The sequence below is a fragment of the Schistosoma haematobium genome, chromosome 4 (assembly GCF_000699445.3).
Source record: "Schistosoma haematobium chromosome 4, whole genome shotgun sequence".
Taxonomy (NCBI): domain Eukaryota; kingdom Metazoa; phylum Platyhelminthes; class Trematoda; order Strigeidida; family Schistosomatidae; genus Schistosoma; species Schistosoma haematobium.
Genome location: NC_067199.1, coordinates 40669238 through 40813416, shown reverse-complemented (window position 1 = coordinate 40813416; position 144179 = coordinate 40669238). Strand labels below are relative to the sequence as shown.

The 144179-nt window shown below is 36.6% G+C and overlaps 4 protein-coding genes across 6 annotated transcripts; 1 reads left to right on the top strand and 3 right to left on the bottom strand.

Moving 5' to 3' along the window:
- Nucleotides 1–28741: 28741 nt before the first annotated feature.
- Nucleotides 28742–53559, bottom strand: CRN6 (Cell death- nuclease 6). Of its 3 annotated transcripts, XM_051216422.1 has the most exons (6): nucleotides 53155–53559; nucleotides 52961–53122; nucleotides 49374–49574; nucleotides 43143–43246; nucleotides 38254–38403; nucleotides 28742–29360 (listed from the first exon to the last, which is right to left on the bottom strand). In XM_051216422.1, the coding sequence occupies exons 1-6, from the start codon at nucleotides 53351–53353 to the stop codon at nucleotides 29178–29180; spliced, it is 999 nt and encodes a 332-aa protein (XP_051067013.1). In that variant the 5' UTR covers nucleotides 53354–53559; the 3' UTR covers nucleotides 28742–29177. The 3 variants fall into 3 exon arrangements, with proteins under 3 accessions (XP_051067013.1, XP_051067014.1, XP_051067012.1); XM_051216421.1 differs by lacking the exon at nucleotides 28742–29360 and having other exon boundaries at nucleotides 38082–38403; nucleotides 52961–53396; nucleotides 53429–53559; XM_051216420.1 differs by lacking the exons at nucleotides 38254–38403; nucleotides 43143–43246; nucleotides 49374–49574; nucleotides 52961–53122; nucleotides 53155–53559 and adding an exon at nucleotides 30656–35739.
- Nucleotides 53560–61434: 7875 nt separating this feature from the next.
- Nucleotides 61435–106774, bottom strand: MS3_00008080 (uncharacterized protein). The gene is made up of 19 exons (XM_051216419.1): nucleotides 105627–106774; nucleotides 104639–104779; nucleotides 103638–103754; nucleotides 98260–98304; nucleotides 97248–97394; nucleotides 95116–95179; nucleotides 94093–94338; nucleotides 92936–93094; nucleotides 90329–90949; nucleotides 88880–89060; nucleotides 84167–84718; nucleotides 80786–81901; nucleotides 79071–79681; nucleotides 76657–77972; nucleotides 70363–71123; nucleotides 67894–68702; nucleotides 65747–65887; nucleotides 64525–65340; nucleotides 61435–62483 (listed from the first exon to the last, which is right to left on the bottom strand). The coding sequence occupies exons 1-19, from the start codon at nucleotides 105806–105808 to the stop codon at nucleotides 62064–62066; spliced, it is 8445 nt and encodes a 2814-aa protein (XP_051067011.1). The 5' UTR covers nucleotides 105809–106774; the 3' UTR covers nucleotides 61435–62063.
- Nucleotides 106775–107057: 283 nt separating this feature from the next.
- Nucleotides 107058–110361, bottom strand: TMEM86A_2 (Lysoplasmalogenase-like protein tmem86a). The gene is made up of 2 exons (XM_051219394.1): nucleotides 110302–110361; nucleotides 107058–107942 (listed from the first exon to the last, which is right to left on the bottom strand). Exons 1-2 carry the CDS (start codon nucleotides 110335–110337, stop codon nucleotides 107238–107240), a joined length of 741 nt encoding a protein of 246 aa, XP_051067010.1. The 5' UTR covers nucleotides 110338–110361; the 3' UTR covers nucleotides 107058–107237.
- Nucleotides 110362–134892: 24531 nt separating this feature from the next.
- On the top strand, nucleotides 134893–138651 carry TMEM86A_1 (Lysoplasmalogenase-like protein tmem86a). Its single transcript, XM_051216418.1, has 2 exons — nucleotides 134893–135176; nucleotides 137618–138651. The coding sequence occupies exons 1-2, from the start codon at nucleotides 135141–135143 to the stop codon at nucleotides 138320–138322; spliced, it is 741 nt and encodes a 246-aa protein (XP_051067009.1). The 5' UTR covers nucleotides 134893–135140; the 3' UTR covers nucleotides 138323–138651.
- The last annotated feature ends 5528 nt before the right edge of the window (nucleotides 138652–144179 follow it).

The window sequence follows — 144179 nt, the reverse complement described above, 5'->3', positions numbered from 1 at the left end:
ATGGCTAATACAACATGGCACTGGACAAAAGAATGCCAAGATTCTTTCGATGAAATAAAAAGGATTTTATCTTCTAAACTGTTGCTGACTCATTATAATCCAAAGCTTGAAATAATTGTAGCCGCCGATGCTTCAAACTATGGAATTGGAGCCGTTATCAGTCATCGTTTTCCTGATGGTAAAGAAAAACCAATTGCCCATGCATCCCGAACTCTTAACTCAGCCGAGCGAAAATATAGTCAGATTGAGAAGGAAGGATTAGCTTTAGTTTTTGCAGTAAAGAAATTTCATAAAATGATTTATGGTCGTCGATTTACGCTTTTAACAGACCACAAGCCGCTTATATCTATATTTGGACCAAAGTCAGGTATTCCTGCTTATACAGCGAATCGGTTACAACGCTGGGCTATTACGTTGCTTGCTTATGATTTCCAAATCCTATATAAATCAACTGAAAAGTTTGGACAAGCTGATGCCTTATCTCGATTAATTGCGAATCAGAAGCAGGAACGTGAAGATTCTATTATCGCAACGATATCGTTGGAAGATGATATTCACCATATACTGCAAGTTGCCATAAAAGCAACACCATTATCCTCTGAAGATATTAGACGCTATACTCAAGAAGATGATGAATTGAAGCAGATTATTAGTTACCTCGAACATGGTTGGCCTGCCCATATAGACGACAAAAATATTGAACAGTATTCCCACCGTCGGAATTCCCTATCACTTGTGGATGGATGCTTGATGTTTGGGAATCGAGTAATCGTACCCATAAATTTACGCTGTAAGGTGATGTCACAATTGCATGCCGCACACCCAGGGGTAGCAAGGATGAAGGCACTTGCACGTGGATACGTATATTGGCCGAATATTGACGCTCAGATCAAAGAATATGTTGAGAGATGTTCCGCGTGTGCAAAAGCTATCAAAGCCCCTCGCAAGACAGAAATGCAGAGTTGGGGGACACCAACAAATCCATGGTCAAGAGTACACGTAGATTTCGCCGGTCCCATAAACGGAAAACAGTACTTAGTGATGGTTGATGCTTTCTCAAAATGGCCAGAAATCCACTACGTTAAGTCTCTTTCTACAAAAGCTACTATTGAAAAACTGAGACAAGTATTTAGCTGCTTTGGGTGTCCAGATGTATTAGTATCTGATAATGGGCCACAGTTCACCTCCGCTGAATTCTCGAAGTTCTGCGTCGCCAACGCTGTTAGGCATATAAAGGCACCCCCATATCATCCGCAGTCAAACGGTCTAGTTGAGAGGTTCGTAGATACATTTAAAAGAGCACTACTTAAAGCCGAGGGAGAAGGTGAAATAGACGAGATGATTCAAAGATTTCTACAAAGCTACAGAGCAACACCAAACCCAGCAACAAATAATCAAGAAAGCCCAGCAGAAGCAATTTTTGGGAGAAAGATTAGAATACCTATGGAGCAAATGAAACCAAAGCTTAGAGCCAACCTCCGAAAGAACAAACGAATGGAACAGCAATTCAACAAGCGGCACGGTGCATTGCCCAGAAGGTTTAAGGTGGGACAAGCGGTAATAACAAGAGATTTCACGGGAGTAAAGCCAACTTGGAAGTTTGGCATAATAATACGAAAAAAGGGAAAGTTATCTACGAAGTAAAAGTTGGACAAAAGATATGGGTGAGACATGCAAACCAGATACAGCCAACCAGACAAGAAAGAGAGACAGAGAATGCTACAAAGTCGAATATACCAATAAATATATTAACTGAGTCGAATAATGAGATTAAAAATGATCCGAATAATAACAAGACGTGTGAAACACTCCCAAGGAGGTCGCAGCGCATCAGACGAAAACCCAATCGAATAAAAATAAATCCTAAGGATCATTATTATCTCTAATGCTTCGAAAAAAAGGTGTTATATCCGGTGAAGATTAAGTTACAGGTAACTTCCGAGGGCTATTCATGGACTAATATTCTATAAATATTCTTATTGTATAACTATTCAACAATTACATTATGTATATTTATATTCCTTTTATGATAAGCTTTATTTTGACCCATAACTTATTATTGTACGATTTACGGTTCTTAAGTTATGTTCAGTTTATTAACTAATGCCTCCCACATTCACAGCCACTTTTTGGCTTATTTGTGTACAAATGTTATTTCCTATTTTATGGTACGTTGCGGTCTGTCTGGTTGATATATAAACCAAGTATGCCTGAAATAAACGATCTGCTCTGATTCGGAAGCTGGTATTGTGTTCTGGACTCAAGTGGAAGGGCTCGTAGGACATAGGACCAATAAGGACGCTAAACTGCCCACACCGGTTGAACGTCATTGGTTGGCCTAGTGTGAAGATTCGTATAAGTCGTATTCGGATTGGTAGATAAATCGTGCGATAGAAAAACCAGACATCCAAGGTCATAACAATTGGCGACGGGGATTTTGGCAACAAAATAATAATAATAATAATACAACAAGTGGTGACTCAGATTTTGGAAATAAATTAGCGGTTATAATTGCCGGTGATTTTTGGAGCTAATATTATTGGCAGTAAAAAAAATGTCGATTTCCTTAGAACAGTTGCAGTTATTATTACAACAACAGCAGCAGCAGATGTTAGCTTCTCAACAGAAACTCTTGGAAACACTTTTGGGGAAACTATCTATCCAACAAGAGATTCCAGAACATAAAAGTATTGAGTCATACCTTAATCCAGTTTCAGAATTTATATTTGATGCAGACAATGGTCACACTTTTGAAGCATGGTTTGGTAGAATTGAAGATATTTTCTGAGTTGAATTTGCTGCTATAGATGATGCAAAGAAAGTTCGGCTGCTATTACAGAAACTTGGTCCTAATGAGCATCAAAAGTATAAAAACCATATTCTGCCTAAACATCCGCGAGAAGTTAATTTCGATGAAACTGTTAACATCCTAAATAAAATGTTTTGTGAACAGTCGTCTTTATTCCGTATCCGGTATAACTGTCTACAGCTGACTAAAAAGGCTGATGAAGATTATACTACGTACGCCGGAAGAGTAAATTTACAAGCAGGACGATTTAAATTAAATGTATTAACCAGTGATCAATTTAAATGCTTATTATTCATTTCTGGTCTGAACTCTCCTGTTGATGCTGACTTTCGCATGAAGTTGTTATCCCGTATGGAACATGGTGATGAAATGACGTTACAAACTATCACCACTGAATGTCAACGATTAATAAACCTAAAACAAGATACAGCTATGCTGGAAACCAAAAGTGCTGCGCCATCGAATTCGGTTCATGCTGTTAAGACAGGTCAAAAACAAAATAGTACCAGAAGTCGTAAATATCACTCGAAAACTCCTAAACCTGCAACTAAGTGTTGGTATTGTAGTGCATGGCATTTCTCAAGATTTTGCCGGTTTAGAAATCATAGATGCACTATATGCAATAAAGTTGGCCACAAAGAATTAGTCTGCCGAACTAGAGAAAGTTTAAGATCAAAACGAACCAGACGTCCGCACCAGTACGAAAATAAGTATATAAACAGCGTATATTCTACACTGGCTCTAAGCGTAGCGAATAAAAGAAGATATGTGGAATTAATTGTTAATGGTGTTCATATTCGATTGCAATTGGACACAGCGTCAGATATCACACTAATCTCGAAACGAACGTGGTATTTAATTGGGTGTCCGAAAGTATTACCAACAGAGCACACTGCACGGAATGCGTCTGGAGATATATTGAAACTTGTGGGAATGATAAAATGCTCTGTTAAATTCCGAGGTAATTACTTTACAGGAAATTGTTACTTAACGAACAGACATGAGTTAGACCTTATTGGTATAGACTGGATAGATAAACTAAATTTATGGGATGTACCATTAAATGAAATATGCACAATGAAAAGCGCAAGTAATCCTAGAGATCCACCCACAGTTCATGTAACTAAGAAAGTCGTAACGATAGAAGATCTTTTGCAGAAACATAAAAACTTGTTCCAGAGTAAATTGGGATGCTGCACAATTGAGAAGGCAAAATTATACCTACGACAGGATGTAAAACCTGTTTTCCGTCCAAAGCGTCAAGTTCCATATGCAGCTATTGACAAAGTCGACAAGGAATTAGACCGACTAGAGAAACTCGGTGTTATACAACCTGTTAATCATTCGGCATGGGCAGCACCAATTGTAGTAGTTCAGAAAGCGAGCGGAGCTATTCGCCTGTGTGCAGACTTTTCAACAGGATTAAATGACGTTTTACAAAATCATTCATATCCATTACCTTTGCCAGAGGATTTATTTATTAAACTGAACGGTGGACGTTATTTTTCTAAACTTGATTTATCTGAAGCTTACTTACAGGTGGAAGTTGACGAAGATTCAAAGGAGTTATTAACCATTAATACCCACCGTGGACTTTATCGATTTAACCGATTACCGTTTGGTGTTAAGCCAGCTCCAGCAATTTTCCAGCAGATAATGGATACTATGGTGTCTAACATCGAAGGTGTAGCAGTTTATTTGGATGATATTATAGTTGTTGGCTCTTCCGCGCAGGAATTAATGCGTCGGTTAGATGTGGTGCTCACTAAAATATCACAAGCTGGGTTTCAGTTACAAAAAGAAAAGTGTGAATTTCTGCTCGAGTCTGTTAAATACCTGGGATATATATTTGATAAAGATGGTCGTCGACCGGATCCAGACAATATAAATGCTATCAAAAATATGCCCAGACCGACTGAGGTAACAACCCTTCGTTCATTCTTGGGGATGATTGGTTATTATAGTATGTTCGTACCCCAGATGTATAAATTGCGACACCCATTAAATCAACTCTTGATGGCTAATACAACATGGCACTGGACAAAAGAATGCCAAGATTCTTTCGATGAAATAAAAAGGATTTTATCTTCTAAACTGTTGCTGACTCATTATAATCCAAAGCTTGAAATAATTGTAGCCGCCGATGCTTCAAACTATGGAATTGGAGCCGTTATCAGTCATCGTTTTCCTGATGGTAAAGAAAACCAATTGCCCATGCATCCCGAACTCTTAACTCAGCCGAGCGAAAATATAGTCAGATTGAGAAGGAAGGATTAGCTTTAGTTTTTGCAGTAAAGAAATTTCATAAAATGATTTATGGTCGTCGATTTACGCTTTTAACAGACCACAAGCCGCTTATATCTATATTTGGACCAAAGTCAGGTATTCCTGCTTATACAGCGAATCGGTTACAACGCTGGGCTATTACGTTGCTTGCTTATGATTTCCAAATCCTATATAAATCAACTGAAAAGTTTGGACAAGCTGATGCCTTATCTCGATTAATTGCGAATCAGAAGCAGGAACGTGAAGATTCTATTATCGCAACGATATCGTTGGAAGATGATATTCACCATATACTGCAAGTTGCCATAAAAGCAACACCATTATCCTCTGAAGATATTAGACGCTATACTCAAGAAGATGATGAATTGAAGCAGATTATTAGTTACCTCGAACATGGTTGGCCTGCCCATATAGACGACAAAAATATTGAACAGTATTCCCACCGTCGGAATTCCCTATCACTTGTGGATGGATGCTTGATGTTTGGGAATCGAGTAATCGTACCCATAAATTTACGCTGTAAGGTGATGTCACAACTGCATGCCGCACACCCAGGGGTAGCAAGGATGAAGGCACTTGCACGTGGATACGTATATTGGCCGAATATTGACGCTCAGATCAAAGAATATGTTGAGAGATGTTCCGCGTGTGCAAAAGCTATCAAAGCCCCTCGCAAGACAGAAATGCAGAGTTGGGGGACACCAACAAATCCATGGTCAAGAGTACACGTAGATTTCGCCGGTCCCATAAACGGAAAACAGTACTTAGTGATGGTTGATGCTTTCTCAAAATGGCCAGAAATCCACTACGTTAAGTCTCTTTCTACAAAAGCTACTATTGAAAAACTGAGACAAGTATTTAGCTGCTTTGGGTGTCCAGATGTATTAGTATCTGATAATGGACCACAGTTCACCTCCGCTGAATTCTCGAAGTTCTGCGTCGCCAACGCTGTTAGGCATATAAAGGCACCCCCATATCATCCGCAGTCAAACGGTCTAGTTGAGAGGTTCGTAGATACATTTAAAAGAGCACTACTTAAAGCCGAGGGAGAAGGTGAAATAGACGAGATGATTCAAAGATTTCTACAAAGCTACAGAGCAACACCAAACCCAGCAACAAATAATCAAGAAAGCCCAGCAGAAGCAATTTTTGGGAGAAAGATTAGAATACCTATGGAGCAAATGAAACCAAAGCTTAGAGCCAACCTCCGAAAGAACAAACGAATGGAACAGCAATTCAACAAGCGGCACGGTGCATTGCCCAGAAGGTTTAAGGTGGGACAAGCGGTAATAACAAGAGATTTCACGGGAGTAAAGCCAACTTGGAAGTTTGGCATAATAATACGAAAAAAGGGAAAGTTATCTACGAAGTAAAAGTTGGACAAAAGATATGGGTGAGACATGCAAACCAGATACAGCCAACCAGACAAGAAAGAGAGACAGAGAATGCTACAAAGTCGAATATACCAATAAATATATTAACTGAGTCGAATAATGAGATTAAAAATGATCCGAATAATAACAAGACGTGTGAAACACTCCCAAGGAGGTCGCAGCGCATCAGACGAAAACCCAATCGAATAAAAATAAATCCTAAGGATCATTATTATCTCTAATGCTTCGAAAAAAAAGGTGTTATATCCGGTGAAGATTAAGTTACAGGTAACTTCCGAGGGCTATTCATGGACTAATATTCTATAAATATTCTTATTGTATAACTATTCAACAATTACATTATGTATATTTATATTCCTTTTATGATAAGCTTTATTTTGACCCATAACTTATTATTGTACGATTTACGGTTCTTAAGTTATGTTCAGTTTATTAACTAATGCCTCCCACATTCACAGCCACTTTTTGGCTTATTTGTGTACAAATGTTATTTCCTATTTTATGGTACGTTGCGGTCTGTCTGGTTGATATATAAACCAAGTATGCCTGAAATAAACGATCTGCTCTGATTCGGAAGCTGGTATTGTGTTCTGGACTCAAGTGGAAGGGCTCGTAGGACATAGGACCAATAAGGACGCTAAACTGCCCACACCGGTTGAACGTCATTGGTTGGCCTAGTGTGAAGATTCGTATAAGTCGTATTCGGATTGGTAGATAAATCGTGCGATAGAAAAACCAGACATCCAAGGTCATAACAATTGGCGACGGGGATTTTGGCAACAAAATAATAATAATAATAATACAACAAGTGGTGACTCAGATTTTGGAAATAAATTAGCGGTTATAATTGCCGGTGATTTTTGGAGCTAATATTATTGGCAGTAAAAAAAATGTCGATTTCCTTAGAACAGTTGCAGTTATTATTACAACAACAGCAGCAGCAGATGTTAGCTTCTCAACAGAAACTCTTGGAAACACTTTTGGGGAAACTATCTATCCAACAAGAGATTCCAGAACATAAAAGTATTGAGTCATACCTTAATCCAGTTTCAGAATTTATATTTGATGCAGACAATGGTCACACTTTTGAAGCATGGTTTGGTAGAATTGAAGATATTTTCTGAGTTGAATTTGCTGCTATAGATGATGCAAAGAAAGTTCGGCTGCTATTACAGAAACTTGGTCCTAATGAGCATCAAAAGTATAAAAACCATATTCTGCCTAAACATCCGCGAGAAGTTAATTTCGATGAAACTGTTAACATCCTAAATAAAATGTTTTGTGAACAGTCGTCTTTATTCCGTATCCGGTATAACTGTCTACAGCTGACTAAAGAGGCTGATGAAGATTATACTACGTACGCCGGAAGAGTAAATTTACAAGCAGAACGATTTAAATTAAATGTATTAACCAGTGATCAATTTAAATGCTTATTATTCATTTCTGGTCTGAACTCTCCTGTTGATGCTGACTTTCGCATGAAGTTGTTATCCCGTATGGAACATGGTGATGAAATGACGTTACAAACTATCACCACTGAATGTCAACGATTAATAAACCTAAAACAAGATACAGCTATGCTGGAAACCAAAAGTGCTGCGCCATCGAATTCGGTTCATGCTGTTAAGACAGGTCAAAAACAAAATAGTACCAGAAGTCGTAAATATCACTCGAAAACTCCTAAACCTGCAACTAAGTGTTGGTATTGTAGTGCATGGCATTTCTCAAGATTTTGCCGGTTTAGAAATCATAGATGCACTATATGCAATAAAGTTGGCCACAAAGAATTAGTCTGCCGAACTAGAGAAAGTTTAAGATCAAAACGAACCAGACGTCCGCACCAGTACGGAAATAAGTATATAAACAGCGTATATTCTACACTGGCTCTAAGCGTAGCGAATAAAAGAAGATATGTGGAATTAATTGTTAATGGTGTTCATATTCGATTGCAATTGGACACAGCGTCAGATATCACACTAATCTCGAAACGAACGTGGTATTTAATTGGGTGTCCGAAAGTATTACCAACAGAGCACACTGCACGGAATGCGTCTGGAGATATATTGAAACTTGTGGGAATGATAAAATGCTCTGTTAAATTCCGAGGTAATTACTTTACAGGAAATTGTTACTTAACGAACAGACATGAGTTAGACCTTATTGGTATAGACTGGATAGATAAACTAAATTTATGGGATGTACCATTAAATGAAATATGCACAATGAAAAGCGCAAGTAATCCTAGAGATCCACCCACAGTTCATGTAACTAAGAAAGTCGTAACGATAGAAGATCTTTTGCAGAAACATAAAAACTTGTTCCAGAATAAATTGGGATGCTGCACAATTGAGAAGGCAAAATTATACCTACGACAGGATGTAAAACCTGTTTTCCGTCCAAAGCGTCAAGTTCCATATGCAGCTATTGACAAAGTCGACAAGGAATTAGACCGACTAGAGAAACTCGGTGTTATACAACCTGTTAATCATTCGGCATGGGCAGCACCAATTGTAGTAGTTCAGAAAGCGAGCGGAGCTATTCGCCTGTGTGCAGACTTTTCAACAGGATTAAATGACGTTTTACAAAATCATTCATATCCATTACCTTTGCCAGAGGATTTATTTATTAAACTGAACGGTGGACGTTATTTTTCTAAACTTGATTTATCTGAAGCTTACTTACAGGTGGAAGTTGACGAAGATTCAAAGGAGTTATTAACCATTAATACCCACCGTGGACTTTATCGATTTAACCGATTACCGTTTGGTGTTAAGCCAGCTCCAGCAATTTTCCAGCAGATAATGGATACTATGGTGTCTAACATCGAAGGTGTAGCAGTTTATTTGGATGATATTATAGTTGTTGGCTCTTCCGCGCAGGAATTAATGCGTCGGTTAGATGTGGTGCTCACTAAAATATCACAAGCTGGGTTTCAGTTACAAAAAGAAAAGTGTGAATTTCTGCTCGAGTCTGTTAAATACCTGGGATATATATTTGATAAAGATGGTCGTCGACCGGATCCAGACAATATAAATGCTATCAAAAATATGCCCAGACCGACTGAGGTAACAACCCTTCGTTCATTCTTGGGGATGATTGGTTATTATAGTATGTTCGTACCCCAGATGTATAAATTGCGACACCCATTAAATCAACTCTTGATGGCTAATACAACATGGCACTGGACAAAAGAATGCCAAGATTCTTTCGATGAAATAAAAAGGATTTTATCTTCTAAACTGTTGCTGACTCATTATAATCCAAAGCTTGAAATAATTGTAGCCGCCGATGCTTCAAACTATGGAATTGGAGCCGTTATCAGTCATCGTTTTCCTGATGGTAAAGAAAAGCCAATTGCCCATGCATCCCGAACTCTTAACTCAGCCGAGCGAAAATATAGTCAGATTGAGAAGGAAGGATTAGCTTTAGTTTTTGCAGTAAAGAAATTTCATAAAATGATTTATGGTCGTCGATTTACGCTTTTAACAGACCACAAGCCGCTTATATCTATATTTGGATCAAAGTCAGGTATTCCTGCTTATACAGCGAATCGGTTACAACGCTGGGCTATTACGTTGCTTGCTTATGATTTCCAAATCCTATATAAATCAACTGAAAAGTTTGGACAAGCTGATGCCTTATCTCGATTAATTGCGAATCAGAAGCAGGAACGTGAAGATTCTATTATCGCAACGATATCGTTGGAAGATGATATTCACCATATACTGCAAGTTGCCATAAAAGCAACACCATTATCCTCTGAAGATATTAGACGCTATACTCAAGAAGATGATGAATTGAAGCAGATTATTAGTTACCTCGAACATGGTTGGCCTGCCCATATAGACGACAAAAATATTGAACAGTATTCCCACCGTCGGAATTCCCTATCACTTGTGGATGGATGCTTGATGTTTGGGAATCGAGTAATCGTACCCATAAATTTACGCTGTAAGGTGATGTCACAACTGCATGCCGCACACCCAGGGGTAGCAAGGATGAAGGCACTTGCACGTGGATACGTATATTGGCCGAATATTGACGCTCAGATCAAAGAATATGTTGAGAGATGTTCCGCGTGTGCAAAAGCTATCAAAGCCCCTCGCAAGACAGAAATGCAGAGTTGGGGGACACCAACAAATCCATGGTCAAGAGTACACGTAGATTTCGCCGGTCCCATAAACGGAAAACAGTACTTAGTGATGGTTGATGCTTTCTCAAAATGGCCAGAAATCCACTACGTTAAGTCTCTTTCTACAAAAGCTACTATTGAAAAACTGAGACAAGTATTTAGCTGCTTTGGGTGTCCAGATGTATTAGTATCTGATAATGGACCACAGTTCACCTCCGCTGAATTCTCGAAGTTCTGCGTCGCCAACGCTGTTAGGCATATAAAGGCACCCCATATCATCCACAGTCAAACGGTCTAGTCGAGAGGTTCGTAGATACATTTAAAAGAGCACTACTTAAAGCCGAGGGAGAAGGTGAAATAGACGAGATGATTCAAAGATTTCTACAAACTACAGAGCAACACCAAACCCAAGCAACAAATAATCAAGAAAGCCCAGCAGAAGCAATTTTTGGGAGAAAGATTAGAATACCTATGGAGCAAATGAAACCAAAGCTTAGAGCCAACCTCCGAAAGAACAAACGAATGGAACAGCAATTCAACAAGCGGCACGGTGCATTGCCCAGAAGGTTTAAGGTGGGACAAGCGGTAATAACAAGAGATTTCACGGGAGTAAAGCCAACTTGGAAGTTTGGCATAATAATACGAAAAAAAGGGAAAGTTATCTACGAAGTAAAAGTTGGACAAAAGATATGGGTGAGACATGCAAACCAGATACAGCCAACCAGACAAGAAAGAGAGACAGAGAATGCTACAAAGTCGAATATACCAATAAATATATTAACTGAGTCGAATAATGAAATTAAAAATGATCCGAATAATAACAAGACGTGTGAAACACTCCCAAGGAGGTCGCAGCGCATCAGACGAAAACCCAATCGAATAAAAATAAATCCTAAGGATCATTATTATCTCTAATGCTTCAAAAAAAAGGTGTTATATCCGGTGAAGATTAAGTTACAGGTAACTTCCGAGGACTATTCATGGACTAATATTCTATAAATATTCTTATTGTATAACTATTCAACAATTACATTATGTATATTTATATTCCTTTTATGATAAGCTTTATTTTGACCTATAATTTATTATTGTACGATTTACGCTTCTTAAGTTATGTTCAGTTTATTAACTAATGCCTCCCACATTCACAGCCACTTTTTGGCTTATTTGTGTACAAATATTATTTCCTATTTTATGGTACGTTGCGGTCTGTCTGATTGATATATAAACCAAGTATGCCTGAAATAAACGATCTGCTCTGATTCGGAAGCTGGTATCTTGTTCTGGACTCAAGTGGAAGGGCTCGTAGGACATAGGACCAATAAGGACGCTAAACTGCCCACACCGGTTGAACGTCATTGGTTGGCCTAGTGTGAAGATTCGTATAAGTCGTATTCGGATTGGTAGATAAATCGTGCGATAGAAAAACCAGACATCCAAGGTCATAACAATTGGCGACGGGGATTTTGGCAACAAAATAATAATAATAATAATACAACAAGTGCTGACTCAGATTTTGGAAATAAATTAGCTGTTATAATTGCCGGTGATTTTTGGAGCTAATATTATTGGCAGTAAAAAAAATGTCGATTTCCTTAGAACAGTTGCAGTTATTATTACAACAACAGCAGCAGCAGATGTTAGCTTCTCAACAGAAACTCTTGGAAACACTTTTGGGGAAACTATCTATCCAACAAGAGATTCCAGAACATAAAAGTATTGAGTCATACCTTAATCCAGTTTCAGAATTTATATTTGATGCAGACAATGGTCACACTTTTGAAGCATGGTTTGGCAGAATTGAAGATATTTTCCGAGTTGAATTTGCTGCTATAGATGATGCAAAGAAAGTTCGGCTGCTATTACAGAAACTTGGTCCTAATGAGCATCAAAAGTATAAAAACCATATTCTGCCTAAACATCCACGAGAAGTTAATTTCGATGAAACTGTTAACATCCTAAATAAAATGTTTTGTGAACAGTCGTCTTTATTCCGTATCCGGTATAACTGTCTACAGCTGACTAAAAGGCTGATGAAGATTATACTACGTACGCCGGAAGAGTAAATTTACAAGCAGAACGATTTAAATTAAATGTATTAACCAGTGATCAATTTAAATGCTTATTATTTATTTCTGGTCTGAACTCTCCTGTTGATGCTGACTTTCGCATGAAGTTGTTATCCCGTATGGAACATGATGATGAAATGACGTTACAAACTATCACCACTGAATGTCAACGATTAATAAACCTAAAACAAGATACAGCTATGCTGGAAACCAAAAGTGCTGCTCCATCGAATTCTGTTCATGCTGTTAAGACAGGTCAAAGACAAAATAGTACCAAAAGTCATAAATATCACTCGAAAACTCCTAAACCTGCAACTAAATGTTGGTATTGTGGTGCGTGGCATTTCTCAAGATTTTGCCGGTTTAGAAATCATAGATGCACTATATGCAATAAAGTTGGCCACAAAGAATTAGTCTGCCGAACTAGAGAAAGTTTAAGATCAAAACGAACCAGACGTCCGCACCAGTACGAAAATAAGTATATAAACAGCGTATATTCTACACTGGCTCTAAGCGTAGCGGATAAAAGAAGATATGTGGAATTAATTGTTAATGGTGTTCATATTCGATTGCAACTGGACACGGCGTCAGATATCACACTAATCTCGAAACGAACGTGGTATTTAATTGGGTGTCCGAAAGTATTACCAACAGAGCACACTGCACGGAATGCGTCCGGAGATATATTGAAACTTGTGGGAATGATAAAATGCTCTGTTAAATTCCGAGGTAATTACTTTACAGGAAATTGTTACTTAACGAACAGACATGAGTTAGACCTTATTGGTATAGACTGGATAGATAAACTAAATTTATGGGATGTACCATTAAATGAAATATGCACAATGAAAAGCGCAAGTAATCCTAGAGATCCACCCACAGTTCATGTAACTAAGAAAGTCGTAACTATAGAAGATCTTTTGCAGAAACATAAAAACTTGTTCCAGAATAAATTGGGATGCTGCACAATTGAGAAGGCAAAATTATACCTACGACAGGATGTAAAACCTGTTTTCCGTCCAAAGCGTCAAGTTCCATATGCAGCTATTGACAAAGTCGACAAAGAATTAGACCGACTAGAGAAACTCGGTGTTATACAACCTGTTAATTATTCGGCATGGGCAGCACCAATTGTAGTAGTTCAGAAAGCAAGCGGAGCTATTCGCCTTTGTGCAGACTTTTCAACAGGATTAAATGACGTTTTACAAAATCATTCATATCCATTACCTTTGCCAGAGGATTTATTTATTAAACTGAACGGTGGACGTTATTTTTCTAAACTTGATTTGTCTGAAGCTTACTTACAGGTGGAAGTTGACGAAGATTCAAAGGAGTTATTAACCATTAATACCCACCGTGGGCTTTATCGATTTAACCGATTACCGTTTGGTGTTAAGCCAGCTCCAGCAATTTTCCAGCAGATAATGGATACTATGGTGTCTAACATCGAAGGTGTAGCAGTTTATTTGGATGATATTATAGTTGTTGGCTCTTCCGCGCAGGAATTAATGCGTCGGTTAGATGTGGTGCTCACTAAAATATCACAAGCTGGGTTTCAGTTACAAAAAGAAAAGTGTGAATTTCTGCTCGAGTCTGTTAAATACCTGGGATATATATTTGATAAAGATGGTCGTCGACCGGATCCAGACAATATAAATGCTATCAAAAATATGCCCAGACCGACTGAGGTTACAACCCTTCGTTCATTCTTGGGGATGATTGGTTATTATAGTATGTTCGTACCCCAGATGTATAAATTGCGACAACCATTAAATCAACTTTTGATGGCTAATACAACATGGCACTGGACAAAAGAATGCCAAGATTCTTTCGATGAAATAAAAAGGATTTTATCTTCTAAACTGTTGCTGACTCATTATAATCCAAAGCTTGAAATAATTGTAGCCGCCGATGCTTCAAACTATGGAATTGGAGCCGTTATCAGTCATCGTTTTCCTGATGGTAAAGAAAAACCAATTGCCCATGCATCCCGAACTCTTAACTCAGCCGAGCGAAAATATAGTCAGATTGAGAAGGAAGGATTAGCTTTAGTTTTTGCAGTAAAGAAATTTCATAAAATGATTTATGGTCGTCGATTTACGCTTTTAACAGACCACAAGCCGCTTATATCTATATTTGGACCAAAGTCAGGTATTCCTGCTTATACAGCGAATCGGTTACAACGCTGGGCTATTACGTTGCTTGCTTATGATTTCCAAATCCTATATAAATCAACTGAAAAGTTTGGACAAGCTGATGCCTTATCTCGATTAATTGCGAATCAGAAGCAGGAACGTGAAGATTCTATTATCGCAACGATATCGTTGGAAGATGATATTCACCATATACTGCAAGTTGCCATAAAAGCAACACCATTATCCTCTGAAGATATTAGACGCTATACTCAAGAAGATGATGAATTGAAGCAGATTATTAGTTACCTCGAACATGGTTGGCCTGCCCATATAGACGACAAAAATATTGAACAGTATTCCCACCGTCGGAATTCCCTATCACTTGTGGATGGATGCTTGATGTTTGGGAATCGAGTAATCGTACCCATAAATTTACGCTGTAAGGTGATGTCACAACTGCATGCCGCACACCCAGGGGTAGCAAGGATGAAGGCACTTGCACGTGGATACGTATATTGGCCGAATATTGACGCTCAGATCAAAGAATATGTTGAGAGATGTTCCGCGTGTGCAAAAGCTATCAAAGCCCCTCGCAAGACAGAAATGCAGAGTTGGGGGACACCAACAAATCCATGGTCAAGAGTACACGTAGATTTCGCCGGTCCCATAAACGGAAAACAGTACTTAGTGATGGTTGATGCTTTCTCAAAATGGCCGGAAATCCACTACGTTAAGTCTCTTTCTACAAAAGCTACTATTGAAAAACTGAGACAAGTATTTAGCTGTTTTGGGTGTCCAGATGTATTAGTATCCGATAATGGACCACAGTTCACCTCCGCTGAATTCTCGAAGTTCTGCGCCGCCAACGCTGTTAGGCATATAAAGACACCCCCATATCATCCACAGTCAAACGGTCTAGTCGAGAGGTTCGTAGATACATTTAAAAGAGCGCTACTTAAAGCCGAGGGAGAAGGTGAAATAGACGAGATGATTCAAAGATTTCTACAAACATACCGAGCAACACCAAACCCAACAACAAATAATCAAGAAAGCCCGGCAGAAGCAATTTTTGGGAGAAAGATTAGAATACCTATGGAGCAAATGAAACCAAAGCTTAGAGCCAACCTCCGAAAGAACAAACGAATGGAACAGCAATTCAACAAGCGGCACGGTGCATTGCCCAGAAGGTTTAAGGTGGGACAAGCGGTAATAACAAGAGATTTCACGGGAGTAAAGCCAACTTGGAAGTTTGGCATAATAATACGAAAAAAAGGGAAAGTTATCTACGAAGTAAAAGTTGGACAAAAGATATGGGTGAGACATGCAAACCAGATACAGCCAACCAGACAAGAAAGAGAGACAGAGAATGCTACAAAGTCGAAGATACCAATAAATATATTAACTGAGTCGAATAATGAAATTAAAAATGATCCGAATAATAACAAGACGTGTGAAACACTCCCGAGGAGGTCGCAGCGCATCAGACGAAAGCCCAATCGAATAAAAATAAATCCTAAGGATCATTATTATCTCTAATGCTTCAAAAAAAAGGTGTTATATCCGGTGAAGATTAAATTACAGGTAACTTCCGAGGACTATTCATGGACTAATATTCTATAAATATTCTTATTGTATAACTATTCAACAATTACATTATGTATATTTATATTCCTTTTATGATAAGCTTTATTTTGACCTATAATTTATTATTGTACGATTTACGGTTCTTAAGTTATGTTCAGTTTATTAACTAATGCCTCCCACATTCACAGCCACTTTTTGGCTTATTTGTGTACAAATATTATTTCCTATTTTATGGTACGTTGCGGTCTGTCTGATTGATATATAAACCAAGTATGCCTGAAATAAACGATCTGCTCTGATTCGGAAGCTGGTATTGTGTTCTGGACTCAAGTGGAAGGGCTCGTAGGACATAGGACCAATAAGGACGCTAAACTGCCCACACCGGTTGAACGTCATTGGTTGGCCTAGTGTGAAGATTCGTATAAGTCGTATTCGGATTGGTAGATAAATCGTGCGATAGAAAAACCAGACATCCAAGGTCATAACAATTGGCGACGGGGATTTTGGCAACAAAATAATAATAATAATAATACAACAAGTGCTGACTCAGATTTTGGAAATAAATTAGCTGTTATAATTGCCGGTGATTTTTGGAGCTAATATTATTGGCAAAAAAAAAAATGTCGATTTCCTTAGAACAGTTGCAGTTATTATTACAACAACAGCAGCAGCAGATGTTAGCTTCTCAACAGAAACTCTTGGAAACACTTTTGGGGAAACTATCTATCCAACAAGAGATTCCAGAACATAAAAGTATTGAGTCATACCTTAATCCAGTTTCAGAATTTATATTTGATGCAGACAATGGTCACACTTTTGAAGCATGGTTTGGTAGAATTGAAGATATTTTCTGAGTTGAATTTGCTGCTATAGATGATGCAAAGAAAGTCCGGCTTCTATTACAGAAACTTGGTCCTAATGAGCATCAAAAGTATAAAAACCATATTCTGCCTAAACATCCGCGAGAAGTTAATTTCGATGAAACTGTTAACATCCTAAATAAAATGTTTTGTGAACAGTCGTCTTTATTCCGTATCCGGTATAACTGTCTACAGCTGACTAAAAAGGCTGATGAAGATTATACTACGTACGCCGGAAGAGTAAATTTACAAGCAGGACGATTTAAATTAAATGTATTAACCAGTGATCAATTTAAATGCTTATTATTTATTTCTGGTCTGAACTCTCCTGTTGATGCTGACTTTCGCATGAAGTTGTTATCCCGTATGGAACATGGTGATGAAATGACGTTACAAACTATCACCACTGAATGTCAACGATTAATAAACCTAAAACAAGATACAGCTATGCTGGAAACCAAAAGTGCTGCGCCATCGAATTCTGTTCATGCTGTTAAGACAGGTCAAAGACAAAATAGTACCAAAAGTCATAAATATCACTCGAAAACCCTAAACCTGCAACTAAATGTTGGTATTGTGGTGCGTGGCATTTCTCAAGATTTTGCCGGTTTAGAAATCATAGATGCACTATATGCAATAAAGTTGGCCACAAAGAATTAGTCTGCCGAACTAGAGAAAGTTTAAGATCAAAACGAACCAGACGTCCGCACCAGTACGAAAATAAGTATATAAACAGCGTATATTCTACACTGGCTCTAAGCGTAGCGAATAAAAGAAGATATGTGGAATTAATTGTTAATGGTGTTCATATTCGATTGCAATTGGACACAGCGTCAGATATCACACTAATCTCGAAACGAACGTGGTATTTAATTGGGTGTCCGAAAGTATTACCAACAGAGCACACTGCACGGAATGCGTCCGGAGATATATTGAAACTTGTGGGAATGATAAAATGCTCTGTTAAATTCCGAGGTAATTACTTTACAGGAAATTGTTACTTAACGAACAGACATGAGTTAGACCTTATTGGTATAGACTGGATAGATAAACTAAATTTATGGGATGTACCATTAAATGAAATATGCACAATGAAAAGCGCAAGTAATCCTAGAGATCCACCCACAGTTCATGTAACTAAGAAAGTCGTAACGATAGAAGATCTTTTGCAGAAACATAAAAACTTGTTCCAGAATAAATTGGGATGCTGCACAATTGAGAAGGCAAAATTATACCTACGACAGGATGTAAAACCTGTTTTCCGTCCAAAGCGTCAAGTTCCATATGCAGCTATTGACAAAGTCGACAAAGAATTAGACCGACTAGAGAAACTCGGTGTTATACAACCTGTTAATTATTCGGCATGGGCAGCACCAATTGTAGTAGTTCAGAAAGCGAGCGGAGCTATTCGCCTGTGTGCAGACTTTTCAACAGGATTAAATGACGTTTTACAAAATCATTCATATCCATTACCTTTGCCAGAGGATTTATTTATTAAACTGAACGGTGGACGTTATTTTTCTAAACTTGATTTGTCTGAAGCTTACTTACAGGTGGAAGTTGACGAAGATTCAAAGGAGTTATTAACCATTAATACCCACCGTGGACTTTATCGATTTAACCGATTACCGTTTGGTGTTAAGCCAGCTCCAGCAATTTTCCAGCAGATAATGGATACTATGGTGTCTAACATCGAAGGTGTAGCAGTTTATTTGGATGATATTATAGTTGTTGGCTCTTCCACGCAGGAATTAATGCGTCGGTTAGATGTGGTGCTCACTAAAATATCACAAGCTGGGTTTCAGTTACAAAAAGAAAAGTGTGAATTTCTGCTCGAGTCTGTTAAATACCTGGGATATATATTTGATAAAGATGGTCGTCGACCGGATCCAGACAATATAAATGCTATCAAAAATATGCCCAGACCGACTGAGGTTACAACCCTTCGTTCATTCTTGGGGATGATTGGTTATTATAGTATGTTCGTACCCCAGATGTATAAATTGCGACAACCATTAAATCAACTCTTGATGGCTAATACAACATGGCACTGGACAAAAGAATGCCAAGATTCTTTCGATGAAATAAAAAGGATTTTATCTTCTAAACTGTTGCTGACTCATTATAATCCAAAGCTTGAAATAATTGTAGCCGCCGATGCTTCAAACTATGGAATTGGAGCCGTTATCAGTCATCGTTTTCCTGATGGTAAAGAAAAGCCAATTGCCCATGCATCCCGAACTCTTAACTCAGCCGAGCGAAAATATAGTCAGATTGAGAAGGAAGGATTAGCTTTAGTTTTTGCAGTAAAGAAATTTCATAAAATGATTTATGGTCGTCGATTTACGCTTTTAACAGACCACAAGCCGCTTATATCTATATTTGGACCAAAGTCAGGTATTCCTGCTTATACAGCGAATCGGTTACAACGCTGGGCTATTACGTTGCTTGCTTATGATTTCCAAATCCTATATAAATCAACTGAAAAGTTTGGACAAGCTGATGCCTTATCTCGATTAATTGCGAATCAGAAGCAGGAACGTGAAGATTCTATTATCGCAACGATATCGTTGGAAGATGATATTCACCATATACTGCAAGTTGCCATAAAAGCAACACCATTATCCTCTGAAGATATTAGACGCTATACTCAAGAAGATGATGAATTGAAGCAGATTATTAGTTACCTCGAACATGGTTGGCCTGCCCATATAGACGACAAAAATATTGAACAGTATTCCCACCGTCGGAATTCCCTATCACTTGTGGATGGATGCTTGATGTTTGGGAATCGAGTAATCGTACCCATAAATTTACGCTGTAAGGTGATGTCACAATTGCATGCCGCACACCCAGGGGTAGCAAGGATGAAGGCACTTGCACGTGGATACGTATATTGGCCGAATATTGACGCTCAGATCAAAGAATATGTTGAGAGATGTTCCGCGTGTGCAAAAGCTATCAAAGCCCCTCGCAAGACAGAAATGCAGAGTTGGGGGACACCAACAAATCCATGGTCAAGAGTACACGTAGATTTCGCCGGTCCCATAAACGGAAAACAGTACTTAGTGATGGTTGATGCTTTCTCAAAATGGCCAGAAATCCACTACGTTAAGTCTCTTTCTACAAAAGCTACTATTGAAAAACTGAGACAAGTATTTAGCTGTTTTGGGTGTCCAGATGTATTAGTATCTGATAATGGACCACAGTTCACCTCCGCTGAATTCTCGAAGTTCTGCGTCGCCAACGCTGTTAGGCATATAAAGGCACCCCCATATCATCCACAGTCAAACGGTCTAGTTGAGAGGTTCGTAGATACATTTAAAAGAGCACTACTTAAAGCCGAGGGAGAAGGTGAAATAGACGAGATGATTCAAAGATTTCTACAAAGCTACAGAGCAACACCAAACCCAGCAACAAATAATCAAGAAAGCCCAGCAGAAGCAATTTTTGGGAGAAAGATTAGAATACCTATGGAGCAAATGAAACCAAAGCTTAGAGCCAACCTCCGAAAGAACAAACGAATGGAACAGCAATTCAACAAGCGGCACGGTGCATTGCCCAGAAGGTTTAAGGTGGGACAAGCGGTAATAACAAGAGATTTCACGGGAGTAAAGCCAACTTGGAAGTTTGGCATAATAATACGAAAAAAAGGGAAAGTTATCTACGAAGTAAAAGTTGGACAAAAGATATGGGTGAGACATGCAAACCAGATACAGCCAACCAGACAAGAAAGAGAGACAGAGAATGCTACAAAGTCGAATATACCAATAAATATATTAACTGAGTCGAATAATGAGATTAAAAATGATCCGAATAATAACAAGACGTGTGAAACACTCCCAAGGAGGTCGCAGCGCATCAGACGAAAACCCAATCGAATAAAAATAAATCCTAAGGATCATTATTATCTCTAATGCTTCGGAAAAAAAAGGTGTTATATCCGGTGAAGATTAAGTTACAGGTAACTTCCGAGGGCTATTCATGGACTAATATTCTATAAATATTCTTATTGTATAACTATTCAACAATTACATTATGTATATTTATATTCCTTTTATGATAAGCTTTATTTTGACCCATAACTTATTATTGTACGATTTACGGTTCTTAAGTTATGTTCAGTTTATTAACTAATGCCTCCCACATTCACAGCCACTTTTTGGCTTATTTGTGTACAAATGTTATTTCCTATTTTATGGTACGTTGCGGTCTGTCTGGTTGATATATAAACCAAGTATGCCTGAAATAAACGATCTGCTCTGATTCGGAAGCTGGTATTGTGTTCTGGACTCAAGTGGAAGGGCTCGTAGGACATAGGACCAATAAGGACGCTAAACTGCCCACACCGGTTGAACGTCATTGGTTGGCCTAGTGTGAAGATTCGTATAAGTCGTATTCGGATTGGTAGATAAATCGTGCGATAGAAAAACCAGACATCCAAGGTCATAACAATTGGCGACGGGGATTTTGGCAACAAAATAATAATAATAATAATAATACAACAAGTGGTGACTCAGATTTTGGAAATAAATTAGCGGTTATAATTGCCGGTGATTTTGGAGCTAATATTATTGGCAGTAAAAAAATGTCGATTTCCTTAGAACAGTTGCAGTTATTATTACAACAACAGCAGCAGCAGATGTTAGCTTCTCAACAGAAACTCTTGGAAACACTTTTGGGGAAACTATCTATCCAACAAGAGATTCCAGAACATAAAAGTATTGAGTCATACCTTAATCCAGTTTCAGAATTTATATTTGATGCAGACAATGGTCACACTTTTGAAGCATGGTTTGGTAGAATTGAAGATATTTTCTGAGTTGAATTTGCTGCTATAGATGATGCAAAGAAAGTTCGGCTGCTATTACAGAAACTTGGTCCTAATGAGCATCAAAAGTATAAAAACCATATTCTGCCTAAACATCCGCGAGAAGTTAATTTCGATGAAACTGTTAACATCCTAAATAAAATGTTTTGTGAACAGTCGTCTTTATTCCGTATCCGGTATAACTGTCTACAGCTGACTAAAAAGGCTGATGAAGATTATACTACGTACGCCGGAAGAGTAAATTTACAAGCAGGACGATTTAAATTAAATGTATTAACCAGTGATCAATTTAAATGCTTATTATTCATTTCTGGTCTGAACTCTCCTGTTGATGCTGACTTTCGCATGAAGTTGTTATCCCGTATGGAACATGGTGATGAAATGACGTTACAAACTATCACCACTGAATGTCAACGATTAATAAACCTAAAACAAGATACAGCTATGCTGGAAACCAAAAGTGCTGCGCCATCGAATTCGGTTCATGCTGTTAAGACAGGTCAAAAACAAAATAGTACCAGAAGTCGTAAATATCACTCGAAAACTCCTAAACCTGCAACTAAGTGTTGGTATTGTAGTGCATGGCATTTCTCAAGATTTTGCCGGTTTAGAAATCATAGATGCACTATATGCAATAAAGTTGGCCACAAAGAATTAGTCTGCCGAACTAGAGAAAGTTTAAGATCAAAACGAACCAGACGTCCGCACCAGTACGAAAATAAGTATATAAACAGCGTATATTCTACACTGGCTCTAAGCGTAGCGAATAAAAGAAGATATGTGGAATTAATTGTTAATGGTGTTCATATTCGATTGCAATTGGACACAGCGTCAGATATCATACTAATCTCGAAACGAACGTGGTATTTAATTGGGTGTCCGAAAGTATTACCAACAGAGCACACTGCACGGAATGCGTCTGGAGATATATTGAAACTTGTGGGAATGATAAAATGCTCTGTTAAATTCCGAGGTAATTACTTTACAGGAAATTGTTACTTAACGAACAGACATGAGTTAGACCTTATTGGTATAGACTGGATAGATAAACTAAATTTATGGGATGTACCATTAAATGAAATATGCACAATGAAAAGCGCAAGTAATCCTAGAGATCCACCCACAGTTCATGTAACTAAGAAAGTCGTAACGATAGAAGATCTTTTGCAGAAACATAAAAACTTGTTCCAGAGTAAATTGGGATGCTGCACAATTGAGAAGGCAAAATTATACCTACGACAGGATGTAAAACCTGTTTTCCGTCCAAAGCGTCAAGTTCCATATGCAGCTATTGACAAAGTCGACAAGGAATTAGACCGACTAGAGAAACTCGGTGTTATACAACCTGTTAATCATTCGGCATGGGCAGCACCAATTGTAGTAGTTCAGAAAGCGAGCGGAGCTATTCGCCTGTGTGCAGACTTTTCAACAGGATTAAATGACGTTTTACAAAATCATTCATATCCATTACCTTTGCCAGAGGATTTATTTATTAAACTGAACGGTGGACGTTATTTTTCTAAACTTGATTTATCTGAAGCTTACTTACAGGTGGAAGTTGACGAAGATTCAAAGGAGTTATTAACCATTAATACCCACCGTGGACTTTATCGATTTAACCGATTACCGTTTGGTGTTAAGCCAGCTCCAGCAATTTTCCAGCAGATAATGGATACTATGGTGTCTAACATCGAAGGTGTAGCAGTTTATTTGGATGATATTATAGTTGTTGGCTCTTCCGCGCAGGAATTAATGCGTCGGTTAGATGTGGTGCTCACTAAAATATCACAAGCTGGGTTTCAGTTACAAAAAGAAAAGTGTGAATTTCTGCTCGAGTCTGTTAAATACCTGGGATATATATTTGATAAAGATGGTCGTCGACCGGATCCAGACAATATAAATGCTATCAAAAATATGCCCAGACCGACTGAGGTAACAACCCTTCGTTCATTCTTGGGGATGATTGGTTATTATAGTATGTTCGTACCCCAGATGTATAAATTGCGACACCCATTAAATCAACTCTTGATGGCTAATACAACATGGCACTGGACAAAAGAATGCCAAGATTCTTTCGATGAAATAAAAAGGATTTTATCTTCTAAACTGTTGCTGACTCATTATAATCCAAAGCTTGAAATAATTGTAGCCGCCGATGCTTCAAACTATGGAATTGGAGCCGTTATCAGTCATCGTTTTCCTGATGGTAAAGAAAAACCAATTGCCCATGCATCCCGAACTCTTAACTCAGCCGAGCGAAAATATAGTCAGATTGAGAAGGAAGGATTAGCTTTAGTTTTTGCAGTAAAGAAATTTCATAAAATGATTTATGGTCGTCGATTTACGCTTTTAACAGACCACAAGCCGCTTATATCTATATTTGGACCAAAGTCAGGTATTCCTGCTTATACAGCGAATCGGTTACAACGCTGGGCTATTACGTTGCTTGCTTATGATTTCCAAATCCTATATAAATCAACTGAAAAGTTTGGACAAGCTGATGCCTTATCTCGATTAATTGCGAATCAGAAGCAGGAACGTGAAGATTCTATTATCGCAACGATATCGTTGGAAGATGATATTCACCATATACTGCAAGTTGCCATAAAAGCAACACCATTATCCTCTGAAGATATTAGACGCTATACTCAAGAAGATGATGAATTGAAGCAGATTATTAGTTACCTCGAACATGGTTGGCCTGCCCATATAGACGACAAAAATATTGAACAGTATTCCCACCGTCGGAATTCCCTATCACTTGTGGATGGATGCTTGATGTTTGGGAATCGAGTAATCGTACCCATAAATTTACGCTGTAAGGTGATGTCACAATTGCATGCCGCACACCCAGGGGTAGCAAGGATGAAGGCACTTGCACGTGGATACGTATATTGGCCGAATATTGACGCTCAGATCAAAGAATATGTTGAGAGATGTTCCGCGTGTGCAAAAGCTATCAAAGCCCCTCGCAAGACAGAAATGCAGAGTTGGGGGACACCAACAAATCCATGGTCAAGAGTACACGTAGATTTCGCCGGTCCCATAAACGGAAAACAGTACTTAGTGATGGTTGATGCTTTCTCAAAATGGCCAGAAATCCACTACGTTAAGTCTCTTTCTACAAAAGCTACTATTGAAAAACTGAGACAAGTATTTAGCTGCTTTGGGTGTCCAGATGTATTAGTATCTGATAATGGGCCACAGTTCACCTCCGCTGAATTCTCGAAGTTCTGCGTCGCCAACGCTGTTAGGCATATAAAGGCACCCCCATATCATCCGCAGTCAAACGGTCTAGTTGAGAGGTTCGTAGATACATTTAAAAGAGCACTACTTAAAGCCGAGGGAGAAGGTGAAATAGACGAGATGATTCAAAGATTTCTACAAAGCTACAGAGCAACACCAAACCCAGCAACAAATAATCAAGAAAGCCCAGCAGAAGCAATTTTTGGGAGAAAGATTAGAATACCTATGGAGCAAATGAAACCAAAGCTTAGAGCCAACCTCCGAAAGAACAAACGAATGGAACAGCAATTCAACAAGCGGCACGGTGCATTGCCCAGAAGGTTTAAGGTGGGACAAGCGGTAATAACAAGAGATTTCACGGGAGTAAAGCCAACTTGGAAGTTTGGCATAATAATACGAAAAAAAGGGAAAGTTATCTACGAAGTAAAAGTTGGACAAAAGATATGGGTGAGACATGCAAACCAGATACAGCCAACCAGACAAGAAAGAGAGACAGAGAATGCTACAAAGTCGAATATACCAATAAATATATTAACTGAGTCGAATAATGAGATTAAAAATGATCCGAATAATAACAAGACGTGTGAAACACTCCCAAGGAGGTCGCAGCGCATCAGACGAAAACCCAATCGAATAAAAATAAATCCTAAGGATCATTATTATCTCTAATGCTTCGAAAAAAAGGTGTTATATCCGGTGAAGATTAAGTTACAGGTAACTTCCGAGGGCTATTCATGGACTAATATTCTATAAATATTCTTATTGTATAACTATTCAACAATTACATTATGTATATTTATATTCCTTTTATGATAAGCTTTATTTTGACCCATAACTTATTATTGTACGATTTACGGTTCTTAAGTTATGTTCAGTTTATTAACTAATGCCTCCCACATTCACAGCCACTTTTTGGCTTATTTGTGTACAAATGTTATTTCCTATTTTATGGTACGTTGCGGTCTGTCTGGTTGATATATAAACCAAGTATGCCTGAAATAAACGATCTGCTCTGATTCGGAAGCTGGTATTGTGTTCTGGACTCAAGTGGAAGGGCTCGTAGGACATAGGACCAATAAGGACGCTAAACTGCCCACACCGGTTGAACGTCATTGGTTGGCCTAGTGTGAAGATTCGTATAAGTCGTATTCGGATTGGTAGATAAATCGTGCGATAGAAAAACTAGACATCCAAGGTCATAACAGTTACTATTCATCCTTTTGATTTCTTCCAACTAGCGGTGCAATGTGGTCTTTGGTGTTCCCCTTCAGGATTCCAACTAAGCGCTTGCATCGTGTTCCAGTTTGATGATTTCTTCAGTGTATATCCTATCCACCTCCAACGTCTTTTCCTAATTTCTTCTCCAACTGGAAGCTGGTTTGTTCTCTCCCACAGTAGACTAGGTTGTTGCTGATGGTATCCGACCAATAGATGTTGAATATCTTGCGTAGACAATTGTTTGTAAACACTTGTACTTTTTTGATGATAGTTGTATTAGTTTCAGCTTCGTACAGCAGAACTGTGTTAACGTTCGTAGTGAAGATTGTTATTGACAATTGTTTTGAGCTCGATATGTTCTTTAACTGTAGAAATGCGGTTCTTGCTTTTCAATCCTCACCTTTATATCTGCATCAGATCCTCCTTGTTCATCGATAATGCTTCTCAGGTACGTTGAAGTTCCCACCTCCTCCAGAGTTTCTCGATCATGTGTGATTGGGTTGGTGTTCTCTCTGTTGAATTCCACAATCTTGCTTTTTCCCTTGTGTATGTTGTCGTCTACTGATGCAGAGGCTGCAGGTACACTGACTATCTTCGCCTTCATTTGTATGGGATAGAAAAGCTGGATGATCTGCGAAGTCCGAATCGTCTAGTTGTATGCGAGCTATCCATAGTATTCCGTGGAGGTATTCATAATCCATCCAACCATCAGAAGAGAAAAGGGGGAGAGTAAGCAACCTTATCTTACCCCCATACTTGGTAATTTTAATTTTAGATGTTTATTTCCCAGTATTATGCCTTCCAATCTTCTTTGTTTGAGCCCAGTAACGATTATTATTTTATTTAGAGTATAACAAAATAAATTAATAGTTCTGCAAGTCATTGAAACTTTTATATTTTTAATTTGTAAAATTACACTGAGTCATTTTTCATGATTGAAATGTTTTGTTCTATGAGAATATATCCTTCGGTATTCGATGATAATCGATAGTCTACAACAAACGCTTATTCAAATGCTTTCTTGTAGAGTATGTGAAACGAGATGGGTTTAATTGAACTATTTGAACAGTATACTATCCCACTATTCACTGTTACTACGTATGATTAGTTTCATCCTGTATATTACTTTTTTATAAACAAAACGATTACTATGTCGATATCTTATAGTAATATACTGGTATACACATTTCACATGTTGCATTCCGTTATCATTCCATATCAAATGACATTCATCCTCACTATGCACAAAATTAACGAATGAACATGTTTGGACAAGCATTTACTACTGACCTATTTTAAGCCTTATTCATCATTGATAATTAACATTTTCATTATTAAGGAGTTAGCCCACTAATATTGTGTCATTTCATGGATAGATTTCCTAAAGAATTTATTTTTCCAAGTGGTGGAAGAGACAAACTTTTTATAAAACTAGTATTCCGATCATCCATTCTCTATGGGATTCAACCAATCAAATTGCAACTAAACAGGGAGGATATTAGTTAAACTGTGACTAAATTATATTGTATTTTATTAGCTTTATCCAATATTATATTTTTGGTACAATATAGAATTCTCAGCGTAAGGTATTTCAACAAGTTTCCTATTCTTATTTCTTGATCGATCCTGACGAGAAATATTGAGTGATCGCCAGTTATATGTTCGGGAATCGACATCTGAATAATGTTCGTTCTTTTCAATACATATTACCAGCCACCATGATATCGCTGACTGTGCCTTTTCGTAACCTGTACAGTTAATTGTCACAAACTTTTCATAAACGCCCCTGAATAAGCTGTGCGCTCAATAGACATAATGATTTGTTAAAACAAACAAGAAAACAGGTAACTTGTTGAAATGGCACGAACAGGTAGCCCAGATATTCAAGCAGGCTGCCGACTTTTCTAGATCCTCATTACTCGGTCCCGTAGGAATTATGTCAGCACCTCAAGAGCCCTCTCTCATTTCCATCTATAAACTCCTGAAAATTTGTTCGAACTGCTTATTCTAGTCGATAATTAGTCTTTGTTTATTCTCATGGACTACAGCTGATTTTCGTCTTATCCACCATGAACCACTACAATCGGGAGTTGTAATTCTAATATTTAAATAACCTTTCTATCGAATTAATATCGATTCATTGTGACCCATCTTTACATCGTTTTATTTCTGCCTTAAAACACTTGACGACTACAAGCAGTCACATCATTTCAGGGCATTCGTTTTACTTAAAAACAAAACTTCAATATTCAATCAACCGATAACTCTTGGCCGTTTTTTTCTAGGCTGGTAAAATAAGTTTCTGTGATTCATTTAAATTGTCAACAAAGAAATAAGTAAATAAATGATCGTACTATCGAGTAGTTCCGTGCTAGGACGAAACAGCCGTCCAATGCTTCCAGGTTTTCAATGATTGTCTAACATTCATTCATGATATCAATTTTAAATAAATAATCATTTAGAGATAACATTTTGTTCAGTAATCATATAAAAGTATTCGCAATAAAAAAAATAGGACAAAATAAATTTTTTGAAAGAATGAAAATGACATAAAATAAACAAGTTAGAAAAAGAAAAACACTGAACAATGTTAAGCATCATAAGTGAATTAGTTTATGCATAAAAAAACTGCACAATTTCAATCAAAGTCCATAGTCGCTTAAATAAATGGGTAGTAACAAAAGTGTAATCAGTTCTTGAGCATTCTTCTACACGTTGAACTAAATCATAAAATGATTGCCATAGTTTTTGATCTTTTATACACATTGTACCACCACCACGTTCAAATTGATGAGGCTGAAGTAAATAACCATATGATGGAAAGAAAAGCAATACAATTTAGTTTTGAAATTTGTAAACTTTAGACTGATTTAGGAATATTTTAAAGGTACCAGGTAAAATACACTAATCTATGGCAAAGGGACAACTATTAATTCTTAATCTCAATAATTTAGGCTAAGAATGGGTTTGCTCGTCGTAAAGAAAATACAAAAATCAAAAAATATCGGTGTCGAGTTATTAAAAGTGAATAAACTGCACCTTGATAGGCAACGGAATTTGACTGATACAAGTTAGAACAAGAGAAAAATTATGATTCGTGACTGATGTTGCAAAGATTTAAGTTTGCAAAAAAACAGGTCGTTCATTAACTGATAAAACATTTACCCATACTGAAATTTAATAAGCCCAACAGAATAGTTATTACAACGAGATGGAATGACAAACGTTATATGCGTTCAGGTAAAAGTGAACTATCCGGATTTCTCCACATGTGGCTAATAGCTAGTTAGATCGGCTGTAAGTTTGAATTTCGTTATTGATACTTGATCTGTCAAAGTGTGAGTAATATATGTAGACGTTCTTAATGCTCTATCTGAAGATTGTGCTGATAATATCTCCAAAAAAAGACCATGAGTTTCATGATTAAACCACTCAGCTCAGAGAACTCAACTCAAATTGAACTAGTATGTACAAATACTATATACTGATAATTATCGTTTGTTCATTAGCGAATACCTTTGAGATATATCTTCAAGATTATAGTTAAAAGGGTAATTAGTAAAGTTAAATTAAGTTGATTGTATGACAGTTATTTACAAAATCGGGCGGTTGTCACATTATGTGAATCTGCCGAATATATTGTCGATAATCATTTTGAAAGAAAGTTTTCGTATCCGTGTCCAACATCAGTCTAAATTTATACACAACACTTAGTCAACAGCATATCACTAATACAAATTTGAATCAATAAAGCCTAAGTACAAAATGTAATGAGAATATGTTTATTTGATCCATTCAATTATAGCCAGACGATTAAGTGGGTAGAGAATAAGCATAGGAAACACGAAGTTGGAGCACAAGTCAAAACCCATCATAATTGAGGAGATTCTTTGTCTAAATAGAAATAGACGGCGTATAAAATATGAGTCGACAGAAAACTAACTACATCATACATAAAAACAAACAAGCATAAACACACAAAATTATAGTAAAAGTGTTCAAGGTTAGCATATAAATATTTGACAAAGACAATTATCAAAACACGAAGTAACTGGGAAGCTAAAACTAATTTTTGTCCCAGAATAACTCACGTGGGTGTTATGATGAAGGAAAGTACTGGTCATTACCCATAAACCAACTACCCTTGGTGGGGCATAGGCCGCTGACCAGGTATCATCAACTGTCCTAGACTCTCGTCTCCACTTGTTGCCAAGTGCTATTCATCTCCTTGATTTCTGCGTCCAGATCCCAACGTCATGTATAAATTGGCCTGCCCATTTTCCTTTCACCTTGAGGATTTCAAGTAAGGACTTGCCTTATGATGCAGTTTGATTATTTTAGCGACGTGTCCTGTCCACCTCGGGCATCCTTTTCTGATTTCCTCCCCAGTTGAAAGCTGGTTTGTTCACTGTCAGACAAGATTATTGCTGAGAGTGTCTAGCCAATGGATTTGAAATATCTTTAATAGCTATTTATAAACAATTGTACGTTTTCGATGACGACTGTGCTAGTTTTCGAAGTTTTAGCTCCGTACAATAGAACTTGTTTTGAAACTTAGTAAGTTTGGTGTTGTATGACAGTTGTTTTGAGTTACAGATGTTCTTCAATTGTAGGAATCCTACCCTCACCAGTTCCTCTTTTCTTATAAGTGATACTCCGCCTGGAGTCCCTCCGGGGGCTACTGCCGGTCCCAAGCCCGGATAAAGGAGGAGGGTTGGGTATGGGGTTAGCGTCCCCATCCCGTAGAAAAATAAATCGCTAAAAAAACGATAACCAGAAAAAATTATTCAAACCTTTTAAACTCTGCCTTGGGAGTCAGGTCTTCATTTAGAAGAACTATGACGCCTCATGATGAAAGCCGAATTCCTTCGGAAGTTACGAGGCCGATGCCCCTTCTGACAACCAGAGCGACCATTTACTTAGGTACATGCAATGTTCGTACAATGTGGGACACCGGGAGAGCCTTCCAAATTGCTGCAGAAATGAAAAGATACAACCTAGAGGTGCTTGGGATCAGTGAAACACATTGGACACAAGTTGGACAACAACGACTAACTACAGGAGAGCTCCTGTTATACTCCGGCCATGAAGAAGAAAATGCACCACATACACAAGGAGTTGCATTGATGCTGTCCAAACAAGCACAAAATGCGCTTATAGGATGGGAATCTCATGGACCAAGGATCATCAAAGCCTCCTTCAAAACAAAGAAAAAGGGCATTTCAATGAACATCATCCAGTGCTATGCGCCTACCAACGACCACAATGAAAACGCTAAAAATCAATTCTACAATAGGCTGCAGTCAATCATCGAGAAGTGACCAACAAAGGACCTGACTATTCTGATGGGAGATTTCAACGCCAAGGTTGGAACGGACAACACTAGATATGAAGACATCATGGGACGGCACGGACTGGAAGAAAGAAACGAAAATGGTGAGAGATTTGCAAACCTATGTGCCTTTAATAAACTGGTCATAGGCGGCACTATATTCCCACATGAACGCATTCACAAAACCACATGGACTTCACGGGATTACACCACGCATAACCAAATCGACCGTATCTGCATCAACAAAAATTCAGGAGGACGATGGAAGACGTAAGGATCAGGAGAGGAGCTGATATAGCATCAGATCATCACTTGCTGGTCGCCAAGATGAAATTGAAACTCAAGAAGCACTGGACAACGGGGCGGACAATATCACAAAAGTTCAATACGGCCTTTCTTCAGGATACTGACAAACTCAACAAATTCAAGATAGTCCTCAGCAATAGATTCCAGGCTTTTCATGATCTACTCAATGGAGAAGGAACTTCTGTGGAGAGCAACTGGAAGGGGATCAAATAAGCAATCGCTTCAACATGTCATGAGGTCCTGGGTCACAAGAAGCACCATCACAAGGAATGGATCACTATTGATACACTGGATAAGATTCAAGAAAGGAGGAACAAGAAACCGGCAATCGATACCAGCCGAACAAGAGCAGAAAAAGCCAAAGCAGAAGCTGAATACACAGAAGTGAACAAACAAGTGAAGAGGAGCATCACAACCGACAAACGTAAATATGTGGAAGATTTAGCAACGACGGCGGAAAAGGCTGCAAGAGAAGGAAACATGAGACAACTGTATGACACGACAAAGAAACTCTCTGGAAATCGCCGCAAACCAGAACGACCAGTGAAAAGCAAGGAAGGCGAGGTAATCACCAACATTGAAGAGCAACAAAACAGGTGGGTAGAACACTTCAAAGAACTCTTGAATCGACCAGCTCCACTGAACCCACCCAACATCGAAGCAGCACCCACGGACCTCCCAATCAATGTTGGCCCACCAACAATTGAAGAAATCAACATGGCCATCAGACAAATCAAGAGTGGTAAAGCAGCAGGACCAGACAACATCCCAGCAGAGGCACTAAAAGCAGACGTACCGGTAACTGCAAAGATACTCCACATTCTCTTCAATAAGATTTGGGATGAGGAACAAGTACCAAAAGACTGGAAAGAAGGACTTCTGATCAAAATACCGAAGAAAGGCGATCTCAGCAAGTGTGATAACTAAAGGGGCATCACTCTTCTCTCAATACTGGGAAAAGTCTTCAACAGGGTATTGTTAAACAGGATGAAGGACTGCGTAGACGCCCAACTTCGTGACCAACAGGCAGAATTCCGTAAGGATAGATCGTGTACAGACCAAATCGCAACTCTACGGATCATTGTGGAACAATTAATTGAATGGAATTCATCACTCTACATCAACTTCATTGACTACGAAAAGGCATTTGATAGCGTGGACAGAACAACACTATGGAAACTTCTTCGACACTACGGCGTGCCCCAGAAGATAGTCAATATCATACAGAACTCATATGATGGATTACACTGCAAAATTGTGCATGGAGGACAGTTGACAAAGTCGTTCGAAGTGAAGACCGGTGTTAGGCAAGGTTGCTTACTCTCACCCTTTCTCTTTCTCCTAGTGATCGACTGGGTCATGAAGACGTCAACATCTGGGGGGAACCATGGGATACAGTGGACAGCTAGAATGCAGCTAGACGACGTAGACTTCGCAGATGATCTGGCTCTTCTATCGCACACGCAACAACAAATGCAGAAGACGACCAGTGTAGCAACAGCCTTAGCAGCAGCAAGTCTCAACACACACAAAGGGAAAAGCAAGATTCTCCGATACAACACAGCATGCGCCAATCGAATCACACTTGACGGAGAAGCTTTGAATGATGTAAAAACCTTTACATATCTGGACAGCATCATTGATGAACACGATGGATCTGATGCAGATGTGAAGATGCAGATCGGCAAAGCAAGAGCAGCATATCTACAATTGGAGAACATCTGCAACTCAAAACAACTGTCTGTCAGCCAACACCAATGTCACAATTTTCAATACAAATGTCAAGACAGTTCTACTGTTTGGGGCGGAAACTTGAAGAACTACGAAAGCCATCATTCAGAAGATACAAGTGTTTATTAACAGTTGTCTAAGCAAAATACTTCGGATCCGTTGGCCAGAAACTATCAGCAACAACCTACTGTGGGAGAGAACAAACCAGATACCAGTGGAGGAAGGAATGAGGAAGAAGTGTTGAAAGTGGATAGGACACACATTGAGGAAAGCATGCGACTGCGTCGCAAGGCAAGCCCTCATTTGGAATCCTCATGGCCAAAGGAGAAGAGGAAGACCAAAGAACACATTACGTCGAGAAATGGGAACAGACATGAGAAGAATGAACAAAATTGAATAGAACTGGAGAGGAAGGTCCAGGACAGAGTGGGGTTGGAGAATGCTGGTCGGCGGCCTATGCTCCATTGGGAGTAACAGGCGTAAGTAAGTAAGTAAGATACAATCCAGGTATGTAGAAGCTTCCACCTCCTTCAGAGCTTTGCTATAAAATGTGGTTTAGTTGGCACTCGCTGTATTGTATTTCAAGACTTTTCTCTATTCCTTGTGAATGTTGAGACCGACTGCTGTAGAACCTGCTGTTACACCGATAGTATTTGTTTTTATTTGCTGCAGTGTATAGAATAGAAGGACTAAGTATACTGCGAAGTCCAATTAGTCAACTTGCGTTCAAAATGTCCATTACATTGCGTACATCTCCTGAAATCTGAAGATCTTCATAATTCAGTCAATAAGAAGAAGAAAGAGGAAGGGCGAGAGTAAGCAGCCTTGTCCGTGACCAGTCTTCTCTTGAGACGCATCTGTGAACTGTTCTCTATGTATGACTTTAAAGTTCAATCAAACGTATGAGTTCCGTATGGTGGTGACGATCTTTTCAAGCACTCCATAGTGCAGGAGAAGATCCCAAAAGGCCCTCTTATCCACATTTTCGAGTGGTTTCCCGTAGTCAAGGAATAGTGATGAGTTCCATCTAATCAATTGCTCAACAATGATTCACAGTGTTCCGATTTATTTATTTATTTGAACACATAAATAGTGGTACAAAAGGGCACCAAATATATATGCGCCAAACAAAACAATGAGAATGGGGAGAAAAAAAAGAAGGTAAGGAGAGTAAAACCAAAAAAGGAAGAGGAACAATAATGACCAGATTAGTGTAAGGAAGTGTGATAATAATAATAATAGTGGGGGAAACGGAAAGGCACAATCAGAAGAAATCCTTCAGTTAAGGAAGAGACAACCACTTTTTATGAAGAAAGTAAAAGAAGGTTACAGCAGGATCGCCACTGGCTTCTATTCTGAGCCATATCTGATAACGTCTCTAGCCACTGTGTAGCACCATCTCTCGGACCCCAACCAGGGAGTCGTGAAGGACCGACAGAAGCCAGTCCTTTGCAGCTTTCTTTCATACCACGACACCATGTCATGCACTGACCACCTCTCCGCTTCTTCCAACCAGTCCCAGAGTCGGCAAATAATGCACGACGTGTAATTCTCTGGGACGACATCCGTAGAACATGTCCAAGCCACCGAAGTCGGTGTTTCAAGATGGTGACACCAATTGCATTATCGTCTCTGTGCCCGAACCTCTGCATTACTAACATGGTGTTGCCACTGAATGTCAGCAATCCTTCGGAGACAACGATGATCGAACACAGAAAGTCGTCTAACATCCTCAACTCGGAGAGGCCAGGTTTCACAAGCATAGAGCAAAACTGCTCTCACTGACGCGTTGCAGATCCGACCTTTTACAGCTAGACTAACATCACGAAGGTGCCAAAGATGACCCAGATTGGCATAAGCCGCTCTGGCTTTCACTATTCGTGCATTGATCTCATCACTCACACCCCCACCAGCACTTATGCAGCTACCCAGATACACGAACTTCTCGACTACTTCTATCTGCTCAACATCCAGGGTGAGTACAGGATTAAAATCCTGCCAGTCTTGTAGAATTACTTTGCACTTCGAAGGTGCAAAGCACATACCATACCTACGGACACTGATTGTCAACTGATTAAGTGCGGATTGCATGCCTTGGGCATTATCGCACAGTAAGACAATATCGTCCGCATACTCAAGGTTCAGAAGTCTTTCTCCAGGCAACATATCCACACCGCCATTACTTACATCCATCGGAGCTGTCTCCAGAATGTCATCGATGGCAAAGTTGAAGAGGAATGGTGAGATTGGGCGACCCTGTCTAATTGTTAAAGCCCGAAGCCGCCAATCAGAAGCAGTGAATTATCGATCGGACCAAGGACGCGTAAAACACGTGCGAGCAGCCTAGAGTCCTGGTTTCCGCCTAGCCAAGCCAGTTAAATCCAGAACACCAGTCTCAGCCTCTGCAATATGAATCGTTATATTTCAAACATATTGAGTTTATATACCAATCAAAGAGACCACAACGTAGCATAAAATGGAAAATAACATTTGTACAAAATTTGGCTGAATGTGGGAAGCATTCACTAATAGACAGGGCATAATTCAAGAATGGTAAAATGTATAATGATGGGTTAATAGGTCAAAATAAAGTTTATAATAAGAGGAATATGAATATGAATAGTTTAGTTATTTAACAGTTATACGATAAAAATATACGTTTAGTATTGGTCCATAAAAAGATCTCAAAGTTACCATTCATTATGTTTATCGGGACCTAACACTAACCCCACTGCTTGAATGGAACAATGGGGTTAAGGTGGTTGTATGCCCTCACTATACATGAAGTGTTTGTATATAGGGCTTTTAAGATGTTAACAAACTTCTGAGGCACAACCTTCTTCAATAGACAATCCCAGAGAACAGTCTTGTCCAACGAATCGAAGGCAGCCCTAATGTCAAGAAACACTACGATTGTTGGCCTGTAATAAGTATGACGGTGTTCTAACATTTGGCGGAGGGTGAAGATTATGATCAATACATCCTCGACCAGAACGAAAACCAGCATGCTCCTCGCGAGTCAATCTTTCTCGAGTTTTGAACAATCTACGATAGGGACAACTATCGATTCATTCCAGGACGTTGGTACACTCTCTAGTTCCCAGACTTTTGTAAAAAAACGTAGACAATTCCTTAGTCAGAAAGTCACCACCCTCTTTGAAAAGAGCCGGAGGTAATTCATCTGGGCCCGGTGATTTGTAGCGCTTCAACTTCACATTATTCTACCTACCTATTTCGCTGCTCTGAAACCACACTAATCGGTCTTCCTCTTTTGTTCGTAACTGGTCGCTCATTTTTATGACGTTTTGCTCTAGGCTTCTTAGTTTTATCATAACGTTTCCATATATTTCCTTCTCTTCCAGCTTTTCCTGTTGTTGTTGCTTGGTATGTTACTATTGCTTCCGCTCACCGGCTGTTGCATTCTCCTTCACTCGTTTGTCTGCTTCTGCATACTCAGCCTATTCTTTAGCCTTCTCTACTTTCGTCCGGTTGTTGTCGATTGCTGTCTTATTGTTTATACTTTCTTGGATCTTAACAAGGCTATATACAGAAATCCACGCATTACTGTAATGCTTGTTGGGCCCATAACCTCGTGACATTTTGAAGTTATTGCTGTGAGTTGTTTTGAACTAACAAAGTTTGTTAGCATTTCGAATGAATTTCGCATCACGGTTTCGCTATCGTTATTATTCAAATGGAAATAATTTCGAAACATTTAGCTTCTAAAGGAATAAAATTTACCACTGTGATATATATCACAACACTTCGACATGGTTGGTGAGAAAACATTTAATTGTTCGATAGAATTCGATCATCAGTCAATAAGTCAGGTATGCATCACTTAATACATGTGTATAACGGTTCAGGTCGTCATACCCCATAACTAAAAACTAGACAAATATGACATTAACCACCACTCAATGAACAATTAATGCAAACATTACAACCTCACTTGATATAAAATGAGGTTACAAAGTGAAATAAAACTGTTATTTTCTACAAGCCCATTGGGGTCATTCATTTTAATTGTAAGAACATCCTAATTTTTTAAAAATTATATTAACCAATTAGATTCCTCTGTTTCATAAGATATTTTACCAGATTTCATTTAAATCGTATGAATATTCACTTTTATTAAGCAAACCATCTTTTTGCTTAAGAAGGCAGTATAATTACTCTTGTCCACAAATATAAGTTGTTACATAGAGCATGCTGTTAAATTGTTTAAGGCATTCAAATTGTTACCGTTTTTGACCAAGAGGTATTAAATGTATTGACCACATAATCATAAAATATAACCATAAATAATCTATTTATCACCTGACGGTTAATATCACCAAGACAAATCCAATTACCAATATCTTCAGTAGGCTTTTTTGAGGACACAGTAACAGCCCATTTTGCATGATCTTGCGCATTCTGTATTGTGGTTCCAGTAGCCCCAATGAAAATAGATTTAATATTTTTCACCTATATATATATAGAAAAAATAAAACAGAATAGGAGGAAAAATCAAACGAATATATACACGCTGAACAAGGTATAAACTGTTGTTTTTAAAAAAAAATAATTTTTTTCTGATCGGGAGACAAACTCCCATGCGAGTTCTGAGGAGGAAATCAGAAAAGGATGCCCGAGGTGGACAGGACACATGTCGCTAAAATAATCAAACTGCATCATAAGGCAAGTCCTTACTTGAAATCCTCAAGGTGAAAGGAAAAAGGGCAGGCCAGTTTATACATGACGTTGGGATCTGGACGCAAAAATCAAGGAGATGAATAGCATTTGGCAACAAGTGGAAACGAGAGTCTAGGACAGTTGATGATACCTGGTCAGCGGCCTATGCCCCACCAAGGGTAGTTGGTTTATGGGTAATGACCAGTACTTTCCTTCATCATAACACCCACGTGAGTTATTCTGGGACAAAAATTAGTTTTAGCTTCCCAGTTACTTCGTGTTTTGATAATTGTCTTTGTCAAATATTTATATGCTAACCTTAAACACTTTTACTATAATTTGGTGTGTTTATGCTTGTTTGTCTTTATGTATGATGTAGTTAGTTTCCTGTCGACTCATATTTTATACGCCGTCTATTTTTATTTAGACAAAGAATCTCCTCAATTATGATGGGTTTCGACTTGTGCTCCAACTTCGTGTTTCCTATGCTTATTCTCTACCCACTTAATCGTCTGGCTATAATTGAATGGATCAAATAAACATATTCTCATTACATTTTGTACTTAGGCTTTATTGATTCAAATTTGTATTAGTGATATGCTGTTGACTAAGTGTTGTGTATAAATTTAGACTGATGTTAGACACGGGTACGAAAACTTTCAAAATGATTATCGACAATATATTCGGCAGATTCACATAATGTGACAACCGCCCGATTTTGTAAATAACTGTCATACAATCAACTTAATTTAACTTTACCAATTACTCTTTTAACTATAATCTTGAGGATATATCTCAAAGGTATTCACTAATGAACAAACGATAATTATCAGTATATAGTATTTGTACATACTAGTTCAATTTGAGTTGAGTTCTCTGAGCTGAGTGGTTTAATCATGAAACTCATGGTCTTTTTTTGGAGATATTATCAGCACAATCTTCAGATAGAGCATTAAGAACATCTACATATATTACTCACACTTTGACAGGTCAAGTATCAATAACGAAATTCAAACTTACAGCCGATCTAACTAGCTATTAGCCACATGTGGAGAAATCCGAATAGCTCACTTTTACCTTCAGTTAGTGTTAACGATATCCAAGAGGATAGTGAAAGCTTTACAATTAAACTACCAAGCTTAATGAACACATGGTTCCCAAAGTCATCCCTACTGAACTAGAAGAATTTTTCATCTCCTAATCATAATTTCTTTTACAAATGCATCCCTGATTGAAAACATATCTTCGTAACATGGAAATTTAAAATAATTGCACATTACCAGAATGGGTTTTGTGGAGAGTTTTTAGAAATTTCATAGATTGAAATCATGAGTCGATTGAAGCTAGACCACCATGGAAAACCTGGAAGCACTGGACGGCCGTTTCGTCCTAGTATGGGACTCCTCAGCAGTGCGCATCCACGATCCGGCACCACGCGGGGTTCGAAACCAGGACCTACTGGCTTCGAGCGCGAGCACTCAACCATGGTGGTCTAACTTTAATAAACTCGTGATTCCAACCTATGAAATTTCTAAAAACTCTCCACAAAACCCATTCTGATAATAATCAACTGCTCACTAGTGACTGACTTCAAGAAAAACTCCTGGAGTTCTAGTGAGAAGCCGTTACCAGTGGAGTTCAACCAGGTCTGTTGTGAGATATCAGCTCACTGAAGACAGTGGTGTACGGTGGCGCAACTTCGTGGATTGGTTGAAGTTAGACATTAACGCCGTTGGATGCCGGCTCAGTGGTCTAATGGTTAAGTGCTCTCGCGCAAAACCAGTAGGTCCTGGGTCCGAATCCCGCGGGGTGCGGGGTTGTGCACGCGCACTACTGAGGAGTCCCATGCCAGGACGAAACGGTCGTCCAGTGCTTCCAGGTTTTCCATGGTGGTCTAGCTTCAATTGACTCGTGATTTCAACCTATGAAATTGAACATTTTTTTGTTGAAAAAGTAATCAAGTTCAGTCAACCGATAATGATCTGAACATCAACGGAGTCAACCTAACACACGTATACGTCAAATAAACATCATACAAAATAAATAAAAACTGAATAGATGGGATACGACGACGAAATAACTAGTCAATAATTCAATTGAATTAAGTCTCGAACTCGACTGGTATTTAAAAGGTCAAATGTTACGAATTAGGTTATTGTAAAATAAATATTATTTGACACACAGTGAATATTCTTTACACAATGACACTGTTGTGACCTTAAGTCCGTCTAGTTATCACGTGGTTTATTCGCCAATCGAAATACGACTTATTCAATCATAGTATTGTGCCAAACCAATGACGTTCGACCGGTATGAGCAGACTAGCATTCTTATTGATCCTTTGTTTTCCTAGCCCTTCCAGTTGGGTGCGGAAGGCCAATTACCGCTTCCACTATGCAAATCATTTATTTCGAACCTACTTGGTTTATATACCAGCCAAACATACCATATAGTATCATAAAATAGGAAATAACATTTATACGAAATCAAGCCAAAATGTGGGAGACTGTAATCAATAAACTGAACGTAACTTAAAAATAGTAGTCATAATAGTCATAATAATCTATAGGTTAAAATGAAGCTTATAATGAGGGGAATATAGATATATATAATCTAATTACTGAATAGTAATACTGTAAGAATATACAGATAATATTATTCCACTAATAGATTTCAGAAGTTACTCGTAATTTAATCTTCACTAGGATATAACAGATACAATATGTGTTACGCAATAGTAAGAGCAGTTACAACAAACACCTACTTAAGAGCTTATCTTCAGAAAGGAAATGCAGGCAATCAATAGTTTTGTTTAGATATTATTAAATTGAACCTATTTCGATATAAATGAGCTTCGTAAATAAAAATAAACATAAGGGACAACATCTGAGTATGTAAATAATAAAAAAGAATAATCAAGTCATATGAATATTTTATAGCTTTTGAAAGATTGAACTAAAACAAGCTCTAAATGATTCAATAGTTTCAATTTGATGGACTTTGGATACATGTATTATGAAACCAATGTAAACTCGAATGGCACTAACTTAAATGTAAAACCAAATATTATCAGTTATAATTTTTAAAGAAGGTTCAATGTTCAAGTGGTATGATAATTGGTCTCAAGTTTATGGGAAGCCAAATATTATTTACAATATAAAAATAAAAAACATTAACAAAAATTAAACGTTCTGATGACTACAAAATGCTATTTGTTAAGTATATTTTTTTAAGTGAATTAGAATCTTGCCCATTAGAACGTCAAACTAAATGTTTTTTGTCAATCAAACAATAACTAAGTACATTATTCAGATCGCGAACCGATCATAGTTAGAAAAGCATTGAAAACAAAGAAGCACTAGAAAGGTGTTTTGTTTTAGCATAAGACTCCTCAACAGTATCCCTTAGGGATTGAATTGGAGACCTACAGTTTTCACGGTGTGATCAACCCTTAAAACACTGAGCTGACATCCAAAGACTACGCGTTCATTGTGGGATGCGAAGCTCCTGTGTATGACATCTGGTGGGGCTGTGGTTACTCACTGCCGAGGGATCCTATACTAGAATTTCATGGTTTTAAATAATTATTTAACTTTGGTCGGTTCGTTATCTCGACACCACTCAACAATCTACACAAACTCCCATATTGATAGCTGGGTATATGTTGAACTAGGAAAGAAAACACGACTTTTAGAAGATAAAATGAATTCAACAAATTTTATACCTTGCCATTATGAGTAAACTGTTTAAATTTACAAGCAGTTGCAGGACTTGGACAAAAGAGATTGAAATTACCTGTAATTTCGATAAGTGATTGCAACATTATTAAGTTTATTCTAAGTGTCATTTATACATAATTACGTGTGACCTTGTCCCCCTTACAGTATATGACTAGATTTTCAACAATATAACTATGCAATGATTTCAAACTACAACGTTTCGTACCGTATTTTCTAACTTAATGATGTTTAATAAATATTTGCTGAATAACAGAAATAGTTTGAGGACTATTAGTAGGAATTAATTAAAATACTGAGTGTCAACTTCTACTTAGTTTTTGGATGCTGACATCTCAAAAATGTGGATAGTTTTAAACTCAATTCCAGATTCTAAACTTTGATCTAAAATCTCAAGTTACTTTCGACGTCAGATATTCGCGATTTATATCCGTGAACGGACATAGATGATGTCGCTCAAAACCAGCCGCAACTGCTTTTCTTTCATTTAACTCATCCTACACTTTAGATTCTTGAAATTCTTTTGTATCATTTTGAGTTTTTTAGGTTCCATACGTTAAGATTACGACAGTAATTTTTAAAATTTCTTTTAATGTCCTTGAGCGTGACAACTTGGACCGATATTAATACATTTTAGATCATATCCTGCATTGTCTATGACAGGTAATTGAGTGTAACTTTTGACACATTCTTCCAGATTTCGTGTAACTGGAATATCGGAGTTGCACAAATTTAACAATCGTATGATACAGTGAATAAAAAGGAACATGCAAGCAAATAATGAATTTTACTCACAGAATATTGCCGATGACATGCTGATGGTATACTTCCGTCATGTTGCCAAGTCTCAGTATCTAAAGACTTTTTTAATTTTGGCGCGACGAAATCAGCATAAAGATCTGGAATATTAGACAGAATGCAACGGACTTAAATTTAGATGAGCTACATATTTGCATCATGAAAAAGGTCTAAAGTCATTTTCATGAAAAAAATCTACGGAAATGAGGTTGTCGTCTAAACAGTATTACGTCACTATAGTGTTACACACAGACTTGTTGTTATCCAGGAAAAATATATAGAAACAGTTAGCAAAAAACAACCTTGTTGGTGACATTAATTTACATATAGCGATAGTAAAATATTTTTATACTTCTTAAAATACATGACTCTTGAGAGGATATATTACTAAACTGATGGATACTTAAAGCCATTACTTCATTCCAAATTTCGTTTACGTATAGTGAAACTGTAAGTGAGGAATCTTATATTCGAAAGTAAGGTGTTCGATTAATAAAGTGAGCTATTTGGATAAAGTTCACATTTTTCTTAAGAACGGATGAATGATGAAATTATTGAATGAATTTAGCATGACGTTCAAATGTATTCTGATAACTTTAGTCATGGAGTAATTTAGTAAGATGTTCTTTTATGTTATAGTTATTCATATCTGATGAATGATCAATACAAGTTAAATCTGCACATATTATTAGTACCGATATACTATTTTGAAATATAATATTTGGATGTGAAATAAATCTTCATCTTTTCTCTCTCGAGTTGGTTTGTCTTCAATAAACATATTTTACCAAGTAGAAGAATTGATTTGCAGCTAATTTTTGGGGGTGGAACAATAGGGCCCACAGACGGTATTAAGTAACAGTAGTTTATAATCAGAAGCTCATGCAACTTCCTTTATTAATAAAAACACTGAGGTCACAACAATCTAGGTAAACGCAGTAATGTGTCGGCAATGACAGTGACAGATGTTCATGGTACAGCTCACCATTGTGTTTAAACATCCTAGTTGTGCAATAAGGTCTACAACTAAGAGCATGATTTTTTTTCAGATTTTAATCTATGAGTGTAAACGAGATTAATTGATGGAAGTGGTTTTCCCTGTTAGTCGCTGTTAACAGTGATTGAATTTTAGGGTTCAAAATTACACAAATAACTGGTAGCATTAATACCAGTCACCAGATGCTAGTCATTATGTCATATAGCCTAGTAGTAGTATATATATTTTAAAGTATTGCCGTAAGCCAGAAAACACTATAAAGAACTTGACACTTGCTGACTATCTACATATTTTATTAGGATTCCAGAGTACAACCTGGTCTCGACCGTAGCTGCTACCTTGACGCGGTGGTCGGGCTTGCCTATCGTGATGACCCAACCGAGCTATATTGGCTGGGACGTATGTTCCTGTAGGTTCTACCATGCCAGGCAGGTTGATTGGAGAACGGTAAGACTAAAAGCAGCAACTCAAGGTCTGAGGGCGAAGTCGTACTGCTGACTGTAGAGGGGTGTGACAGCAGTAAGGTGTTTCCGTCGGACAACCAGTATCTGCAGCGATGCTCCCTTCTCACAAGGAAGGAAGAAGTTAGAAAAGGTTGACCACAAAAATGTCATACCTCACCTTACCTCACGGATTTCCGTCTCCGGCGCTAAGGCCCTTTGAAGAACGGAGCTAACACGTTAAAAACCTTCCACGAAAAGATCGTGAGCGACCGGCCTCAAGCAATTGTCCCTTGGGCTCTGTGGTCACGCTCCCAGGTCGTTAAGACCAACACTAATCCGATTTCCTTTTCAGGTTCCTCAAGAAATACCCCTCCACAGTGTGCGCAGTCGGGATGTGATATCAGCTCTCATACCCGTAACAGCGCACGAGACCAAGGTGGTCACATTCAAATCCTTCCTACACCTCCTAATACCTCTCTTATCTCCATGACTAACCCTCCTCACGTCTCTTTATCACCTCGCACCGCTAGGGCAAACGATTCGAGTATGCGGAACGCTAATCCTGGTCTCCTGAAACCACTTTCTAAACTACACGTAGGAGCTTTTAACGTACGAACACTGTGTCAAATAGGACAACAGGCTTCCTTAGCTAGGACTCTAGAATCACTCACCATCGATGTATGCTGTCTCAGAAACGCACATACAGGATCCAAGTAGCGTCATTCAATTGATCTCGCCATGTCAAAGTAACAAACCAACTCGACTAACGCTTTGTGTATCTGGAAGCCCTGGTTCTGCTTCCCATGGCCTCGCCGGCGTAGGTATAGCAGAGTCCTAGGGCAGAACTAACTCTCTTAGACCGGATCCCAGTAGACAGTCGTTTGTGCGCTGTTCGACTGAACGGAATAGTAAGGATCCGAAAAGATAGGGACACTCGTCGTTGCCTCTTCGTCGTCTCTGCCTATTCTCCCACTGACTGCAGCTCAGATGATGTAAAAGATGAGTTCTACAGAAAGCTTTCCGACCTTCTCCGAAAAGCTAGGCGCTCTGATGTAGTAATAGTGGCCGGTGACTTTAATGTTCAAGTAAGTAAACTAAGCGATAGGGAAAGACACCTAGGTGGATCTTATAATATCGTGGCTCAAAGAACAGATAATGGCGACCGTCTGTTGCAGCTATGCTCAGATAACCGCCTGTTCCTTGAAAATACTAACTTTAAGCATAAGGAAAACATCTTTTAACACGGCGACCCCCTAATTCGTCCCAACATTGGACCCAAATAGATCACATCGCCATCAGCCACCGATGGAGGGGCTCAATAGAAGACTGTCGCCCATTCTGGAGCACATGCTTAGTTTCAGATCATGCTCTAGTGCGAGCGCGTATTTGCTTGCGTCTTACTGGACGTAGGAAAGATGCTGCAAGGAAACCTCTTAGGGCCCTACTTAATGATAGTCAAGCTAAGAGTATATTTCAGGAACAACTAGGAAAACAGTTAGGCAGCCATGTATGTGATGCCCACCCCGATGCAGCATGGAATGATATCCGAAAAGCTGTGGAAACAGCAGTGATATCTGCTAGTATGGTAAACCACATGGTTAGGGAGAAACACTGGATCTCAGCAGCACCCACCTCACTGATAGATGCTCGAAAACTCATTCCATCTGGCTCTGAACATAACGAAGGGTGGAGTCAGCTGAAGCCCAAGCTGATAAGAAGCCTATGCAATGATCGTGAACAGTGGTGGGTAGCGTAAGCAAGAGAGATGGAAAAGGCGGCGGCAATACGTAACAGCAGACAACTGTTCAGACTCGTTAAGGAAGCCGGTATTAAGAACCTGACTGTTAGCGAAACAATCTCAGAGAAAGATGGACATATTATTCATTCTCAATCCAGGAGATTGGATCGATGGGCAGAATTCTTTAGGGATCAGTTCAACTGGCCTTCAGCCACACTTCGGTTTGTCACGATCTCCAGTCAACCTGAATGGCAAGTTAATGTAGGTCCTCCGACTCTTGACGAAGTTGAAAAAGCTATAGGAAATCTGAGGCGAGGGAGAGCAGCAGGCCCTGACAGTTTTACTCCTGAGATTTTTAAGGATGGTGGTTCAGTATTAGCAGTGAAATTAACTGAGGTCTTAGGTAGGATTTGGGAACTGGACGTAATCCCATCTGACTGATCTCAATCACTGATTGTGCCAGTCTATAAGAAAGCACAAAAGTCCTCTTGTGACAATCACAGAGGAATCAGTTTGACTAATATAGTGTCTAAAATATTAGCTTCAATAGTACTTCGACGCCTAATCAAAGCTCGTGAAGAGCAGATTAGAGAAAACCAGGCTGGTTTTCGACCTGGACGTGGTTGTATAGATCAGATATTCACACTACGTCAGGTTCTAGAACACAGACACACATTCAGGCGCCCCACAATTGTAGTATTTCTCGACCTTAAGGCGGCATTCGACTCTGTTGATCGTGAGGTTCTATGGCAGTGTTTGTCACTGAAAGGAGTACCTAAGAAGTACATTAACCTTATAAAGGCTCTCTACTCGAACACAACTGGTAGAGTGAGAGCTTATGGCGAACTGTCATCAGAATTGATTACCTCAAGTGGTGTTCGTCAGGGCTGTCCACTCCCCCATTCTTGTTCAACTTTGTGGTCGACGTACTTTTAGAGATGACACTTTCCTCATCTAAATTTGCAGGGCTTGAACTTCTACCGGGGGGTTCACTTGTTGACTTAGAATATGCTGATGACATAGTTTTATTTGGTGAAGACGCTGACAAAATGCAGAGTCTTCTGACCACTCTAAGCAACAATGTAAGCATATTCGGCATGCGATTCTCTTCTTCGAAATGCAAAATGTTGCTTCAGGATTGGGTTGCATCGACACCCGAAATAATGATAGGGAGTGAAGTGGTTGAACGTGTCGAGCGCTTCACTTATCTGGGAAGTCTCATCAGCCCTTGTGGTCTGGTGTGTGACGAAATCTCAGCACGGATACAGAAGGCTCGACTAGCTTTTACCAACTTGCGTCATTCATGGCGTAGGCGAGATATCCGCATATCAACCAAAGGACATGTTTACTGCGCAGCAGTTCGTCCCGTCCTACTTTATAGCTGTGAAACATGGCCGGCAAGAGTAGAGGATATCCGCAGGCTACTAGTATCTGACCATGGGTGTCTTCGAAATATTGCTCGTATATCATGAGACCATCGTGTAAGTAATGTAGTTGTTAGGACACGGGTACTAGGTAAGGATGGCAAATCGATTCATGAAGTAGTGAAACCTCATCAGTTGAGACGGCTGGGACATGTGTTACGTATCCCTAACCACCGACTGCCTCGACGTGCGATGTTTTACGGTGTAGGTGTAGGTTGGAAGAAAGCTAGGGGCCACCAGACCAAAGCATGGCACAAATCCATGAAGTCACTGACGAATGGTAGGTGTAGACTACATGGTTGGGGACCGCGAGATGATAGCAACCGATGGTTAGAGACCCTGAATGAAATGGCTCAAAATCTTTTACAATGGCGCAGATGCATCCACTCTTTGTGTTCTCCCAAATTCTAATTTCCTGAATTATTCATGTCCCTTTCTTTTTTCTCTTTCCAAATTTATTTCGCTGGATTATACTCCTTGAATAACATCTTCAAACCCTAATGTTTCCGACTACTGCTTATACTCTTACTATCTCTACCACTACAGTATTTGAATCAACAACTGCATCTCTGTGCTGATGTGGTATGGAAAGTCGAGTTGATGTACGTACGTACGAAGTTCTACGTTGTTACTGACTGACTGATCTCATCATCAACTACTAAATCAGATATTATTAAAGACGAGGTGTATAATACTGTACTGTATCTGATGCGTACTGAATGGATGCCTAATGTCCTCAATTTTCTTTAAATCATTCCAATGACTAAGTTTTCAGAATTTCGAGTGAAAGATTACTACCATGTGGATATCCTAACTGAACTAGAAGATATATCAAGGTAGTAAAAACAAATTTACGTTCAAAAGAACAAATTTAACAAAACCGGATAAAAACGAGTGAATGAAAACACTGATTGACAAACCGTAATCAATCATGTCACGATTCGACATAAGATATTACACAACCGTTCGAGCTGAAATAAAAAAAACGTTCATATTATTGGAATATTTGTCCGCTATTTCTGTTGGGATGAGAGGGTGTTGTGAAATTTCATTAATAAGGTGAAATACTACTTCAAGTTAGCTGGATATGATTAGATTGAGGAATTCCAAAGTAGATCATTGTGTTGAAAACCAGCTAAGGTGTATAACTTCTCTATAAATGTCAGTTATATGTTAGTAAGATGAGCATTTCCATAAACAGAAAGTGGAATATCGAATTTAAAGGTAAATACATTATAGTAAACTTGCGTAACGTTGTGTCCTAGCAATTAACTGAAATCTTATCTAGGAAAACAACAATAAATATTTCATCAAGCAACAGAAATTTCAAAAATAGTGTTTTAATGGGACTAAATGAATTGTAATGGTACTTACTATATCACTCATGTTGAATAATATAATTTGTATAATCAAATCACATATGAACGTATTTTATTTTATTACAAGTTAAACAAAATACTCTGTTGAGATGTTTGGTAGAAGTTCTAGAATAATATCAACTAGTCATATAACGAACTTCAATTTTCGTCAAATAAATTTAAGCATACTTATCACGCACTGATTCCAAATTTTTTTTAAAATTTTCATTGAAAAAATGATTACATTACATAACTATGTATAACTAACCTTTACCGAAATCCGATGATTTTGAGAAATGATTTAGTTGAAAAGAACTTTTAGCTGTTTGCATTTCAATGACTCTACTTAGTGTTACAGTAAGCACTTTTTGATTCTGAAGTAATTTCGCCAAATCTGGGAACTCTGACTTTACACTGGATGAAATATATGCACCTTGAAATAATGGACGAGCTACAGCAAACTGTGTGACTATCAGATGAAACACAAAGAAAATTTCAGCATAACGGATATTTGAGATGAAAAAGTGGTAAACAAAAACTGAGCGTTACAGAAAATTAATTTTTAGCAAGTGAGTAACAAGTTTAGACTTAGTTAATCTAATCCGATTTTGAGAAACTGCGTACAATACCACAAAGCTTGAGGAGATAAATGTGAATGAAAGTCCAGAAAAGTAGCTTCTACTAGACCTATAAATTATATTGTCTCATTTATTTCATTTTAAAAAGTAAATCAAATAAGGGTGAATGTAATGTATTAACCGGTAATGATAGAATGATGTTGCATAATGCTAAAAACCCTTTTAAATGCATAAGAATTATCCAAAAAATTAAAAATGAAATGAACTACACATTATTACCAGATACCAAAAACGTACCTCTACAACTATTGGAGAGAAGTGATACTTTGTGGAAATTTTTAACACTAATAATCTCAACCAAATAGACTTTCTTTTACACGAAAAATAATGAAAAGTAGGGATATCCATACTGCACATAAATGTTAAGGTGTACTAGTTTTTGTTGTTGTACACCACGCTGATAAACCAATATGAATTATCAGAACAGTATTATTTCGTGTATTGATTCTAGCGGGTTTCATTTCAATTCGAAGTTAACAAAGGTCGCCTTAATGCTACTCTCAAGTACCATGTTAACTACATTAACATACGAGTCAGTGAACAAAAGATTTGACCACTCACAAACATGAAAAAATAAACGTGGTAACACTATATGACCCGACAAAACCTTCCGTCAGAAAGTATTTGGTGTAAAGTCATCCTCATATAACAAAAACATTTATCAAGGATGGTAACAGTCCTTGAGTTCCCACAAACTGCGTAAAGTGGAAACAGATCAATAAATTATGACCAATCAAGAAAAGCAACATCCAATTTATTCTTCCAATCGTCTCCAGAGACTTCCAGACTAGTAAAGAGTGATCACTCTTTTCGAAGCCCATGACTGTATGTAAAGGCAACATCAGCCACCAGGTTTTTTATCACTCATATCAGAAACAGCAGCAACGTTTGCACAACACACCACTCAAGTTATTTCCCTGTTTTTACACTGTATATATTGACATTGAGAGACCCAAGGTTTCTATCACTTAGTTTTCCAAAGGAAACGTGTTTTCACAAGTCAAAATGCCCATCGTTTTCATTTCATCCAATTAATTATTGCATGCGTGATATAATGGGCCGAATGCAAGTCAGATAGTATTAACAGCCAACTTGGAAATGTAGTCACTTGTGAGCCCTCTCTCAACATAGAATTACTTCAAAAAGCAATGTCACGAAATAGTTTACTTACTGTAGACGTTAACTAGCACAATGTACTAAAGGCATTAAGCTGTCTAGATGAGGTAATGTCAACAGGATCAACTGAGCTACAGTCCTAGTAACTGAGTCGTGTAAGTTTCGTAACTATTCTGTTACAACAATATTCGGAATGTTACTCAGCTAGTGTATTTTAGTGCTGAACTAAAAAGTCACTTATCCAAAGAACAGAACTAAAAAATTATCCACTACATATTTGACACTGAATGAAATGCACCAACTGACTATTAATGTAGAATGATACACTGTGGTCGAGTAATAACTGCTTACAAGACCGAATAATTGACATAAGGCCTCAATTGAACTGAATTTTAGATAATAAAGTAACTTCTCAGTAGAATGAATCACGATGTGCGTACACTACATGTTGGTTTCAAGTTCCAGATAAGCTGACTTTAGATATGGTAAGTACCTATCAAGGCAGCTGCGTTTTCATACCCAATCGGAGTATAGGCAGCACTAACTATAAAACTGGAAAAACATCCTTGCCTTCAGTCTTGAATCGTAATAATCTGGGAGTTATAGTAAGTTATCCCTTGGATGTCAGGATTCACTGACGTTTGGTCCAATATCCAGGTTTAGAAAATTATGGTCACTAAGATTAACTTTTACGAAGACGCACAATAATATTTCCATCAATGTTGTTACATTTCTGTTAAGATTCACACTAAAAACCTGTGTACAAACTTCAAGATTATGCTAAATAGGTAAATGAAGTTTCTTGAAAGAAATATAAATGATTGTTGCTCACGTAAATCTAACCATACATGACATTTTTTACAACAAAAGACCTGAAAAGTTACGATTGTTTTACACTTTCGTATTGTAGATCAACAGATAACTTTATAATGAAATACAGAATGGTGATAAGTTATGTTAAACCTGGTAGATTATTTTGTTCTTACAAATAAGTCAGAATAACACAGACACATCAGATGAGTTTTAAAACAAATGACGAAAATACAATGTGTTTCAAAGGACTTCCGGAAGAATATTCATCTCTCGAGACCAAATGCCGAAAAAGGTGTTGTTATTGCCATCAAGTGACTCACTCAAAAGAAGACGAAACACAGACACCCGTCCTTACACTATAAAATCACACGTCTGAATTCAAGTACAATCTACGGAAGGTAAGCAATTTACCTAGATTCTCTCCAACGTACAAGATATTTGTAGCAAACCTGTACAGATTAAGCAATTTATTTGCTGTAGTATCTTGATAATAAGTTGTTCCAAGTCTTTGGTAGCATCCAGTTCACTCACTACACAGAAAAACCTATAGTTAGTCCAATAGTTATTCGGAGGTTTATATGAATGATGGTATATGTTCCAACGTAGAGGATTTAATGTGTGGTTAGCCCCTTTTATTATATCCCTATGTAAATTTCTGCTATTTTAAGTAAATGAAAAACCAAACAAATCATGGGACAGATGGACGTTTCTAATCCTATTAGTTAATCTGTTCATCTTAATAAATTTGTCCTTACCAACCCTAATAATCGTTGGGTTTTCTCCGAAACCATTTCCGATTTTATCTGTGCTTAACTGCATTTATCTGTGTACCTATTTAAGGTGTACAAAACAATCACCTAAAAGTTCACTTGGTACCTTAACAGGCTGTAAATACCGAATTACAGAAAATATACTTGATTTTTTGTATCTCATAATTAACTAGTTATCTATAAGAAATGAAGTTATTGAACTAAAAAATACAGTGGGATTATAATTTGTGGACGTCCTTAAGCAATTCAGCTCAGACAACTCCCTACTTACTAAGGTCAAAAGAGGGCTACAAAGTTGAAAGTTAGAATTTATGGTCGGGAGTAAAACTAAGGGTCATTATCACCAAATGACACCAATTATAATGCCAAGATGCTAGTAAACTACATGGATGGATGAATTTCACAACAAAATCTAGGGCAAACTATCACTGATTCTATTGGTCCGTCTAAATTTTATAGTCTCGCCAAAATATATGTTTGAGTATTAAATGAAATCACCAAAATTCTGAATTAATTACTCAGAGATTCGAGGTATTTCTTTTCCAAAGTTACGCACAGGAAATGTTGACCATATGTATATCCGGTCTTTGGGTAAACATATGATAGATTCGTATATGACAACTTTGGTATACTGTGAATAACCCAAAATCCCGTATCCGTGTAATCGAAAGCAAATGCACCTGCACGAAATGCTATTATTTGCCACACATACCTTTCATATGACCCCACCATAAGTTCTCTCGATCATAACCTAATGGCTTGGTCAATTTAGGAATCTCATCGTTATACATCCCGATCACAGAATCAGGCTTATCAATCAAATCGAACATGGATTCGAACGTATTTTTCATCATTCCTTTTTCATTTATCGGGAATTTGGATAGCTGCCAGTTCCTCCGATCAGCGTTCATAAACACAACGTCGTAACCTTTTGGTAATTTGTAACCGACAAACCTTGGAAAATGTTATAAACATGATAATTTTACCAGTCGACTGCATGACCATCATCATCAAGGCATGAGAGAGGTTGTGAAAATTTAAACATATAAGCCAAAAATAAAACAGTAAAGAACATGATAACTAGCAAGCAATTTAAATATCCCCAATGAGGCTGAAATGTCAACGTTATCGTGTTCAGTTGACTGATAAAACACTTCAATATCCAATATGTCTATTAAAAACTATACTAATGAATTGTTTTGAGGTAACTTCTTTAAATAAAAAACTACGTCATATTTTTGACCGCGTTCAGTATGGGTGATTCGTTTGATAGGTATTGCTTCTGGTCATTGAGTGGTCATTGAGGTTAAGAGGTAAGAGTATCCATTTGAATCAGGTAAATATTCTACCAAATCCAGATGGACATAGTCGCAACGAGCATCAGGAGTTGCAACTGAGCCTAAGGGACATTGGTCATGTCTAATAACCTTAGATTTCTGACAGATTACGCAGGAGTGAGCCCACTCCTTCACGTCTCTATCAATACCAGGCCAGCAAAACCGTTCTACTATGAGCTTGATGGTTGCACGAACACCTGGATGAGAACGTCTGTGCAACGTGTTGAGGACGTTGCGTCGATAATGTTTCGGCACGATTGGACGATCCCTATATGTAGATGTGTCGCACAGTAGAGGGTTTCCTTACCTATTCCCAACTGTTTAATGCTCAGCTTAGGGGTTGTTGACGATAACTCGTGCTGAAGATCGATGTCTTCTTTTTGAAGCTGGGCGAGTTTAGAAAGGTCGATTCTTTGGGAACTGCCCAAGGACGTTATACGAAACAAAGAGTCTGCAGAAACACCGTTTGCTCCAGAAATGTGCTGTACATATGAAGTAAGCTGAAAAATAATTTATTCTCAAATAAGTTTGTTACTTGACTTCAAAGTATTCATTAAAAGGTTACCTTTATGAATCACAGAACTCTTCGTCAAAGTCCTATGGTAACAATAACAATAATAATTTATTCTCAAATAACGGTTTGTTACACGAGGCATGCCAGTTTACAAGCAGTCAGTAAGTCAGCTACAACGTATGACCAGGCACATATACGCATCGGTCCAAGTTGCCATACCTCATTAACACAACAAAATGGACACCGGATTCATAAAAGTGGTTAATTCAGAGGTGGTAATATATAAAAGAAAGGTTGCAATAAGGGTATAGTACAGGAAGAAAGAATTAGTTCGTAGAAAGAAAGATATGAAGCGATTTTAATCTCTTAGTTTAAGGGAAGATAGAGAGTGTATACACCGACGCCATTGTGATCGATTCTGAGCCATGTCACGCACAGTCTCCAACAATTGGCTACAATATTCACGCGGACCCCAACCAATTAGTCTGCATCTACCAACATGGATCAGACCACAAGTTGGTGACTTCAAGAATGTTATTTCTATCAGTAGGTCTATGATGAAGTTAAACAAAAATGGAGAAAGTGGACAGCCTTGACGGACACCACTTGAGGTTGCAAAATCAGATGACAGTTCGCCATAAGCTCTGACTCGACTGGCAGTGTTCGAGTAAAGAGCCTTCACAAGGTTTATGTACTTCTGAGGTACGCCTTTCAATGACAGACACTGCCACAGAATCTCGCGATCTACCGAGTCAAATGCTGCTTTTAAGTCAAGAAAGACCACCATTGTCGGACGCCGATAAGTATGCCTATGTTCCAGAACCTGACGAATGGTGAATATGTGGTCGATGCGGCCACGACCAGGTCTGAAGCCAGTTTGATTCTCTCGTGTTTGCAGTTCACGAGTCTTAGTTAGGCGTCTGATAATTACCGAGGCTAGTATTTTAGATACTATATTAGTTAAACTAATCCCTCTATGGTTGTCACAGGATGATTTTAACCCTCTCTTATATATTTGGACGATAAGTGATTGTGACCAGTCAGATGGAATAACGTCTAACTCCCAGATCTTAGCTAAAATATTAGTCAACCTAATCGCTAAAATTGGACCACCATCCTTAAAGACTTCTGGAGCCAATCCATCTGGACCAGCTACCCTTCCTCGTTTCAGATTAACTATAGCCTTTTGAACTTCTGCTAGAGTTGGGGGACCTACTTCAATGTTCCATTCACACTGTCTGGGAATGGAGGGTAGTTGTAGAGTAGCTGAAGGCCAGCTGAACTGTTCTCTGAAATGTTCCGTCCATCGTTCTAAACGTCTGGACTGGAAGCAGATGAGTGTCGTCTTTTTCCGAAATAGTTTGACTTACACTTGACTTATTAATTCCAGTTTCTTTTATTAGTCTGTAGAGCTGTCTTGTGTTCCCTATAGCCGCCGCCTTTTCCATCTCTTTTGCTTTCATTGCCCACCACTGCTCACGGTCGTTCCTTAAACTTTTGGTTAACCTAGATCTGATTTGTTTTTGCTCTTCATCGTGTTCAGAGCCCGATGGGATGTGTTTACGAGAATCCATCAGTGCAATAGACCCTGAAGAAATCCATTGGTTCTTTGTAACCCTGCTACGAGTACTATGTCTGAACGTTTAGCTTTCTGAAGAACTTCAGAGAGCTTTATGTAAAATTCACCTTTCACATCATCTGAGCTGCAGTCTGTGGGAGTGTAGGCAGAAACGGCAAAAAGGCAACGACGTGTGTCCCTATCCTTCCGAGTTCTTACGGAGCCGTTTAGCCGAACAGCACATAAACGACTGTTAACGGGGATCCACTCTAACAGTGCTTGTTCCGCCCTCATGCTTAGTGCTATCCCTACTCCTGCCAGTCCACGAGGGCTGGTCGTCGGGTCACCAAATACACTGAGGGTGTATCTCGCTGGCTCTCCGTTTTGCCAAGGTCAGGTGAATGACCACATTGGGATCCTGTATGCGTGTTTCAGAGACACAGCATACATCAATGGTACGAGATTCTAGGGTTTTAGCCAAGGAAGCCTGCTGACCGATTTGACATAGGGTTCGTACGTTGAAGGCTCCAATGTGTAATTTGGAGCGAGGTTTCAGTAGACCTGAGACAGTGTTTTTTGAGCACTAGAATCGTTGGTTATGGTGACACTTAAGGGAGAAGCCCAAAAGGAAGTTTAGAGGTGAAAGTCAATGTGGGAAGGGTTCTTCTGGAGGTACCTGAAAAGGAAATTGGATTAGAGGTGGTCTTAGTGACCTGAGAGCGTGACCGCAGTGCCCAAGGGACAACTGCTTTAGATCGATCACACACGACCTTTTTATGGGTAATTCTTGTGTCAGCTCCGTACTTTTTGGGATATCCGTGGGATAAGATGAGGTGTGCATTTTTAGGGTCGACCTTTTCTAACCCCACCCCTCCTTGTGGAAAGGCAGCATCGCTGTCATGCTGGTTGTCTGAAGGAAACACCTTACTGATGTCACACCTCTGTACAGTCAGCAGTACGACTTCGCCTTCGGACCTTGGGTTTGTTGCTTTTAGTCTTACCGCTCTTCAACCGACCTGTCTGACATGGTAGGACCTTGAGGAACAGCTGTTCCAGCCGGTATAGCTCGGTTGCTTCATCACGATAGGCATGTCCGACCACCACGTCAAGGTAGCAACAACATGCAAGATCAGATTGTTACGAAAGATACAATTTTCACTGTAGTAAGTTACGCAGCTGTGTTGATATTTTATAAGGTATGAATGTAGATGGTTTTAGTAAGACTCGTATTGTCAATATTACAGTCGGCACGCTTTATGCAGGTTGCGTTGCGACGTGCAACTGATGGTCGAGAATAGATCCATGTGAAGTTGGGGCTCCTAGACACCTCAAACTTTGATCCCTCGGGAATATATGAGACTTTAATGATGGTGCACGACGAAGTCACCTGTTCCATATCTGTTCTCGGTGGCATATATCTTGAAGGCTGAAAAAGGTGTAAGAAAAATTAAGGACGTGAAGCAGAGCGGACAATGTTCATGAAAGAATAGTTAAAGTATGGTTACACAGTCTAATTCTCTTTTATTAATGTACTTATTAGGCAACAGCATTTTAATAAGCTGAAGAAAATAAGTATAAACGAGTTATGATTGGATAAAGAACCGTGTAAATGAAGGTGGTTCAGAAAGGAGTTGAACGTATGGGATTATGTTTAGTTATGAAATATAATACTGAAAACACTATTCTTATAGACAAATAACCGTCTCCCTTTTTTGTCGAAGCTATTTAAGCCCACTTTTTGTAGATTGTATAGGGTCTTGAGCAGATTTCGTTTTTAGCGAATTGTCTAGTTTGCACGCAATAGGATTACTGGGTAGGAAGTGAAATAAATTCAACGTTCTAAACACGATATATTGAGGTATCTTGCATAATAAATCAGCATCAATACCATTATTTCGTGACATTCCACTAGACCATAAGGAACCGTTGTCAAGACTAAAGGGTTAGTACTTGTCTGACGATGAGCCTAATAAAAGGTGAGCGGTTTATGATCGGTAAAAATGGTGAAATCTCGATTGGTATCGTCCAAATTGATGGATTTTGCATTTCCACGAAGTTGGTCGGTTAGCGGTTTCATAAGTGACGCACTTTTCAGTATGAACCGTCTATAAAAACTTACAAGGCCGTTAAATATACGTAATTGTTTAATGGTGGTCGGTTTCGGGTAATCCAGAATGGCCGTCACTTTGCTTTTAAGAGGTTGGATGCCTTGCAAATCAATACTGTGTCCTGAGAAATCTAAGGAGTCGGTTCGGATTTGGCATTTCTGAATGCCTACAATAATGCCATGTTCGAAAACAATATCCAGGTGCTGGAGATGCGATTCTTTGTCCGGACTTGCTATCAGGCATTCATCAACATACGCATGTACGAAGCTGAGACTCCGAAAAACGTCGTCTATGGACCATTGGAATGTTTGGGCAGCATTGCTTAGGCCGAAAGGCATGCGCAGCAATTCGTAAAGTTCGAAGAAAGTTATGATAGCTGTTTTCGGAATATCTTCAGTGGCCATGGGAATTCGGTTATAAGCTTTAACCAAGTCGATTTTCGAAAAGACAGTTGTACCTTTCAAGTCGTGAATGTGGGAGAACTAGTAACGATCGAGAATGGTTTTTGCATTCAATCGCCGATAGTCACCAGTTGGACGCCAATCGTTGCTGTCCTTTTTGGGGACCATGTGCAACAGAGAGGCACATGGGTTGCTTGACGGCCAGATGACACCTAACTCTATCATGTGATCGAATTCGTTTTTGGCCAACCTCAGTTTTTCGGGAACCAGTCGGCGCGCTTTCGAGAGTACAGGAGGTTCTGTAATCGTGATGTGATGTGTAACGTTACTGGTTACACACGACAATTTCGGTCGCAGTCGGTATATCTCAGAATATTTATCGAGTAATGGTCGATAGAATGGATCTATCATGTGCCTAAGTCTGACCTCAAAGTTTTCTCCATAAATATCGCAATATTCGTTATCCTTGAGGTTTGAATTATGACTAGACATAATTTTCTAAGAATTTTTAAGAATCATGTGGCTAGGAACAAATACCACTGTTAAATCCAAACTAAGGTTTGGAGATAAGAATAGCTGTCTAGGTGGGTTAGATACGCGCCCTTGCTCGGTTGAAACCAAAATAAAGTGATTGGGTAAAATGATGGTTCTCAAATTCATTATAAGTTTAAATGTACATTGTTACCTAAACAAATATGACCACCCAGCAATTCAACCAATAATTGTTCAATTAATCAATTCTAAATTACAATAAAAAAGGAGGTTGATTAAATATGCGAGGAAAGTACTAATCACAACAAATAAATGTTATTCTATCCTGCCTGGATAGATGTGGTGTTTGAATGAACTAATGATTCCTTTGTACTTGTTGAGTGCTTGATTTCGAATTCTAAATACAGTACATTCGTTTGTGCTTATCTAGTACTTCTTGATCTTGTTACGTTATTTCTGGATTCTTAGTTCGTGCTATAATTCAAATACTTTTAATTATCACAATAGACTACGTACAGATTCGTTCAAAAGATAATATTTGGTTGCTTTATAACACAGTGTTTCCAACTCTGCAAGAGTGCTTTAATTCACAATAAAAATGCACAGTTCCAGTCAATACAGGCAACAAACAAGGAACAAATGAACATGGCTGCCGCCAAGAATAAGTATCAAGTAAAACAACATAAATGCAGTTCAGGAAGAAACATGGAAACCTAATGAAGGCGTAAAAAATATAGAAACTATAATAAAATATAAATATTACCAACTCAAATGGAATCAAAAAGGCTAATAAAATGTACAAACAAAGTAGAGGACAAACTGCAAGTGTATACATGGAGGGATTTTCACACACAAAACATTTAAAATGAATCTTACAAGCACTATAAGGTATCAGGGTGTTCGTCATCCAAGCAGTTTTGGAGGTAGAGTAGGAAAGCTCTAAGCTCGGCTTCAGTCTCGCTATTGTCATCCACTACGGCTTTAGGGTGATGTAGAAACTGTGATGATTACGTATCAATTTTATGTTTCTACATGGAAAAGCCTTTGGATTCTTTGTCAGTTTAACAATGACAGACAGTTCATTATCTCACGCCTTAAAAGAGGTGTAGTTGTGAAGTTGTAGGGCCCAAGTCGCCGACTGGTTTAGCAACTAAAGGAGAATGGAGAGAACATAAATCTTGATATCGAACTCCCTCCGATTTAATATTATGCCTTGCGGGATGATGCCCTAATTGAACAAACCACAGCTCGGATTCACTAAGATAGAATTCTGGGGTCGGGCTGTGTTAGTCATAGTAGTGTTGAACTCTTATGGTAACAAATTCGACTTATCTTTCAGGCTTTCACTCTGTATAGAATCTGGTGTGTTGTAAATGACAAACGTATCAATATAATATAAATGAGGCAAAATGACTCCGACACGAATACTATGCGATACAGAAATACAAGCATATGTATGTATGAGTTTCCTTTCAACGACAACGTTACTAATCTATCAGGTTTACTTTTACAATAAAACAATAAAGTTAAACATAAATTGGCTTTTGTGTTCGAAACTACGTTCAACACATCTGCATGAACGAACCATTCCATACCGATTAAGTGCGTAATTCTACGAGCTCTCGTGCACAACGTCTACCATATTATGATGTGTCCAGTCCTTCAGAGTAAAATAGAATTGAGTCAGCGAAACGTACCTTTGAAACCATTACTATGAAGTTTGTGTGGTACTACCTCAAAGGCTTCAGATAACTCAGCAAACATTTCATGGATTTACATCACCACCTAGTGATAGTGAAACTGAGTGAAGCTGTAATGGACAATTTAAAAGACGGCATCGCCTCCTATCTTTTATCGAGAATAAAAGACACGAACGTAGTACTATCTTTTGTCGTACACCATTAGTTGGAGACTTACAATCATAAGATAATTGTCATATAAATGTCCGTAAAAACAAACAAGTTAATTAAGTATATAATGAAATGTGTGTTAACGTACTTATTGAAAATTTAAAGGTTCGTGGAACCAATATAAGATTAGCCTACCAACGCAGAATGTTGCAGCATACATACTTCACATGCGCAATTAGAAAGAACATTTGATGAGACTATTAACTTATTGGTCTAGAAATGATCTGTCAACGTAGCATAGTCATGACAGCATTGAAAGACATGAGCCATTAGATCTCTGCTTTCTATCCTTTCTTTTCCTCGTCAAAACGTCTTGTACGAGCTATAAGATTATGCTTCAAAATGTTTTATTCTAGTTCACACTTAATAACAATAATCATTTAATCCTTACGCATCTGCAACGAAAAGAGATCATCATCCAAGTTAAGTAACGCTGACGATTCAGCCAAAAAAATAGTAGAAAAATATCTCGCTGTCGAGATTCATATTCATATGAACCTTCAATAAGAAGAAATGCCTATCCTTAATTGTATGTTTTATTTGCAAATACATATAATTTGTATTTAGTTTTCTATCAACATTGTGCTGTTTTCCTCTGGATTAAAAAACAACGAACAAGTTAATTTGCGCATAAAATAAACATAACGTACAATAATGTATCATTCTTGAACAATATAAAACTTAGTCCTTGTATAAGGTTTTATATATCAAACAGAGACAATAGCTTTATCAACAATGTAAATAATTGAGTTAATTTAAGTAAACCAGGTATTATTATAAAATAAATGACTTAAAGTTAAGTCTATAAATCAAAACTTTGTTACTGAGCAATAACTAACTAAATACAATTAACTGTTATATTTAATGGAAGTTAGTAATTAATTTAGTATGAAAGATAAAAAATAATCAACAAATAGTCTACATTATTTATTCATTGAATCATTTTCATCTATTGTAAAACAAACAAACAAATGTCTACCATGTATAAACTACTTGTTTACACATACTTCATGAAATAACTTATTCTATCAGCAAGTTAAAAACAAAATTAAACAATCACAGACGTCATTGATACAATCAAATCATACAGAAAAAATTACAGTCAGTGAAAGAGAGTAGAGTTACAGAAGAATCAGTGTTGTAAATATTTCGTACAAACTCTTGACATAATATCAGTGTTTTACATTTAAACTAGAGAAATAATAATGAAAATAAATGAGAAAAGTTTACTGCACAATACAAATGTACCTGCTTCACTACTGTTCAACATGTACTGCAACATTTTTGCGATCATTTCACAATTAAACATAATAAGAAGCATCTGAAATAACATATCTATAATTATCTAATTGTTCTGGTGTAAATTTCAACGACTGTTCATGCCATACCTCTTGATGAGTACGTGAATAAGACGACAGAGTTGATGAAATAACTTTTTTAATTGATTGTGAATCATGTAAATGATCAGCAAGTTTTGAAATAATTGGCGGTAAGTAATCAGGAGTATTGTGTGGATTTCCATGAACAAATGAGCATAAAGCTAAAATGGATGCATAACGATCACGTAAAGCAATGGAATATTCATTATGATTATTATTGTTTGAAAAATTAGTTGGTTGAGTATTGGTACTATCATTGCTATGGTTGATATGCATAACTGACTGATTTGGAAGGGGTCGATTGATTTGTCTCATCAGTTGACTAATCCACTTCTTATCATACTTGAGAAAATACAACATAAAAATTAATACAATGTATAAACTTTTATATAATAACCATATTTCTTAATTATGAATATAATCAAACATAAAATGTTTTCTGAATCATTTGATGGAGGCGGAACTGAATGGATCTTGTGCCCGCTATTGTAATTCATCATAAGGAACATTTAGTGGTGCAAAACTAATTCTTTAATACACAATTAGAATGACTAGCGAATACTAATGAGTTCAAAAATAAGTCGATAAAAAGACATAGACAGAACGATAGATAAGTACAAGTTATTAAGTTTTAGAAGCATGATGTGAAAACAGAATTGTAGTTCAAAATTATGATGATGCTATTCCCTACAGTAGCTCGCTTACCAAGTACTAATTTATGTATTTGGTTTTAAGCTATATTTTTTTGTGTGTAACGATTGGTGTCCCTACTCACCTAACAAACCAAAGAATTCGAAACTGACACAATAGATGGGGTTGAGTTTGAAACAGAAGAAAAATGAATAATAATCAACACTATACACCGAAAAACTAGCCCAAGTAGAAGTAGACAATTTTTATTATCAGGCTCCAATTACTGAGCGTTATATTTGGCATATAAAACGTGACAATTAAAGAATAGACTTTCACAAAAATATTTCTTGATTCTCTTTCATGCTTTCCATGACTGTTTCTTGTTTAGAAACACCATTCAATATTAACAAAAAGGACGGATTACCATATGTGTAGTTGTGTAACAAAATAATGAAATGCAAAATTACATAATGAAAAAGTAATTAGTAACAATATTGAACAATACAGCATGTACCACAATGTGGTTCTTGACAAAAAAACACATACACATGATGTTTTCACTTTGAAAAATCATCATCAACATCCTACCATTTGATTATACAGTACAGTTGTAAATAAAACGATTTTTTAGCTGACCACTTCTATAAAACACATCATGAAAACAGTTGATTTCTTTTTCTTGTCAGAAACTAAACTTGTGAACTATGGAAACTAGGCTGCTCGACATTAACTTCGATTGAGCCAGTTCAATAATGGTAATATATAACTTCTATATATCAGATTTTTTTCATGCGTTGACACATGAAAAGTATGTGGACCTCAACACCAAATTTTGCAAATGAGTTATGTTATAACGAAATGAGTATTGGAGAAGTAAGAACTTTTAAGACAATTATTGTCTATATTTTGATTGGGTAATTATTAAATAACTAGATTATTATGTTTCTTTATTCCATTTATTGTAAGCTTACAATTTGTCAATTTACAATTACTATACTTCTTATCACTCGTAATTTAGAGCTGATCAGTTATTTACAGCTTCCCTGGTTTCACTGCCACTGTTGGCCTTTCTGTGTATAACTATGATTTTCCATTTTATGGAATAATGTAGTGCAATATGTCTGTATATAAACCATTAGTGTTTGAGATAGATGCTGGGCGAATGAAATATAATAATAATAGAAGCTTGGCTAGAGATAAAAAAGGGCGTATATATAGTGAGATCCGTAAGAGCAAAGCTTACATCAGCTTAAAGTTAATTGGATTAATCAGAAAGTATCATTGGCTAAGGCTAAGGACGCAAGGCTATAGGCGAAATAGAGTATGCAGGGTAGAGTCCTGATTGGCAAACCTTGAGAATGATATTGATTAGCGTCTCAAGGAATAATATATATGGTCAAAATATATGACTGTCCCACTGTTGTCTTAATTGATGTTACACGTAACAAGGTACTGCTAGAACTTAGGGTAAACCAATCTCTTGAACTTAGTCAATCATCAATGAGCATATAATTCAGCCACTAAATAGTTGAATTTATAGAGATTTCCTACAAATTGAAGATAATCTTTATTGTATACTGACATCATCCAGAGAACCAACAAAAGGCAGAGAGCCGTATAGACCCGTTACGTCATACTTTGTCACAATCATCATTTGGTGTTACAAGTGATTTTGGTTCGATCCAAATTTTACGATAGTATGTTTTGAATAAACTGAAAAGTAAACAAAATAAACCCTGTATTTTCTTACCTTAATCACACCAACTTCAATAAATATAGCCAGGACAAACATAGCAACTTGACTAACTTCAATCAAAGAATCATTAAGACACTTCCATAAAATACTTCTCAACCGTTTATTCACAGAATTATCCAAGGCTGTAGAAGTAGTAGTAGTAGTAACATTCATTGCTGATAAATTGCATTCAGGAGCATGAAATGCTGCTAAATTGAATACTACAAGATTTCTTAACAATAATAATCCTATAGCACGTGTACGCCATGATACATGCTGTAGGAAATATTTTAAAAAATTCTCAATAAATGATAAAATATTACTAATATCAGATTGACCTTGCCCTGATAGAGGTAATGCAGATAAATAGATTAAATAAGAAGAGATTGCACAAATTAAACCATCATTCATATCATCATCTATTTTGGTATAATTTTGCTTTTTTGATAAATAAGAATTATGATAAAATATTTTCATATTTAATGCAGTTGTAAAATAATCATATGAATTACCCATTGAACAAATATCGGCTACAATTGGGGCTAATAAACAACAGATACTTGTACGACTTAAAAATGCATATTGATATTGATTCATTTGAATGAAATTCTCATCATTTATTATTACTATTGATGATGATGATGATGACGATAATGATGGGATAAATGTAGGACAACTGTAATTTAAGAGAAGTCTTAAACATGAAAATAAACAATATAAGCGATTGGATAATACAATAATTTCAGCTAGACGATAATTATTGAGAATTACATTGCTATTATTAATTTTATCATCATGATTGTTGTTGTCTGTTGTAACTTCAATGGTATTCTATAAAAAAAGAAACAAATCTTTCAATAATAATAATAATAAATCTTTAAGAACATTTTGAATCTTATGATTATGTACTAAATATTGTATGAAATTGAGTGGTCAGAGAGAGGTGACCTAGTTGAATGTTTAAGGGAATTGACTATTAATCATTGAGTTTCAGGTTTTTAACTCATTCCAATCTATTTCAGATTAGAGCAATTAGAGGAGTAATCATTATAATATACAGAAAATGTTACTTAAAGCTAAATACACATACATTTATTTCGTACACGAGTATATTCTCTTCAAGTTCAGCATTCAATGATCAATAGTTAACCCAATCAAAATTGAAGTAAAACAAGCAAAACAGCTAGGATATGCCAAAATTAATAATAATAATAATAATAATAATACGTGGACTTACCATATTTTTGTAAATTTCTTGAATAATACTAGAATTAATTTGTTCAGGTGGAGCTACCGATAACATTAAGCTTGATTCTGACAATTTTTTTCTTTTTAATCGTAAAACATTCAATGTGTCACGAACAAGTAATGGTAAGAACTGTAGACAAGGCAAGAAAATAGTATAAGAATGATGGGACTTATCTGACCATGGAAACTTGTTCAGTTTAGAAAATATGTTTAATCTTTATATTTTATATAAATCAAGCGTTCCGTATTTCATATTACTACATAAGAATCAAATCTAATAGTTAGATCATAGCTCCATTGGTACATAAGTAATCAACGAAATCAGGATCTTATGAATGCTCATCCATCGGCTATTTTCCAATTAAGATATTAGTCCATAACCAGGTCATGTGAGAAGTTATCACTTAATGAGTTTGTACCACTCCATTCCAACAATAAATCAGTCTTATTCAAATGTTTTAAAAATTCCAAAACTGTCTTCAATATAAATCATTATTACGTATCCTCTATAACAGCAACAGCATCTCTGAGCTAGTTTGAAATGAGAATAAACCAGCTGGTTTCTATCATAAAGAGGGATTTATCATCATAAAACTATGTCACGAATGTTGATAATTTCAAAAATAACTTCTAAATGTTGCTATTTTATGATTTATATAGTACAATATTGAATTAATATCTTCACATCGACGAAATTTCACTATGATAAAACTCTTATGTGCATTGTTTGAAAAAAGCATTTTCAACAACTGAATTTTAAAAGTTTTAGTATGTTAGATTTTCACTTAATTTCTAAGAACATTGCAAATGTACTCGTACACAATGTTAGATATCTAGGTTAGTTGCGGTTAGCTGAATAGAAGATGACGTTATTGCTGTTTAGTATACGTAGTAATCTTTACTGTTTATTACGTAATATAATACACATTACGACTTGATGAGTTTGTTAGTAATAACAACTTGATCATACTAATGAAGGTCATTTACTCTCATATTCATGATTTATTTATTTGAACACACAAATATTGGTACGAAAAGGAGACCGAATACATATGCACCACAAAAGTCACTTGATTTATGTGTAGGCTGTGATATTGTCCGACTGTCCGAACCGAAGCAGGTGGTCTTCGTAGAGGGCCACAGCAGGAGCCCTCGACCCAAAGATCTGATCCACAAGGTGGTGAAGCAACGTAAGGAGATGCGGTCCCATGGTAACCCATAACCGACAGCAGGTTCATGCGTCATTTGTTTCCTTAGGATACTGGAGCCCATGAGCATCATTGGTTTAGAATTAGGGTTTTCCAACTCCCCTAGGTAAACCATCCATATCAACCAATCCGCTTAAAGCGCAAGACATTCGCTTTTCGTCCTCTAAATTTCTTAAACAGCAGTAATGCCGCGAGAAGGCAGTAAGTAGGACTTCCCTGGCAATGGCTGCATATGCGTGGTCATGTGGGAGCATTTGAGAGGGGGAGCTGACTCTCTCCAGTCTTGGCCGTACAAGGGCATTTGAGGGCCATACTCATGATCAAAACAGCATTCAAGAATAGCAATCATTTAAAGTACGTACGTCAAGGTTATCTATTAGTAGCATATTTATTCAATTTTTCATAGATAAGTTACCGGAGGTAAAACTCAGTTCATCTGACTTTATGGAGATTAACCTCCATACAAACAGCCACTTATTAAATTAAATCATACTGACGCCATTTTCCCATTAAGTGAAGATAAATATAGATGATAAGTAATTATAGACGTTTTCAAACTAGTATTTTGATATGACAGTTCACTAAGATAGGAAAAATGTTATTGTGCTAAAAAAATAATAACACTAGTTTGAAGCAGGAAATAAGTTGATAAAGTCAATAAATTGGTGTTAATATATATACTTAGTTAACTTTACTTGTTACATAATTCATCAGAATTGGCTTTGAATCAAAATCTAAGTAGTATGAAGAAATGTAAACTATTTGCCTAATTCAATTCTATTGTAATATAACAATGACAACTATATTAGTGCTTCGTGTAAGTTTCTATTTCGTTATATCTATCTATTTAAAACTTCTGTCATCATATAGACTTTTTTTTAAAAAAAAGAAAAGAAAGAAAAGAATATAGAACATTGTAAACACTTACCGATTTGAATAAAAACTCACCACCGAGTAATTCTAATGGATCATCAATTTTAAATAAATTTCTTATAAATAATTGATAATTTAAAGCATCTTTTATTGATAATTGATTTGACAGACATATTAATTCAGTTTGTTTTAATTTATATCGAATTAAATTTAAATTATTTTTATTATTATGATAAATTAAATTATTAATAGGTAATACACGATAAACAGCATTACTGGCTGATAAATCTCTTAACCATACAGAGTTATTACATGCTTGTGAATACCATAGAGTAGAATTGTTTATAGTAGAATAACATTGTTGATAAGATAATAATCGTCTATATAATGGTATACCAAGCCAACCTAATGAAAATACAAATTTATAACATAATCTTTCATAGAATACTCGACGATGTACTAATGGTAAATGCTGTATTAATATACATGATGGACAAGTATCTTCAATAGAAGTAATTCCGTGATCTTTATTAATAGTGTGTTGACAAAATGATGATGGATTCATTTGTGAATCGTTATTATTATTATTATTATTATTATTATTATTATTATTATTATTATTATTATTATTATTATTATTATTAGAGTCAATTAATCCTTGTATAGCCCAATCCCATAATGGGTGTAAACAGTGGACATCTGAATTATAATTGATTGTAGCACAATTAATAATATAATCATACATAAAATGAATACGATGAAATGGCCCACCAGCTAATGATTGTTTAACAGTGTTAGATAACAATGTTTTATCACAATGATTACGATTTGAGTTTACATCTTCCGAATGAGTTTTGCAGTCGGCTAAGAAGGAAAGCATAGAGAAAGTGAAACAAAAACAAATGTTAAAAAGTTGAAAAAAACACACACCGAAAGTCCAATATGTCATTAATACACACTACATATTTTCCTTGTATACATACCATCATAAGGACTGAAAGTAATTTTGATTAGGAGTATATTTACATAACTCTTTAGAAAAATTACTGAGTTACTGCCTTATTTAAAAGTCTAAGTCAGGAAAAGTCGCCTACATATTAGGCAACATCCAATAAAAACTATAAGTTGTATGCCCTCTTTAAACTACTTACAGAAACCATTTGAAGACTATAACTCAACAACCGAGTTATATTCACGACTGAATATTAAGACGGGAATAATACAAACTCTTACTAATAAACATCACATCCGTTAAACAACTTAATGATTATTTGAAGTTAGTAGTTCATTTTGAAATTCATTTATTGATTTTGGCAGCAATAGGTACTAAATTTGTGTCTCAGTGAGAATACTGACAATGGAATGAAGGCGCACTAAGTAACAGGTCTTAGACAGGATGACACGGACTTCCCGGATTCCATTACTAACCAAGATCTGAATATAATAAAATCGAATGATACATAAGAACTTAGAAATATAAGAAGGAGAATTATTTAAAAGCATGATACTGCCACAGGAAATTGTTTAAACATCAGGAATTAAAAAACATCTAATCTTGAAAAATTCAACTGACAAATATGCTATCAAAAGCACAACAAATGAGGTATTTCTTTCGAATAAGACATTAAGAACACAACTGCAAAATATACCTACTTTAAAATTATAAAATAGTAGTATGTAGTTGTATCAAGTGGGAGTATCAACAATCAGCAAGGTTAGGCACATACATACTCTAAAAAGCTATCGCTCCATACAAAATAAACCTTTTTTTAATTTACTAGTTAGAATACCGTAGAAATGGGTCAGATAGCTTGTATCATTTTCAAACTCGAAAGCACGTGATTATTTACATAAAATACTGAACTACAATGTATCATAATTAACAAATCCCAAAAGCTACATAAGACATAAGTGATAGAAAGTTGGGTAACAGAATTGATTAACTGTAATTTAAAAAGAATTAAGACAATTACTGTCTTAATTCTTCTTCAATGACACCATGAGTTCCTTTTCTTAACCGTGGCTTGTGAATGGGAAAAGATATAGTAATAATTAATCAGTGGAATGAAAGTTTACAAGTAGAATAAATATAAAAATACCACGAACCAACTGTTGAATAAGTGTGCATCGATGGTATATACACTAATCTATCTCAAAATAATTTTCGAAGTGTTAAAATCCTGTTTTTGATCTAACTCGTAACATGATCCTCCTCTTAGTAAGATACTGGAGAAATTGACAGTATGTGGAAATAATTGGATAAAGCACCACAGTAAGGATGCATCTTTCGAATCCATTCCACATCCAAATATCTTTAAAGTTAAACACATTAAGTTTAATGACTCGGGAAACAATACCCTAAGAAAGAACTGTGATGTTTGTACATAATGATGGTTGCTTTGAACACTGTTGTGCACTCAGTTATAATTTCAATACAATACAGTATTATTCTTTTTACTTTATATCTGGATCTACATCAGTTGTGAAAATTGTGAGACGTAATACATTTAAATAGTATTCTAACCTGTAATATCATCATCATCATCTCTTCCTCCAGCAAATCTTCCGGCATAAATTGGCATTGTCCATTGAACATGTCTTACAGCTGGATGTAATTTTTCATCAACCGACTGAGCCAAATCATTAACTGATACATTTAATGCACAAATTTCTGACCAACACAATATTCTTGGTATGAAACAACCCCAGAAATAGTATTTCCACTGACGTGACCATAATGAACTAATATTAACGATATCACTTAACACAACTTGTATCCAATAGAAACCAATAAACTCGGCTTTCCCATCCAATGGTAATTTAGAATTAGGTAATGTGATAAGTAAGGTTTTCATAAAATATTCTAAATGTTCCAACATATTTTTCGGACCAAAAGCCAATAAACATGATCTAATTAAATAATGTGTTATGAATGTATAGTAACCTTGTTTATCAAAATGAGATCTATGCATATATAGTAATTGTTTGGCTAATGATGTCCAAAATTCACGTGTTTCACTCAAAGGACTGCATAATTTCTTCGCCAATAAACAAGCAGTCTGTTGTCTATTGTCATTTTCATCATCATCAATAATGAAATGAGATAACCATGATGGTTGTTTAGATGAGGCAATGTTGTTTGAATTATCATTTGAAACAGTCATAGTAGTAGTTAAATTAGTTTGATTTAATGGTTTTTCTGCAATTAATTGTCCATTTTTATCGAATGTTGGATAAGGTAGAATAACATGTGGATCGTAGATATATAAATGAGTAGGATAGTAACTGAGCGACGGCAGAAAGGAACGACGAGAATATTCAGTGTAAAAGAGAAGAGAATAAATGAACGTAAAAAACAAGTGACTAGATACAGGTAAAATACGAATGGGTCATGTTAGTGGTTCGAGGTTAGCGCTACAGTGTAATGTAATGGTTTATCAGTTGAAATAATCGTAAATATAATGAAAGCCTCGTGGGTGAAACACCAACATCAAAGAATGCAATTTTATCAAGAAAACATATACTCATAATTCGAAACAAGGTCGAACCGAAGACTTTGAATGTCTCGCAGCTGGGAAGGTGACTTTAGACCAGTACGTCAAAAACTAAAATTTCATGTAACATTACTTCAGTTTGTGATATAACATGATAAATTATACACAATATCAATGATGTACATTTATCACACATTGAATTGAGTTGATGCAATAATATCAAATAATATGAAATAAAACAAAACTATCAATGAATCATTTCAATATTTACATACTTTGACAGTATTAATTTCTTTTTGGAACTATATGGATGAAATCAATCAGTTGAAAATCATGATACCTTAAATTTACCAGATAGTTAACTGTATTTATCCTAACTAGTGTAAGTTAGTAGTATGGTTGCTCATAAGTGAAATTTAGGCATGTGCATAGAGAATTCGATAAGTAATAATAATAAAACATGAAATTCTTTTTTACATTATTCATTGGGATAATTAGAAAAGTACACCTCAGAGAAAATAAGTGAATAAAACAAATAAATACTGTGCTTTAATTGTTTGTTATAATTAATATAGAAATTAAATATGCTATGAATTTTTTTCCTGTTTTTTTTAAAAAAATGATGAGACTATAATTTATGGACGACGGTTGAGCGACACTAAGGTGACCTTGAGAGTGTCCACCTAATAACTAAGACTTAATGAAGGTTATAAATTAGTGTGAGGAATTCGAATTATGATTTACAACTAATGGTTAACGTTAGGAATTAGATTTATGGTTTTCATCACGAACTGACATCAGTTATGATGCCGAAATTTTATTTAGCCAAACGAATGAATGAATTTTGTGCCAAAATCCGAGACTTGTTATCCTACACCTGATTGGTTCCATCCATAAATTATAGTCTCGCCAAAAACATGTTTTTACGTGATAAAAGTAAAGTTTAGGATAACAATAAACTATTATAATGGATTAGAGGATATAGTGAAAACATTGAAATAATAGACATAAATTCTCAACAATGTGTGCATATGAGTAAACAGCTAGTGAATTAAGGAAGCTGGTAAAACCTAGTTAAATTTAGCTATGCATACATATACACTAGTGACAGTCTCCAAGAATTTTTTTCTTAGTTCTAGTGAGAAGCCTTGACCAGTGGAATTCAACCGAGTCTGTTGTAAGATAGTAACTCACAGATGACAATGGTGTGTGTGTCGCCCAATTTCGTGGATTAGTTGAAGTTAGACATTAACACCATTGGATGTCGCCTCAGTGGTCTAAAGGTTAAGCGTTCGCACGCGAGACTGATAGGTCCTGGATCCGAATCTCGCGGGGCGGGATCGTGGATGAACACTGTTGAGAAGTCCCACAACAGAACGAAAAGACCGTCCAGTGCTTCCAGGTTTTCCATGGTGGTCTAGCTTTAATTGACTCATCAATTCAATTGTTAAATTACATACATATATGATGAAGAAAGAATGTACAAGAAGTGATATTTGTTTAATAATACTAGCAATACATTTTATGTATTTAAAGCTGGTCAAATAACTTCAGGTTAGATAGTGATCATTGGTCTAGTGGATAATGTTTAATGTTAACTAAAACTCCTGTTTATATTGATGTTAATATCGTAAATTATTCATACAAAGTTGGAGTTAAATGTTGTGCAAGAACCAAGCAAAAGATGTTACATTCTAACTTGAGGATGTTTCAAAATATGGTATAACGGTTCATTCTGATATTAAACCTAAAATTTCCGGGACTTACATGAAGCACGTAAGCTTTGAACACTGAGATCTATTGACTGACACGTTAAGAATATCTACTATAGATGATGATAATAGGGAATGATCGCATGAGCTCAAGAACTCCCTGATGTTAGAAAATGTGTGTCACTAAAACCTGACATATGTTCATATATGTATTTTTATTATCATACAACCTATCAAATGTACAAAGTTCAATGATAGATATGAATACCGAATATTTATCAACTCACATACTAAGCACAGTTGAACCAAAATGTTTGTTAATAGTTAGATATACTATAATTTCTACCAATAAGACTAATTACAGGTTAAAATGCATATATATATATATGCGAAATTCATAACAAACATACTAGTTTATTAGAAAAAAATGCTGGGTACGGCAACAACAACAGAGTCAGTAGAAATCATTCTGCAGACACTTACCATTTAGGAGACTGAACGACTAAAAGAGCACACGATAAAGAGAAATGTGAAGTGGTATTTTTTGTACAAAATATATAGACATGTTAGAATAGGAGGAAAATCCGTATTCATGTAGATTAGTTAACTTTAGCGAGTGTAAATGATGTTTCATGAAAGTCTAACAGAAGTGGACAAATATTCGGAGAATTATTTAGCCACACAGTTTTCCAGAAAATCTTAAGTGATCTCTGATAAAAGAATTATGACGTTTAACCTCAAATTCATACTTCAACACTATCTATAAGATCAATGTCTAAACCTACTTTATAATGAAGAAGGTTAAGTCATTCAAAGTCTAAAGAACACAGTACAATAACGATATGTCTTTACGATGGCCTAAGGTCTACTACATTTTGCATTTATGTTCATGTAAATGTTTGTTATTTATCTTATTATTATTACTACAAAAAGATCTTTATAATTTTGATTATCACTTAAATAACATGCTAATAATTTCAACTATCCGGTTAGTAACATTTATACTCCCTCTGTTTATTATTTTAACAATTATATACTATACAGATTCAAAAATGAACTAGATGACGATAGTCCTTATGCTAAATTAATTGTATAATGGTTCAATAGGTATATTAAGATTATTAATAATAGTCCCATCGATGGTTAAACATCTTTATGAAATTACATAGACAATATATCAAATGGAAAGGTGTGGAAAGATGATACGACGATAAATGTTCACCATAAACGATTTTGTATATCACATACTAGAAAACATGAACAGACCTATTATGATTTTATGTAAATGATTGAATACAATCTGAAAAGAGCTTCAGCTCAACGAGTCATACTGTAAGATACATTTACATTCTTCCAATAATTGATTTCTCTTGTTGGATGCAGAGGCGTTACAATCGAGCTAATCGAGTAGCGCGACATAACTTTTTAAAATTATCTATCAACGCATGTTATCTGATACATAGTTCTGGTCGAAATATGACTGATAATTTATCCTAGTCTGAAATATAATACATAACGCGGGTTTATACTATAGAGCCCCCAAACGCCCTGGTATGGCCGAGAGCGGGGTGGGTTCGCCCTCCCTCTCGAAATACTCTCACACGGCCGCGCGTATACAGCCTCTGCCAGGGAAGTCCTACTCACTGCCTTCTCGTGGCGGGGGTGTTGTTTATGAAAATGAGAGGACGAAAAGCGAATGTCCGGCGCTTTAACCGGATTCCAAATCTATGGTGCACATGGGTACCAGTATCCTGCGGGAACAAATGGCGTATGAACCAATTCTCGGTCACCGGCTACCATGGGACTGCATCTCCTTACGATGCTCCACTGCCTTGTGGGTTAGACCTTTAGGTCAAAGGCTCGGGGTGTGGCCCCTAAGATAACCACCTGCTTCGGTCTGGGCACCCGGGCAGTATCGCAGCCCACACGCAATTAATGAACTGAAATTGTGTGGCGCATATATATTTGGCGCACTCCTGTACTAATATATATGTGTTCAAATAAAATAAAATAAAATAAATTATACTACAGAAACATTGCAATGTTCGATAAAAGAAAATAGCAATAATGTTCAGCGCGTCGATATTTAAAGCACAAGTTGAATGCTTATTTTCCCTAAAGTAATCACTGAAAAATACCGACAAGTAATTATTATGATTAATTTGAGAAATTATTGATTGGGATCTTGAACCGATTGATATAAGACCACCATTGAAAACCTGGACGGCCGTTTCGTCCCATTGTGGGACTCTTCAGCATAAATCGGTTCAAGATCTCAATCAATAACTTAGTAATCTTCCCAACCCTATACTGACAATTACCGTGTGATCACTAGTGACTACCGTCGTGAGGGAATCCTTGGAGTTCTAGTGAGAAGCGGTGACCAGTGGGGTTAATCTGTGTCGGGTAGAGACAAGTACTACCTCAGTACAATGGAAGATGCTTGAAGTTAGACACTAACACCACTGGATGCCGGCTCAGTGGTCTAGTAGGTTAAGCGATCGCGCGCGAGACTGAAGGCCCTGGGTTCGATTCCTGCTCGAGGGTCGTGGATGCACACTGCTGAGGAGTCCCACGATGAGACGAAACGCCCGTCCAGTGCTCTCAGGTTTTTAATGGTGGTCTAACATTGGTCCATTCATGATCTCAATCAATAACTTAATAATCTTCACAACCCTATACTGATAATTTAAAAAAGGTTAAAATGCAATCGTCTAGTGAAAATGTTGCATGAACAGTCGGATAAAAATTGTATGCCACAATTAAAAAAACACCAAAGTAAATCATTTTAAAAAGTATTTGTTAGTCGTTCTTCATGAAAATCAGATGATTATATGATGCAGCATAAACATATGACTATATACATATATATGGGTAAGCATATAAAAGGCAAAAATAAATAATGAATCACGTGATGTTCAGTTTCTACAGGATGAAACCTTAGTGGCATTTCTTTCGAAAACCCGAATAACAAAACCACTGGGAGAAATATTATTAATTCAATGTAAGTTTCTTCCATCCTTTTCAAATTAAATTATTGTAATACAGATTTATTTCTGGACTTACTTTAATTACGGCGAGATACGTTGAACATAGAGAAGAATGCCAACCTGTGATCTTGGTGAAATCGAATTTAAACTTTGTTGTATGGAACGGAATAGTACAATAAAATGTTAAGCAACCTAAAGCGTGTTGATTTGATCGATAATCATAACATACAACAGTTGGGAATATTTGAAATGATGAAAAAAGTTTCTAGCACATCTAATTCTGACATTTTCCTACTGTAAATCTGGACTTTTCAACACATCTCAATTTAATTAATCTTATTTGGCCTTTCGAATTAGCGGGAAAGAGGAAAACTATATGTGGAGGTTGTATCTAGTATGTAGAAAAATCGAAGATATGAGTATTTTAACATATCAGAAGTGCTAGTTACAAACTGCATACGAAGGAACGATAGTGGTAAACTAAAAATGAAAACCATAGATACGAAGCACTTTATGTTACATATGTCCCCAGTTTTATAGAACTTGGAATAAAATAATTTTAGAAAAAAGGACTTGATAAGATCAATTAAGCATAAGCATGATTTGATCGATATCTACTTACACGAAACCACAATTTATCGACACAACGTGATGATGGGATGCATATGCTTTATCTGATTGTAAAATTTTAGCATTTTCATTAAAGAATAACCATAAGTTATCCGGACGAGGCCCAGCTATCATCGGTGAATTAACATTAGGATGATGATTTGGCAAAATTGACAAATCAGTGGTGTTGGTGATCATTTTTTCTTGACAGATTTGTATGGGATAAATACATTTACGTGATGGGATACGATACAAACCTATTAGACTGAAAATCAACTCCGAAATACACCTACATGCAGTAAATGCAACTTCAGTCTGTTCACCAATCATTAATTTTAAAGCAATTTGAATAAATTTCAAAGATGGAGGACTCAAAATAGGTGGGTGTATAGAACAGTTATCTAATCTCCATACAGGTACAAATGGTGGACTGACAGGATAACGTAATATCTCTAACAATGCTACAGTTAATGACCAACTTGTACTGGAACCATCGTTATGGTTATTAGCATTTTTATCAGTTGTTGTACTTTCTGAATTTGTTGAACCATTCACTAGTGAATCATTTGAGTGTATACGAATAATATAATCAGAAATATTACGATTGAACAATGCTGCAGCTGTACCACGGTTATGAAATAATATATTCATAATGTTATTTGAATTATTCAATGTTTTCATATCGAATGGATATTGAAATGCATTTAAACAACTACTAATTTCAGAATAAACTTTGTTCAACCAACTAGTAGATGGAATTTGACCATTTTCACAATGAAATGAAAGATATATATTACAATCTATAGGCAATTCTTTAAATGAATGAAGAATTTGTTTTATTAAATGTTCTAAATGATCACAATTTGTCTGTAATTGTTTTAATTGATGTTGTTGATGTTGCTGATGATGGTGATAAGGTTTGTTCACTAAATCACCATTATGATTATTGCTTTTTTCAAAATTTTTAAACCAAATAGATTTTTCTTCTTGATAATTAATTAGTTGTTTTATAAGGCTAGTACAAAATTGTACAAATAAAAGTGGATTTAGTCGAAATAATTCATCATATTCTCGATTCCAATGGTGACGTGCATATATCTGTTTCAATGCGATAATTGTAGACATACGTCGATGGTGTATAAGTTTTTGTTTTCCTTCTAATGAACCAATGGAAGATAAAGATAAGACAGAAGACGATGCAAGTGAAGATGTTGAGGAACATAATGATAGAGAAGGCGATGGTGAATCAGGCGAGGACATTAGAAATTTTATATCTGTGGCTATATTATTTAAGCGATTAACCAAGAATTCTACTACTCTTGTACCAATCTACAAAATTAAAAAAAGAGTCGAGTATTAGAAAAAAAATAGTAAAACAAGCAGAAATGTTGAAATCTTAATGTTAATAAAATAATCTTGGATGATGATTGTACTCTAATACTGTGAAATGACTAAATTTGCAAAATGTAAGTCATTATATAATCGTAAGAGATTTAGAGTTCGACCGATAGTGGTACCTAGTTCGAAATTTCAGGTGACAAAACTCCAGCATTTCAGTTTTAATGGGAGATATACCTTAAATAATGTGTTTGAAGCATGATGATTTGACACACGTACAAACATCCCCCATGGTTTACAAAACATATTCATCGTTTTATTAAAGGTAGAGTGTGGTAAACAGCCAGGTTCTACTTTGTTCTCTCTGGAAGTATATAACATCTATCGGTGACTTGTATTTAACCATAGATATCTTCGAAGCATTGTCCGTGTATGGTGAAACAACCGAGCGAGCGTTTTTAAGGTTAGCGAAGGGTATGATGTGAAGATGATAAATGTTCATTGGCCAAGATGGCTTGAATATATACGTGACCGAATACCTCCTATCTAGGCGCACAATACTGGCTGATGGAGAACTAAACTGTAAGGGAGTTAGAAACATTTAAACCAAAACATAGTCTAGGCTGTATTGGCAGATTTGGACTACGTAATTGGTGTGGATGTGATAGTTACGATCAATAGCTGGAGACCATATCTGATATTACTCGTGGTAAGTAGTGGTGATGTAAATGTGTCAAGTATGTACCAGCATCTAAACCGTGAGCCCCAAAATGGTATAGGGATGTGGACTGACGAACATTTTTGTTATGATGTATGTTAAGTTTAAATGGCTATATTGGTAAAACAAACCTCTTCGTGGAATGAATGAATGAATGAATCTCACTAGTATCTTAAAATCATATTAATGACGAAAAAGATGGAGAGGATTCGCAGCTCAGATAGATCCCCAATCAAACCATCTAATATGGAGAACTCAACAATATCCAAAACACAAATAATTCTACAAAAGAATAATATAACGTTACACACAACTTAATATTTAAATATAAGAGCACTGAAATTTATTAAGAAAAACATTTAATTAATTACCGAAGGAACAAATTTAATTAATTGTGCATTGAGGAAAAAATTAGCCAGTTGTCGAATATCTGATCGACGTGGAGATGTTGCCAAAACACTTAAAATATCTGTAAATTTCATAATTTCTAGCGATGGTTGTATTATGGTAGAACAGGCGATAGAACGTGATATTAATTTACCAGTGGAATTTCTCACTGTAAGCATCAAGTGTTTTCGTAAATGATTTAACATTAATATGGAAAAACGATGATGGATACGTGCGATATAAGTGATAATGGTACAACCAGAATACATTTGTAAATTTTCATTAAATTCACTTTGATTTAACAATGAAGATGATGATGCTGTAGAACAAAAAGTTCCTGTTAAAGAATTTATACTAGGTATACATAATTTCTCAGAATCATTTGGACGTGAAAGTTCTTGATCTGGTAAATGCAAACAATTACGAGCGCCTAAATCAATAGATAATAGACCTCGTGGACCACGTATAATTTGTAAAAGATATGGTCTATGCTCTTCCATAGGTAAATTAAATAGAGCTTGGTGAGTGAATTCCATTAGATTGTAGACTTGAACATTATTGAATAATAACCAGATTGATTTAATAGTAGAATTACCTTAGAAAACAACAATGAGTATAAATACACAGTAAAACGTCTTAATAACATCTACAAAGTGATTTTAGATAGTAAAATTTACCGTACATTAAAATGTCATTCTAAGTTTCTAGAAGTATGTTCTAATAGAGCTAAAGTGAAACGAATAATTTTGACATTTTAGAATGAGTTAATTTTATATCAATTCGATTTTAGGTCACTACGGATGAATGAATCTCTGAAATTAGTATCGCGATCATATCTTCTACCGATATATGTGATCAACCAATATGGTCAATGTATTTATGCCCTAAAATAGACTGTGACACAACCCGGTTATTAAGCAACAGTTCGGCATTTGAGAGATGATAAATACATCACAAACATTTCAACGTAGTCACTTAAGATATTTATAGGACCTTATCTTTTCTTACTTTTTTTAAGGTAGTAGGATAACGTCAATGCACTTCATTTTGATGAAAAGACCTTTGCAAGGAAAAGTCTGTAAAGTTTATAATAACGATGAGTTGAAAAATGGGTATGGTAAACCTTATTTATAAACGAGACTTGATGCATTCACTTCAAAAGATAACTCGTCACAAACTTAGATATGACCGCGGGTATTCAAGTAAACATTTGTTATTAATGCAAAATGAATGCTCGTTGGCACTTTTATCGCGAAACACTATCAGAAAACATTTTATTCGATAGGATCAAAAATCAAGTATTTCTCCGAAAAATACACATGCACACGAGCTCATGTCCCATTAACTGACGGAAGACCTGGTCCATAGGCGTTAGACTAAGCCTGAAAATTACTTAGTTTGCCAGTGGTACGCAATTCATAGCTTAAATTACAAAGCCTAGAATGTCATAAACTATGTTAATGAATCTGATTCCTTGAACCTACGTTCACTACCTAGCTGATGATTCAATAATTATTCTCATTCTATCCTCGTTTTCGGCCACAGGTGACGAATTGGAATGATAGTTCTAATATTCGGTAAGACATTATTTTTTTTGTCTTCACGTAGTCGTCACTAAAATGAACTAGCATGAATTATGTTTATACAAATCAGGAGAATTCAGTATAACATAAAAAGTGAAGACAATCGAAATACTTACAGTCATTTAATTTCTCTGAAACACCTATATCACCAAAACTACCAGTCAAATTATCGCAAACATTATCGACAATCTCATCACCACGAGTTCTGTCATGGCACGATATCAAATTATCATCAGTTTCTTTCATCAATTGTGAAATCACATCCAATAGTTTTAAACCGATTTTAAGTGCTGCATCACGTAACTCTTCACCCATATCATTTTTACTACTCATATAAAAATAAGAGATATCCCAATCGGATACAGAAGATGATTGCAAATCGTCGATTGAAATTACGTTGTAAACTTCATGAGGATCAATTAGGTTAGATAGACCATGCCATGGCATAAAATGTTGTCCAATACGTATTTCGTTCACACTAAGGTTTTTTGTACGAGGTGCTAAAGCATCAGATAAACCATTCATTAAGTGATTCATCCAGATTGTTAATGACGTGAACCGGTTCCGTTGTTCAATGTAGTTTATTCCGTTAACAGTATTATGATCATTAGTAGTGGTAGTATGTAATAAAGAGGTTAAATTCTCATGAATTTTCTCTAATTCTTTCATGACGGGATGTAAAAATGATTTAACTAGTTTTCGAGCTAAAGAAGTTGTCATTTTTGTCGGTTTAAACCAAAAACTGTACTGTTTCTGATTCTTATGATTGTAACAATAATTAACAATGGATTTCAAATTGACAAACGGGCTCCACCAAGGAGATGAAATATACGCATCAACTTTATTTAGTTGTTGTTGTTCATCTACACCGACAATATTGTCTAGTAAATTGAAACGACGAAAATCAATACTGTAACTTGTTAAACGATGCAGTAGCATAGCAAGAAAACTTGCTGATGCTTCAGACAAGGCAGGACATGCATTTACAAGTTTGTTATATTCTAGATTCATATTATTCAGAGATGTAAAATGACTCCAATCTGGTTTGACAAGACATCCTGTTGATAAATAACATAATTTACCAAGTAGGATAATTAATGGTTCAATAAACTCTTTATAGATAGTTGGATCAATTAAACTTTCCGGTGGTAATGCACAAATAAACCCTGGTAGAATATATAATAAAGAAAGAAGCCTAGGCTCTGCGCGATAGTGATAAATGTAAGATCCATCTAAAGGGAAAAACCAAGTGAAAAACATCAATTAAATTTACGAGGTTATGAAGTGTATAGAATTATGTATAAAGAGAAATGTAAATTGGTTCGATCCCAATATAAGAAGTGAAGGAATTTTTAAAAAAGAACCCGAAATCAGAAACGTTAGTATACAAAAACGTTAGTGAAAATCAACTGGTTAGAATCATTTCTTTGGTAATCGAGATTAAACTTATATTTCTTTTTTAAGATTAAATTCGATGTTTAAAGATCGCTTGAATCACGAATATCTCAGCTAGGGGAACTGGTAAAAAACGTTGAGCTCTACAGTTCAAGATTCCTAGGAAGAGTGTACTTAAGGCAGCAAGAAAACCGAATGCACACATTTTGGGCATTGTATTGAAGATCTTTATAACCTACGTGTACTTCAAGTAGTACTACAAACTAACGTAACTAGTGGTTAAATATAATGCAACAGCTTAAATCTAGACAATTCATCAAAACTTATACTTGAATCAGTTTGTAGCGTGTTACGTTAGTAACCCAGAGTATGTAATTATATATTTGAATATTGTTTAAAAAGATAGGCAGATTATCACTTGAAGATGGAGATAAAAGTCAATAGTTTATGCAGACGCCAAATACCCTGGTACGGCAGAGAGTTAGTTCTCCTCTCACATATTTCTACTCCAAACTCAGTGAATGCGACTTCGTGTAATTGTGTCGAATAAAGTAATATCTAGTGTTAATCTGGTTCCCTATTCTGGGTCATTAACCCTGAATCTGATATAACGTGACTAATCTCATTATCGTATTAACGCATTATGATAGTGTACCAAAGAAATAGCCATTTATTATATCAGAATAATTGGAAACACATTTAATCGATGTATGCTAATTACTTAACTTACTTTTCACAGTTATAAATTTACACGAATTAACAGCACTTAATAAATATTAAAAATACAATTTGAATGTTGTAGTTTTTAACTCTTAATCAGCTGATGATACACATGTGTCCTAGAATTTGATGTTTTGTTGTCGTTATTATCGTAATTCAAGGAACTATTCTGCATTACACTTAATTTATTAGTTTGCATTCAACAAAAAACAACCGGAGATTAAACAACATGAAATGCTTTAAGTGTATACACAGTAAAACACGGAAGTAGTGTTAGCATAATATAAACAATAAAGGAAAATGAAATACATTATGTATAGTTTGTTTTGTTATGATTAACAAAAAGTGATGATAGTAAGAAATTCAATAATGGTGATCTCAAATTTGAGAAATTTAGTTTTATGAAAAACAAATAAATTGTAAGCGGTTAAAATTTAACTATTAACATAAAGCAATTAACTTGGAATCCAGTACTCATTGATGTCCGGAATGAAACAGATCGACTTCTGTTGAAATTTTTAGTGGGAAGCTCCGAGATGTTTGAAGTCAACAACCAGGTTACGAGTAGATAATTCAAATAGGGACGATGTTAAACAATGGTTGTGCTGAATTGTGAGTTGGCAATGAAGTATTGTATTCCGACTCATTAGCGAAACAGTACAAGACACACTCATTGTGAGACTTAAAAGTCATAAACTGGACCATATATGACGCTGTGTATGAGCCGTATGTAAACATGTACATAAATATATCAACTTTTATGTTACAAATATTATGCAGATACAGTAAGCTGTTTTTATGTAATAATAATTTACCAATATTAAGCAAGTTTTAAAAAATAGAAATAAATAAATTGTCTAATATCAGTGTAACATAGTAGGTAAGTGTGAATTCATCCAGATGGATATGAATATGGGCATGAGTACCAAGACTTCCATACTGGAGAATAAGACTTACAGAATTGACAAAACAGATGTGTTTCTATCAGTTTGAAATATAGCTTGTTAATAATTACTGAAGATCACTTCCTCATGATTGATAACCTCTTGATTCTATAATACTCCCGTTAACACAGCTAATGACTGCTATTAGCCACATATGACTTCAAGCCAGGTATATAAACTTGTATTTCGTCATTAAGTTATATGAAAAATAATCCTATCGAAATCATAACCTTCAACCACCAAAGTGCAAACCAACGCCATGTCAATCGACTGGTTGGGTAAACAAAAAATTTCCAGAAGATTCGATCAATTACTACTGGTCAATAAACTTGTCATGGGCTAGTGAAAAAAAGCTTTTTAGTGTTAAATTTGAATAGGTAATCTACTTAAAAAATACCTAAATGTATATAACTGAATATAGTAAAGTGTTAAACATACCATTTTCAATTTCATTTACAATGGCCATAAATTTAGACCATATTAACTTCAAAGCATAAATTGATGGATTTATGTTGTTATTATTGTCATTATAAGATGAATCAATCGTTAGCCAATATGCTTGATAACCAATTAATCGTGATGTATCTGGTGACCATTGACAAGAAAATATTCTATCTACTAGCAATCTAATTAATCGACAACGTAATTGTGAATTAGATGATGTAGATAAACCCAATGCAACACACAGACCAGTTAATCTACTCATTTGACATGTATCTATATATGAACGTGGATGACCATTAGGAGGTCCAGTTTGTGGTCGATACATTTTATTCGATAAATGTGAAATACTTTGTAAATTTACAGAATTTGTACTATCATCATTTAATATGGATAAATAACTCAAAATACGTTCATATATCATGAAGACAGTATCTTCTACGTCATTTGATTCCGAGATTATCCTTTCAGTGGTTATATGATTTGGATTGATATTGTTGTTATTAGTAAATTGCATAGTTGAGAAATCCCATATAGGCGTTGAAAGGACTAATAAACAAAAAAAAAGACAATAAGAAAAATATCAAAAGCCAATGTAAACTGCGTTTGTTTAACAATTCTATTGATACAGATTTGTGCATACTCATAATTTTGTTTACTTTTTCACACTTATCGATTTAAAACATTTTTGTACTGTCTGTGAAATGTGAACTGATTTGATATTGTTTCTTATTAAATAGTTATAAGTCAGAGACTTTTTTGTTAAGGGTTTAACCCATGATGAAAACATATTATTAAACGGAATGCACCCATTAAGACATTAAAGAAAAAAGGTTAAATCAGCAAAGAGTTCTCTTTTCGGCGAATTCATTTTCAAAGCTGTACAATCGCAAATATATATACTTATTTTTACAGGATGATAAAAATACTGATAATAAACCTGTTATACATTGTGACAGTGAGGTTACACATTAAGGTGAATGAAATCGCACGTTCAAATCCCACTCCATCTACTTCAGAGTTTGAGTAGCTCACTTATGTACTTAGTTTCACTTCACATAATAGGTAATACTGCCCGGTCATTTAAACCGAAGTCCCTGAAATTGGGTGACTTGGTGAGTAAAATTTGATCGGCTTAACCACTGAGTGATCAATCCAAAAAAACAATAATTAAAGCTTATCCATTGAGCTACTTCATCTAAGAAAATGTAACGTCATCAAAAACATCATTTTTTTAGTATCAATAATTTACATAAGAAAGAAAACATGACACACTATTCAATATATGAATGTATGTTACATTACTTAATTAATACTACGGGTAAACAAAAAAACTAATATAGTTAAATAGAAAAACAAACTACACACTTACTAATGATATTTAACTATAATTTAAGTGTTATAACGCTCGGGTTTGACTTCGTCTAGTGTTATAATGGGTGAGTTTACACGTTTACACGTATGGGACGTTAATTTGCCTTAGACGAATATCTACACTAGATTCCTTCCCAGTGTCTATGCTACAGGACTTCAACACAACTCAGGTCAAGAACACATGATTGACCTGACTAGAACGTAACTAAATCTCTACACCAAAACCCGACACAATCCAACAACAATGAACAATCGATAATAATTATAAGCATAGGGGAATATATAACTCATCTGACACCTGTCAGACTATCTACATGTCCGACTAAGCAGACAACCAATTATTATCATTCTCGCTCACACATCACTAAGCATACATGACTTATGTCTACATTAATTTAAAAGCAATCGACATATGTAAAATCATTATACAGTTTTCACAAATGATATTGTTGAAAAGAAATTCTTCTTAGATGAATCGCTTAATAAGAACAAGTTGAGATTATTGTACTTGACCATGAACTTTACTGATGATTATATTACGTTGAATAGATAAATTGAAATAGGTAGAGTATGGAAGTCAGAATCCATCATTCTTAAAATGTTATAATCATTAAACCAACAAATCAGTTAATAAATATAGAGTTACAATTAAAATGTTGTTTTAATCGTGTTAAATTCCAATAGATTAGTAAAGATTTTATTTATAATTAAAAGATTACAAGCCAACTTTTATTGATATTCTTTACATAATTAAAAAAACAATAATGACAAAAATATGTAAAGATATGTGTTGATTAGTTAAAATTGATTTTAATCAAAGAACGGGGTTATTGTGGATATTATAGTAATTTAGTAGTTGAAATCATGAGTGACCATGGTAAACCTGGATGGCCGTTTCGTCCTATTGTGAGACTCCTCAGCAGTATGTACCAACGATCCCGACTCGAGACACTCGAACCCAGGACCTGTCAGTCTCGTGCACGAACGCTTAACCACTAGACCACTGAGATGACCGGCATCCAACGGTGTTAATGTCTAACTTCAACCAATCCACGAAATCGAGCGACACATACACCATTGTCGTTTGTGAGTTACTATCTTACAATGGACCTGGTTGAACTCCACTGCTGTCCAGTGCTTCCACGTTTTCCATGGTGATCTAGCTTCAATTGACTCATGAATTCAACTATTAAAATTGATTTCTTTTGAAAATTACTGTTTTTTTAATTTATACAGAACTGGCTTTTATTATGATGCAGTCGTCACTCGAAGTACAAAACCCACACATGATTTACTCAAAGATGAGAAACTGAACACCGTACTTTATTGTTAAATTACATCAGTTACTTCATTATTACGGAACAATTTACAGGGTTCCCTGGACTACGAGATATTTAAAGTAGATGCAAATGTTAAGCTAGTTCAAAATGTAGTGAAACTTCATCAACCTAGGTAGTATCAGAAGTTAGATTTCCCAAAACAATAGTAACCCTTGGTTAGCTTAAAAACGGTCTAAGCAGCATCCTTGAACTAACTTTTCATAATCCTTTGCATTTTGAGTTTTGTCATTATTTTATAATTTTCATCCTCCGAAAATTGGAATTTTTATTTTCGAGCCATATGGTCTGTTCCTGTCAATTAGTCAGTCGTACGCAACATAGAACCAGGCACACATGCCCACTAGTCCAACCTATCACACTACACATCAGTAAAGTAACATGATCAAGTAGAAGAAAATATTAGCCAGCCCTAGCTTTTTTAAACTTACATCTACATCAGTCATCACAACGTACAGACGTAGGCGGCGATTGGACATACGCAACACATGTCCCAACAACCTCATTCGAAGAAAATTTATCAAATCAATAATGGACTCGCCGTTTTTACCTAGTGTTATACATCCAACATTAGTAATACCCGCATGATGGTTTCAACAAACGCCTGTGACTATTGGAAAGTATTTATTATTAAAAACTAGTAACCTGAGAATATTCTCTATTTCTAAAGGTCTCATTTACGTACTTACTACCATTGATATTATTAAATTAACCTATTAAGATTTCGTCTAGTTAATTCTCTCGTCTTTAGATGACCTCATAAATATTTCAATAGTCGAGATCATGAGTCGTGGATGCGCATTGCTGAGGAGTTTCACAAAAGAACGGAACGGCCGTCCAGTGCTTTCAGGTTTTCCATGGTGGTCTAGCTTCAATCGATTCATGATCTCAACTATTGAAATTACTACAATTTCCACAAAACCCGTTCTGATCATAAATATTTATTTCACTATTTTCATGACTGACTGACTAACAATATTTGCTAAATTATTAAAGCTTTTTAATTAATTGAAAAACTAAACCTTAAGACTTTTTTAACTAAACTGATTTTACGGATTTTTAAGCAATCTAATTGAATGTATTATATTACTTTAGTCAGAGAAGAAAAACTATTAACTAGGTTATATTGCTTTAAGAACCTGTAGTGTTTTGAAGTATAATGTGTTTTTCTCTACTTGACTCATGGATTATTTAGTTTCCGAATAAATGGATAAAATCTGAACAACAAGGTAAGTACGAACATCGCTAGGTATCACAACGCATCAAGCGACAACTGGGAGAAACAAGAGAATGGTGAAAGATAGGCAAATCTACGTACTTCCAACAACATAGTGATAGGCGACACAGTATTTTCCCAAAAACGCTACACAAAGCTACATGGATTTCATCTGATTACACTACGGAAAGCCAGATTGATCACATCTGCATAAACAACATATACAGAAAGTTAATGGAAGACATTGGCAAACAGAGAAGAGCTTATATGGATTCACACCACAACCCAATCGCAGTAAAACAGAAACTGAAGCAGAGGAACAAGATAACTGAACAGACAACAATAGAGACGTTTGATACAGCCTTCCTTCGAGATGAAAACAAGATAAGTACAGCTAAAACAGTTCACAAAAACAGGTTCCGACACCTACAACATCTACTAGAAGAAATGGAAAACTCTGTGGCGAGCAATCAGAGAGAGATGAAGGGAACAATAACTTCAAAATGTCACGAGGTTATGGACCCAACAAGCACTACAGTAATGAGTGGATCTCTGTATATAATTTGGTTAAGATTGAAGAAAAAATAAACAAGAAGACAACAATCGACAACAACCAGACGAAGGTAAAAAAGGCCAAGGAACAGGTTAAGTATACAGAAGCAGATAAACGAGTTTTACTTTAAACAATCGACAAAATGTCTCACCGACCATCATAGATAAATGAATGTTTGTCTTCAAAAAATTAGTGCACAATGGTTACACACTTTTTACAAAAGTACTTACATATCCGACTTAAACATGATACAGAATAATTAAATCGATCTGCGTAATTCATATCCAAACCGTGTGAAAGAAGTTGTAGAACACGATTCAGTTCGGCCCGACCAGATAAATAAGTGAAGGCTTTTAAATGACTTTGACGAACAGACGGTGAAACATGAGTGTAAGCCGGTTTGTATGAGGACTAAAGTAGTAAAAAGAACACATACAGAGTTAAATAAAGTGATAACAATATGAAATCGCAATTGTGTTTGGAAAATAGTACTCTCATATACGCCTAGTATTGTTGTCTAAGAGAGCTGACAGTCAACAGTGATGAGTAGGAAACTTGAGAGCTTTCTAGCAAAGCATGTACCTGTAATCAATTAGGTAGCATCTATGATCGCGCTGTCAAACTATTGAAGTAGTAGTTTCATATCGGTCTAGAACACTTCAAGTTCCAGACCTGACCGACAGAACTCACTTGTCCGTAAACATGAGACAAAAAGAAATTAATGAAATAGTAATCAATAACCGGTGTTATTAGGGTTTAAAACCTAAAAAAAACAATCTAGAGTAAAACATCAATTTATTTAAATAAACACATTCACCAAGTACTTGGGTATGAAATACGTTTTTAGTGTAAGGGTTAATGCCACCACCCAGTCACCCTAAACTAAAGTAGGTAGATTGGGTTCGAACCACGAACTTAATGATCGAAAGTCAATAAATTATTTTCTTGTTAGAATACTTTCAGCTACACTAAATGCCATGATTATAAAACTAACCTTCGTAAATTGTCTGCGAAATTAAAAATAATGGATATTTAACAAGAAAAGGTATCAGTGGTCTAAAGGCTGGTCACATTTGCATTTAACTTAGTTCGCATACACATAATAATTTTTTATTTAAAAAAAGTTATGAGTCCTATAATTCTGCCTGTAACTCTTCTAGAGTTATTGCCGGTCCCAAGCACGGGTAAAGGAGGAGGGTTAGGCATGGGGTTAGCAACCCTATCCCGTAGAAAAAGTCTTGCTAAAAAACACCAACGAGATTAAACAAATTAAATATTTAAACTCTGCCCTCCTAATCGAAGGAAGAATTATGACGTATCATGATGAAAGCCGAGATTCTTCGGAATTCATGAGGCCGATGCTCTTTCTAACAACCAGAGCAACAATTTTTATACGTACATGGAATCTTTGGACAATGTGGGAGACCGGTAAGACCAGACAAACAGCAACAAAGATGAGGAGAGATTGCACATGCGTTATTAATAAACTATGATGACGGAGAAATACAACATTATGTTCTCTGATAACAATAAAAAAGGTAAATAAATACACACGAATATGCCACTGATAACACCTCCAGACTTCTACAAACGTCATAACAATTGTGGTTTTTGAGGGGAAGTGAACATTTTAGTGAAACAATTATCGAATAAGGTAAACATCTAAATCAATTAACTACCTTTTGAAAAATTCGCTTTTTCATTGTAAGCCTTTCAGTAGTATCATTCACAAGTTTATTAGAACTATGATTGTTTGGTCTATGGTATTTAAGTGTATCGTTACATTTATCATTATCTACATCTGATGATGACGAGGATGAAGATGATGTTAATGAATCGTCTTCTTCACCTTCGTCATCATCATCAACTGTTTCATCTTCATTTCCTTCTTTCATTTCCTTATCACCAACTTCTGCATCAATGTCATCATTATCATAATATTCATCATCAATACCGTCCTCTAATTTATCAGGATCTTCGTTGACAGAATACACACTGGACGACGATGATGGTCCACGTGGATACAACGGAAATCTAACGTAAATTAATGATTGTATTGAATAGGTTAAAGCGTGCAATGGTCGAGTGAAACGTAACGGCATTTCCAGTTTAGTTAAACCAGATTCAAGATTATTAAGTAAACATGGCATAACACGACAAGGACGTAGTTTACATAACAGTGGAATAATTTTCACTGTGGTATTCACTACAGCATCAGATTTTGAATATAAAAAGTAATCTAAACAAATCGGTGTAAATAAATCAACAATTTGATCAACTTGTTCCACAGACAGATAAAACTGAAAAGAGAAAACAAGATAAAAAATATACACATACGTCATAATGACAAGAAACTGTGAACTAGCAAGATGAAATACAGTGACGAAACCCAAATACGTGTGACCAAGTTAAGACCCATTGTTTTTATTCCATATGTAGCCAACGATTACTATTCAGCTGGTTAAACTAAATAATCTGATGCTGTGAGTTCGAATCTGCAAAGCAAACATTAAGTGATGGGGTGTTTGACTCCCAATCACGTGCTAAACATAACCAGATTTGAGACTTTGTTTGGAGTAAGTTTCAACTAAAAAGCCATATTATATGTTGTGTCAGTGTTAATATATGCTTCTAAAACCGTAATAGCTGATATATCCGCTTAACATAAAAAAGATAATGACGAAATAAGCATCAATAAGAAAACATAAATGACACTGCTTTGACTCTTTTCAAATATAGTAATAAAAATATGAGATGAAAGTAATAATTGAAATTTTCTTCCTCACGGACTGATATCTCAGAATTAATGTTACGTGTGCGATGTCCGATTCTGATGCTGATACGCCAGCTAATTATACCCAAGTTCAACCGATCACTTGGGTGAGAAGAAAATCTTACTGGCTAAACCGAATCGAGAGATAACTGTACACTTGTTCACATATATTTCTACCCCTAGAATTTTAAGCCATACGTTCAACCAGCGACGTGATCACACTACTTAGTAAAGTCAAACCATGGTTAATAGTGTGAGCATATTATTTGACCGATATCGGATTGACTGATTGATTAACACAGTGTAAATTAAACAGCTATTTTTTCCTAATTTGGAACTCACGGAAGTGTACACCCACGACTTCTCTAGGGGTTGAATGCACAACCCTCAGATCTCGGATGGTATGGATGAGTGACTCGGTAAACACAATAAGGCTAAAATCAATTAATTACAACCTTTCACTAAAACTTTAGGTACCCACCTTGAATGCAGATGTGACAAATGAAGAAACTGTCATCAAATTAAACTGATCTTAAAAACGCCCTTAACTTTGACTGATAAGTCGATGAATGGTCTTAAAAATATTTTAACGCTAAATGGAAAATTTAAACTAAAATAAAATGTTCCAATGGGAAAAGAAATGCATCAAGTCGGAAACTGATGGAGCTTATTGTTCCAGTGTCGAAAACACCCAAAAACACCTTCTCTAATGATAAAAGTTGAATGTTTGCTCTCTCGCGAAAAAACTTCACCATAGCTCTAGAAACCCCATCCCGTAAAATTACCCTCTGCTCTTCTTCTCTTGACAGACTAATAGATTTTTTCGCTGTTTCTTGCTCAATGACTTTTATCAACTACACAGATAGTTGTTTTGTGTAATGTTGTTGGTTTTATTGTTGACGGTGAGATGTTTCTCGAAAAAGTCAGCCTTCACTCACTGCACGTGGTCATACACAATGTTTAAATCGTTCTCGCTTCACACCTCATTAAGTTCAGAGTTGTTGTGTTATGTTTGTGTAACTTTTTAAAGCAGAAGATAGATCTTCACCCCATTAAGTGTGGAATTTACCATAACATAACATCATTTCGACCACTTCGTAAGCAACATCTTAAATGGTAGAAATTGAGAGCGCAATTGAAGCATAACTTAGATTTGTAAATAAATCAAAACTAACTGCTTAAGAATATGAATAACAGTACGATCTTAGTACTTCTGATGTTATAGGTCTACAAAATGTAGATGTAACTAAAACACCAACATCATTTTCTCGTTTACTGTTTACAAAGTTATTCAATTCGTAAATTACCAGGTGTAAAAGTGGCTAAAACTTTGTTAAAAATAATAATGCGGTAATGAAAACTATAGCTATAATAATAGAAAGCCACTAGAATAAATTCAACGATCCGAGATTTTAAAAAAGAAAGATATTACCAATAAAGTTTTCCAATACATACTTCCGGGAGTGAAAACAACAATGAATCCTCTTTGATTAAAAATTAGAATATAACTTACCTCAGGCGGTGTGTAGCCCAAATCCAATGCTTCAACTGGCGGAAATAATTCATCACGTAAACGACTAATTAAACAACGTAGAAATTTCAATATAAAACAGCTTAACAATTTCCCTGCCTCAATTTGACTCGATGATGGATGATAGAATGATTCAACAGACTATACATATATATATATATGAAATAAAAGTATTTAAACGATATGAGGAAGTAAGTTGTAACAAAATAGCATAAACATTATTATTATTATTATTGTTATTATTATTATTCAAAATGAATATCATTTTCGAATTCACGAAGTCACCGTACTGATAATCATCATTTAATGCGATTCATCTATTACGGGCTGGTGTAATCGGTTTTGAGTAAGTCAAGCATCGTTGTTAGTAAACATTAAGAATTTACAAGAAATCACTGAGTATCAACTTGGATGAAAACTATTTTTTAGAGACCAAAAGGACTAAATACAACTATACACTAGTTAATCAAAGGTAAGGTCAATATATGTGGTTAAACAAGTGACGAAAAACCATTCATCGAAACATAAAATGAAAATAATCACATAGTATAGTGAACTTTTGACTTTCTGATTAGATCTTAAATGGGTTTTGATCGCAGACTTACACTACTTGGATTAACACTGAAAAACATGAAACCGTTCAATAGAGTTAATTCGTCAAAATTTGAGACCACTGAACACAGTATGCATCTACAATCTCATAAACAACCGAACTCAAGACGTTCGTATCTTACAATCAAAACGGATATTTCAGACTGCTGACCAATGAGCTAGAAGCTTCGAATCATACTGCAATGTGGTCTACATACTACTATTTGACAGTTTATTTCGCTGTTATACATGTCAACTTTTAAAATTCAACCATTTCCGTATAGTTTTTGGACAAACAATAACACGTTACATAGAATAGTGAAAATATTGGTGTTCCATTCAAAATCAATCGCAATGAACAAATCTTAATTCTTTTTTGTTGAATTATCTTTATATTATATTGAATGTATATTGAATATATACATTTATATGGGATAATACCAATAAATCCTATACACATGACTATTTTTTGATTAGAAACGCAAAACAAAAGATTATGCAATAAACTGATTTTTTTTAATGAGAAAATAACTGATATGCATACAAACTTTTAATAATTGCTCCAGTCGATATAATACTGATGATTGACAATCTGAACGATCAGGACCAATGGTATTCATGATTAGTTCAGCGTAAAATTCTATATCTTCTATTTTTAGTAATTCACCATGTACTGGCTTTTTATTTAAAGTGATAGCTCTTGAAAGACCAGTAAATATACGTTCCATATGTGGTTCCCAATCGATTCGTCCACGACCAATACGAGAAACATAACATAATATTCGGATAATTTCCTTTATTTTATAAAATGGTGAAGATATACTTAAAATATTACAGTTAAAACAAATGATGTTAATGATAGTAATAATTTTTCTGAATATTTTAAATGAACCAATCAACTATCTGTACATAAGTTTGTTCAGCAAGACCTTTAATACATTCACTAGTTGTGCACCAACTCAATCAATCTACGCCACTTTCGCACCGATATGATACTAATTTGTCCATAAAGGACGGGGATACAACGTGAGGTATTGAAATTTCTACTTTACATTATGATTCAATCAAATGTGCCATGGTACAACAGTAATTTCAGTGACATGTAAATACTTTTATCATACTTTTCCGCAACTTCCATATCCACTATCATTTGTCGATATAAAGATTGGACAAAAATAGAGGATGTAGTCAATTTCTGACAAGGCATAACGGAACGAAAGCATGGTTATAATAGCATAAAATATGTTGGCACGCTCTGACGATCCAAAATGAAAATACCTGGAGATCTCACAATTTTGTGACCCGCCTAACGAATGGTGAACAATGATACCATGTGGCTATTTAAAGTCTAATAGGTTAAATAAAAAACAAATCCTCAACCGAACACCAAAATTTCGATTATTTAGATGACTGAACTACAATGACAAATGTAATGTTCGTCAAGTAGATCCTAAATTTTGCACCGCATATAAAAGCTTTATATGGATTAGTATTTAAACTGTACTAATATATATACATTGGTAATATAGAATCTTAAAGAATATTTGTATTCAACTGTTTATTTAACTTACACGAAAATTTCCTAATTCAGGGTGCATATACCACAAATCAAATATATCTGTTAACCAAACACGACTACAAATAATGGAAGAGTTATGAGAAAACAAAAATAATTAATAGGAGGCAAATTGAAAAATAACAATGAAAGTTATATCATCATCATAGTTGGGTACTTCACATTAAAAATAATGGTTAAACTTAGAGTGAATATAGACAGTATTTTCTACGAGAAAAATTCACAGCTGGATAAAGTCTCAAGTAGTCTTCTTTATAATTTCAAGTTGTATAGCATGGAGGACGAACTGATATTATGTTTATCCCACTTACCATCCACACTCTTGCACCTTATGTAGTATTATAACCCAGAAAAGATTTAGGGTGTATGCACATATAAAAGAATGATAAACAACTTCCGCAAGATACATTACAATTTGAGACAATCCGAAACATGTAACACTGCTTCAATAAATAAGTGTTCTATGGCTATTTAGTAAACAACGAAATTGAAAGCTATTGATGAATTTCAGTATTCATGGTAGTTTTACCGATCAGCTTTTTGACTCACCACTAATCAGAGAACCTCTTTTTCAAACTAATCAAAAACGAAAACTCTAAAGTACGAAATATGAAAATAGTGAGAAACTTGCAAACTCATCTTATGACATATTGGTTGAATAAGGTTTAAGCCATATAAATATCATAAGATGATTTTGTCTGATTCAACTTGTTTGAGCGAAGGGATGATTCAGTGGTTAAAACACTTGATTTTCAATCAGTATGTCGCAAGTTCAAAATGCCCCCGCTTACTTTAGTTTGGGCAGCCAGGTAATATCACAAATCCTCACATAAACAAGTTGGCTCAAAGCCGACTAAATAGACGTGTATATGAGTTAAAGCTACAGAGTTTGCAACTCTTCAACAAAAGTATAAGCGGGCTCACTCCCACTTTAAATAGATACCGATGGTACTATCTATAACAACCATAAAGTCATTTTAATTAAACCATCCAGCTTAAAGAAGGTAAGAACACCGAAAATACCCACCTAAGCTACAAATCTCCACCATATTGAAGATAGAAATAAAATGACTATCGGAGCTAACTACTAAATAATCCAGAAGATGCCTAGAAAAATATCATCATGATCAACAGCTTACTATGTTCAAAACCTTATGAAAAAAACTCCAAGTGCAGATGGAATATGAAGCATGTTTTAGTCATTATTTGACACAATTTTACAAAGTTAAATATTCTTAAAAACCAGTGGATCGATTATTTAAAATGAATTCCTAAATATTTCAACTATTCTTCTTCATAGAAGTCATAATAAACTTCAGGATCTCTAGCTTCAGTAGTCGCACAAATTTGAAACATTGAAGATTAATATTACCAACGTATAACACCTTCATCAATATATATGATTTTTCAACATAACAAACGATAGTCGACACATCTACTTTTAAACGGTTTCAAAAGCTAGCTTTATATTGAAGAACCAATAAGGATGTCAAGTGGTGAATATGATATCAGAAGAAACAAATAAAACCCAGTAATGATTTAACCTTGTTCTTTAACTACCCATACCTTACATAAAATATTATTTCTATTGACTAAACAGTTATCACCGTTACGAGAAAATAACAATCTAATCAAAGTTAAAGAACTACGAATTCGCTGTTTGGAGTAATATACGTCAGTAACGAACTAAATCGAATCCCGAGATATGAAGAAATGAGCAGCAGTAAAATTGACTGGATGAGTAAAATTAAAGTGACTTGTTTTCCCTAAAGTTGGTCTCTTTCTATATGAACAGTCATTATCTATAACTAACATAGAATTATTGACTAACGGAAGCAAAACACCATTAAGATCAGTAGGAAATACTTACTAGCACACATACACATGTACTACTAAAAAAGGTAGATGCGGTTAGTAACTCCACCTAGCATATATTCAATGAAATGGCGCTCCTTTCTAATTGGTGTTTATAATTTATATAAAGGCATTAATATACACCAAAACTGAACAGTTGATAGATGAATGAACAAATTACATAGAACCTTGAAAACCATTATCTCAATACCAATATTTTATGCAAGATATGAGCAAAAGTGTAGTAATAAACTCTATGTACTAAATGCCTACCTAATCTCATCAAAATATTTTGGATAAAATGGTGTATAAATTAAAAAATGACCCAAATATCTTATCGGCGCTCCAGTCAATATATCACTACAAATATGATGACGAAATTCTAACCAAATTTCTTCAATTGAACTTTTCGGAAAGAACCTGTTGAACAGAAAAAACATGGTTATTGAAATAATTATAACACGAGCAATAGACAGTCAGTCCGTCACAGTCAATGTGTAAGACCTGACATGAATATGAAACCATTTAAATTGTTATACCTTAACAACCTGTTTGATATAGTGGGACCTCAGGGAATCGGAGCCCCAACCAAGATAACTTAATTAGCTTGTTATGAGAGGCAAGAGTGACCGCTACATCAAGATATCAGTGTTGTGTCTTCAACCAATCATTAACGATAAGCCCACTAACTTTGTTGTATTCTCAACATGATCTATAGGTCATGCAAACTCACAAGTTTCCTAACCTCTTATAAGAATATAAGTACAGTCTAGTGATCATAGATCCTTTAAATATTTAGTCAAATGATTTCAATGATTAAACAGGTATAGTACTGGACAACAATACACTGCAACTAGTAGGTCGTAATAGATACATAACTATGACATTTCATATGCAAAGCTGAGTAACAAATTTATGGCTGATCATAATTTATCAACAGTAAAGCTATAGTAGTCAAAGGATGCAGCTTACAATAAGGACTACATATACATATCAAAACAGTAGCTAACCACACTCCACAATACTATTTAGGCTGCTTTCGAACAAGCTGCTAGTAGTTGTCGGAATGAACAACAGATACACAGATACACAACTATATAACCATAGATTAAAATAAAATAACTAAGAATAAAAACAATTATTATGCAAACATGAAAATATTAATCTTCTTTATAATAGCTAAACAATGTATAAAGCATAATTTATTATAGGATGTTTATTATACTACTGATAACAAGAATTATAATTAAATAAAAAAATAACCACAGTTACATACAGTACTTACTTTGAGCATAATACAGTGATCTGTTGTAATTTTACAAATTCTGTTCTGTTTGATTTTCAATTTTTTTTTAATTAAGAGAAAAAGGAAAATGTTAAAATCGAATAAATAAATAAATGATCTTTCTTTAAGAAATTATAAAAGATAATTGAACTAAAATAAAAGAGAGAATAGACTTTATTTCTCTATACCAATAAACAACCCTTCTTTATTATCCTTTAAAACAATAAATGAGTTATACAAAAGCAATTAAAGACAAATATCGTATGAAACTCATGGTATTTTGATTGTCAACAGTCAGTCAGTCAGCTAAAACGTAGGACCAGGCACATATACGCATCGGTCCAAGTTGCCATACCTCATTAACACGACAAGATGGACACCGGATTCATAAAAGTAGTTAATTCAGAGGTGGTAATATATAAAAGGAAGACTGCGATAAGGATATAGTACAGGAAGAAAGAATTAGTTCGTAGAAAGAAAGATATGAAGCGACTTTAATCTCATAGTTTAAGGGAAGATAGACAGTGTATACACCGACGCCACTGTGATCGATTCTGTGCCATGTCACCAAGTGTCTTCAACCATTGGTTACGACAGTCACGCGGACCCCAACAAAGTACTCCGACCGTTGTTGCTACCTTGACGTGGTGATCGGACATGCCTATCGTGATGAAGCAACCGAGCTATACTCGCTGGAACAGCTGTTCCTCAAGGTCCTACCATGTCAGACAGGTCGGCTGAAGAGCGGTAAGACTAAAAGCAACAAACCCAAGGTCCGAAGGCGAAGTCGTACTGCTGACTGTACAGAGGTGTGACATCAGTAAGGTGTTTCCTTCAGACAACCAGCATGACAGCGATGCTGCCTTCCCACAAAAAGGGGTGGGGTTAGAAAAGGTCGACCCTAAAAATGCACACCTCATCTTATCCCACGGATATCCCAAAAAGTACGGAGCTGACACAAGAATTACCCATAAAAAGGTCGTGTGTGACCGACCTCAAGCAGTTGTCCCTTGGGCACTGCGGTCACGCTCTCAGGTCACTAAGACCATCTCTAATCCAATTTCCTTTTCAGGTACCTCCAGAACACTGATTACCACGACGCACAATGCTGACTAGTGTTGGGCATGGTTGGAAGAAAGTTAGGTGCGGCCCAACCAAAACGTGGCATCAGTACTTGAAGTCACTAACTTCTAGTCTGAGCCATGTTGGTAGATGCAGACTACTCGGTTGGGGTCTACACGACTATCGTAACCAATGGTTGAAGACTCTGGGTGACATGGCTCAGAATCGATCGCAATGACATAGGTGTATACACTATCTTCCCTTAAACTATGAGATTAAAGTCGCTTCATATCTTTCTTTCTACGAACTAATTCTTTCTTCCTGTACTATATCCTTATCGCAGTCTTCCTTTTGTATATTACCACCTCTGAATTAACTACTTTTATGAATCCGGTGTCCATCTTGTTGTGTTAATGAGGTATGGCAACTTGGACCGATGCGTATATGTGCCTGGTCCTACGTTTTAGCTGACTGACTGACTGACTGAATCAGTGTTCAGGCATACGTAACACGTAAACCAACCTCATCAACTGACTTACCATCATTCCCTAATACTCTGAGTCCAACCTCACTATTACGTACCCGGTGATACCAGTAGATGCGAGCAATATTTCTAAGACATCTGTGGTCAAATACTAGTAGCTTACGAATGTCTTAAATTCTTAATGGCCACGTTTCGTAGCCTTAAAGTGGAACAGAACAAACTGCTACGTAGTATACTCGTCCTTTAACTGATTGACAGATATCTTGCCTTCGCCTTAGGTGACGTAAGTTGGCAAAAGCCAAACGAGCTTTCTGAATCCGTGCTGAGATTTCATCAAACAATAACCCATTAGGGTTTATCAGACTTCCAAGATGAGTGAAATTTCCGACGCGTTCGACTACTTCGGGTGTTGACGCAGACCTGTCTTGAAGGAACAACTTTTATTTAGAGGAGGAGAAACGCATCCCAAACATTCTGGCGTGGTCGCTCAGTGCTATCAAAAGTTTATCATGTGTTATTTGAACACATACATATTGGTACAAGGGTGCGCCAAATATATATGCGCCACACTTGTTATTTGGAGCGAGAGGAATATTTTTCATAAGTAGACAGTTTATCATGTTTTAGTGTTTTTGTGTGCGGGCTGAGATACTGCTCGGGTGCCCAAACCGAAGCAGGTGGTTGTCTTAGGGGGTCACACCCCGAGCCTTCGACCTGAAGGTGTAACCCACAAGGCAGTGGAGCATCGTGAGGAGATGCAGTCCCATGGTAGCCGGTGACCAAGGAATTGGTTCATACTCCATTTGTTCCCGCAGGATACTGGAGCCCATGTGCACCATTGATTTGGTTTGGGATCCGGTTAAAGCGCCGGACATTCGCTTTTCGTCCCCCGCCACGAGAAGGCAGTGAGCAGGACTTCCCTGGCAGAGGCTGTATACGCGTGGACGTGTGAGAGCATTTCGAGAGGGAGGGCGAACCCATCCCGCTCTCGGCCATACCAGGGCATTTGGGGTCTATGAAAAGGCTCTGCATTTTATCAGCGTCTTCGCTTTGATGAGAAATGAATATGCTATTTAGTTAACAGTGATAGATAAATTTAATATAGTTTATTGACTGAAGTAAGAGAGTAGGTGTTAGGGTAAAGTAAAATTTAATCTTAGCCCCTTGTATCTATTCAGACAATTTGAATTCCATATATTATGGAGTGTTTCTGCCATGAGCCATTGTGATCTTAAAAATGTTTTGAACAATTTCAATACTACCAAAGTTAATCTTGTGGCGTGATACTATAGCACGTGAATCTATGACCAGTTTTTCAAATTTTACTAAATTCCTCGATGTTCACGTAGCAGCTCTACGATGTTCATACTTGTTTTGATCCTAGTTTCTCGAATGTGCACTGAGTCGTAGTTTGAACATTCTAATTTAGGCAGAATTAGATTGTGGATCCTTAGATATTTTGTTTTTTAAGATGAACAAAGTTGCTTAGTAGTATATCGAATGTTTTAAAGAACACCTCTATGTTGCATTAAAGTACTCTGTTGATTCCATGTTATTTATTTTAAAAATTTTGGTTATGTTCATTAGTCCCACGTTCTCTTTTTCACTTGTCATCAACGTGTGTGCCGTTCTTAAAAAGCTGAAGACAACTGATACTTTTTCACTGATGGAGTGTGAGGATTTCGAAACCTTAATATTCGTTCGAGTGCGTTGCCTTTCCGAAAACAATCACATCAAAATATCCATTTTCATCCCTTCTATAACTAGGCAATCCAGAAAAGGTAACTTATCATTGTCTGAATCCTAAGTAAATCTAATATCGGGTGATTCATTATCTAATTTCTCTAAATTATCGAATTTCATCAATGGCTCTAACACTAAGATGTTTATTTCCTAAGTTATGTACAAAAACTCATAAGCAATTGAAATGTTTCATATACCTCACTCAAATCGAATACGAACTGTATCACCTTAAGTCTTCAATTACGAATTATGTCTGTTCTGAAAATCACAATCAGAAAGCCTGAACCTAAAACTATAAATCAATACGCTAGTCAATGATTCTGATGACTGATATCATATTTTAATTGAATCATCACCTTTAGCCTCTGTTATATTTACTTCAACCTTAGCCATAATAACTCGCGGTGGTAAGTCGCATGAATAACACGAGTTTCAACAAACTCAATAAATGAAGAATTTTCACTTCATTAAACAAACAACTCTCTTAGTTAATACATTTGACCCAATATTTGTACTGGTCAGTTGGTAGTTCCAACATATATCCTCTACTTTTAAAGATATTATTTCGCAGCTTTAAGGTGGAAACTTTGAGAATCGATTGGTCACAAAACTACAAATTAGGAGTTAATTGGAATCAGCTGAAAAGTATAAACCATTTAAATATCCACCAATAAAATTCATGATACACTAATACCTAGTGATGAGAAACACGATATTTATCAAGTTATATGTGTATAAATTCGATTGAATATTTGTGATAAACAAAATAAAATGTATATTTATTAATTTGTTATTATATTTATTATAAATCATGTGTTTATTTATCCATTATTATAAATACATGTTTATCATATCCTATAACAATGAAGAAAGGATAAACAACATTCAATAATAAAACTGTGTAAATTTGAAATTGCTAGATTTCGATAAGTACAGTTGACTTCTTTTTAATTTACAAAAAAATAATCAGCTCAACAGGAGATTTTTAATTGAGATGTGAATAGTCTACAAAACTATTACTACTTAATCGTTTATTTGTTAAATGACGTAACTAATTATGTTTACTTTTGTGATCAAAACTAGACTAAAAGACCTATTCTATTGATCAGATCTCTTTTGATACTGATTTATTTGAGTGTTTGTATCAATAAATCTGTCTTGTAAACAATTGAAAATCAGGAAACATTGTGTCGTTGCATTATGTTGACACTATGTAAGAGAGCTCATCATTCATTAAAATCCAACGTTATCTTCCATTTAAGTAATTTGCATGATTAACGAATAATTTGCTTATGTACTAAGTAAAGATTTATGTACTCAGCTTTCAGATATATTTTACTTGTATGGGAGGACAAGTGATACTACCTGGTTGCGCAAACTAAAATAGGCGGAGAGAGGATTGAACCTGCAATAACCCGGTAGAAAGCTGAGTGATTTACCTGTTCCATAGCATAAGAATAGTCAAAACCAAGCAAACAATGGATCATTGATCCGTTCTATTAATTTTTACCACTTTTTTATAACAATATCTTAGAAAATAAAACTCCCTTTCATCGTGCAAAATATTTCATTGGGACTATTCAAACCTAGAAGCAAAAATCTAACGCAACGCCCCAAGTATTAGTAGATAGTCAAAATTAAAGATAAAAAACACACATATCATCATGCCAACAGTAAGCTGTCAAGAATTAAAATCCCAAAATAAAGATATTGGAGAGTATTCTAGAAAAAGTAACCGTAATTGATGCAATAGGATATAATTATGCATAAACAACGAACTATCGTCAGTGAAGGTGAACAAGAAAACAGAAAGTTCTCAACAGCAGGTGCATTATTTAGGTACTTCATAAAACCGTTGGAAATTAATTCAAAAATACATTAAGCTTACCATTGGAAATAATACTAAAAAAGTCAAGATTATGTATTGGTAATAAAGCTCTGAACCAATAGTAACTAATGGATTCCCAGTGTTCTCTCGTCTGTAGTAATCATTTAGTTGGTCTATGTGTTCTTCCAATTAAGTAGTAATAAATTAGTCATTCTGATAGCATCATGGTTGAGTGAACAAATAATAATTACTATAACTTACTTAGACAGTTGAATTAAGTGAGAATTCGCTTGCCACGCATCATCAATCCATTCTCGCATATCAAAGAAGTTTTTCCAGTTAATAGACAAGGTTGATGATGATAGAGAATATGATTTACTGCACAAAAGAGTCAAATGAAAAAATTATACATAATAAACAATTAAATATTAATTTATAAACACTACAAATGTAGTATGAGATGTCTGTCTGCATATTTAAAAGCAATGATACTGAAGTGTATGCGTTATGCGTTATTTCACAACTGTGAAACTATGATACATTAGTTCGTTCTAAGCATCCAATCATAAGTGTATAAGAAACATTACTTGCATATGGTGGAAGCACCAGGTGAGTAATGCCGAGGTATTCTTATGGTTTAAGAAGAAAAAGTAAGTCCGTTAAACCCTCATCAAAACGGATAATTGAGACATACGTTAAGCATGACTAACAATGGCCTACCTTGACGTGCAATTGTGGCTAGATTGGAAACCAACAGAGATCAAACCAAGATATCGTATCAATCCTTGAAGTTATTTTTGCTGATCTATGGTTTCAGGAAGTGCAAACTTTCAGGTTAGAGATGGCACCATAATCACAATCTATGATTAAAGAACTTAGGAGATAAGGGCTAAAAACCAGTTACAGAGACTTAGTGTAATTTATCATCTGTTTACACCTAAATCTTGAAGTTATTCTTCGATCGTGTCTGTTTCTTTAGAATTATGTTCTTTTAATATCCACCTTTTTCTCGTTTTATCGATTTTTTTACATCGCTATAACGATGTGATATGTTATAGCCTGAATAGTTACGGATTCATGCCACGTTCGAAGTTGCCTACGACAGAGTGACTAACTCTATATTATAAGCAATATCTGTAATGCACAGAATTAAAAACTCACTAATTATAAGTTAATCATCTATACCTATGACTGAATAAAAATGCAAAGTGATTGAAACATTAAGTATTTGAGTAAATGCACATACACATATATACTCATACCTCATCAACTTGTTTAAAAGCTCTAACGCATTGAATATAACCTGCGTATCAATATTTGGACAACATATATAAGCTACAGTTAGACGAATTAAAGCAATGCGCTGTGTTTTGGATAAACGCATTCCAAATATATTGATAAATCTAGAGGGATAGCGATAAAAAAGGACATTTCATTGATTATGAATAAACATTAGAATGATTGCACAATCTAAACAATAATGTATATTCATAGGTAATACAATGGATGCGGTACTAAAGGTTGATCGGTTTTTTTTCGGCTTCCTCCCATTAATCATTGTTAAAGCATACTCCGTTAGCTGAATATCTCGTATAAAGATAACATAATACATTCTCTAGTGATAAATTCAGTCATTTAGTGACTCTGTTTTAGAAAATCTATTCGATTTGAATGGGTTATCGGGAAACTTATCAGTGTGGTCATATCGACTAATCTGTAAATTCGATTCTGCGAAGTATTTCTGTACTAATGTGTGTCCTTCAGACTGACATAGAAGAGTTAAGTTTAGATCTATGATCTACCTTATTGTAGCTTAATTACCAAGTACATGTTTGTTTGCTCAGTTTTAAGCGATACTTTGGATGCATGGGTGGTAGAGACACTACTCGGATGCCCAAACTGAAGTAGATGGAAAGAAGTTAGGACCCGAAACTTACTGGTTGGAAGCCGAGTGGTCCAACTACTAAACTACCACCCCAATGTCTAGATTGTTGTTGTGTAAATTTAATTTGAGGTGGCTATCACATAACATAAATTTGTATCGCTTCTCAGCAAATTAAGTCCTTTTGAATTATCTCACTAAAAAGTGATCTATTTCACAATTAAATATTTCATGTACAAGCGAATGAAATTTGGTTATTAACGATCAAAATACATACTCTTCCTCGAAACGTTTCCAAATATACACTGTGGATTAAGAACCAGATTAATAAAATGATTATTAAATGTAATAGTATCGACATAACTAACCTTTGAATAGTAGTAAATACTGGATTAATTTCACACATGATATCACCAGATGATAAAACATCACATAACCATTGCATAATACTATTCCATTCATCTTGTATAACTTTATTCAAATTATGCGGATGAATAGGAAACAAACGATCACTGCGTCTGTGCATGGACCCCGATTGAATTGATTTCATCTTAGAAGAATATTCTTCAAATGCAAACAAGTTTTAAAGTGTCTCTTTCTTCATAAAATATTATTTGTCCTAAATTGAGGAAAAAGGCAGAGATAAACTGCAAACTTTGTCAAACAATTTTGCTTCTCTAAGGAAAGCGCTAATAAAACGAGTCATACGATTGCAAACATTTATTCCTTCAATACATTCGCTATTTGTATAAGGAAATAATGATAGAAACCCACAAACTATAGGAACCGAACCACCAACCCCAAAGGTAACCGGAATTATAACACTAAAGTCATAAAACTTGATAAAAGGAAGACATGAAATCCTAATACTTTTATTAGCCCATAAGTATCGGTCGGATAGGATGGGAAGGATAAACGAGATGGTATTCTCTCTAGAACTTTTCGTGCCTCAGAAGAATTGAGACAGGCGCCGATTTCTTCTGTACATTGAGTTTTGTTTTACAGAGAACTACGAAGTCTGATACAAAAGTAAAAGCATAAAGTCAGTCGTAACTTAACCACACGTCAAAGATAAACCTATGATTAATATTTACAGAATGCAGAAGTGAACATCAATTGTAGCCACACCTTTTGATATGGCAAGTAATCTAACAACTACTTTATTTCGAAGAAAGTAGTGCTGATAATCCGTTATCAATGAAAAACAAATTATTGAGGGGTATATTTTACGGATACTAGCCCTCTGAATAGTCTTATTAGAAAGTGAAGCACTAAGAGCTGTATCAAACCATAATCGGCTATCTGAAAGAGTTTGTATTTTCCGGTTGTTGATATTCAACACAGCCTCTGTGGACACATAAACATCCTCAATAGATGCATCGATATTGCTTAGAAATGGATATTTTTGGTAAATTCTTGAATTATGATGGGCACCAAAATTCAAGAGGCGTATTTCATATTACTAAGGAGTTATCAAATGTATGAATCCGCATCGCAGCGATAAATACTAGGTTATAGCTCTGATATGATGCATGAACGTCTAGTTGTCAAGTCCTAAATAGGACCAAACATGCATCCTTGACTCTATTGCTGACCGAAACCTGAAAATATACTATGACAAAATCTCCCCAATTAAAGAAAACTTCAAATTAAATTTGATACCGTGTAGTATTTTATTGTATGATTATTTTGAAAATTTACTCCCTTTATACTACCTACCACATCTGATTGAAGTATGATTTAGTTAACAAGAAACAATGCCATACATAGACAGGTATGTAATAAAACAAGATAACAGATGCAAAAATAAGCGTTTATTTATTTATCATCAACTATGAACAACAATATGAACACATCGTGAAATAATAAGCAAGCTAAAAAGTACAAAGAAGTAATGAAGACAAATATATGTCAAAAAGCAGAGAAAATAAACAGGTGATGGAAGAAAAGGCTTTTTATTTAATAAAGGAACGCAACTACTACTGCTTTTTATCTTCATGATATGGACTCGTTTTTATTGATGTTAAATGGCTATCAACAACAGATACAGAAATCAACAACTGACCAGCATAATACGTTGGTAAAATTAAATTACATTTAAATGGCGATATATCACTAGAGAATAAACAAATTCCCAATATAGTATCAGATACACCAAATAGTAATCCACCAACGGCAGAAGCTATACATGTCCATGGTATAGAATATTCATGTTTAGTTAATTGGGCTAATGCACGCCATACCATAATTACTAATATTAATCCATAAGCTGGAATAACAAGTGTATTGATACCGTCTAGTCCTTCTTTTACAGAAACACATACACAGAGAAGTATTGGCAGTAAAATGAACAATATAGATAGTTTTAAACGTTGAAAACCAAATGCGTAAATGTATAATATATGTGTAATGGCAAACATAGCCGTGCCAGGAATAAGAAGACTAGGCCATACCAAAAATGCATCGCCTAAACAAGAGAATAGAAGACCAAGAAAAATTTTTAAAGAATAGGCTTGATTGTTTGGTATCTTAACCCCATACATATAAACAAATGCAACAAGTGATAAAATAGGTGCACATTTGAAAACACAATAACCCACAGTCGACTCATATTTCGGATAAAGAACATAGAATAAAGCAAATGTTTTAAAGAATAAAACTAAACGTGGTCCCAAACATTTGACCTGAAAAACAGAAAGGAGGATCAAGTGAAAGTAATGCTAAAATTTTGATATATCGATAAAAAAAATTACAGAAAGATCTAACATAACTTGAATCATTTGTATTGGCAGTTTGCATTTTTTTAAATAAAGTTGAGGGCTGCAATCGATCAGTCTGTTATTGACATATGTGAATTGCCTCGAAATTGCTCTGAGTCGCAAGCATTATAAGCAGAGATGAATGGTGGCTAGCAGTGTAATCCAGTACTTGAGTTTCGTCCTATTTAGGTTTCATCAGCTGGATGTACCTGGATCCCATAGTTGAATCTCATGCTGGAATTCAGGTACATCTAGACGACGAGTCTTAAATGGGACGAAACGTGATTCCTGGATTACACTGCTGACCTTTACTCATCTCTGCTTATAATGATTTGAATCGGTTAGTAATCTTAAATAATTTGTCAATGTTTAGCAGCACAATACCTGTAAGACTGAATAATTATTTTACATTGAAATTTACATAAGGTCACAGTGAACAAGCAGCTATTTAACAAACTTGCTAAGTTAATACGAAGAGATATGATACATTCTCCTACATATATAACTATGGTGGTAAATGGATAAATAACATCAAACGTTCAATGAAAATATGCACTGAACAAGACGATAAGAGTATGCGTTATATATGCTGAAAGGTAATCCGACGTGATATAAGACATTGTTTGCAGTGAAACTAAAAAGAATGAGTGCAAACGAAACCAGTCGATGAATTCGTACAAACCAACTTAAGCGGGAGACTGAAGTACTCAGTTTTAAATCAAAAGGTTTTAGGCTATAATAACATCCCATCTACTTCAATATTAGATAGTTAGATTTTAATACTAGTGAGATATAGGTTTTCAGTCAAGAAGCGAGTATACTATGCACCAGTCCGCTATGACTGAAACTGTCTATGAAAGTATAAGACATCTGTAGGCTGCATGCTTTTATCATGGCTGTCTTTGAAGTGCTGCTCGCATCTCGAAGAAAGACTAAGTTAATAATCCTGCTGTCAGAAACAGGGTACTAGGTAAACTGAGGAATCGATTAACGAGGTACGAACACTGCATAAGTCGGACCACTTCCTAAACCGACAGACGACAATTAGCTGAAAAAAAGAAAGTGATGGCCAGTCATTCAATTTCAAGTTTAAACAAAACGCGGTATCAGTCCATTAAGCCATTGACTGTTGAGATGAGTCAAGATGATAGATGCACAGCACTCGCTGCATTCCCAACAGATCTTAGTCTAGGGCAGGTTGGTACATTATTTCATCTGCAAGTTCAGCTTGTGCTGTTGTGCTCTCGATGTCCTGGATAATGGGTTGTTGATCGAGGTCAACCGACACTAGGGTTCATTTTGTTTAGTTGGTTAGACTATGGCTTAACGATTTAGACTAGTTTTCATGACACATTACCTGATAGTGTACGTCAATACTGATGAAGTATCAGATCTGAACGGTTTTGGTCAGATCCCCTCGATTCCTGGAGTTAATAGACGTTATGTGGAGAGGCCTGATTACTTTTTGGGCTTGACGGACGGGAGAAACCAAGACATACCATTTACCATAGTAGCATGTACGCCTGGTAATCGCAACAACGACAGTCACCGTTGTGTTGTGTAAATTTGGTTGTCCGAACTTCTACATATTAGATTGCTAACCCTAAAAATCACTGTGCTGGACAGTTATTGACCGTTCATCGATGGTTTTCTTAGGACATTACTAACCATCTACGGTTTCTCATATCTGAGTCGGATGTTTGAAGACCGTTTAATCGTTGCCCTTCGAGACGTAAAGCTAGTCTCCTTCGGCAAATTAATGAAGTGATCATTCCTGGAGAAAGGACTTACTCATCGTTGTATTTTAACAACTGAGAAGACGCAACCATAGTTAGTTTTCGGACTGATTGGATAATGTTTTTACTTTTCCAAAAAATGACTGCTGATTCAAGTAGGTAGACAGCATTTGGTTGGTTCGTCCAAAAGTTATAGTCTCGCCATGTAATCATATTGAAAAAGACATGTTCGCCCACTGAGGACAAGTGCTACATAATTCAGACTTTATCAATAACGAAGGTCATAACCTATTCCTAGAGGTATAGAAATCAGCTCTTTTATGAATCTTTTGGACTTATATGGTCTCCTAATAAGTGTTTTCATTATATAAAACCGACCGAAGGAATATTCGTTGATGGATGGGTATTTTGGAAAATTTTTCTGAGATGAAGTAAAGTTACGTGGACTCATTAGAACAATAAACTCATGACTACCTCATGAGTCAAAAAATGACAATTTATTTATTTTCTGACAAGCAATCATATTAAAATATACAGAGTATACTTACAACAGCTATTCGACTGATTGGTTCGAACGTCAACATTGAAATGCGCTCTAACTCAAAGCCGGTTCCAAGGTTATTCACCCCGCCAACTGTGTACTTCAGTCTTTTCGAAGCAGACAAAGTAGATTGATTCAAATGGTTCAGATGGTTGTAGATAGAATAGAAGAAGCTTTTGCTTAACGGGCTTCCGTGATTGACAGTCTATTAGAGTAAGTATGTCACGGCCAGCTTTCTTTTGATAGCTCTCACTGTCATATCGTTGCAACAATTTGAGGTTGGTCTGTGGCGAACTCTTATGTTAATCAATAGCAAGCAAAAGCCATCAGATTTTAACAACACATTCGAAGTATCCAACTACTCTGAAAATGCTGAAATTGCTGAAAGATCAACCACAGTGGAATGCTCTCTGAATGCTGTCAAAATAAGGCTGGACCTCCACGTGATAAGACTTATTATTTCAGCCAACTGCCATCTCTATATCTGACGCAACTGTAACATTCAACTGTTCAGTCACTTGCAAACAGTGGATCTATGGAACAACTGCTGCAACTGCGTGAATCGGCTTGATGGGACGCGCGGTCTTAGTATACCTCCGGGTACCTGCAGTGCGACAATAAAGACTACTGATCGGGACCTTACTGCAAGAGTTGATAACAAGTCAACGATCCATAAATAACCCCCAATGAGCAAGTTTAAATCCCCCAAACTATTGCGAAAATACCCCATGGTTATGTACACAGTATTGATCACACCAATCAAACACCAAACGTTAATACCTCAATAGGCAGAAAGGATCCCGCCCAGACAAAGATTTTATCTCCAATGACATATGTAAGCAGTGGAAGAATAGCAAGGGAGAGGGCCCCATGACTAAATACTCAGAAACATTGTTCGTCCAAGAAGTAAGACACAAAATTGATGGCTGCATAGTGTACCATCTACTAAATGAAACGAGCGTCTCCGAATCGAAAGGCGGCTACTATTGTGACTGGATTCACTTACGTAGTGACACCATAATATCCAAGCGGTTCAATTGGTTCATACTGTGTCTCAACGCCCACTATCCAAGTGCGTATTCTCGTAGTATGAGAAAAAATCTAACGACAAAATTCATCAAACATAAAAATCCACGTACCCTGGAGGCTCCCGTACTCAGCCCCATCAACAACTGTCGGAAATTTGACCAAAGAAACCATAACTCCGAGGGGGACACGATGCGCACAGATTGGCACATTCACTTACGACTTCACAGGTCATAAATGTCACTTGCGCACACTGAAATGGAGCAGTGTGGTGTTGTTACGAAAAATAATCGTAGAAGCATAGCAGTCACAAAAAAGCTTAGCAAAGTAGACGGAAAGTATCTGAAACTCCCTGGTCCTATTAAACATTGAAGTGTCGGAGGTGCTCTACCGAAAAGCAAGGGGAGGCTAAATCGACAATAATGGAACAAATACTCCACCATGTTTAGTGTGTGTGTATTATCCTGGTTAATCCAAGTGCCAAAATAAGTGTCAAATTACAACGAGAAGTAAGTACTTCCGCAGGAATGAGTACATAATTTATTAATATACCAAAGGGGACCCACTACGATCAAATGGTAGCGATTAAACGGTCCTCAAACATCCAAGTTAGAGAATAATAATAGTACACTTGTAATATCCTTATAAGTAGAAAAGTTGAATTTTCCAAACCTTTTGACATTTTGTGACTCGATGTAAGCCACTTCTTCAGCGAATAAATAATCGAAGTAAACCAACCCAGGTTTAAATAGTATCAAAGGAATTGAGCGAGAGTATCAATCAAAAGAACAGGTCTGACCAAGTCAATGTCGTGCCACTTAGGTCAAGGTAATATTATTATTATTCACAAACATCATATGGGTGAAGAAACCATTTCGGGTTTCTTCAAAAAATGCAATGATACACAAGTTTCAATAATGTTAGCATTATACTTGCCATATATGCAAGGCACGTTTATTTATCTGAGTTTGTGCAGGCTAAATGATAAAGAAGTGGATTATTTTGATGCAATAAGATACAGTTGGGACATTACAAATATACTATTTCTACTATTCTATATCTGGCCAATGCTTAATTTCTTTGAAATTATCAAGCCTAGCCTTGGTAACAGCACCTCGGAGAAATGTAGACAGCTAGATCTGTCGTGAGAAAACCATCAACAGCCAGTCATTCACTGCACAGAATAGGAATTTTAGGATCAATGACTTAATTTGTGGAAGTTATGATAGACAAATCTACGCAAAACAACATCACATAGCAATAAACACACTTAAAACGTGGTGAGGTTGTATGACACAAATGTTGAGTTTGTGCCTAATCTTTTATAACGGGTTTGATATACGTTTCTTTGCAAATGATGGAGGAAAACACCCTATTTCATGACCCACTGCTATTTTATCAGATGATATACGAACTATCCTCGAAATAACCACGAATGATCAACTTTTGAAAACGTGAAGCTGTGTTGAAAAGACAATGAGTCTCCTATAAATATTTCCCCTCCAAATATTGTACACTATTATCAGCAAACTTCAGCAAAGAGTGCAAACTGAATAAACCACATCAAGAGTAACGCAGAGTTTATGCTATTTACATCTGAATATTCTGTTAATGACACTCATCTCGGGAGACTAGTCCCATGATGAAGACGTAATTTACTGTTTTCATGATGTCAATCTTATTATTATCATTATCATTATTATTATTCACAAACATCTTATGGGTACATAATTGTTGTGAAGAAACCATTTTGAGCTTTTACAAAAACGCAATAATACGCAAGTTTCAATAATATTAGCATTATATCTGCCAAATTTGAAAAAGAGAATAATAATAACAATAATAGAATAATAATAATAAATCAGGCTCTGTGTGATTGAGAAGAATATTGGATTGAGTTTAAAGAAGGAAAGGAAGAAAATAAGGGAACAGAAATAAGGGGGACGTGAAATACGCAAATAGTTTAATAGGCGTGTGAGTGAACACAGAACAAGAGTAAACGACTACAAAACAAAGTTTGGCAATTGTCAATCGGTGTAGTTTGGGGGTCAGCATTTTTAAATTTTCTCCCTTTTTGAAACTCCCATTTTGATTAGCCATTTACCTGTTTCTTTATTGGCTCAATCGAACCATTGAGGTGTCTCTTTTCTTGTTGACTGAAGTCTGAAAAATTCTAGCAAGTACAACAGTGTAGAACTAATGTGTACGGTGTTGTAAATAATTATAAATTCCTATTTCCGATACAATCATTTGCTCACAAACGTAGTATTGAAAGATAGAGTACTTGGAAATTTGTACATTTTATAGGACGTAAAAATTGTCTAGGAGTCGTCAGCTAAATGAAAAAACTCATATTTCTACGTCAATAAACATTCTGTAAAAGCTTGAAATAGAGATGAACCGGGTGCAAATAAACCATATGTGAAGTCATATGGTGACATAAACGAAATACCAGGCAGGTTCTTAGAATTCAACGGGATATAGTGAATCGAGTTCATCACATCAAGTATTACTTGTTTTAAAATGGACTGAACCATAGCATGACCTTGAGTCCAGTCGGAGGCGACGTTATCTCCAGTGGTCCGGCGTTCTACAATGACAAAACGAGTAATTAAGACAGATCCCAAAGTCAAATAACAAAAGACCAGGCCTGAAAGATCGAGGAATATGAACGATTGTTTAAAGAGTCCATCGTAAAAGTTGAAATAAAAGACAGGGTAAAAGAATGGACGAACAACAATTATGTCCTGTAAAACACAACGAATCAGAAAGAATTTGATGTGGAGCACCATGCCATAATATACACACACGCTCATATACAGTAGCTTGTTGCTTCACACACCGCCATATTTATTGGAGAACCAAATCGTTTTAACCCACATTGTGCTCAGCAATACTCTGGTGTCACTCCATCAAATGCGATATTCGTTCTTCTCTTTACTAAAGAGAGTCACTACGATACCTTTATACATATAATACTCCCTGGCTATTTTTAATAACAACATTTGTAGAACCCAAAAGAAGGTTTGGACTGAAGAATAACTGTCTAGGTAGTTAACATACGCTCTATTGCCCGGTTGAAAACGAAACAAGGTGATTGGGTAAATGATGGTCCTGAATTTCATTGTAAATATAAATTTACATCATTACTTAAACAAATAATATTGACGAATCCGACATAAAATTATAAATATTGGTCTGTGTAGCGAATGTAGGAAAGCATACCCAGTACCCGCAATTATTCCATAATAGTACCTACTTCGTTGATATTTATCAACTTTGACCCTAGATATTTTATCCCAAAGGTCCTAGGTATATGGGCCCTAGGTAAGAGCTACACAACATGTGGTGTAAGTAAAATATTTGAAAAGATTGAGGCGGAGAATCAAATGTGACCTAAGCCTTAATTAAAAGAAATTTTAAGTCCTAGGATGTGGCATCGGGAGTGATAGTCAGAGAGCGAATCAGTTTTAAACATTTTACGAATCAAATCCGGCTGTATTCCTCTTATCTTTTGTAGATCGGATAAGAGCCTTTTGGAAGATAAGAACTAACGGTATTCAACGTTTGTTCTTATACATATCTTGTAAAGAATGATTTTCGATCCACTTTGAAAGAGGTTACGAAAAATGAAGCCTATCGGCTTCTGCATTTCAGGTGCTTTAGTGATGATATACTCAGAGAAGTTAAGACTGTGAGGGCAATCCTCCCCAAGGTTTTTTTAACAATGTGAGTTTTGGCAGCACGTTTTCGATGCAAGTCAGTTTTGTTTTAACGGACGCGTCTTCGATAAATAACCAGCTATATTCCTCTGTGTCGAGTCCCAAGCTCTTGTCCCTACATCAGTTATCTACCTTGTTGAGTTCATGATGGATTGTTTGCGCAATACAACGTACCTCGCAGATATCGGTTTTATAAATAACTTTTAAATACTCATCGTGAGTCTTAATAATGTTGAAGCGTCTGCACAAATTGTTGATGTAGATAGTAAAAAATCAATGGATTCAAGATACTACCCTACAGAACACCACTGGTTATTGGTCAACGTGTTGAGGCTTTGGAGGTTATTTTACCTATTTGTTATCTAATCCTGAGAAAAGATAAATTCCACTGCAACAGGAAGTTAGTATATCCTGAAGCCTGTTGATTAGAAGGTCATTAGGTTCACCATCAAAATTTTTCTTGATATAGAAATATATTATAAACACCAGTTCCTTTTGATCAAGTATTCAAGTAACCTAGTCAAATAAGCCTATTTGACATGTACCGCAGGACCTTTTTCTAATGGGGCTCTGTTTCGATAAGTCATTTGAGCCTTCCTTGTGTGGATGATCAGATGCGTGATATGACTGGTGTGATATTTATAGGTCCGTAATTTTGAATCGAGGCTTTCGATACTGATTTGTGTTTGGAGACAACATACATTATCCTCCAGTTTCCGGAGTACGTACCTGCATCATGTAGTGCCGGCTACTATGATAAGCCCATGTAATGTGTTCTAGCTTTTGGACAGGTCAATAAGTCCATTCATGTTCAGTCATGCTTTGACCTTGTTAATTAATCACTTATCAAGCCTGTTTTTATATGAGCGTATATATATGTACATCTTATCCTAGTCATGACATGTCCCTAGCTTATTTTTGTGTGACTATAAATATTGATTAACTCACGATTAAATTGAGCTAGATCACATGCAACCTCTAGTGCGCATCATTTCGCTTCGGTCCTTTGATCGTCTGCCTGAATCAATGATTGTACAAAATATATGTGTTCGAAATCCTTTCTCGTGTTTGACAGATTTTAGTTCCGTTATTCACCAACTCGAGTTAACTTAATAATTATTTGCGAGGATTTGCGGCGTGTGTATTACGGTTGCGATGGTTACACAATCGAATTGGAGTCAGATTCGGGCCACTAAAATCTAATGATAGTGTGAATGTTTTGAGTAATAGTATTCCTTTGTCTGGTCCTTTCATTTTTAAAGAATAGATCGAATGTCGTTTCCACCAGGACTTATATTCGGCTTAGTTTTTTGGTGGTGGGCGTGTATGATACACAGAGCAAATTCAAAGGTACTAACAAACCAAAGTTTATACAATTAGATCAGTCTACGTTCTTTTGTATAGCACAAAAAGCGTCTTTGAGTGGCTTGTATTATATTATGTGAGAACACAAAATCTGTGTTCGATGTATCGGTCCTAATTTAATAAAGAGAATAAGTTATTTCAAAAGTACAAACACTTTAGACGGTACGACCTGTGCTATGTAGCCAAGGGTTTCTCTAACACAAACTAGTGTGTTACACAATAGAAGAAGCAGTTGATAAACAAGAGTTTGTTACACGAGAATCAATAAAACTATTCCTGACAAGGTGGGATTAGGTATCTATCCGCGAAAATTCAGAGTACCTTTCCAGACAGACAGACAGACAGACAGACAGTCGAGGGTTTACAGTCATACACTGAACCCCCAGTAACATTGAGTTTAGTCAAACACGGCCTTGTTGTCAATGCTCCGACAACATGCAACAGTGAAATTAATTAATAAAGGAAACATATGTAATCAGGATTAAATGGCAAAAGCATCGGCAAAGACTGATGAACATAAAGTTTGGTTAACAAGAGACCTGAATAAAGAATAGAATACAAGACGAGGAAAGGAACAACAACGGACAGTGTTGTTCAATAAAATACTATGGAGGGATCTAATTTGTTTTCTTTTCGTTACACTTCTTATACGTTCTTAGAGGAAACAAAATAGGTTAAGGATTTAGATGTAGTGATTGTTGTACGTTCCTTTGTTTATTTATGTTCTTAATGCTGAATCTTCATTGGTTGCTTGTGTTGATAATGTTCTAAGATTCATTTTAAAAGTTTTATGTGTGAAAATCCTTCATGTATATACTTGAATACACCTATTACTAATGATTCCTTCGGTCGTACATTCTGTTAGTCATTCTAATTCCACTTGAGATGGTATTATTAGTATTTTACCGTGATTTTTATCTTTCTCACGCTTTCACTGAGTTTTCATGCTTATTCCTGAACTGCATTCATGTTGTTTTAGCTTATACTTAGTTTTGGCTGTAGCCATATTGACCTGTCTCCTCTCCGTTTATTGTGTTGCTTTCATTGCCTCGGACTGTGCATTTTTTATTGTGAATTGAAGTAACCTTCCAAAACTAAAACAATCTGTGTTATAAAGCGACCAAATGTTATCTTTCGAACGAATCTGTACGTGATCTATCCATAAAGGATAGAATAACATTTATCTGTCGTGCTTAGTAATTCTTTAATATCCTACATATATTTGTTTATTTGTTGTAATTTAGATTTGATTGCTGATTGAAAAATTATTGGTTGAATAACTTGTTGGTAACATTTGCTTAGATAATGATGTAAATTTATATTTACAATGAAATTCAGGACCATCATTTACCCAATCACCTTGTTTCGTTTTCAACCGGGCAATAGAGCGTATGTTAACTACCTAGACAGTTATTCTTCAGTCCAAACCTTCTTTTGGGTTCTACAAATGTTGTTATTAAAAATAGCCAGGGGGTATTATATGTATAAAGATATCGTAGTGACTCGCTTTAGTAAAGAGAAGAACGAATATCGCATTTGATGGAGTGACATCAGAGTATTGCTGAGCACAATGTGGGTTAAAACGATTTGGTTCTCCAATAAATATGGCGGCGTGTGAAGGAGCTACTGTATATGAGCGTGTGTGTATACTATGGCATGGTGCTCCACATCAAATTCTTTCTGATTCGTTGTGTTTTACAGGACATAATTGTTGTTCGTCCATTCTTTTACCCTGTCTTTTATTTCAGCTTTTACGATGGACTCTTTAAACAATCGTTTATATTCCTCGATCTTTCAGGCCTGGTCTTTTGTTATCTGACTTTGGGATCTGTCTTAATTACTCGTTTTGTCATTGTAGAACGCCGGACCACTGGAGATAACGTCGCCTCCGACTGGACTCAAGGTCATGCTATGGTTCAGTCCATTTTAAAACAAGTAATACTTGATGTGATGAACTCGATTCACTATATCTCGTCGAATTCTAAGAACCTGCCTGGTATTTCGTTTATGTCACCATATGACTTCACATATGGTTTATTTGCACCCGGTTCATCTCTATTTCAAGCTTTTACTGAATGTTTGTTGACGAAGAATTATGAGTTTTTTCATTTAGCTGACGACTCATAGACAATTTTTACGTCCTATAAAATATACAAATTTCCAAGTACTCTATGATTCAATACTACGTTAGTGAGCAAATGATTGTATCAGAAATAGGAACTTATAATTATTTACAACACCGTGCACATTAGTTCTACACTGTTGTACTTGCTAGAATTTTTCAGACTTCAGTCACCAAGAAAAGAGACACCTCAATGGTTCGATTGAGCTAATAAAGAAACAGGTATATGGCTAATCAAAAATGGGAGTTTCAAAAAGGGAGAAAATTTAAAAATGCTGACCCCCAAACTACACCGATTGACAATTGCCAAACTTTGTTTTGTAGTCGTTTACTCTTGTTCTGTGTTCACTAACACGCCTATTAAACTATTTGCGTATTTCACGTCCCCCTTATTTCTATTCCCTTATTTTCTTCCTTTCCTTCTTTAAACTCAATTCAATATTCTTCTCAATCACACAGAACCTGATTTATTATTATTATTATTCTATTATTGTTATTATTATTCTCTTTTTCAAATTTGGCAAATATAATGCTAATATTATTGAAACTTGCGTATTATTGCGTTTTTGAAAAAGCTCAAAATGGTTTCTTCACAACAATTATGTACCCATAAGATGTTTGTGAATAATGATAATGATAATAATAAGATTGACATCATGAAAACAGTAAATTACGTCTTCATCATGTGACTAGTCTCTCGAGATGAGTGCCATTAACAGAATATTCAGATGTAAATAGCACAAACTCTGCGTAACTTTTGTGGTTTACTCAGCTTGCACTCTTTGCTGAAGTTTGCTGATAATAGTGTACAATATTTGGAGGGGAAATATTTACAGGAGACTCATTGTCTTTTCGACACAGCTTCACGTTTTCAAAAGTTTATCATCCGTGGTTATTTCGAAGATAGTTCGTATATCATCTGATAAAATAGCAGTGGGACATGAAATAGGGTGTTTTCCTCCATCATTTGCAAAGAAACGTATATCAAACCAATTATAAAAGATTAGGCACAAACTCAACATTTGTGTCATACAACCTCACCACGTTTTAAGTATGTTTCTTGCTATGTGATGTTGTTTTGCGTAGATTTGTCTATCATAACTTCCACAAATTAAGTCATTGATCCTAAAATTCCTATTCTGTGCAGTGAATGACTGGCTGTTGATGGTTTTCTCACGACAGATCTAGCTGTCTACATTTCTCCGAGGTGCTGTTACCAAGGTTAGACTTGATAATTTCAAAGAAATTAAGCATTGACCAGATATAGAATAGTAGAAATAGTATATTTGTAATGTCCCAACTGTATCTTATTGCATCAAAATAACCCACTTCTTTATCATTTAGCCTACACAAACTCAGATAAATAAACGTGCCTTGCATATATGGCAAGTATAATGCTAACATTATTGAAACTTGTGTATTATTGCATTTTTTGATGAAACCTGAAATGGTTTCTTCACAACACTTATGTACCCATAAGATGTTTGTGAATCATAATAAAAATAATAATATTACCTTGACCTAAATGGTACGACATTGACTTGGTCAGACCTGTTCTTTTGATTGATACTCTCGCTCAATTCCTTTGATACTATTTAAACCTGGGTTGGTTTACTTCGATTATTTATTCGCTAAAGTAGTGGCTTACATCGAGTTACGAAATGTCAGAAGGTTTGGAAAATTCAACTTTTCTACTTATAAGGATATTACAAGTGTACTATTATTATTCTCTAACTTGGATGTTTGAGGACCGTTTAATCGCTACCATTAGGTCGTAGTGGGTCCCCTTTGGTAAATTAATAAATTATGTACTCATTCCTGCGGAAGTACTTACTTCTCGTTGTAATTTGACACTTATTTTGGCACTTGGATTAACCAGGATAATACACACACACTAAACATGGTGGAGTATTTGTTCCATTATTGTCTATTTAGCCTCCCCTTGCTTTTCGGTAGACCACCGCCGACACTTCAATATTTAATAGGACCAGGGAATTTCAAATACTTTCCGTCTACTTTGCTAAGCTTTTTTGTAGCTGCTATGCTTCTACTATTATTTTTCGCAACAACACCACACTGCTCCATTTCAGTGTCCGCAAGTGACATTTATGACCTGTGAAGTCGTAAGTGAATGTGCCAATCTGTGCGCATCGTGTCCTCCTCGGAGTTATGGTTTCTTTGGTCAAATTTCCGACAGTTGTTGATGGGGCTGAGTACGGGAGCCTCCAGGGTACGTGGATTTTTATGTTTGATGAATTTTGTCGTTAGATTTTTCTCATACTACGAGAATACGCACTTGGATAGTGGGCGTTGCGACACAGTATGAGCCAATTGCACCGCTTGGATATTATGGTGTCACTACGTAAGTGAATCCAGTCACAATAGTAGCCGCCTTTCGATTCGGAGACGCTCGTTCCATTTAGTAGATGGTACACTATGCAGCCGTCAATTTTGTGTCTTACTTCTTGGACGAACAGTGTTTCTGAGTATTTAGTCATGAGGCTCTCTCCCTTGCTATTCTTTCACTGCTTACATATGTCATTAAAGATAAAGTCTTTGTCTGGGTGGGATCCTTTCTGCCTATTGAGGTATTAACGTTTGGTGTTTGATTGGTGTGATCAATACTGTGTACATAACCATGGGGTGTTACCCCTAAGTTTAGTGTTCGATGTAAGCTTAATTAGGTGTTTAAGAAGATGTCCAGATGTGTTAAGAATACTATGAGCCATTAATAGATCACCTCTAAGACGTCCATGCTCTAATGTTTAAAGGTCTAGTGAATGGAGGCGCTCTTCGTAAGGTTTAAATTCAAGTCCTCGAACTGATTTCGTGGCTCGCCATCGGATGCGCTCCAAAGTGTCCTTATCCTTTTGAAGTGAGGGGGAAGTACTATTTTTCTGTACTCTAAATGGGGACGGATAAAACTATTGAAGATTATATGGAAAGTTATTCCGTCAAACTGTCCAAACATGCGCTTCAACGCTACCAGTGCAAGGTTTGCTCGGAAGGCATTTTTGTCACAGTGTAAGACTCTAAATCATGGGGCACCAGGACTCCTAAATCTTTTTCTACTTGGGATACTACTAGAGCGGAGTTTCCTAACTGTAGTCTGCGACATGTCGCAGATGGACTACATTACACTTTGAAGTGTTAAAAGTAAGTCCATTATTATCTGCACAACTTTGGAGTCCAGTCGGATCCTCCTGAAGTGCCTGTATATCGTTTTGATTGCGTATCTCTCTCCAAAGTTTAACATCATCGGCAAAGAGTAATAATTTTGACATTACCTGTTGAGGAAGATCATTTATGTAGATCAAGAAGAGAAGAGGTCCTAGTACTGAGCCCTGGGGATCCCACTAGGACATTCCATAGCCTGAGATAAAGTGAAATTAACCCTAACCTTAAAGTGTCGATTTTTCAGGTATGAAGTAAGCCAATCGACTAGAGGTGGTCTGATACCTAGTTGTTTGGGCTTATTGATAGGGCATAAATGGTTAACCTTATCAAAAGCTTTTGAGAAATCTAGGTAGATGATGTCAACCTTTCCCTTGCAATCGAGGATGCTTGTCCATCTGTCCACCGCAGTCAGCAGGTTGGTTATACAAGTGTAACCCTTCCTGAAACCATGCTGTTGGGGTGAGAAGAAATTTAAGGACAGCAGATAGTCATTTAAACCGTCGCATATCAGGGACTCCATGAGTTTTGAAGGTAATGACAGAAGAGCCACCGGCCGATAACTTGAAGGTTCATTGCGTCGACCTCCTTTGTAAATTGGTGTGATGTGAGCCAACTTCCAATTTTCCGGTAGTTTGCCTCGGCTTAGCGAGTTTGAGAACATCACGCTAAGCGGAATTGCCAGGATTGAGGCTGCTTCCCTCAGTATGGCAGAATGGACCATATCCGGGCCAGGAGAAGTGTCAAGTCTTAAGTGCTGCAATTTCCGGAACACCAAGTCAGCGCTTGGGTTCACTTCGGTAAGTCCTGTGGAATTGCAAATGAAACTGTCATCAGTAAAGTTGATGTGGGTTGGTTGAAATGTCTGAGAGCAATGTTCAGCCAGAAGTTTGCGGCATCGCCATCGTTGTTGGTCGGGCCGTTAAGACCTACCAGTTGGGAAACTCCAGTTTTGGCTTGACGAAGAAAGGCTGCATAACAGAATAAGCTTTTAGGATTAGAGACAAATTTGTCCATAAGCTTTGTCTGATACTAAAGCCTGTCCTCTTTTATAGCTTTCGTTCATATGTTCCTTACATGTTTAAATTGCCTGTACGCTCCGTCGTTGTCAGTTCGTTTGTATTCCACTCAACAGTGCCTTTTGCGACTTAGCAGGCGAAGGGTACGGTTCTTGATTATTGTAGGTGGTTTGCAGCTTTTGGGAACCGTTTGAGGAACTGAATGGTTTGTAGCACATAAGGGCGTATGCAGTAAGAAGTCCCAATGACCATCCACATCGATTTGAGGGTGAACATCCCAAACCACCTGTTGTAGAGTTGGCACATTCAACTGTTTAAAATTCCAACGCAAGTTATTGGTGGGATACCTTAGCTTAGTTTTGATGACAAAACTGAAGGCTATGACGGCATGATCGCTTTTTCCCAGGGTAGCCAGGATTGAGAGGTTGTCAACTAGGAATTCTTCGTTTGTGAATACACAGTCTAAGCGCGATGGTGTCTGACTGTTTCTCCAACGAGTTGTCAACCTCACATATTCGTGAAATCTCAAGTCCTCGATGAGGTTGAAGAACCGAGCTTCAATTGAGTTATCGCCTCCAGTATACGTGTGATCCGTGAAGTTGAATCTAGGGAGATTAAAGTCCCCTAGAATCAGGAAGTGTGTGAAACCGAGACGAGTAGAGCGGGATAGTCCTCCCAGCATACAACTATCTTACTCGATGTCGGCAGTTGGCTTCTTGTAAATGACTCCGACTAGAGACCTCGAAGTACTAGACAACCTTACAGAGTACCATATGGATTCCTCAAGATTGTTAAACTCGAGGCTATGAACTTGGTGCACCTCCAAGCAAGAACGTATGTGTACGGCTACTCCGCCCCCAATTCCTGATTTTCTGTCGTTGCGGAACAAAGACATCCCAGGTAATGCTAACTCTTGGTCCGAGAACTGAGAAGATATCCAGGTTTCAGATATTCCTATCAGATGGGCCTTATTAGCGTTGCCAAGTTCACGTAATTCACCCAATTTCTTTGGTAGACTCGCGGCGTTCATGTATAAGCAGCCTATGCTTTCTATTTGGAACGCGTGAGCTTCGTCCTGTTTGTCTGTATGAGCCATACGTGAATGGACAGGTAGCCCACCTATATGAGGTTTGCCGAGGTGGTGGGCCCTTTCCTTTACACGTTTTATATCATCTAGACAGTCCACAAGTGGAATGGTCAGTTCCAACTTGCCTTTATGTTTGGTCCTAGCTTCGTATGGCCTATCCGGGTGAATGTGGATTCCAGGTGGCAATCGACATCTGTTAGCACGAAATGCTTCCAGAGTTGCAGCCACCATGTGGGAGGATGGGAAGATTACCTTCTCGAGAGATTCTTTAGGGGTGTTCCGTATGATACTGCGCTCAGAGTACGGTATGTCGGGCATTAATAATAATAATAATAATAATTTTTTCTCAAATAATAGTTTGTTACATGAGGCATGCCAGTTTACAGGCAAGATAAAATTGATACAAATGATACAAGATCCACTGTAGTAAACTACATAGCTCGGTTTATAATTTATAAGATATTAATGTAGATGGTTTTAATCAGTACCACAGTTGGCGCGCTTCGTGAAAGTTGTGTGGTGGACCAGACAGATATGAACGCGAAAAGTATAAACAAAGTTACGAAAGACCAATAGTAATATTAATATATACCGTTAATTGTTACAAATACAATAAAAATTTGGGACGTTACTTAAATTGACCAAACATTGCGTGTTCTGATTGGGTCCGGTAATGTAAATCCACAATTATAAATACTTGGTGATTCTGAGCAGGTTGGCGAATTCTCTAGTGATATAATCCCACGTAGAATGTGATATATTTCAATTACAGTCTATAAATAATGATAATATTTGATCTAGACTTCAGCTAACTCAATCACAAACGAAAATAGAACGAGGGATGTGTGAGTAGTAATGTATTTATTAGCCAGCAAGAATATGTCACGCTATGTTAGAATCACAACGGAAAGTGTGTTCAAGGTCATTTGCTAAAACAACAGTTATAGTCATTTAAGGTTGAATATAAATACAGTGGAAGGTTGACAAAATAAATACAAATAACATTGAAAACTATTTACAAAATAAGCTTGTCAGGCCTATCTCCACGGTTGCGTTGCAAATGTGCAACTGATGGTCAAGGATAGGTCCATTGAAGGTAGGAGCTTCTAAAACTCGCAACCATATGTCCCTTTGGAATGTCTAAGGCTTTGAGGATGGTGCAGGATGAAATCTTTCGTTCCATATCATAAGAGGGCTGAAAGAGGGAGCAAGTAAAAGAAAGTACGAGAGGCAGAGTAGCCAATATTCATGAAGGAATGTTTAAGGTATGATCACTCAGTCTAATTTTCTTTTATTAAGGTATTTGTTAAGAAAGAGCATTTTAATAGGTTAAAGAAAATAGGTGTTAACAAGGTGTGAGTGGACATACAACTGACAAATGGAGGGGATTCGGAAAGGAGCTGAGAGTATGGGATTATGTGTGGTTATGAAATAAAATATAATGCTAGAAACAGTATTGTGATATACAATTGGCTGTCTTCCTTTTTTTATCGAAGCTATTAGAGCCCCTTTCGTTTTTTGTATTAATATTTTTTTCAGGTATTATAGGGTCTTGAGTAGGCTTCGTATATTAGCGAATTGTCTAGTTTGCTTGTAATAGGATTTCTGGATAGGAAGTGAAACCAATTCAACGTTCGTAACACGATTTAAAGAGGTATTTTGCGTGATAAATCAGCATCAATACCATAAGTTCGTGACATCCCACTAAACCATAAGGAGCCGTAATCAAACAAATTGTTCTGCCCTACAGACATGGGTGGATTGAATTTATCTCCCACCATCATGTTTGCTGGTCAGTGACGCCACCCTCCCTCCTTTTGTGATGTTAGGCTCTCTTACGTTTGTGGTAAGTATGAATACTGCTTTAATCAAAGCCCATGGTTGGAATACACTGTCTCTACCAGGTCCATGTTACAAGCAAATCAGATAGTTGAAAAGTCTTTTTTGGGTTAGATGTCCATATAGTATATAACACTGCTATGAAAATAACTAATGGTTTAAAGAAGTAAGGACTAATAGCAAATCAAAAGATATGAGAGGGTATAAAACTGTAGAAAGAAAAAGAAAAGGAAAAAGATTTCAGGGTAAGACAAATAAAGCATTGAGAAACTCATAAGACTTTGTGGCCAAATTTTGAGCTTTGTATGATCGGCCTTAGTAGATCAGCATCCATAAGATTGAGCTATCTGTCTACTTGCAGTAGAAAAAAAAGGCATGACTTTTAGGAAGAATAATGTACATTTAGCCTGTAGAGATTTGGGAACTCAGAGCTAGGGTTAGGAGCATAAGGCCATGATTAATAAACAATGAATAATGGGAAAGGGTAAGCCATATATTCTGTGATTTGGTTATATTCATATTAGTAACAGTCGAACTTGTTATATTCTTGTTCTGTTTAGATACTAGGCGGTCCGTAATAAAGTGCCTCATTGGTGGGCGGGAGTTCAAGGAAACGTTGAAGTTCTTTGGAGTCTAGAAATTGGGCTATTAGCTTTTTGAATCTGGTAAACGTATCACAGTTACGGATAGGCATTGGCAGCCTGTTCCACAATAAACTATACCGTACTGTAAAAAACTTACAACGCATTTGTTTTTGGTGTTTTACGGTAAGTAGTGTATATGCGTTGTTTCTAAGTCTATAGGCTGGGTCGTGGGTCATAGTCAGGCAGGGTGTCAGAAAGGAGAGCCCATATATCGCTTTGTAGAGAAATATTAAATTGTTCTTTAGCCTACGGTGCCATAAAGGTTCTAAAGATAGATGCTTACATCTGTCTGTGTAATCGAGATTCGAGTTACATCCTAGTAGTTGACGTGTGAAACGTTTTTGAACATCTTCTACCCTTATCTTGTCTGTGATATTCATATTAGAGAAGACAGAAGAGCAGTATTCAAGGGAGGGTCGTACACATATTTTGTAGAGAGTAAGTTTACCCTCTGTTGTGAAAAAGTTTTTCATTATAAAACCAATTAGCCGTCTAGATTTAGAAATAATAGAGGAGGCATGTTCTTCAAAGTTCAGGCTTCCTGTGTAATTAATTCCTAAATCTTGTACTGATTCCAGTGTTTGGACTCGACATTCATTTAAGTGAAGTTGCGGTTTATAGGGATGCTTTCCAAAGTGCATGATCCCGCACTTGTTGAGGTTAAATGGTAATTGCCATTTTTCACTCCACATAGTTAAGTTATTGAGGTCCTTTTGGATCTGGGATACACTTCCACCTAGAGTCTCAGGCTTATAAGTGTACACTATTTTAAGATCATATGCGTATAAGTATGGTTTCCCAAATTCTATGGTGTTACATATATCATTTGTATACATAAGAAACAAAAGTGGACCTAATACGCTTCCCTGAATGACTCTACTGGTGATTGGTCTAGGTGACGAGAGACAGTCGTTGTACTTTACCATCTGTTTACGTTCTGTTAAGAACAAAGCAAATCATGAGTATAGTGGGTTGTTTATTCCGAAGGACTTAAGTTTGACAATGAGCCTTTTGTGTGGGACCTTATCAAAGGCTTTCTTCAAGTCTAAGAATAGGATTGACACAAGGAGTCCGCTGTCTCGTTTCAGAGTTATGTCATTCAGATAGTCTACTAGGCATGTATCGCATGATCTGGACCTAAGAAATCCATGCTGGGAGGTCGAGATGAGATTATTAGTTAGTAGATGTTGGACTACAGCTGCCTTAACTACTTTTTCCGTCACTCTGGATACCACTGAAGCTATGTTTATAGGCCGGTAATTCTCAACGTTTGCTTCAGGTCCTGTTTTAATTTTGGGAATGATATGTGTAGTTTTCCAGGCATTAGGGTAACACGCTGTAGAGAGTGATATCGTGAATAGTTTGGGAAGCAAAACACACGTATCATCACCTCCACGTTTTAGCATGCTAGATGGAATACCATCTGGTCCATCAGTGTAGGAGTGTTTCAATGTACTGATTGCCTTGGAGATATTTTGTACATTGAATTCTACATTAGTAATTTCACAGGGAGGTACTGTGATTGGTTCTGAATCATTGAACAATTTTTCGTTAGTTAGTGAGGAACAAAAGTGTTCACTAAATAATTCTGTGACAAGTTTGGGATCTTCGTATACTTGTTTGTCTTCAATGAACATGCTCCCTCTCGATTTAGAACGTTTAAGTTTATTTTGAAGGAGAATGGTGAGTGCAGAGGAGTTATTATTAAGTTCAACTGCGCGGTTTTCCTGTGCGACTGCTTTTTGTATACTTATTGCTTCTGTTTGGACAAATATTTGTCATCGTTGCTAAAGAGGAAAACTCATTAAAGTTGTGGAATCGAGTACAGTGTCTTTGAAGACGTCGTCTTGTACTGGCCGGTATATAGAGATCTTTGAGGAACGTAGGTTTACAGTATTCTAAAGGTGCGATGTTGTTGATGATACTTTTGATGTTGTGATAAAATATATTGGTTAATGTGTTGGTATTGTTTGAGGTAAAGAAAGTTCTCCAATCAGTGCTTCTTAGGTAATTGTGGAAGTTATTCCAATCAACCTTGCGATAGTTTCTACGAAGTGTTTTACTTCTATCGGTTGTGGTTTTTACATTAAGGCTGCGTATGACAATGTTATGATCACTATCTGGGAACTTTTTTCCAATATACAAAGTACTGGGGATGAGGCCACTGGTAAAGACTAAGTCTAAGATGTTTTGATGTCTGGTAGGGCTATCGACATACTGAGTCCATTGTCCAAGCTCTAGACACTCAATAAATGATTCATTACGTCTCGGCGCTTTGACTGGCAGCCAAGAAATTTCGGGCATATTGAAGTCACCACAAATGAGCTTGCCTGTGAATGAGAGGTATGATGCTAGTGTGAATACCTTCGATAATACTGCCACCTCATCTATTGATGCGTTAGGTTGACGATAAACACAGCCGAGCAGTAAGGTAACGGAATTCGACGGCTTTAATACAATCCACACCGAATCTTTCAGTTTGTTTAGTTCAGACATGTCACATAGTAGTGAGTTTAGGCTAGAGTGAGCGTAAATAAGGCATCCTCCGCCTCGTCCATTCAATCTGTCGTTTCTATATAGGACATAGTTATCAGGAGATATACTTCGGTCGGAAATGTTACTGTCTGTCCATGTTTCAGATATCATAATAAGTGATGGTTGATATATGGATACAAACAGGACTAAATCCGTCTTTTTGTTGCAGGTCGATCGAGCGTTGATAAGACATATATGAAGCAAGTGGCCTACTAAGTTAAAATGGGTGAGGGTATCTCGGATAAAGTCGTCGTAACCCTCACAGGTGTGAGATGAGTTTGAAGTGAGGGATTGAATGTTCTTCATTAGCTCGGTATTTTGATAGCTAGACTTAGTGGGATATGTATCAAATGAGCTAGTGAAGTTGATTGTGGAGTTTACCCAGGAGGAAAGGGTGGGAGTACTCTCTGATGGAAACTGTACGGAGGAAATAAATCTATGGTTTGCATGTGGTTTGAAATAACATGGGCTATATGCTTCAACAGAGGTGTCACTAGGGGTCTTTGTGGTGTTTGAATGAACTAATGATACCTTGGTACTTGTTGAATGCTCGATTTCGAATTCCAAATACAATACATCCCTTTGTGCTTGTGTCTTACTTCTTAATTCAATTTCGATAATTCTGGGATTCCTAGTTCATAATACAATTCAAATAACACGAAACATTATATCGGCGTCGCGATGGAGCCTGCAATGGAAAAGTTAGATATTCATTCAACTCCTGATGCTTTTGAGGATTACTTGGAAAGGTTTGAAATCTGGAGCATGACCAAGAAAGATGTTAAAGGTGATAAAATTGTGGCACATTTTCTGACATTCATTGGAAGAGAAGCGTACAGCTTATTAAAAACTTTGGCATATCCAGAAAAACCTATCTCACTCCCTTATGCAACTCTTAAAGAGATATTATTAAGTCATGTAAAATGTACCAGTTTTGAACGCCGTGAAAGGGCCAAGTTTCATAAGATGGTTCGTCAAAATGACCAAAAGGCTCGGGAATTCATCCTTGAATTACAGAAACAAGCTGCCAAGTGTAATTTCAGTGATCAACTCCATGTGCAACTGAGAGATTGATTAATTGCAGGAATTAACATACCGAGTTTGGAAAGAGAGCTGTTAAAAATGTCAAACTGTTCCTTTCAAGATGCTAGAACTGCGTGTATTAACTACGAAGCAGCCAATGAACTTGATATCCAGTCGATGAAGATTTCTAATACTTTGCTTAGTCGTCGTGATGAACTACAATCTCATGGTCAATCAAACTTGCGTTCATTTAACAGTGATTCCTATTCTCGTGTAAATATGAACGGTGTTTCAACAAAGAATTACAAAGCAAATCACAAAGGTGAGATGAAGTTTGGTAAATGTTTATCATGTGGAAAGTTTCGTTCTCGCAATTCATGTGTATTTCGTAATGCTAAATGTTTTAAATGTGTTAAAATAGGACACATTCAGTCAGGATGCAAAGCTACTGTCCACTTTGCTTCAAACTGTACTAAATCTTTTAATTTAAATTTCAATAATTTGGATGTTTCTAGTGATCATTCATCTTTGTCTACTATTTCGAAAGGCAATGCTCATATTCGAAAACGACTATATACATCGCTTGGTTCATTAAATGACTTTATTGTTTATTTAATATTTTAACATCCAATTCATTCGAATGGAGTGAGGAACAAGAGTCATGCTTACGAAGTCTACTAAAGTTTCTTCAAAGTGATGCTGTTCTTCGAACGTACTCCCCTAATGTACATTCTGTGCTTATTACTGATGCATCACCTGCGGGAATTGGTGCAGTTTTGGAACAGGAAGGTAGACCAGTTATTTGTGTTTCACGCAAACTTGCTGTTACTGAACAAGGTTATTCACAGACTCAGCGGGAAGCATTAGCTGTATTTTGGGCTGTTAAAAGACTTCATAAATATTTATTCGGAAAGAAATTCACTATTGTTACTGATCGTGAAGCTTTAAAGTTTATTTATCATCCCGAAAAATCCTTAGCATGTTCCTCAGTAGCTATGGTTCAGCGATGGGGTATTGCTTTGAGCGCATATGACTATACAGTTCAGCACAGAAGTGCCAAACAGATTCAACATGTTGATTACATTTCTGGACAGTCATTACAAGATAGACCTATTAATACTTCGGATTGTTTGTTAGTGCAACCTTTACCAGTGAGACGTTCAGATCTCATTAGAGAAACTCGTGGATATTTTGGATGTATACTCAGTGCTATAAGGAAAGGCTGTAATGCTAATTTGAAACGTAGATTTCCTATCTATTTTTCAAAGCGGGATGAGCTATCTACTACTCCTGATGGTATTCTGTGTTTAAATGATCGTGTTGCCATTCCTCCTTCATTGCGTAAATCTGTTCTTGAAGATCTTCATAGTGGTCATTTAGGTGTTGAGAAAATGAAGTCCTTGACAAGGCTCACATGCTGGTGGCCAGAGATAAATGAAGATATATGTCGTACGGCAAACAATTGTGAGAAATGTCATCAGTTGAAAAATCGTCCTTCGAACTGGGTGTCATGGCCAGTATCGTCTGAGGCCTGGCAGAGAATTCATGCTGACTATTGTGGACCATTTCTTGGTAAATACTACGCACTAGTAGTCACTGATTCTTTTTCAAAGTGGCCTGAAGTTTTTTTCACGAACAGCTGGGATTAGTCATGTCGTTATGGTTTTTGGTGTCAGTTGGCGACCGTATCTTATCCAAAGGTTTCTGATCTGTAGACTCATCTAGATCAACAGAGTGATCAGCCGTATGTGTAGTGGTGTCATGCTTATTGTTCGTGTGTTTTGAACTATTTGCTGTGTTGCAACCTGTCTCTGGCTGATTATTAACAGTAACACTCCCATCGAATTCTATCGCTTCGCGTCTTCTTACATCACGTTGACAGGGCGTTAGGTCTGGAGTGACTTTTATATTCTTGTATGGAATTAGTGAGCTAATATTTTTGCTCAAATCAATAAACTGCTTAGCATCGTTACAACAGCCAAACATAAACAAAAGGGGGCAAGTCGATCTATCTGACTTTTTTCTAAGGCGGATGACTTTGCAGTTAACGTTTGGCATACCGCATGCTCTAAGGCAAATATCCCTTAACTTAGATGGTGTGTGCGGTCGGCGAGGTTATACACAACTGCATTGAAGGAGGACATCACTCTCGTCGTCACTTCTTCAGCCACAATTCCAAAGTACACTCAACTTTACTGAGTTCTTACGTTCCCATCGGATTTCAGCAAGTGACTGGCTAGCAAGACGTCCTCTATGTCGGTAGCATTCTTAAGTGTTACTCGAAGAAGCCTCGGGTGATTTAGATGCTTAGAATCCCTTCCTCAAGTGACTGTCAAAGGCTCTATTCTAGCAAGCTCGAGCTTCTTGTTCAATTCACACTAGAGCATCCTATCATTTTTGTCCTGCAGACTGAGAGGAAGGTCAGGATTGTCAATGAGGTTCATGATTATGAGAGAATACTCACGAAGTGTTGTTAATTTACCAGGTTTCCCTATGGGTTCAGGTTTAATACCTTGTTTTTGGAGGTCAAGGCACGTTTTTGAATCTTGGGCTCCTTGATGACCGGACGAACATTCTTGGGGGTAGACTGTGCGACCAAATCACCAGTTGTTTTCCGTACAACAACACTTGGGATGCTCAGCTTAGGCGGTGACACCTGGTTCTTTAGGGCTCTGTTAACGTGGGTCGAATCACCTACAGGGTTTTTGGGAACCACTGTTTTGTTCAGTGATCCTGAGCTGGGAGACCCGAGTTTACTTAGGGAGTCTAATACCGTCGACGTAATGATGGTGATGAGCTTCAACACGTCATCATTAGAGTTAATGGATGCTCCATCGATGGTATGCCTATCGACATTCCTAATCTTGTGTTCATTGCGCGCTCTTGTTTGTCCACCCATTTTTTTTACCGTAGTTATCCAAGTTTGCTGACAACTTGTTCCGCAGACCTGTCAGTAGGACGATGATGTTACTCAGCGAGACTACAGCGTCCGTGCTGCATGTGACGCATACCCACTTTTGGTCCGTTTTGCTGAGTCTATTGTAACCAGTTGCCGTCAGACCTGTGCATGCTTCGTGGAACCAACCTTTGCAGTTGTCGCACTGCATGCCAGTTGTAACAGCAAAACGGCATCCCGGACGTTTGCATGAGTTTTTCATGTCTATGTTGAGGCAAACTATGTTATAGATGCTTGCAAAAGCCTAAGACCGTAAAAATACACTAAAAAGCATACTGAAAACGGACAGAAATGGATGAAAACGAATGAGATAAACTGAGCTAGTCTTTACGTGAAAAAACAAGAAAAAACGAATAGTAAGCTGAGGCAAAACCACAGTTAACCATTACATATGGTGAAACTCAAAAAAAGTAACCTACCGAACGTATAGCTCAGGATAGATTCTTTGGGTCAGAAATGGTAGTTTTATTGCGCAAGAACACAGCAAACGTTTGATAACTGCAAATTACGTTGGGACTAAACTTTCCGTTCGAAAAGCGCGCTCAAGTGGCGTGGCTCGGCCATGCAGACGTGCTTCCTGCTGAATGTTACCTTATATCCTCTGTTCATATTAAATATATTGTTTTTTCTCTAGCCTAAGCTTGTTCTCTATCATGTATTGGTAATTGTTTAGATACGGTGAGTTGGTGTGTCGATGGTGTGACTTCCACGTAAGATCTTATAGGTGAGGCAGTTATATCATGACAAATCTACGATTTTAGGATTAGGTCTATTATTAGCGCAGTACAAATATCATAGTAGACCATAATTCTACATAGTCATTCCTGGCGAAAGTACTTACTTCTCGTTATAATTTGACACTTATGTTGGCACTTGGATCAACCAGGATAATACACACACACTAAACATGGTGGAGTATTTGTTCCATTATTGTCGATTTAGCCTCCCCTTGCTTTTCGGTAGAGCACCTCCGACACTTCAATGTTTAATAGGACCAGGGAGTTTCAGATACTTTCCGTCTACTTTGCTAAGCTTTTTTGTGACTGCTATGCTTCTACGATTATTTTTCGTAACAACACCACACTGCTCCATTTCAGTGTGCGCAAGTGACATTTATGACCTGTGAATTCGTAAGTGAATGTGCCAATCTGTGCGCATTGTGTCCCCCTCGGAGTTATGGTTTCTTTGGTCAAATTTCCGACAATTGTTGATGGGGCTGAGTACGGGAGGCTCCAGGGTACGTGGATTTTTATGTTTGATGAATTTTGTCGTTAGATTTTTTCTCATACTACGAGAATACGCACTTGGATAGTGGGCGTTGAGACACAGTATGAACCAATTGAACCGCTTGGATATTATGGTGTCACTACGTAAGTGAATCCAGTCACAATAGTAGCCGCCTTTCGATTCGGAGACGCTCGTTTCATTTAGTAGATGGTACACTATGCAGCCATCAATTTTGTGTCTTACTTCTTGGACGAACAATGTTTCTGAGTATTTAGTCATGGGGCCCTCTCCCTTGCTATTCTTCCACTGCTTACATATGTCATTGGAGATAAAATCTTTGTCTGGGCGGGATCCTTTCTGCCTATTGAGGTATTAACGTTTGGTGTTTGATTGGTGTGATCAATACTGTGTACATAACCATGGGGTATTTTCGCAACAGTTTGGTGGATTTAAACTTGCTCATTGGGGGTTATTTATGGATCGTTGACTTGTTATCAACACTTGCATTAAGGTCCCGATCAGTAGTCTTTATTGTGGCACTGCAGGTACCCGGAAGTATACTAAGACCGCGCGTCCCATCAAGCCGATTCACGCAGTCGCAGCAGTTGTTCCATAGATCCACTGTTTGCAAGTGACTGAACAGTTGAATGTTACAGTTGCGTCAGATAGAGAGATGGCAGTTGGCTGAAATAATAAGTCTTATCACGTGGAGGTCCAGCCTTATTTTGACAGCATTTAGAGAGCATTCCACTGTGGTTGATCTTTCAGCAATTTCAGCATTTTCAGAGTAGTTGGATACTTCGAATGTGTTGTTAAAATCTGATGGCTTTTGCTTGCTATTGATTAGCATAAGAGTTCGCCACAGACCAACCTCAAATTGTTGCAACGATATGACAGTGAGAGCTATCAAAAGAAAACTGGCCGTGACATACTTACTCTTACAAACTGTCAAACACGGAAGTCCGTTAAGCAAAAGCTCCTTCTATTCCATCTACAACCATCTGAACCATTTGAATCAATCTACTTTGTCTGCTTCGAAAAGACTGAAGTATACAGTTGGCGGGGTGAATAACCTTGGATCCGGCTTTGCGTTTAGAGCGCACTTCAATGTTGACGTTCGAACCAATCAGTCGAATAGCTGTTGTAAGTATACTCTGTATATTTTAATATGATTGCTTGTCAGAAAATAAATAAATTTAGATCCAGTCTGTGCATCGCTTTTAAGTGAATTTAGCCTTAAAAAGATGTAAGGCATTGTCTATCAATTGTCATTTTTTGACTCATGAGGTAGTCATGAGTTTATTGTTCTAATGAGTCCACGTAACTTTACTTCATCTCAGAAAATTTTTCCAAAATACCCATCCATCAACGAATATTCCTTCGGTCGGCTTTATATAATGAAAACACCTATTAGGAGACCATATAAGTCCAAAAGATTCATAAAAGAGCTGATTTCTATACCTCTAGGAATAGGTTATGACCTTCGTTATTGATAAAGTCTGAATTATGTAGCACTTGTCCTCAGTGGGCGAACATGTCATTTTCAATATGATTACATGGCGAGACTATAACTTTTGGACGAACCAACCAAATGCTGTCTACCTACTTGAATCAGCAGTCATTTTTTGGAAAAGTAAAAACATTATCCAATCAGTCCGAAAACTAACTATGGTTGCGTCTTCTCAGTTGTTAAAATACAACGATGAGTAAGTCCTTTCTCCAGGAATGATCACTTCATTAATTTGCCAAAGGAGACTAGCTTTACGTCTCGAAGGGCAACGATTAAACGGTCTTCAAACATCCGACTCAGATATGAGAAACCGTAGATGGTTAGTAATGTCCTAAGAAAACCATCGATGAACGGTCAATAACTGTCCAGCACAGTGATTTTTAGGGTTAGCAATCTAATATGTAGAAGTTCGGACAACCAAATTTACACAACACAACGGTGACTGTCGTTGTTGCGATTACCAGGCGTACATGCTACTATGGTAAATGGTATGTCTTGGTTTCTCCCGTCCGTCAAACCCAAAAAGTAATCAGGCCTCTCCACATAACGTCTATTAACTCCAGGAATCGAGGGGATCTGACCAAAACCGTTCAGATCTGATACTTCATCAGTATTGACGTACACTATCAGGTAATGTGTCATGAAAACTAGTCTAAATCGTTAAGCCATAGTCTAACCAACTAAACAAAATGAACCCTAGTGTCGGTTGACCTCGATCAACAACCCACTATCCAGGACATCGAGAGCACAACAGCACAAGCTGAACTTGCAGATGAAATAATGTACCAACCTGCCCTAGACTAAGATCTGTTGGGAATGCCGCGAGTGCTGTGAATCTACCATCTTGACTCATCTCAACAGTCAATGGCTTAATGGACTGATACCACGTTTTGTTTAAACTTGAAATTGAATGACTGGCCATCACTTTCTTTTTTTCAGCTAATTGTCGTCTGTCGGTTTAGGAAGTGGTCCGACTTATGCAGTGTTCGTACCTCGTTAATCGATTCCTCAGTTTACCTAGTACCCTGTTTCTGACAGCAGGATTATTAACTTAGTCTTTCTACGAGATGCGAGCAGCACTTCGAAGACAGCCATGATAAAAGCATGCAGCCTACAGAAGTCTTATACTTTCATAGACAGTTTCAGTCATAGAGTGATATAAAGCGGACTGGTGCACAGTATACTCGCTTCTTGACTGAAAACCGATATCTCACTAGTATTAAAATCTAACTATCTAATATTGAAGTAGATGGGATGTTATTATAGCCTGAAACCTTTTGATTTAAAACTGAGTACTTCAGTCTCCCGCTTAAGTTGGTTTGTACAAATTCATCGACTGGTTTCGTTTGCACTCATTCTTTTTAGTTTCACTGCAAACAATGTCTTATATCACGTCGGATTACCTTTCAGCATATATAACGCATACTCTTATCGTCTTGTTCAGTGCATATTTTCATTGAACGTTTGATGTTATTTATCCATTTACCGCCATAGTTATATATGTAGGAGAATGTATCATATTTCTTCGTATTAACTTAGCAAGTTTGTTAAATAGCTGCTTGTTCACTGTGACCTTATGTAAATTTCAATGTAAAATAATTATTCAGTCTTACAGGTATTGTGCTGCTAAACATTGACAAATTATTTAAGATTACTAACCGATTCAAATCATTATAAGCAGAGATGAGTAAAGGTCAGCAGTGTAATCCAGGAATCACGTTTCGTCCCATTTGAGACTCGTCGTCCAGATGTACCTGAATTCCAGCATGAGATTCAACTGTGGGATCCAGGTACATCCAGCTGATGAAACCCAAATAGGACGAAACTCAAGTACTGGATTACACTGCTAGCCACCATTCATCTCTGCTTATAATGCTTGCGACTCAGAGCAATTTCGAGGCAATTCACATATGTCAATAACAGACTGATCGATTGCAGCCCTCAACTTTATTTAAAAAAATGCAAACTACCAATACAAATGATTCAAGTTATGTTAGATCTTTCTGTAATTTTTTTTATCGATATATCAAAATTTTAGCATTACTTTCACTTGATCCTCCTTTCTGTTCTTCAGGTCAAATGTTTGGGACCACGTTTAGTTTTATTCTTTAAAACATTTGCTTTATTCTACGTTCTTTATCCGAAATATGAGTCAACTGTGGGTTATTGTGTTTTTAAATGCGCACCTATTTTATCACTTGTTACGTTTGTTTATATGTATGGGGTTAAGATACCAAACAATCAAGCCTATTCTTTAAAAATTTTTCTTGGTCTTCTATTCTCTTGTCTAGGTGATGCATTTTTGGTATGGCCTAGTCTTCTTATTCCTGGCATGGCTATGTTTGCCATTACACATATATTATACATTTACGCATTTGGTTTTCAACGTTTAAAACTATCTATATTGTTCATTTTACTGCCAATACTTCTCTGTGTATGTGTTTCTGTAAAAGAAGGACTAGACGGTATCAATACACTTGTTATTCCAGCTTATGGATTAATATTAGTAATTATGGTATGGCGTGCATTAGCCCAATTAACTAAACATGAATATTCTATACCATGGACATGTATAGCTTCTGCCGTTGGTGGATTACTATTTGGTGTATCTGATACTATATTAGGAATTTGTTTATTCTCTAGTGATATATCGTCATTTAAATGTAATTTAATTTTACCAACGTATTATGCTGGTCAGTTGTTGATTTCTGTATCTGTTGTTGATAGCCATTTAACATCAATAAAAACGAGTCCATATCATGAAGACAAAAAGCAGTAGTAGTTGCGCTCCTTTATTAAATAAAAAGCCTTTTCTTCCATCACCTGTTTATTTTCTCTACTTTTTGACATATATTTGTCTTCATTACTTCTTTGTACTTTTTAGCTTGCTTATTATTTCACGATGTGTTTATATTGTTGTTCATAGTTGATGATAAATAAATAAACGCTTATTTTTGCATCTGTTATCTTGTTTTATTACATACCTGTCTATGTATGGCATTGTTTCTTGTTATCTAAATCATGTAGCCGGTTTTTCATGAATTTAAACGAAATTGCAACACCCCTATATAAGTTGTTGAGAATCACCAAGTTTATGTGGACTTAGACTGCCAAACAAACGATAAACCGAATCAATAACATGCTAGAAGATCGCCGGATGACGCTCAAAGTGTTTGAACTCGAAATCGCTCACAGTGGCCTCATACGCAAGTGATAATTGTATAGGTGTTGTATTGATTCAGTCTGATAGTGTGGTGGAATATGCGAGTCACGTTCTCACACCCACTACTCAGGAGTATTCAGCGATTGAAAAGAATTGTTTAGCAATCGTGTGGGCAGTATACAAATGGAGACCATATGTTTAGGTAGACGATTCCACATCGAGACTGACCGTAAACTCCTGCAGTGGTTGGAAACAGCAAGAGACCCCCGAGGGAAGTTGGCGCGATGGGTGATACATCTACAAGAGTACTACTTCAGTATCGGTCATGTTTCAGGAAAGGAAAACGTAATGGTGGATTATTTGTCAATACCAGACATGGAAACCGAGCTTCCATTGACAACATATGCGGTGAATAATTTAGAGGGAGACCCACTATAACTCCTCCGAAAGCAGAAAGCCGACCCTAACCTTCGAGAGGTTATCAGAGTGATAAAAGAGGGAGCAGACGTCGACAAACGAACAATGGACAAAGAGGTGGTAATGCTGCTTCGGCAAAAGGAACGACTAAGAGTAAGCACATATGGAGTCCTGACCTGATTGGTGGCATAAGATGATCCATGAGTGTCACCAGGTATCGCAAGGACGACGGATTTACTACGACAAAGTGCATACTGGCCAGGCATGAGAGACGATATGGCTCAGTACGTGTTAACTTGCCAGCAGTGTCGACTAATGAAAGGCCATCGATACACACAATCGCCATTACAGTCAATTCCAGTAATCGCAGTCGGTGATCTATGATCGGTGGATGTGGTGGGATAGTTTCCACAAACGGCGAGCGGTAACTAGTACCTGCCAGTGATGACGGAACATGCTACATGTTGTTTAGATGCCGTACCCACTGCATACGAGCGGGCAAAAACAGTGACCGAAGTGGTAATCCGGCATAATGTAGCGTGACATGGAATATCAAAGATTATATTAACCGACCATGGTCCCTGTTTTGAAAGTGACGAGTTTGAAGCTCGTCTAAAGCACTTTGGCATCAAGAGGATACGAACTACACCGTATCATCCTCAGACAAACGGGCTTATAGATAGAAACAACCGGACGTCAAAGGAATGGTAAGCATCTAGAGGAGGAAATTGGGAGAAAGAGTTACCATTGGTTTTGTTGGCACATCGTTCCTTCATACAAGGAACAACCAAGAAGTCACATTTCCTGCTTATGTATGGTAGATAGTCACGATAAGACTTGGCCACAACAAGGTTAAGAAAAGAGAGGATGGAGGCAATAATGAACGTGGAAAAAAACAGATATCAGGCATAAAGAATGCGGAACAACAGAAGTAAACGTAGAAGCCTTTTGCAGAGGGGATCTGGTAAAGTGTGAAGTACGAAGAGTTAAATAACAGGCGGGTCAGGGTCAGGAAAGTTGATCCCGAAGTTAGAAGGACCGTACATTGTCACGGAGAGACCTGGCTCGGTTTACACAAACCAGAAAGAAGACAAACAGAAGCGCGTAAATGCCAGCTAACTGCAGAGGTGGTTTTAAGATCATGAGGCACCAAAGAAGACAGCAATACGGCAATCGGAAAGAATACGATGACACCTTATTCAAAAGGGGGACGAGTGTAGTGTGTACTACTTATATTGACATGAGTAGTGTATAACGCGAGTCAGGAATATAATATGTCGCAGCAGGAGATTGAGAATATCAAGAAGGGGAAAAGAGAGTAATTAGTATGGAAATGCATAAACAATGAAGTCTGTAGCAATTAATGTTCCACTTATCTTAAAAGTCCCATCAGCCCTTGTGGTCTGCTGTGTGACGAAATCTCAGCACGGATACAGAAGGCTCGACTAGCTTTTACCAACTTGCGTCATTCATGGCGTAGGCGAGATATCCGCATATCAACCAAAGGACATGTTTACTGCGCAGCAGTTCGTCCCGTCCTACTTTATAGCTGTGAAACATGGCCGGTAAGAGTAGAGGAAATCCGCAGGCTACTAGTATCTGACCACAGGTGTCTTCGAAATATTGCTCGTATATCATGGGACCATCGTGTAAGTAATGTAGTTGTTAGGACACGGGTACTAGGTAAGGATGGCAAATCAATTCATGAAGTAGTGAAACCTCATCAGCTGAGACGGCTGGGACATGTGTTACGTATGCCTAACCACCGACTGCCTCGACGTGCGGTGTTTTACGGTGTAGGAGTAGGTTGGAAGAAAGCTAGGGGCCGCCAGACCAAAGCATGGCACAAATCCACGAAGTCACTGACAAATGGACTGATCCATGTTGGTAGGTGTAGACTACATGGTTGGGATTTACGAGACGATAGCAACCGATGGTTAGAGACCCTGAATGACATGGCTCAAAATCGTTTGCAATGGCGCAGGTGCATACACTCGAACTGATGTACGTATGTACGAAGTTCCACGTTGTTACTTACTGACTGACTGGAACAATTAATGAACATTTTGTAAATTAAGCATTAGAGCATGATTTTTCTATCTTACCAAGCAACTGTAAATTTGTGCTAATTATAATTTGGTTTTCTCGACCTGAGTTTTCCTTCAGAAGGTTGTGTGTTCGAATCACATCAGGCTCGCCAGCGTAGGTGATCTATGTCGAATGATTGAAGGCCTACTGGAGTAAGATGAGAATGTTGTGACGAACCAGCTAATTTCGCAGTCACACCTCGTGGTCAGCACCTTACGTGGACTAAACAATTGACGTACCAACGTACTATAGATGCTTTGAAGACTGTACAACACAAAGGACGTTATTACAGAAATATATCATTTAAAGTAGATACAAGCGGAATTAAGGCCACCGCATGGGCCAGTCCATAGCGTACGATTGACTGATACGCGTCGGTTGTACTTGACCTTGACGAGGATCGATGATTGGTTCGATATTCAATAATCCAATTGCCGGATGACTTGGCTAGGGCCCAATGAAATTTCACTGTCCCTACAATGTCTTGATTTCATATAGTTAAATGACATCTTGTCTTGTGGAACTAAATATTTTGGAAATTTACTTGATTCTTGAGCTCACTTCCCCTATAGTGTGGTATAAGCGTATTCACTAACTGAGTACTGATTAAGAATAAGTCCCTCTCATCTAACACAGAGCAACTTCTTTTTGTATTACTTTTAAAACAAAAAACAAATTATCCCAAGCTCTCAAACGGCAATTTGAGAATACGTTGATCATTACCTAGGCTATTTTACGCAATCTAATCATGCTAAAAATCAGCCAGTTCATACTTCTATCGTTTATAATTTGCAGATTTAAAAAAGGCCCTTGCTAAATAGCTGTGACAGCCTTATGCTTTCATTTGAAAAAGAACGTGAATTACCATTAATAAAAGTAGGTCGTCATATTAATCGTAAACGACGTCAGTCATGATCATATTTATAATGAAATAGTATGTCAAAAATCTCAGATTTTATTATCTCATTATTTTTCGATGTAACGAATTAGAAAAGTAAATAAAAGAACACAACAACCAACATCCGTTATATGAACTGGGATTACAGAAATTGTAACTTTGAGGAGTCCAGGTGCCAATGGTAAACTTTAGAAATTTTGTGAATTAAGATAAAATCAACTTCATTACCAGAGAGCTTTTAGCTCCCTTTAAATAAATATCCAATTTTAAAATCTTTAACAAGAAAGTTCTTGCCGTAAAATTTTCTTTTTTTAACAATATTAACGACAAATTAATACTTCCACTGAAGAAAAGCGATGGTGTGACAACCTACATCCAGAGGATGATAGAAAACCGCTTCATTCTAGTATGGGAAATCTCAAAAAAAGTATCAACTGACTTACTATGATGAATGGTCAAATAATACCACAGACCGACAATTTTAAAACATTGAACTTAGGCTTCGTAGTAGATGGACAGATCATTCAGCACTTGTCAGATAGAAATTTTATGGGTTCAATTGTGCAGAACTTCTAGCGCAAACTACTCACAAATTAATTTTTCTTGTGAAGTCATTTTGAGTTCGTGAAAATCCGCTTTTGAAGGTGATGCTACATCATTATTTCATCTAAAGATGATAAAAGAACATTCTTGATTATCGAAAGACAATCAGCATCACAGGATGTGACCCTTCAAATCAGAAACATTAACTGAGGTTTTAAAAAGCGTCGCCAGTGTTAAAACAAGGAGTTCGTTAGTCAAAAAATTTGCGGAGATAAAACTGAATGTCCAAACAACCAACCGGCAAATTTCGACAGAATACAACTTATATAATAAATACGTCACAAAGAATCCAATGATTACCCACTTCTTACTACAGCGGCAACTAGTACAAATATATATTTCCAAAGTACTCAAGAACAACACTAATCATTTCTCTAAAACATGTTTCGAAACAACTACTTCTAATTCATTTAGACAAAGTTACATTCGGAACTTCGAATTCGAAATACGCAGTCTAAAATGGTTATACTTTAATTTCTAACTAAACGCATTTTTCTCATTGATAATTATCTATCCTAAATAGAAAACCTGCCATTAACAGTCTAAGTAATCATAAGCATTACTGTAGAAACGTTGATAACACAATAATCATGTAACATGTATTAATGAACAAGAGCTGTTGGAGAGTTTTGATAAGTTTGAAACATGCACATTCCACATACCGAGATCAATATCGCTATTCTCTTTCCTAAATGTTATTTCCATGTGTAGTCGGTGATCTTGATCAGTGAAGTGTCTATAAACATAGGTGCAACGCATGGAATTAACAGTCTTACTCATTATGTCAACAGTTCCCACTGCGTTTTCACACCAAAACTGTCTTTAACATTTAACAAGTCTCGATGTAGTGATTCTAGTGAATTTACCCACCGTTGTGCTGTCGAGTTTGACATATCTAGAACCAGACATAAAGAAAACTGTGGTTTGTAATCCTCCGAGCCGACTGTGTTCCGTAACGGTTAAGCCCATTATAGGTATATTCAACAATGTTTTCGATGTAATACCACGGTTAGTTAATGTTCGTTCTTTTCATCTAAGCCTTTACATTATCCAAGTTATTTGAACTCCACTAGATTATTCAGTAGAAAATTCATCTTATTTATTTATTCAACTTTAGATAAAACTACGAAACCTAGTTTGGTGATTATGTGATTCCCCAGCCTAGATTTTCGGATGGCTTCCCGATGTTGATTAGTTAATATATTCTTTGTGCAGTGCTTAATTTGGTTGGTTACACCAATCAACTAGTGTCGTCCTAACTCTTTTAAGTTCGGCCTTCCTTGAGAGTACCAAGGTTCGTGTTTGTGTAAATCAATTCATAAACTAAACAATGTTTAAATGATTCACATTTTTATGTCAATTATAAAACTTAGGACCTGGTGACAAACTGTTGGGATCTAACGCGTACTGTTACACACATCTAATATCTGATACAACTTATTCATACAGCGTTATCACTATTACTAT

Bases quoted from the DNA above. Each gene is read 5' to 3' on its own strand.
- CRN6 (XM_051216422.1), bottom strand. From the start codon at position 53,353: ATGAACGCTGATCGGAGGAACTGGCAGCTATCCAAATTCCCGATAAAT. The intron at 49,575-52,960 runs GTAATTAATTCA...TTCATCTGATAG, and splicing joins GAAATACCTCGAATCTCTGA to TCACACAGTTTGCTGTAGCT. The intron at 29,361-38,253 runs GTGATAAATAGA...TATTTACTTCAG, and splicing joins TTGGTGATATTAACCGTCAG to CCTCATCAATTTGAACGTGG.
- MS3_00008080 (XM_051216419.1), bottom strand. From the start codon at position 105,808: ATGAAATCAATTCAATCGGGGTCCATGCACAGACGCAGTGATCGTTTG. The intron at 95,180-97,247 runs GTAGGCATTTAG...CATTATTTGTAG, and splicing joins AAATATTTTGATGAGATTAG to TCGTGTTTGGTTAACAGATA. The intron at 77,973-79,070 runs GTAATTAATTAA...TTAATTTTGTAG, and splicing joins TAATTAAATTTGTTCCTTCG to ATTGGTACAAGAGTAGTAGA.
- TMEM86A_2 (XM_051219394.1), bottom strand. From the start codon at position 110,337: ATGTTGACGTTCGAACCAATCAGTCGAATAGCTGTT. The intron at 107,943-110,301 runs GTAAGTATACTC...TCTGTTTTTCAG, and splicing joins CAATCAGTCGAATAGCTGTT to GTCAAATGTTTGGGACCACG.
- TMEM86A_1 (XM_051216418.1), top strand. From the start codon at position 135,141: ATGTTGACGTTCGAACCAATCAGTCGAATAGCTGTT. The intron at 135,177-137,617 runs GTAAGTATACTC...TCTGTTCTTCAG, and splicing joins CAATCAGTCGAATAGCTGTT to GTCAAATGTTTGGGACCACG.